Raw genomic sequence first — 107,395 nt, 5'->3', positions numbered from 1 at the left:
TTTAGCCAGTCAAACTGCTGTAAGATTTTCCACGTCCTTCTTTGTTCCTAACACAACAGGCTGATGCTTCTCTCCAGTGCCATCCTGAACTGAACCATTGTTTCATCTTCATCTGTGCTGTCTTCGCTGCGACGAAGTTCAGAAAGCGAATAAATTTCGCGAAGAAGGCTTTGTTCATCCTCAGGTTGCTGGAGCTTGACCATCATGAAGCACAACGACGAGCAGGGATCGAAGAGATCCCGCGACCGAAGCATGGACTCCGATAAGAAAGATCATAAGGTCGAGGAGCCAGCCCCCAAGCGCCGCAAGGACGACTCCGGACAGCCCTCCGCCTCGTCCGCTTCCACACGAAACAGCCCAGCCACGGGCAGCTCGACTCTACCACGACGCCCTACCCAGAAGCCGGCCGCTTTGTCTCTCCCCTCCCCATCCGCGGCAATCCGAGCAATACAAGAGATGCAGGCGGGTCAGCGTGATGCCGAAAAGAGCACCCCCTATAGCGGCACTGCCCGAGCCGGAAAGAGCGCCGCCTATAGTGGCACTTCTCGGACCCAACTACCCAGTGTCCCGGCTCACACTAAGCCTGCCTCCTCGAACGGTCCCTCTATCTTGTCGAGAAACAGCGCCTCGAAGATAAAGCCGCCCACGCACACACCCCGCGTTGTCCGTCAAGTAGTCAAGTCCGTGCCCGCGGCCACTGCCCCATCGGCAGCAGCCAGTGGCGACGGCTCCGGTCAGACCCGCGACCGCAGCAAGGAGGTCAGATTGAGCAAGGACGACGTCTTGAAGGCCACGGGCGCCGACGATCGCGACCTCAAAGAAGCGCGCGAGCCCGAACCCGAGCCCGAGTCATCAACAAGCGGTACCGGACCTGTTGCTTCTACCAATGCTGCCTCATCAACCGACTCCAAGAACGCATCGAGCACAGCAGCCACTTCATCCGCGGCCGACACCGACGATGCCGATGATCTGCCCCCGAAGATACGACCGGGTGAGGCCCTGCAGGAATTCCGCAAGCGACAGAAGGAGTTCTACCAGCGGCCCCCGCGGCCCCCGCCCCCCTTTCAGAGCATTCCGGGCGAAGACTCCGTAGTTGCCTACATGCGCAAGGAGGAGCACCGCCTGGCGATGCAGCGCAGCACGAAGAAGAAGTCGACGCCCGTTCACTACTTCGACCTGCTAGACCAACAGAACAAGGACGAGAAAGACAAAGCCAAGGAAAGTGGCAAGAAAGATAAGGTTGGCGAAGAGGCGCGCCAGCACGAGGGCGAGCATCAGGCATCAGCAAGCGGTACAGGAACTGCTGATTCTAGTACTGGTGCCTCTGCAGGCGACCAGAGTAACACGTCAAGTACCAACGATACCAACCTGCCCCCGAAGAGACAGCCGGGCGAGACACTAGAGGACTTCCCTCGCCCGAAAGAAGGAGTTCAACCATGGGCCCCCGCCCTCCTTGGAGAAGCGAAAGCCGGACGAGACCATGGAAGACTTCCTCGAGCGTCAGCAGAAGTACCGACAGAAGTACAAGATTGGGCAGAAGAAGCCCGAGCAAAGTGGCGAGAAAGACAAAGTTGGCAGAAAGGGAGACAATGGCACGAAGCACCAGAAGTCCAGCGTCCAGAAAACCCAGTCTTCTGGCTTCAACTATAAGGCCATGCCGCTCATAAACCAAGACCGCGACCCGGCGTCGGGCATCGACTTCCCCAAAGAGCTGTTCGAGAAGCTGAAGGACCTCGACGTATCCGTGAAGGATGACTATGACAGCAGCGCCCTCGCGGCGGGCTACTCGGCCAACCCCGTGTACATCATCGTCCTGGAGCAGAACCGGCGCCAGGCCTTCTTCAGCGTGTTGGCCACGGTGCACGGCATGTCCAACGCGAACCACCTGGCCCTGTCGCTGTTCCGCCAGGAGGTGCCCAAGCTTCTGCCCGAGCTGCGCACCTGCCCCGGCCTCGGCCACGAGGACGAGCAGGAGCCGCTGGCGCAGCTGCACGACCGCCCCGACCGGAACTGGACCCGGACCGTCTGGTACAAGGCGAGGGGCGACATCCGCGAGAACACGCGGCTCGCCTGGTATGTGGACCGCGACGGCGAGCAGAAGGGCTTGGTGACCCTGAGCGCGGCGCTGCCTCGGACGGAGTTCCAGGTGACCGTCAAGGTGATCAAGCACTGGATGGTTTTAGCAACGTCTTGAAGTGGGACATGTTTTGCTTTACACATGTCACTTGGTGAGCCACAGTGACAGACATCTGCTTGCTATTATGCTTGGTTGCTGCCTGTTCATGGGCTTGATATTTTGTTACACACAAAGCAATGGAAGGTGCTAGCGGAAATGAATTATGATAATGCGAGAGAGAGATGATGGCGAGTGACCAAAAGGATATCGGCGAGAACCAAAAGAGGATTTCGGCGAGATCCCAGACATCCGAACGGGATTATATGCAATTGAATAAAAAAGAAGAAAGAAAAGAAAGAGAAAAAAAGGCGATGGCATTATGGAAAGCGTCTAAACGACAGTCCCTTTGATCACATGGACTCCGAGGACGCACACTGTACTATTAGATAGAGAAATGAAGACTTGATAAAACCCACCGCGATACGATACGATACCTGGTGAATGAAAAGGACTGCGCAATATTGTCTCAACTCACCTCGTACATGCTTCTTGATCATGCCTTTGTAAGTTCACCAGCCGGTACCGCCTCTCTTCTCTTCTTCTCCTTGTTACCTTGCTTGGGGTCCTTCTTCTCCTGACGCACGTTCTTCAGGGCGCACGAGACCCGGATAGACGTGCTTCCGTACTTGGCCTCCAGCTTCAACGTCGAGGCGTGCGTGAATTTCCAATCACCCTTGTACACGAAGCGACGCTCTCGCTCTGCTTCCGTCTCCTCTGCGGCCTCCCCCTTGTTGTTGGCATCATCGCCTCGGGCATCCAGTTTAACAGTAGGCGAGCTATCAATAGAAACCTCATCCTCGTCTTTGAGACCAACACCTTTCTCTGCTGCGTTCTCCTCGGAGCCAGCGGCGGCGGCAGCACCACCAACCCGTCTCAGGGGCGTCGATTTGAAGGCCCGAGGGTGATAGCGCGCCATGATGCGCAGCACCTCGTCAATGGCATCCCTCAAGCTTCTCGAAACCTGGATATCAATGTTGCAGCCGTCGACCTCGTGGACAATGACAAAGACGGTCCCGGGCGAACGGTTGGGCTTGTCATTCCGCGCGTGTAACTTTTGGACGTGCTTGCGGTACAGCTTGGCCGGGTAGTGTAGGTCCCTGATAGGCGTAATCTCGGTCGCCACCTCTTCTTGCAACAAAGGGGCCGCTTTGGGCTCGATGTTTGGGATGGCTATCGCAGGTGGTGGTAGTGGTGGTGACTCAGCAGCTGGTGTGACTTCGGGGGCCACGCCTGGTTTAGGGGTCTTTTCTGCGCCAGGTGTTGTCTCTGGTCGTCCGGGTCCGATATTAGGATCAGCTGGTTCATTCTTGATCAGCCTCTGTTTTAGATATCGTAGCTCCTGCTCCGGCGACAGCGCCGGCCTTCTTCTAGGTCTGGGGGATCTTGCAGGACCCACAATAGGGCCTTCGTAGTAGCCAGGATAAGGGATGAATCCTGAGGCCGTCGCACCATTTCCCCAGCCGCCACCATAATAAGTGACTGGATAGGGCACTTGACGGTAGGTATAAGGCTTGAGCTGGTAGGGATATTGTGGGTACTCCATTCTCATACATTGGTTCAGGCTGTGATTAAATATTGGGATCTGGGGGGTCGCGTGTGATGTAGTGAAATTGGGATTGCCCAGCGGCTCGTTCCTGGCGCTTGCTCGAAGGATTATGCGAAACTCCAAGGTTCAAGGACTTCGGTAAGATTGGAGGATGGTACCTTCCTTGCGCCGGATAAAATGGAGAAACCGGAGAAGAGTTCCAGAAGATAGTGAGAAGTCGGGGCAGCGTTGTGGCCAGCACAATGAGAATACTTGATGACCAAGAAGAGCTTGAGGGAAATATAAGATGAGAACATAAAAGTAGAGATTTGGTGAACTTTCCTAGCCATCCGTACCACCGCGTTCGGCCTCCGTAATAAACCCTGCCTTCGATTGCCTCATGGATAAAGAAGATGGGAAGGTCCAATTCACCAGGAATAATTTTGATCAAGTAACTTTGTTAATTAAGCACAGACGTGGACTGTGATGCTTTGAAGTTCAAGTGACTACCATAACTGATACAAAGGGATGGAGGAGTTGAAGAGGAGTGAAAGACGTCCTTTCATCCGATATGGGCCTTGCCATACCCTTGAGGCATCGGTTGGTCTGGCCAGGGGGCACAAGGAGGCTGATAGATGCCAGCGCAGAAGATATTTCCCAGACCAGCACCGACGTCGCTGGGTGATGTCGTGGGTCAGGGGTCAGTAAGTGATTAGTCCGGCTTGGATAGTCAGGAAAGAACGGCGCAATAAAACGGAGTAAGCACCTGGGTGACGTTGATGACACAGCGATATGTAGGTGCTGCGTGAAAGTTGGCCGGCATGAGCACATCATGCCATTACTATGTCATGGGCAGCATACCGGCATCGCATATACGCGCATCAACAATGTTGCGGATACTCCTTTTCATGGGGAAGCGGTCGATCCCATTGAGCCGGTCTAACTGTCTATGGCTACGTGCATCCCGTATCGGAGGGACAGGCGGTGCCTGGATCGTGCATCTCGGAAAACCGCGGCTATGACCCAGGCAGGGACTTATCCCAAGTGCCTGTTAGTCCACCTGCATCAGATAACAAGGATCCACTGTTGGGGTCGAACCTGGATTCTGCTAGCCATAGTGCGACGCTGCCCAGAAGATCCAGCAATGCCAGACTGCCAGAGGGCCAGTGTTGCGGCCCTACGACGGGTGATATCTCGTGCAAACCACAATTGATAGAGAGAAATCGAGGTTTCAGCTGATTCATTATCAACATTCACATTATTAGCGACGAAATTAACCAAGTAATTACTGGATGAGCTCTGAAGACGTGCAATATCTCCGAGACAAGGAGTGGCTGTCATATCCCCGTCGTGAGGATGGGGCGAAGTATGTAAGCACCTGGCCTTACGCGGCAGACCCCGTTATGGGTTTTGGGTTGAAACTGGGTTCGAGGCTGGCCAATGACCAGAGTCCTTCTAGGAGCAAGTGAACGACATAGAGGACCTAGATCGGCTTAAGGTTAGGGGCTGCTTACTGCTCGGAGCTGAATCGTGCAAGGCAAGACAGGGCCAGCAAGCGCAGACGGCACGCCAGGAGCCCGAGGCCGGTTCTCGCTGTCGTGCATCCCAATTAGAGGGTCCTTACTTTAGACAATTTAATTAGGCCGTGAGCTAAGCAGCAGTCTTGGGAAAGTTCAAAGGCGTGACGTAAAGATTCGGCCGGGACCTTGCCGAGTTAGGCATATGTTCGCGATAAGGATCCGTTTTGGCTGGTAGGTTATCTGCAGGATCACTGATAAACCCAAGGACGAGCCAGTAACTGGGCAGTATCTGCCCCGTATCAGTCCAGGGTGGTACCCAGATAAGTCAGGGTAGCTTCCCCACCTCCACCTTTGCGCGACCCTCAGAACCCCCGAAGCTGGCCGCTCCTCCACTTCTTCACCAAGCAGCAGTTGCCATTGACCTCTCACAACACACGCTGCCCTGTCTGGGCCAGAAGCACTGCCAAGATCTCGGCTTAACCAAAAATTGGCCTATCTAACCAGCCCCGGCCTTGTCCCATTACGTTTGCCAATGACTCGAGATGGCAGACGTTGCATCAAATAGTCCGGGGTCGACAGCTCTAGCCCCAAAACAATGATGGGGTGAATTAATTATGGGCGATCGCCTTTATCAACTATATATTTTTCTCGTCCTTTCGCACTCTCTCCGTTCATCAATCGGGCTTTGGAGTTCTGTCATCTCCCATTCCGTTGTTGCATCCGCATTCCTTTCTTCAATTCTTACTGTTGCCCACCATGTCCGGCATTAAGGATGAGTACAGCAGTGCTGAGCAAGGCGGGGGAAATGCGCTCACAACAACCCGTTCGGCCGGAGTCGGCAGTCTGCTCGAGGAACACGACCAGCTGTCGCGAAGCCTGAAGAGCCGACATATTCAATTCATGGCCCTTGGCGGAGCGTGAGTACCACCACCAATCCAGTCGAACATTGTCTGCGCAAGTACACATCGTGGCTGACCGCTCCATCCCACAGCATCGGTACGGGTCTTTTTGTTGGGTCTGGCGCTATTTTGGCCCTCGTTGGCCCTGCTCCTTTATGGCTTGGCTATTTGAGCATGATGATGCTCGTGTGGGTCGTCATGAACGATCTTGGTGAGATGGCTACATACCTGCCTCTCAAGGGTATCTCGATTCCCTACTTCGTCAATCGCTTTGTTGAACCGTCCCTGGCTTTCGCCGCCGGCTGGAACTACTGGTACGCCTACGCCATCCTTGTCGCTGCCGAGGCTACGGCCGGCGCCATTCTTCTCGACTACTGGGAGACCCCTGTCCCCACTGCTGTCTGGATCACCATCATCCTGGTCGTTACTTTGATTCTCAACATCATTGCCGTCGAGGTTTTCGGCGAGGCCGAGTTTTGGTTCGCCAGTATCAAGCTCATTACCATTGTCGGTCTGGTCATCCTCGGAATTGTGCTCATGTGCGGCGGAGGCCCGACGCACGAAGCCCTCGGCTTTAAATACTGGTATCCAGGCGCACCAGGTGCTTTCAAAGAATACATGACGGGGGGAAATACTGGTCGCTTTCTGGCGTACTGGACCGCCTTTGTGCGTGCTGGTTTTGCCTTCATCACTAGTCCTGAGCTCATTGCCCTGGCAGCAGGAGAGACGGTGGCTCCACGAAGGAACATTCCCAAGGCGGCCCGACGATTCATCTATCGACTTGCCGTCTTCTATGGAGTGTCCAGTCTGATCATTGGGTGCATTGTGCCAAGCACGGATGAGCGTCTCCTTTTCTCCCACCAGCGACGCCTCGGCCAGTCCTTGGGTTATTGCCATCCAGAATGCTGGCATCGGTGGCTTGAACCATGTCATCAACTTCTGCATTCTGACCTCGGCCTGGTCCGCTGGAAACGCTTTCTTGTACTCGGGCAGCCGTATTCTTTACAGCTTGTCCCTGTCTAGCCAGGCGCCCAAGTTCTTTGCAGTAACGACGAAAAAGGGTGTCCCTTACCGAGCCGTTCTCGCTACCTGGCTGGTCGGCTGCCTGGCGTATCTCAATGTGAGCAGCAACGGTGCCACAGTGTTTGCGTGGTTCAGCAACATCTCCACCATCAGCGGCTTCATTGCCTGGATCGTCTGTCTTACCACCTACCTCCGGTTCCGAAAGGCCATGCAGTTCAACAACTTGTTGCAGACCATGCCGTTCAAGACTCCGTTGCAGCCATACGCAAGTTACGTTGTGCTGTCCCTCATCATCATCCTCACCCTAACGAACGGCTTCCAAGTCTTCTTCCCCAGCGAGTGGAGCGTGTCAGACTTCTTGGCCGCTTATATCACCATTCCCATCTTCCTGGTGCTGTATCTCGGACACAAGATCTGGTTCCGAACACCGCTCTGCAGGAAAATCGAGGATATCGATTGTTTCACCGGAGTCAAGGAGATGGACGAGCTCGAAGCGATGGATGAGAAGCCGATCCCGAAGAATTGGGTGCAAAAGGTGTGGTTCTGGATCGCGTAATCAGGATAGAATCTTAGATTTGGTTTGGTCGACGAGAAGAGCGTCTTCTAGCTGTACACAACATGTTTAAACCATCTTAGATATCGGGATTGGGGCCAGCGGGTAACTAGATTCCTTAGAGAGCAAGTGATACCCCCTACATCATTTCAGCTCCGGGTCTAGGGGTTGTCTATTTTGAGTTAAGCGAGTTTTGCTATTTCAAATGAAATTCATTTTTACAGTTCATAAAATCTTGTCAGCGTCAGTGATTGTCATTACTCCCAGTGAATCTGGACATGCGAGTCCTGAAGGTTTTTAACCCTGGAAAACCCCATCTGTAGTCCTGCGTATATGAGCTTCTTCGGTCAGGAGCTATTACTGTCGTACTTCGGTTAAAAGGGGTAGGGGTCGGAGCACGTCCCAGGTGTCGTCGGTTGTGAGATGTACCGAGACGGTATTACCCGTGACTAACTTCGCGACTCAAGCAAACAACAAGAATCATGATTTCCGTTACAGTGATCAACGAACAACATCCTCAGCGGGTGGCGTACACCTTACCCGCGACCTGATGCAATTATACCAGCAGGATTGGGGAATGGTGTACCGTAAACATGAGATGTTGGAACTTGAAATCCCAGTCAACATAGGCCTCTTATATATGTATTTGAACATGTCGATGTCCGGTCGAACTATTCCGTTATATGAAGTGTTTTGTCAAACTGGTAAAGGGGAAACCCCCAAGTGATAAAGGATCTTACTGTGCAAACTCCAGACCCGAATCCCGTAAGTTTGCTGGACGGTCGAATCGCAACAGGCTTAAACCCTGTGAAGAACACCTGGTGTTTCCATGACATGCCGGTCAGTTTGTCGTGATGGCTTTGTCGTAGGGGGAAGCACCATGGGATGTGGCAAACACCCCTCGAGCGCCTCGGGCGATAATAACGGGCCATTGTGCGTGCGCACCAGGCAGTCTTGTTCTCCTACAGAAAGTTCAGCATCTGTCAAGCAGGCGCTGCGTAATCAGAGAGACATTGAAGTGCTACCAGACAACTCGCCCAATTATTCCTGGATATATAGTTATATTATAACAGAGACAGGAGAAGGAAACAGCCAGACTTGGTTGCTATGGTGTGGTCGCCATGGCTGGTTTGGCCGCTGGCGGTGTCGGGATTGTCATCAGAAGTGGCCGTCGTCATCCAGACATTGCCCTACCTCGTCTGCCAACTCCTCCCGTACGTTGGACCCTACTTTGAAGGGTCGTCCCTGGATGCCAATAAGGCGTCCGCTGCCTTCTTTTTCCACCGCTAAGCCAGCTGACGGTGCTACGGTCACACCATGTAATGGCGACCCCTAAATTTAGATAGCCCTTGATAGCACCATATATAAATCAGTATATAAACCAGTTAGCTTTTAATTTATAGTTAATTAAATAATACTATCTTTTTCTTTTTCTTTTCCTCTTTTTAATAAGCTGTAAATTTAACGAGTTAATTTTATAACGCGCGATTTAAAATATTATAAATAACTCGTTAATAAAATAAGCTGCTAAAAAGTATAATATTTTTAAAATAACTTTAAAGGCTTAGATTCACGGCCGTAAAATTATAAAATAACGAAATAAATCTTTCTAAGCTTTAATAATAGCGGAAGAGTTTTAAATCGTAACTTAATACTTTACGTAATATAATTTAAACTACTTATTAGCGTACGTTATTTTTTAAATATTCGCTTAATAAACTTTTTTAATTAACGAGATTAATATAATACTCGGTAAATATTAAATTAAAAGATTTATTACTCGCTATTTATTTATCGGTACTATTTTTTAAAAGGATAAATTTCTTAAAGCTTAATATAACTTCCGTAAAAAAAATTATCGAGTTTTTCAAGCGGCTTAATAATCCTATTCTAAAATCGATTCCTTTAAAGTTTCGGTTTAATATTAACGAGATCGGTAACTAGCTCGGCTATAAAACGAATATAATAATTATTAAACTTATTAAAATAAAAAGAATATTAATTATAAACTCTTTTAACTAAGAATAAGCTTTTATAGTCGAATATAATAACGCTTTAAGCCGAGCCTTGCCTCCTCTTATTATATTTAAGGGTTAATAGGTCTAGTAATAATAGTTTCTAAAGGAGGAGGACTTACTAACGAATATTATAAAGAATTAAGTCTTTACAGCATCCCTTAAAGGCTGGACTAACAAGGAGCTAGCCCTAGGTATAGCTAAATAAGGTCTTTATCCCTTATATAAAGCTTAAAAACGAGGACTAGTATCGGCTTATTATCTTGAATAATTACGCTAGCCACGTAAGCGAGGATTTTATTATAACGTATTTAAAGTATAAAATATAGCTTCTCTTCCTTCCGGTATACTCGTTGCACTTATTATAACCCCTAGATTTTAATCTTTTTAATATATTAAAAGATATTTATTATTAAAAAATAACCTTATATTATATAGGGCTTAATAATATAAATATAAGTAAAAAAGACTTCCTTTAATACTATAAACTAAGCACCCTAACCACTTCGCCGTCCTACCACATAAGCAGCTACCCAAATTGACTACCGATAAGCGAAGCCCCCTGACCCCCTTTTCGCATATAAGTCAGCATCCAACCCCCTCATCAAAAATCGGAGGATACTGCCAGAATCGTCACTTCTCGTGCTTTTTAGCCATGCCCATCCCAACCCCCGAATCCGCCATTCAGCGTGCCATTTTGGCCGTACAAGCTGGCGAGTCAGAACGTGCAGCCTCTAAGAGATTCAAGGTACCCCGAGCCACCTTGCGGGACAGAATTAGGGGCAGACCGACCCGGACCGAGTCCAAGGAGTCCGTCAGGACCCTCTCTTCCGCCCAGGAGGAATATCTTAAGACCTGGGCTATCCGACAGGCGCAGCTAGGCCTTGCCCCCAAGCACAATGTGTTCCGGCTATTCGTCGCCCGGCTACTCAAGACGGACCAGCCCGCCCTGCCCCTTGGAATCCACTGGGTGAGGAGGTTCATCGCCCGTCACCCCAAGCTGAAGACCATACTAGCCACGACGATGGACTTCCGACGCGTCCACTGCACATCCGAAGAGAATATCCAGCTTCTTTTCTCTACTTTGGGGCAGGATTTCATCAAGGATATTCCCGCCCGATTCATCCACAATGTGGATGAGATTGGCAGCACTATGGGCCTAGGTAACAATCACCATGTGATTGGCCCGGCCGAATTGGCTAGGATCTTTATCCAGGATACCGCCCATCGCGAGTGGGCGACTGCTGTAGAGTCCATAAGTGCAGATGGTATTGCTCTTCCCCCTTTAATCATCTTTAAGGGTGCTAGGTACAGCAGCAGTAGTTTCCAGACCGCGGCGACGATTTCTACGACCTGCATATGGATCTTCAGGACTGGCTTTTCGCCTGTTCACTTAAAGGATGGACTAATAACGAGCTAGCGATGGTATGGCTACGGAATATCTACCTGCCACGGACGAAACCGGAGGACCCGGAGCAGTGGCGGCTACTTATCCTAGACGGCCACGGTAGTATATTTACCGGCACATACTTCCCACATGCTACAGCCCTTAAATCTAGGTCCCTTCTCGGTCTTAAAGCGGAAAGTCCGGGATACTCTAATACTCCGCTGTCAACTAACGTTCAATATGAACGTAGGCAAGGCTGACTTTATTTGGGCATGGCACCGGGCCCGGGAGTCAGCTTTTAAGCCTAGGGTGATAGCTAGCGGGTGGCGGGCTACCGGGATCTACCCACGAGACATCTCTAAGCCCCTGAACTCCCGGCTACGCAGATACGAGCAGGGCCGCGGCCAGGAAGTGGTCCCTTCAGGCCCCAGACAACTTAACGACCAGCAGACACCTATCCGGGAAGCGCCTACACCTACCAGCTCCCGGCACATACGTCAGATCGAAGCCCTAGCCCGTAATGGGGATGTTCAGCTTGATGGAACCCATAGGAGGCTGCTGTTCCGTAAGCTCGGAAAGGGGCTTGACTTTTTGAACGCTCAGTTGGCTGGATTGGAGCAAGAGAGGGACCGTTTACAGGCTGAGCTAGATAAAGCACGTAAGCCCAAGACCCGTCGGGCAGTTAAAGACCCTAACCGGGCCTTTGTTACGATGCAGGATGTGATGGCAGTCAAGGATGGAATGACAGGCCAGCAGCATGACCCCCAGGATGAATCAGGGGAAGATAAGATAATCTAGGCTATTAGCTCTAACTCCGAAAGTGATTCTGATATTGCCAGTTATATTAAGGTAGAAATCCGATAAGATTGTATTTTTCCGGTTTTTTTTTAAATAGTTATTGGCAAAATAAACTTGGGTTGCGATATGGTCTGGTGTTGAGTTTAGGTGACTGCTTATGTGGTAGGACGGCTAAGTGGTTAGGGTACTTAGTTAAAAGGTTTATTTTTTGGCCGTATATAATAGCTGGCGGCTAGGCCGTAACTAATATATTTTTTCGCGATATTAATAAGCCTTTTAATAGCCGGAACTGGAGGATAGAAAACTAGGTAAAGGTAGAACTATTTAAACCTCCCCCCGACGTTTTTAATAAATAATTCTCTTTTATAGCGTTACTAATACTTATAACTAGCCGTAAAATTAAAGAGTTAATAGATACGCTTAGTAGTAATAATATTATTTTCGATAGCGCGACGCGCCGGGTTTTATTCCGAAAGCTCTAAAAAAGTTTAAATATTTTAAACGGCTAGATCGGCTAATTAAAACACGAGAAGTCACTTTTAAAAAATAATCTAAAAAAGAAAGAAGTAAAAAGAGGAAAAGAGTAATACTTAACCCTAATTAAAAGTTTACGCGTATACGAGATATTATAATAATTAAAAAAAAATAATGTTATACTAGAACCTTAAGTTATTACTCTTTTATTATTAGCGTTAAAAGCCGTTATAATTAAATCTAACTTTAAATTTAAAATTAAAAGTGTTATAAAAACGTTTCGAGACTAAAACGATATTTTTAAAAATTTATATTAATTTTTAATTAAATTATTCGTATTATTATTATATAGTATTATTATTAGTTTTTGGGGTCGCCGTTGTATGGGGTGACCGTAGCACCGTCAGCTGGCTTACTGGCGCTTTATCGTGCACTGTTGGGCATACTACCAGTACAAGCCCTCCCCCATCGCAGAGAAACCCACCTTCGAGCCCTCCCGGGACGTCGCCGTCATCGTCCCCACCGTCGAGCCCAACGACCCGACGTTCAAGTGCTGCCTGGAGTCCATCTGCGCCAACACGCCGGCCCGCGTCCTCGTCGTCACCGTCGGCAAAGCGCTGCATCAAATGGCCGAGGACGCGCTGGCTCCCCTCTGCGAAGCCTACCGCGGCGTCATCGACATCCAGGTGCACTATAAGCTCGTTGCGAACAAGCGGGACCAGATCAACACCGCCATCGACCGCATCAAGACCCCCATCGTGTTCCTCGCCGACAGCACCGCCATCTGGCCACCCGATTTCCTGCCCGCCGCGCTGGCGCCCTTTGAGGATCCCGGGATCGGGCTCGTGGGCACCCGCAAGCGCGTGGAGCGGCTGAAGGAAGGGAGCGACTGGTGGCGGCGGGTTTGGAATTTCTTGGGGCCACGTACCTAGAGCGCCACAACTTCGAGTGCATGGCTAGCAATGCGATCGACGGCGGCACTTTCATCATCAGCAGCCGGACGTGCGGGATCCGCACGAGCATCCTCACCGACGGCGAGTTCCGCCGCGGCTATGTCGACGAGCACATCTCGCCCCTCTTTTTCCGTTTCCTCGAACGTTTCGCCCGATGGCTCGGATTCAACCCCGTGATCGGCCCCCTCATCGCCGACGACGACAACTACATCCTGCGCTGGTGCGTGGACCACGACATCGGCGTTAAGTTCCAGTCCGACGCCGGCACCGTCGAGAACGACTGGGCTGCGCCCTGCGTCGTCCGCATCGCCAACATGGGCACGTACCCCCGTTACCTCGACCAGTGCCTGCGGTGGGCGCGCACCACGTTCCGCTCCAACCCGCGGTCCCTGCTCAGCCTCCGCGCATGGCGGCGGCACCCGTGGAGCATGTACGCCGTGCAGCTCGCGACTCTGACCAACTTCCTGGCGGTGCGCGACCCCTTGCAGATCTACCTCTATTGGCGCACGTCGTGGTACAGTAACCTGGGGCTGGGTATCTTGGTGGTTTGGATCGTGGCCACCAAGGTCGCCAAGCTGATCCCTTGGTTCCGGCGCTACCCGGCTGACCTTGTTTTGCTCCCGCTTGCTCCCATATTCGGGTGGCTGCACTCGGGGATCAAGTTTCGTGCCATGTTGACGTTTTGGAATGTGGAGTGGGCTGGCAGAGATCTCGACAAGATCAATCGGCAGGCGCAAAAGGGGGAACTGAAGAAGTGATGGGTCTGGCAAGGCGCTGCGGTTAGTCGGTGGAACTTAATGGCGTTCAGGCGTTGGTCCGGAAGGAAGCCAGGGATAAGTTTTCTATTAATAGGTGGCGTATGTAACCAGTAATGATAATGACCTAGATGGAAAGGATATCAACCTTTCAAAGGCCAGCTGCTGACGGAACGGCGCCGTGCGCGTGGTGACGACTTTGTTCTGAGCCCCTGATCCTTGTAGGCTTCGGTACCTGAATGAGGATCAAGGAGCTGGAGCAAGCAGTCATATCGACTGCATGCAAACTGAAAACTATTTATGGTTCAAGGCAAGCATGTCCCGTTCTACAGTACAGGACCTTGCATCCTTGAATAGATTGCGTATCGTAACGCACGATGCTTACGTTAGTCAGCGCAATTGATCCTGTTGCTTGCCATGTGTGTTGGCGCTACAGGGCTAGTATTGGGGGCTGCCAGGCGTCTTTTTGGGGGTTGTGCCACTCGGATATAAGCGCTGGAATTCACCGACAAAAGTCGGGGAATTGTTGAAGTTCGGCCGATCTTTTCGGCATCTGCCTGCCAATGCAATGGTTTACCTTCGAGGCCAAGCCCGGAACGCGTAACTCGTTAGAAAAATGAAGAATCCTCTTTCTTCATCTTGTCTTACAGTCGTGGGCGTCAGATGATGGACGGCTCCGAGTACCAGAAACCCGACAAGCGGCGGCGTCGGCCAGCGCTGGCCTGCGTCGCCTGCAGGCGGTCCAAGGTCCGATGCGACCGGAACATGCCCTGCGGCGCGTGCGTCCGATCCAAGCACAAAACATGCGTATACGAGCCGGTCCCGACCAAACTCAATTCGAGAAACTTGGCCGTCGCAGCAGCTGGGCCACCGGCGGGTCAGGCTCCGCTGGGAGGAGGAGAAGTGGGCGGCGAGTCGTCTCGGTTTCCAATCTCTTCTGCTGCTAGCTCCCAGGCGCCTTCAATAGTCGACACCAACGCTAGCTTTGATGAGCAGCACCACACGACGTCGAGCCACAGCTTGGAAGCGGCGGGGGAGAATAATGGAGGGTCTATGTCCAATTGCGCAGGACCGAGAGCTGCTGCACACGACGTCGACTCTCTTCTGCAACGGGTAAAGGACCTGGAGCGACAATTGGAGGCTGCGCGCATCAGTCCTCAGGCCAATGCCCAATTCAATGCGCCCAGGATACCAGATGCTGCCGAGGCATCAGTAACTACATACCCAACGTACCTGAGCCATGATATTCACTCCATGAACAAGAGCGTCATGTCCAAGACGAGGTACTTTGGGCAGAGTCACTGGATGAACATTGTCACCTTCGTGAGCAACGATCTGCCAACATATCCGCTCAGGATCCAACTTGATCCGTCATGAGACTAACCATGCACACACACATCTAGCTGAAACCCGTCATGGACATATTCGACAACCAACCGGCGGAGGCCAAGTCCGAAATTATCATGTTGCTGCACCAAAACAAGCTGTTGGCCAGGAACATTAAAGCGCAACGGATGCCCGAACTGACTTTCAAGTTCGGTCTCAAGATCCCACCCCGCGAGGTGGCGGACCAGCTGATCGATGGGTACCTGCGAACCTTCGAAACCGTCTATCGCATCCTACACGTCCCCTCCTTCAAGGCAGAATACGACAAATACTGGACGTCCCCCGACTCCGCGAGCCAGGCCTTCGTGATCCAACTGCAGCTGGTCATGGCCGCCGGCGCGGGCGTGTACGACGACGCCCACTCCATGCGCAAGGCCGCCATCGCCTGGGTCTACGAAGCGCAGTGCTGGCTGCTCACACCGCCCACGAAGTCCAAGCTGACCATCGCGGGCCTGCAGATCATGCTGCTCCTGCACTTCGCCCGCGAGGTGGCCGGTGTCAGCGGCGACCTGACCTGGATCTCCATGGGCTCGGTGGTCCGCTCCGCCATCGCCATGGGCCTCCATCGCGACCCGAAACGGCTGCCCAATATGAGCCGCGCCGACGCCGAGGTCCGGCGCCGGCTGTGGAACACGACCCTCGAGCTGGCGTTGCAGTCGAGCTTGAACTCCGGCGGGCCGCCCATGATCTCGCTGGACGAGTTCGACACGGGCCCACCGGGCGACTGCGATGACTGCGACATCGTGGGTGGTGGCGGTAGCCGGAACGAGCCGCCATCTTCTGCTCCCGTGAATGCCGACAGGTTCACCGACACCACCGTTGCACTGGCGCTGCGTAAGAGCTTCCCGCTACGGCTGGCCATCGTTAGACATCTCAACGACATCAATTCGATGGGCAAGTACGAGGACACGCTCAAGCTGAACGCTCAACTCCAGACCGCCTACAAAGCAACCTCATTGTCGCTGAGAAGATTTGATGGTGGTGGGGGTCGACAGCCTTCACTGTTCCAGAAGGAGATCGTCAACTTCATCTTTCATCATTACTTCCAAGCCCATCACCTCCCCTACCTACGCCGAGCGTTTTGGGAACCGGCCTATGCCTTCTCGAGGAAGATCGTGGTCGAGATGTCGTTGAAGCTGTTCTCTGCCGTGTCTGAGTCATCATCTTACGGCTACTCGGTGGGCAACAGCAGCGGCGGACCACAGCGACCATCGCCGCCCGGCCTTGGTGTCCAGGGGAACACGAACGGGAACCCATCATTATCATCATCATCCACCACGCCGCACCATCATCACCACCATCACCACTACGACCTCTACCGCCTGGCCACCAACTCAAGCGGCTTCTTCCGCAACGCCACCTCCAAGGCCAGCATGCTGATCCCCGTCGAGCTGCAGCACCAGGCCCTCGAAGAGAACGACGGGCTCTTCGGCCCCGCCCCGCCCCGCCCGGACCTGCTGGCTGCGGTCCGCGACACCGCCGTCTGGGCCATGCGGCGCATCCGCGCCGGCGAGACCAACCCCAAGGGCTACGTCCTGGGCCGCGCCATGACCACGTACGTCGAGGGCCTGGTCGCGGGCGCCGACGTCCGGGACCTCTACGGCCCTTGCATCGAGGCGGCCACGGCTGCGGCTCGGGAGGCGCTCGGCGTGCTCCGGGAGATGGCGGGGTTCATGCCGGGCGAGGGTGGCGGCGGGCAGAGTGGTGGTGGTGGCGCGCAGGATCAGCTGGGGGGGGGGGGGCGTAACCTGCCTGGCGATTTCAATGTGGAGGGGATGGAGATCGATTGGGATTTGGACATGTCGGTGAGTTTCAGACTTCTTTATCATATTCATAACCCCAAGCAGAGAGGCAACGTTTATCTGACCTTGACTTTGTCTATCCGCAGAACGCGTTGTTTGACTTCACCAGTATCGATGTTGGATTCCCCTCACCTGGCGATCCGGACTTTGGTTTATTCAACTACGGTTTCAATGCGTCTTCTTAGGACATACGTAGTATTGCTACTAATGATGGGATGGGACGCTTGCACGTTATTTCCTCTTTTATTGGGTCGAGTCTGTGAGGATGGCTCTGTACGAATACGACTTCCCTCATTTTTGATACCTGGGTCGCGTTTTACTGTGTCGGCAAAAAGGGGTCAGTGGAGTTATATGTATGATAGCAATGTGTGGTGATTACTCTCTCTTGAAGGACTGGTATAAGGTATACAAGAAGATAGCAACGCTATGAAAGACATATTTCTTGTTGCAGCAGAGATAATGAACTAGGTTGGCTCAATGCATCTGATTAAGCTGCAGCTACTTGAGGATAAAGGGGCTCTGGTAAACGGCCATGATACTTGGCATCAGTCTACAGTACAGGAATGGGTTGCCTCGATATCTAGTGAATTGAGACGATGGCTAAGTACTTGACTCCTTCGTGATCCATCTTGCTAATCGGTTATCAACTCTGAGCAGATGGGGGTGACGCCATTCACAGGCAAACGAGTCCTGATCCCACTGACTTACTTCATAGACAAAGTAGAGAGTTATCAGTAGTATTTATCGTAGGACAAGACTTTTACCTCAATAGTAACTTGTCACTACGCTGGGGCCATTAGTACTCAGTCCACCTGGGTATTCGGTATACAGTATAACCGTGAGTTTATGCTATCTGCTATTCCTTTCATCGACCGCCACCAAGTTATGTGTCCGTAGTAATGAAGTCTCATTCTTCAAAATGGCGCACTCATGGCCTCCTAGCTTTGTGCAACTATTCCGTGTAACCTGGTAACGATGTGTTGTTTCCCAGGGGAATGATAATGCCTTCCTTCCTTTTCCTTTCATCCGACAAGTAGACGAATGTACCGATTTACTGATCGCCAGGCGAGGTACATCGAGGAGATATTCTGCTGGTTATTAGTGTTTCCCTCTCTACAGCCACATACATGCATTGTCTTTCATCTCATGTTGTTAAGCACACGCCATACCAACAGGGTCTTTTGATGGCAAATCCTTCACGGGAAATCGCGGAAGAGGATCCGAGGTGGTGAGGAAAGGCCGGAAGGAAGGAAGGAAGAGAGTTCTTCCTGTCGTCTCACAGTTGCCGAGGTCGGGGGCGTGTGCAATTCTGCTCTCTGATTTGCCTTTGATGCGCTGTTCGGCAAGCCTCCTCCAATAAGACATGCAGCAGGAGTAATTATATGTGTATTATGCTGGACGGAGAAGGGCGGGTGAAGGGAGAGATGGATCAATGTAGTAGGGCGGGTAGGTGATCGGTCGTGTACCGCGGGTAAGTCTCGACATGAGTAATGATAACGCCACGAAAGGCTGTCAGTGGGCGGCTGGCGAAATGAGGGAATAATAACCATGGTGCATGATTCGAGGGAGCATGACTAAAAGGAAAGAGTTTGCTTTTAGTCACCAGGTTTGTCTGCATGAATCCTCAAAGGGGGTTGGAAAGGGGGGGGGGGCGAGGCCTCGTGGCAAGGAACCACTGCTGAAGAATCTGTCAGCTGATCTTCACGTTGCTGTCTTTCAACCCCCCGCTGATTGACGCGGATAGATGATGTCTCGAAGAATCGTTGAGGAGGTATTCGGATGAACCCGTCGTCGTATTTGTTGCTGCTTTGGGAAAGATGCCAGGTACTTTCTTTACTCTGGGTCCAAGGGGTGTGCCCATTCACTGTGTCAAGTACCTACTTACGTGAAGAAGAGAAGGGGGGGAGGGGGACGAGACATACCAACCTCATTCGAGAAAAGGTAAAAGTGAGAATATGTTGCAGGTCGCGGATTAGGGTAAGGAAAGGGGATCACGATCCATGTGTGGCGGCTGCAAACCCGCCCATTCCGTCCAAGGTCCATGTGTCCTGCGAGTATGATATGATCAGAGGGGGCGGCGGTAAGTAGGGGCGTACGGATCAGGGCAACACAGACATCTGCATGAAAGCAATCTCGGTTGCGTCAGGGTAATACACAGATTCAGTGATCGACAGTGCATGCCAAAGTTAGACAACAGCGGCCTTGACAGCTTTGCCTCCTCCCCCCGGAGGGTCAACCCGGTTTCTGGCTCACGGATGACCAGTGGCAGGGGGGTGGGGGTTGAGGTGAGGAGGTCAGGAACAGGCACGGCTGGCAGGTACAGGGGCTGGACGAAGGGATTCAGAAAGACACGGCGGTCATCTGAATCAACCACACCAAACAGCCAGCACGGTTCATTCTCGCCCCCCATGCTTTTTAGCTTTACGTACCCCTACGTAAAGTGAGTGACAGAGTGTCAATCAGCCTCAGCTGATTCACTCCAGAAGCAGGAATAAGTCGAACTTTTGCTTCCTTTGCCCTCGTCACCTGGAGAACCTGGGAAACTCTCGGGTCAGTGCGACGTCGTCTGCTGGCCCCATCCCCCCTCGCGCCGTCCCGTGTCTATTACTTACCCGGTCTAGAACTGCCCTGACCCCCCCTTTTTTGGACACGTTGATCGACCGACCCTGCAGCTTCGAGGTCGTATCGAGATCTATAACGGGACAATGCAGTCCAAGATGAGCTGTACTGTGGAGACGGTTTCTGCATATAGCATCGGCTCTTGCGTAACAAAGGAGGAAAGGTTGGCGAGTGGTTTCCCAGCCGCGCAAGCTCATAGACCACGCAGGCCAGACGCGTCGTCCCGTGATGGACAGCGAGGCAGTCGCGGGCAGCATCAGCTGCTGTGCAGCTGGTATCCCTCGTCTGCTGCCTTGTAGCTCTGACTCAGGTGACAACGCGACGCCAGAAGGTTCAAGTCATCAGTCTCATAGAGACGGGTTTCGGATTTGGTACTGAATCCCTTCCTCCCCAACAGGTGCTGTCAAAACTCAACAAAATTCTCTCAGCAAACAAGACACAAAGATTGATAGGTACTGGATGATCAATGCATTGTCAGATCGAAGGCACCTACCAATTCAGCAAGCCCATACATGTGCCACTGAGAATATGATGTGTGTAACAGAGGAATCAATAATTAATGCGTCGGGCAGGTCCGTCGGTCCGTCTGTGTATATGAATCGACCGTGGCGCGTTGCTTTGCGTTGCTTTCGGGCCCTCGATAACTCGGTGGTGTCGCAAAGGTTAATTCGGTTCATATGGTCCAAGTGCCGCAGTAACGGGCGGTCCAGGCTGAGACCTGATGACACAAGGGGGCTATATCAGTCGCAACTATATAGCCTCCGCCGTTCCTCCTTTCTCCTTCAATCCGAACGAACAGGCTTGTTTCCGTCTGTTCTATCGAGAGAGAGGCCATAAAAGGGGACCAAAGTCTGTCCACCTATCATGGAGTATATGAGGATCTTCACCAATGTTCATGACCTTCATTCGAGGTAGACGAATGCCCATATAGGGAAGGTAGACACGAGGACGCTGTATCGAGAGGATTGAAAGCTCAGTGACTTGCTAGTGTTGATTGATTGGATTATAATTAAGTTGAAAGTTACATAGTCCATAGTACATAACCGTTGTCTATAACGGAGTAGAGAACGCCCAACCAGAATCGATAACTGACACCTGCCAACTCCACCTAGAGTGCATGGTAACATCCTTCTGTCATCCCCCTTCTAGTATTCTAAGCCGATGATGCAACCAAAATAAACTTTTTTTTCTCGAGTCCCAAGACGTTGTAGTAAAGCAGCTGGGTAGGGTAGAGGGTATAATGCTAGCTACGACCGCGTCTAACGCGTTTCCACTGTGTGCACCCAAGTTGTGTCTCACGTTCCCCGTCTCATGCAGATACCCCAGCCGACAGAGCGTCCCAAAGTAAGGAAATCCCAAACACGCGGTAGATTGTCCTCCAAATACAGTACATTAGATTCCCGACAAGTGTTGCCCCGACAAAAAACAGGAGAGAGGGGCTTCAATGACCAGGAGAGATGGTAGAAAGAAGAGTAAGGTTGGAATAAGAGTAGAAATAAACAAACGATGTAAACAAACGATGGAGAGCAGTCCCCAAATGTGTCACCCCCGCCGACCGTCCGACAAGGCGGTAATCCCATTGCCGTGACCCAAGTCTATCCCGAGTTTACCATGACCAAAACAAGGACACAAAAGAGATACATGCAGAATGATGCAAGGGATGGAGACGTGTGTAGGAGGAAAATGTCCCGTGGGATGCATGCCACCCCCCTTCCTTGTAGCCTGTATGGCGGTATGAGCAGATGACACCATTCCCCCGTGTGAGCAGGTGGCAACTGAAAGACGACGACGGAATCAGAAGTATGACTCCTTCGCTATCTCGCAGGGTTGGGGGGAATGGTGGGTGTATGTATGCGACCGCTCGTGTGGGTGGGTGTGCGTGGGCGTAAGGGTTGACAGCTTGTGTGCATGAAGTTCCGCGAATACGAACACCTGATTCCGTCTGTTATCTTTGGGATAACGACCTCATGATTGCACTTCATTTCGGTGAGCGCAGGCCATTCCATACGTTCGTTCGTGTTAGTGCGGTCGCGACCAACTGAAGCTTCACCCAATTGTCGCCGTGAGCCGAGTTTCGTTTCAAATTTGGTTGTGGATCTGTTCCTTAGCACCGGGAACTATTATTTGAAACCAGACGCAGTCGCCGCCAGCACATACGGCACAAAGGAAGTACCAGATCCGAGAGACAGCTGGTCCCAGAGTTGACCATAGGATTGGTAGCCAACCCTTGCTGCAGCACATATGTATGCAGGCTGCGGCGCGCTTCCGATGTTGACGACCAGATTGTGCATATGCCAAGTTGTTGAAACGAGCTGCAAGCATGCAGAGAAGAGCGCTGACAGCCAATCATTGGGGGTGCATGGCAGATCGTTGTCAGGGATTCCACCCAGCCCTGTAAGTTGACCAAAAGGGAAATGGAAAAGAATGAGAAAAAAGGGTCAAGTCGACTGACAACCAATCCCACATGCGTCGTAGTAGAACAGGTTGCCTGGCTGTGCGTCGGTCTATGAGGAAGGTGGGTAATGATGATCATGACGATGACCACGAAGAAGGAGGCAACAAAGGTGTATGAAGCAACGAGAGACAAGAGAAGAAGGGTTCGAGGAAACAAGAAACATGCCGGGCGCCCGCCTCCAAGGTCCAAGATGGTGGTGATTTGCTGATAGGTGGGGGGTGGGGGGAAAGACGAAGTCGGTGGTCTGGAGGTAAGAAAGAGCCCCATCTGATAGAGCAAGATGGAGTAAGGTGGAGAAATCTGATTGGCCCAACCCTGCGACACCTGACCTCAATCTAGGAAAGATACCCCCCTCCATAGACTCGTGGTAGGGCAAGAGGGAGAACGAGGACCTCCAAAGACGTCCAAAGGAGAGGGTAAATGCGCGAAAAAGGTGACCGTATCGCAAAGCAACGCCACAAGACCCAGGCACACCTACGTCCCGGATGCGGTATGGCCTGAACCTTGACCCCTTCCCTTCCCCATAGAAGTGTGCTGTATAGTGGGCAAGGTGGGTGTGGCGACGGGCTGGACGCGCCGTTGCGCTCGACCCACCGGCAACTGATCAGTCACCCGCGATATTGACACACACACACATCTTCCGCTTTCTTCCAGGCAGCCAGTCACCTTGTCGGGAAAGCATGACCCCCCTCTCCCCTCTAAACCTGTCATTGCCACGTCCTTGCACTTCTTCAGCAGGTTTCAGAATGCGTATGGTAGACCCTGTGTGCATGGCCTTCCATCAAGCCCGCTGGCCACCGTCTGCGTACCCTGCTGTCCCATATAGCTGACCCTGATGGTGATGGTTGCCATAAGAGGCCGTGTCCAAGTAACCATTTGTAACTGCCGGATCCCATCTCGTCTGCGGCTGCGGCGCCATGTCGTAGCTTGACGCTGTTGTTACAGAATGCCTTGTGTCTGCACTGCCGTATGAGGACAAGCTTGGCATGCGCATGCCGCCTGCCGCCGCTGACTGGGACAAGGACTTCAGTGGCGGGGACTCGGGCGCTCGCGTCGGATATGGGGCCCAGCTTGTCGCGGCTCCCAATGCACCTTGTGCTCGAGATTGCTCATACTCTTCCAACGTGGAGTTGTAGATATGATGACCTGAACGGGGGTAGCCTCCTGCATCCGGCCCTCTTGGTGTGTGCGGCGGCGGGTAGAGCCCAGGACTCGTGCTGCTGACAGGGGTAAGGAGAGCCGATCCCGGTCCTGGGGGCAATGTTGAGGATGGCGATGCCGACTGCATGAAAGTTAGCAAATTGGAGAGAAAGCTGTGTTACCCGCCGGTTGCAATGACTCACATATTTGGAGATGATCTTCTTGAGAGCCTGTGCCAGAATCTTCCAGGAAACACCTTCACGTCCTTCTCGATATTGCGGGGCTGGGGTTCGGGAATGCCATGATGATCTTAAAGAACTCTTCGCTCTCTGCCTTGGCCTTGCTGACCGTCTGTGGGCGGAAACCTTCCAAGTTGCGGCGGATCCTGTTCTTCTCCTCCACCGTGAACCTGGCGGGTGCAGCAACAAGCTGCTCCAGCAAGTAGATAGTATCAACACTGGTGACAAAGCACTCGTTCTTCTCCGCGTAGTAGATGCAGCTGATGCAAATGCTGTTTGTCGGGCGCTCATTTACCCCCACGGGCTTGAAGGTGGCCGTCAATGTTGACCCTGCCTGGGACTTCTTGAACATGACGATCCTCCTTCGGTTCTCCCACTCTTCCTTGTTCCAACCAGTTGCCATTGAATCAAGATCTCCTGCAATCTTCAAAACGGCCTTGGTAGAGTACAAAGCATATGGATTGAACTGGCTGGAACCTGGAGACCCCGAGGTTTGCAGTGTGCTGGTGCGGACGAGCTGCGGGGCGTTGGATGTTGGGGCCGGTAGTGATGAAAGGCTCGGGCGGGTGATCGTTGTATGAGGGATGGGATGCAAGATTCCAGGACTTCGCACCGAAGAAAGCGATGAGCCGTACGACCATGATGTAGACGCTTTGATGGGCGGCGGTATGTGTCGAAATCCGTCCGCGTAAGACGTGCGGTGGTAAGTGCCAATCATATTGTTGTTATTGGTATTGTTGCTTGCATAAGTCGGATCGTACGACGGCGCCGCAGCTTGCTGGTCGGCAGGAGGATATCCATACGTATTTGTAGCATTGTCAGTAATGTGCTCCGTGGTTTGTTGTTTTGGGGTGTTCTCGCGTTGGTCTGGTGACTGTGTTGCTACTCTCCGCGTGACGTCCCCCTGTGGGCTCTCAGCAGACCCAATATCAATTTCGTGATAAGTAAACGTGCCAACCTCTATCAGGAGATTTCCCAATAGATTTCCTTCTGGTCCTTCAATCGACATAACCAAAGGCACGCTCGCCTGATTGCATCTCGTGTCTTCAAACTGCGGTGCAGTTGCGCTGACCACGAAGCTATAGCCGCTGGTATCATGCATGTCTTTAGCAGCGTGAGCTGAGCACTTGCAATCACCAAACTCCAGATAGAATCGGTTGGCGATGGCTAGCAAATCGAAGGGGGCCGAGATTCGGATGGTTACACCTGCCCCTGGAACACCCGAGTTCGGCTCATAGGACAAAAGACTGGGAACCACAGGTGCAGCTGGCATATACTGACTTGACCCGTTGGCCGCGAAGGCCATCTGGTTGAGTTGGGCCGCCGCCGCATTTTGTGACTGGTGAGCCGAGAATGGTTGCACCGGGTATTGATACTGCGGGTTCTGGTATGACCTTGTCGATTCGAATTCTAGTATCCCGACATCGTGCACTTAGTTTTCATGCCATTTCGAGCCACAACATCGCAATCAGGGAACCGGGGAAGCGTTTTCCAGGAGGATAGGGAGGGTACAAACATACCATGCATCTGGGGCGGTTGCGGTTTGGAATATGCGGTAGACATGGACAGGAGACCAGGCGGGGAGTCCCCACGAAGGCCTCCTCCGTTGGCTCTAGCCGCCTCCTCCTCGTACCTCAGAGTCACCGTCTCGGGAGACTCGACGTCAGAATCGACTATTATTGGCCTCTCTGGATGGAACTGAGGCTGTTGTTCTCGTCAGATCTCTTGTTGTTTTCCCGATAGCACAACTTGTTCTCGGCCAAGGACATTGTGTGTGCAACACATTCCGGATTTCGTTGACTCACCTCGAAAAGCTTATAGGGCTGGTAGGCAAACTTGACAGCAGACATTCAAGCTGACTTTTTTTCGCTGATGGACGATATGTCAAAGTGAGTGTAGAAGGGGTCTGATCCAAGGGAGGATGGGATGAGAAGAGATGAAGAGAGACCTGTTTCGGGAACAATGTTGCAGAGGAAATGGCAAAGATTCCTGAGGGAGCGAGGTCTTGAAGGACGTCTCTCAGGGCACCTGGGAGATTTCGTACCAAACTTTATTAGTGTTCGGCTGTCTCGAATTGCCGTGTGATTTTCTGGCCGAGTAAGTCGGTAATCTCAAAATTGCTTCTGCGGGAGGGCTGGAAGTGAAACAATGAGACCCCAATCTGGATAGATGGCGTCTTTCCCAAGGGCTGGTGGGGATATGGGATAGAGAGACTGTTGAGCTGATCGTGGTTTTTTTCAACAACTTGGCGGAAAGATCCAGGCAACTCCCACAATACTATACGTTCTCAGCCAGGCGATTAATAGGAATGGCTTCAACTTTGGCGTTTCTTTGATAGAGATCTCACAGCCCAGAGTCGCATGGGTTTCTACAGCCCGTGGCAGCAGTAATTGGCTGGACAAAGTGTTTGCAGTTAAGCCTGAGTCGAGTCTCGGAAAGCTGAAGTCTTCAAAACTCTTATTCCCCGCTCATCAGACCTCTCACGAATACGCCTATACAAGACCCTGTCAGTCTGGACCGTGCTTTTTCTTTGAAGCAGCTGTGTCAGAATCTGCTGGGTCATAGAAACATTGTAATCTATGCCCTGCTCGAAGCGGTACTGTAACGCAAGATGTGACAACTCACCTGGTGACTGTAGACCAACAAAGGGGACTGTCTCCTGGTGCCCGCTACAAGAATCATAAGCCAAAACTTGGTCAATTGGCTTGCGACTGGTTGTGGATACTGGGTGTTCGTTGGTGATGCAGGCAGCCCGAACCTGTTCGCATGGTTAGGGTCAGCAAAGAAGGAGCTGCAATCAGCAAACGCGGGCAGCCGAATGGTTCGCGTGGCGTGCGTGGTTCGTGTCGTAAATTACGGGACCACTATCTAACCAGGCCTCACCAAGGAGAAGGAGAAAGAGAGCACTGACAGTTTTGGCAAGTTGGTAAACGGGAATCAGACTCTGCAGAGATCGGGAAAGTGTCAGCAAACGCTTGCGACTCAAGATGCCAAGGAGAACTGAGACGTTTCCTCTATCAACTTGGAACAACTTGGAGGAAAATGGAATATCGAAGAGTGAGAGGGGTAGAGGAAAAAAGAAGAGACAAAAGGGGGACAGAAACATAGTCTTCAATGTGGTGTTGATCCGACTGAAGTAATAGATAGTCCTGTCTTCCAAATGGGAATAATCCTGTGGTAGGTCGAGAGAGACTTCACCCATGCATTACACAGACATCTACTTTTGCCATGTACCTTTTCATTTGCCTGCAAACCAGATACCGTCGTGTACAGTGTCTTTCCTTTTTGGCAGCTGGCGTGGGTGCGCTTCTCCTCTGCTAAGGAGCCCTAGTAGTAGGTCACAGGTAATATGCGGCTGCTTGTTACTTGCTGGCTGTCTCCTAGAACCAGACACCCCTTCTTTTGGCTGGGGAACTATGCGTATGTGAAGTCGAGGCTCGGGAACAGCGTGATTCCAATATTGCGGTAGTGAGAGAGATCGCTCCAGGTGGCGTCTATGGTGGGGATAGGCAGACGCAGACAGGGATAATGCACTGTGAGCCGGCAGCCGTTGAAACGCGATTTCCGGTGTCTTGGAGGACTTGTATATCAAATACAGGGGGTTTGGCGTAATGGGGATAATGGCTGGGTATTATGAAGTTCTCAACATTTGGCGGAATGCGTGCTTGGAGCAAGTAAACCAGTCACGGGAGGTTCATCCAAAGACTCTCATAGGTGGATATGTAGGGCTTGGGACGATGTGGTCTGTCTGATGGGGGAGGGTGTACACAAGATACAAGATGCTTCGAACGGCCGGGAATGCCAAGGCCATGTAACAAGACCAGGATCAATGATAGATGGGACTTACGCCTTTTGGGAATGAGATGTGTACCGGGGGGTGTTGCTAAGAATGTTCTTGTGTAAGTGCCGCCGAGCGGAGCCTTGACCAGGGCGCCCCTAGGGGTGACTATAGCAAAGGGCTGGACGTACCGAGCGGTTGAGAGAGAGTATGTACTGAGAGAAGGCCAAACGACGCTATATCGCGTGCTGCAAATTAGTGCCGCTACTACCGGTACTTCCCTGGCGGGGGGACTGGGCGTTCTCACGTTGGAGGCTGGTGGACAGAGCGAATGTGTTTATTACCTAATCCAGATTAAGTCAGTCTGTCATGCCATCAAAGTGCCAGGGTATGACGGGTGGTGTCCCAGTATTGGAAATCAGCAGGCGCATATCGGAAGATAGGTTTGAGTGTGAGTTCGCAAAGCGGAATCAGCAGGTGACTGCGTAAAAGCACTGGGTTGGCTTTGGACTGTGATCTTGCAGCTTGGTGGGTGTGCATCTTGTGAATAAGGATAGAATTTGCGCCTGTCATTGGCCAGGGCGAGAAGAGACTAGCTGGGTAGCTATTGGAGGATCTGCGATGCAGCTTGCAGCCCACTACCAAGCACCCTTGTAGCGTGGGGCAAGACTAGGGTCGACATGATGGGATGATGGGACGATGGATTTGGGTACCCGTGCAGGCCGGTTGTACCCTAAATACGCCCGAGTACCTATTTGGAGGAAACAAGGAGTAACGTAGTGCGTACGTGCGTGCGTGCGTATGTAAGTATGCATGGGGGTGTGTGTACACTGCATCTTCTTTGGAGCTTGTCCAGATTCTGTATGCTTGCTGCTTGCTTCCTCATCTCATCTCGAGAAGGACATTCTGTCTGTCTGTCCGTGCGTGTCTACCACAATCCCAAGCATGGATCGAGGTTCACGGTTATGGGATGAGTAAAGTCAACCGCGGATGAAGCCGCCACGGTGAAACCCCAGGCTGTGAAATGGAAGAGACTGGTAATTGAGCAGAGTTGTAAGGGGGGTGTAACGACGTAATGCAATCTTGTTTGCCCGTCCAAACTCGATGCCCTCTCCCCACTAGGGGTTGGCTAAGAAACACTCGCCTCGACGCCTCTTGTTCGCACTTGGCATGCAAGTGATGAGGGCTATCGCCCAAAGGGCAGAGCTAGAATCGAAGAAAAATGAAGAAACGGTGGCGCATGTAGGAACGCCGAATGATAGCAGGGCGGCGTAAGCAAGGCAAGTCAACAAGAGAGGAGGAAGTAGACGGGAAAAGAAGAAGGGCGATTCCAAACTGACAGATTGGCATGGATCGATTGACTCTATTCCCGAGCGTTTGCTGATGGATTGTATCTGATCACCTAGCAGCGATTCTTTGATTTCCCCCGTGGCTACTGGAGCGCATCAGTCGGTCAGCTCTCTAGCGACATATGCACACCTTGGTTGACCTAGTCTTTGTTCGCCGCCGTGTCGTTGGGGAGTTTTTCTCAAGAAGAGTCTTTCCTTGTACCTAGTAGTGCAACGCTCGTAACAACGACTAAAGCAATGTGGAAATCCTTCCAAGTACGTGCAATCTCGGCGTACCTGTGTATGTGTGAGCGGGCAACGATAGCCTAGGTATGCTTCCAGGTTGCGTCAAGTATGTATGTAAGGATCGTTCGTGTCAAGGATTCGAAATCAATGACGGACGTGGGGCCAACCCGCATCTGAACCCGCTTGCTTGAAGATCGAGAATGAAGAAGAAGAAAAATCATGAAGGTCAGCAAGTAGATGTTGTTTACTTCAGATGCAGGTCCATTCTTTCCGGGTCCCCTGAATGCGGAGGGAAGCGGAAGGAACTGGGCGACAACAATAAATAAGGTATGTGCATCCCATCAATAAAAGCTCACTTCAGACGTACACAAGGTCAAGAAGGGGCGACGACCAGGGTACGAGGACGGCGAACGGCGCCTTCACTCTACACCTTCGAAAAGTAATTACCCTGGCAGGCCATCTGGAAATAGATGTGCATCTGGCACAGCGGCCTCTTCAAGTCAGCTCTTTGCATACGACGATCTGAGGTAGGACGGGGGCTAAATAAGATACGCCACCCACCAGGTTCCTGTCTATTATGTGCAATTTTCTAGAGGTTTGATGACGATATGGATTTTGGTTTCTTTGGTTTGTTTTCCGGGGCATCGGCCGCACTTCTAGGTGTTCGTCATTAGTCTACGAACTAGATGCTTAGCGAGGTGCCATCCCGGGTTCCAGATATATTGGACGATTATATGATACTAATAATAAGGTAAGCAGTCAGGTTGTTCGCGACTAACCGTGACCAACAGCATGCCGAGGAGAGCGAACGAATACTTCTAGATTCAATTGGCAACTGCAGGGTTTATTCTCGATGACAGGCAAGGGTCAAGTCAGATCTGAGATTCGATCCGACCCCCAAAAATGCGGAGGGGTCATCCTGGGTTAGGGGCTCATTAGCAGCAAATTTGAGCGACCGGGCCTCGGAGACTTTTGTACACCATCAATCTCGCCTAAGCTCTAGGGGTCAACCCCGCTGGAAGATGTCCAGTAACGTCAATTTTACGGAGTAGCGACCGACGGTCAGTGGACAGAATCCAAACTTCTTCTAGCCTCAGTACTTGCACTCAGGTACTAAAGTAAAAGGCAACTAACTCGAAGCTTAGGGTGCGGGACACAGCAACATCGAGCTAACAAAAACTCAGGACGGCATTGACTTCAACCCCGTAAAGGCTATTGTTCTAAATTCGACTTCATCCCCCAGCTTACATACTATGCGCTGATCGAAACCGGCCCCTGAAAGGAGGTGAGGACTTCTTTGCGGATGAGACAGGCAGATCTTTCATTCTTTTCTATGTTTACACACTCAGTCCTGTGCCTTCCCGTCTGCTAACATAGGCACTTAGGTAGCATGCTGTTTTGACTTCGACGACGGCGAGTGACCGGTTCTCTCTCGTTTTCTCTCTCTGCATGCCCAGCATTGAGGAAAAGGCGGTGCATCGTCCATGGGAAAAGAGAATGTTGCCTGCCTCTATTACTACTAGGTCTCCTTCTAAAATACAGATACTACACTCCAAAAGCAGGCCGGATACAACCTCACGCACCCCCTGACGTCTCAAAAAGCGACCCTCGCACACGTCCATCTTTCCATTGCCTCTCTCACCGTCGCGTGTCGTCGCACCAATCCCAAAGCCCGGTTCGTACGGCCGTAGAACCTGTCTATCCAACCGAGAGAAACCGAGGCGACCAAATTATGTACTCTTTCAATGCTGGAGATTCCCTCTACGCGCGCATCGCAATTGACGATGGCCACGATCGCGTAAGTGGGGTACTCCATCTGAATCTGTATACAGAGGTGTAAGGCTTAGGGGGGTATGCTGTTTCGACTGCACTGCACATCCAGAGAAGGAATGGCGACCGCAGCCAATGGGGGCCAGACAGGCACCAGGCATGATGTAGGTGTGTATCCAATGGCTTGTACCGTCGCTCTCCTAGCTAAGAATAAGCTCATTATCGATTGCCCAACCGTGCGACCATTGATTGACATCCGCACATCATGTCGGGATACGTGTACACATATCGCGCTAAACGATGATCAAGTACTTCTTGTGCATCGTTAGTGGAGGTACATCGCAGCCCGCCCATAGATCTGTCTATGCTGGCTGTATTGGACGACTTGCCCAGCCTCCGATCCGTGTGCCGTCCAGGTCAGGGATTTGATCCCCAGAGCCGCCAGTGCATTACTTGCCGCGGGCGACAGCACAGATAACTAACCTTAACGCTTCTTTTCATCCGTCGTCGGCCCCGCCATTTGGCTGGCTCATTTGACCCTTTTTGGAGAGGAGGTGGAAGTGTCAGAGCGCAGATCCGCAACGGCTCGCTCACTCATTCGAGGAGCGAATCTGCGATACCCTAGATTCCACTTGGACCGTGTAGGTGGCCTGGGGGTGGCCCGGAGGGGGGGGGGGGGGGGTTGGTGGGTGAGGCTGGTCGGCGATAGCGCATTGACTGAGAGCCAAAGTCAAAATTGCACATTCACTGGTCAATGAAGCCATTGGTTTGTTTTTTGGCCAAGTAAACATCATCACTGACGCCGTTCTCTATCGTCATCCGCCTGTCACTAAGGGGCAACACCACGCATGGAGCAGCAGTAGTTCGCCATTCTTCATGTATGCCACAAACCTAGTTCTCCTCCTTCAAGCGGTCAGTAGCAGCGAGCTCTCCTGCAGCAGCAGCGGCGGCGGCAGTATCGTTGCTTGTTATAACGCGGCTCACATATAGCCCGTCGCAGCATATGTCGCCAAGGCTGCAACGGCCCTTGCTAATCCCCCTCGTCTGCTCAGGCCGCTGCGGCTCGCGCCTGGGGCGCACCCCTTGCCGCAACCCCTACAACCAAAATGCACGCGCACCATACAACTGTCGGCTTCGGCCATCATCCGTGCTGCTGGGATCGACCCATTGTAGGCTTGGGAAAACGGGGGTCCCATCCAGAAAACCTCCGTCCGTCGGCTTCTCCTACGGCTACTGCTGCACCTACCGGGGGCTCTGTAGCTCTCCCGCTCCCTGTTCGAGCATATGCGTTATGTACGTGCGGTACGGGCTACGTTATGTACGCAGCGAATGGTCTTCCCGCGTCTGCGCGCAACGAGGCCGTTGGTGAGAAGCAACGAATGAAACGTAACCCCAACGTTCACAACGTTGACTAGAAGGAAATGCAAATTTCGAAAACAGAAGCCAAAAACAAAACTCGTCTCCTGATTGAACAATGGCGTTACGCGCAACAATATTCGTTTCTTATGAATGCACCAGCTGACTTCATGGTGGGTGGTGTCTACTGGTTCTCCTCCGCCCATCCTCCCCCAAAAGCAACGGCCTAGCAGCAGCCACACAAGACAGCTTCGGATCAGGCCGAGAATGTGTCCGATCTATTGGCTGGTGTACAAACTGCCCCTTTCCCTCCGTAGTCTGTCATTATTGTTATTCGAAGCATGCAATAGGAGGCCGTGCGGGAGGCATAGGAAAGCCCGGCAAGATCCCCCGATATGTGTGTGTTTGTGCTGCTATCCTTCCCCTCTGCGCGAGCAAAGCAAGAAAGGGGGGCAAAAAGCGAGCTGCAAGCAGCCGTTGGGCGCAAGGACTAACGCAATAATGGTATCATATACGCGATGCATGGAGGCAGGATCTGCTGCTTAATTGAAGCTTTTCTTTGCAAGGAGATCCCGGGTTAATTATTCCATACTCCGATGGTTCTTCTCTTCCAAGCCCCGATATTGTGCCTCCGAAATGTGGGCAAGAATAGCCTTCCATGGCACGCATTGCGCCTCACGGCCACGTTGCAGCGTGATATATGCAGAGCCCATGGGATCGGATGCGTGAATGGCCGTTCCGCTCCATGATGCGATGCGGTGTGATCATGGCAGTCGAGCTGGGTATAGGTAGCCTGCGATCGGGTTCCCTCTCTTTTGTTTCTCGTTTTCTATCTCCGTCTATCTGCCTCGCTTTTTCCCCCTTAATCTATTTAGGCGAACCAGGTACCTCGGCCCAGTTTGGTAACCAGAAACGAAAGACATCGCGTACTTGCTTTCGAGATCATGCACGTGGATATTAAATCCTTGAGATCTCGCGGTCTCCCTTGAGACCCTTCTATCCTGGCCCTTGGGTCACGCCGGCAGACAACCCCCTTGGATCTCACGCTGTGCGACTGGCCACGACAGCCAAGCCATGGGCAGGTGCCGAACACCAGTTTCTCTCTCTCTCAAGGTTCCTCTTGCCTGCTCGTATAGTGACAGCCCATATGTAAGCCACCCACGAGGGTGAACCCAGAATCTTGGTTTTGTTTTCGTAGGGCTTGGCCCAGCTGCACCTAGAAGCATAACCGAAGGACAGGGTGAGATATCTTACCTGCAGACACGCGTCGTCTCATGCTTTTTTTCTCTCTCCCTTACAGCACCAGCACACGCAGAAGCAGCCTTGTTATTATGGGTTAGCGTCATAGTATGCTGGTTTCTGATGTTGTGCATAAACCAACCACCTTTCGGGCGTTATTCTTTTCTTCGCTCCGTGTGGTAGAGGACTTCTGCAACAAGCGACATGGGTTTGCAATGCATGAATCAGCAGTTCGCCACGACTGTCCTCTCCGGGGACACAATGTCAACTAGACACTATGGTAAGCGAGTGACCTGCTCGGCTTTTGGGTCCTCCCCCCTGGGCTTAGTCAGGCTCCGAACTATAGTAAGCAAAGATCTTACATACACCCATTAACAGATCGGGTTTGAAACAGTCAGCTCTCAGACAGACTGCCGGTACCCTGTTTCAGTGCACCTTAACCTGACCTCTTCAACAACAATGCATGGTTCCTAGCTTGGCAGAATTCTCATTGGCTTTGGTCCCTTAGTATATCTTATATATATGTCAACGCAGCTCATGCGCAGTCATGCTAAGAGGATCTTTACTTGAAGGCCTTCGTACGCGATCTTGATCTAAAATGCCGTTATCCGTGGCGGGTGCTCGAGGTCAACGCCGAATATGCAACCAAATAGCGGTATAGACGGGTTTGGGTTTGAACCAACTATAACCCTGTCTGGACAGTATACTGTGGTCAGATATAACCGCATTAGTGTACCGCCTGCTCTCAGGCCATCGGCATCTTTGTTACCTACCTATGCACGCGTACGCTCAACGTGGGCCATGCACTCACTCACTTTGTTACCAGTCTCCTGAGTATGATAGATAACCTTGCTCTGCTGATGTCAGGACGTGATCCTTCCGCCGTCAATATTCCAAATATGGACATTACAACCACTCTGTACCACGGAGGGGGTTCCCAATCGAGCAGGTATCCGTGCTCGGGTACCTCATCTCGGTAGGTTCCTCGATCCTGCAGCAATGCGCGTGTTGCCCAATCTCAGCGTCCACACAAAGCCCTTTTTTTTCTACGTCCGTAGCAGACATGCATGAAATGCGGTGCAACCATCAGACAACCTTACGTGCCCGTCCTCCCCCCTCTGTAATGGCTTACCTACCCGGCTTTCGGACGACGGTGGAGGGAGTGAGGGGGTAGAAAGAGAGAAAGGTACATTCATCAAATGCGCGCGAGTGTACGACCCAGTGGAACGGGACATCAATGATGGCTTGTTTCAAAAGGTTACCTGGGTCCGGACGTTTCCTTTTGCAGGCCATGCTATCTCCGTTTGACTATGCATATAAATTCGTTACTTACCTTTCGATAGGGGGGTTTTACCCAGGTAAAGACTTTGGGACTCCTGTATGTCACGATACCAAATCTTGGAGAGCCCGATGTGGGCTTGAGTGATTGTGACGAGACTGGTGCATACATGTAATAATCATCACCCAAGAAGCATCACTATACTCGGACCAGGGCCTAAAACTTTAACTCTAATTCGCTCGACCATGCATTCCCACGAATCAGGGGCAGAATCGCCGGAAGTCACATAAGATCAATGTAGGCCGCCGCCGATGCAGCACCGAACATGCATCGTACGTCGACTGTAGCCGCAGCATAGGCGAAAGTGGCTCAGATGTTGGTTACGGGGCACGACATTATACTTGTCAAGATATATCAAAATAAAAAAGAGGGCTGCTGTGACGTGTGTGCATAACAGGAGAGTTACGGACGCAAGATGCAGGTTCCGGGGGAACAGGCGATGTTACAGAAATCCGGGCAAATTCCTTGCTGCGACGCGACTGCGATTGGCCGTTCAGCTGTTACCGAATCTATGGGAAATGAAGCAGTTACCAGGGTGAAGGGCAGGGAAGAGGAGTACCAGTAGAGTAGGACAAGGGGGGGCCCAGGACAGGATGGGCAGACAGAAAGAGCCAACGGCCGCCATCGCACCCGATTCCAACGTATGCGGCTATCCGTCCCAGGATGCAACGCAACATGGCCGGTGGGGTCCAAGAAGGAGGTAAGGATGTAGTAGTATCCCGTCATCCACCAAGATAGATAGACAGATACATACAAACAGATTTTGCATCCTTCTTCTCCCCCACAGAAACTAGCTGACGTTATATTACTTTTCCCATTGCAGCCGGCGGCATTTGCCGTCGCTGCTTCGGTCATCGATTCGCCTCCCTCATACCTCCTCAATCTAGGTGGCGTGGGTCGACATTTCAGAATGGGCCGACTCTGGGAAATTTGGACAGTGTGAAGGAATCCCAAATCGTCTCCGATCAGTATCCCTCTTCAATTAACTCCCATTAGGATCGAATATGAAACCTGGCATTGCAAGCGCAGCAGCCATGTCTTAGCGTTCCGCGACCGACCGACGGACCGCACGTGGGTGTTGTGCTCACTGAACAACCGTGGTTTGTAACAACGACGATGTTCCCATACTACTCGTATCCCTGACCCTCTCAAGTATACCAAGGCAACACGGTATTGGCGAACCGTGTGCGACCGATGAATTGCGCAGAGGGAGGCAGCCAATGGGATGCCCAACGAAGGGTATCCCTGATCCCCAAGGCGAGCGAGAAGCACGTTTCCTAAGCTACCTATGCAAGCACCCGTCGGTCGTGGGCCCTCTCGCTCGCTGGATCTAGATCACGCAGTGCTTGATCTTAAATGACGCACCCGATGATACTCTTTTTTCGTTCTTCTAGATTACACCAAATCACTGGCCATCATCGGTCTGTACCTTCGACGCCAAAACTCTCTTCGTTACAGAGAAGGACGAGAGAAGGACACGAAGAGGCTAATGACCCCGGATGTCTTATGAGCTCCAGAGGATAGGTTTCACGATACGATGTGTAAGCTCACTGACAGCAAATGGCATTGACTTGCATTGGTGCATCGAAGGGAAACAAACTTCAATTGACTCACAATGGGATGGAGATTGGCAGATTGGTGGGAGAAGGTTGACCAAGTTCAGAGAGAAAACAAAGTCCGGATGTGTCTCCGGGGGCGAGGGCAAGGGCAAGAAGCCATTACTTACTACTACTTACCGCTATCGGCTCTCCCCTGGCCGAGCAGCCTGGTGGGGAGAGACAAGAAGAAGAAGAAGAAGAAGTCTGAAGAAGAAGGGGGTGAGCAGGGGTGGTCCGCACATTACAGCCCTTTCACTTTCACTACGGCTACACGCATCTGATTTTCAGACCCTTCGCTCCACAAGAACCGCTATTGGTGCCATACCACTGGACGGTGGCCAGCCCTTGTCCGCCGATCCCAGGTAGTTCCATGCGTGGTTGATCCTTTTGTCAGCCACAGGTCGTTGCTTTTTCCCTCCCCCTCCCCACCCCCCCCCCCCAAAAATTTCATAGCGTTCGGACATTGGTTAGGAGTTGGCTCCATCAAATCATATGAGGACATAGGGCAACTAAGGTGAGAAAAAAGGAGTATGACCCACCTCACCGACGCAGCCCAGCTGCCAGAAGAGGTCCAGGGGTGTGAACCGAGAGCTGAGAGAAAGGGGATAGGCTTGTCTCGAGCCAGCCTAGCCTGAATGCAAGATACGGACAACGGAAGAGAAAACGGGCATGTCCATCATCGCGTGATCCCGGATCGTCCTCTTACAGCAGATGCTTCTCCACCATGATATGATGACTAGCACCAATATGTTATTGATTGAAACTCTAATCCTCATGGCGTTGTCGAATATTGACAAGACTGTCTGGATGGTGGTAATGAACCCTGACCCCTGGGGCCGTATATCCTGTTTGACTGACTGTCTGACGAGGCCGCCCCTGATCACCAAGCCAACCCATGTCGGATCGCTGATTCTAGCCTTTGTGGAATGAAACTGTCAGGTGAAGCCACCAGCGCAGCTAGGAAGATTCGGGTCGATCGTATGTGGAGCTGACCCTTCCCTCGGCCTCGACCATCAGACGTTGGCCCGAGGATGAGCAGCAGCAGAAACGTCGGGACCGTCTTTGGCTGGCCCTGAGCATCCACGTGGCAACCGCCCATCCCAATATACGGTGGCTTGAAGCTAGCGGGGCCGCTCACAACATAGCACATAACCGTCTTTCGCAATCGTTGGGCTAGACTAGTGAATACCACGTATCCCGGCCGAGTGATGACGTGAGTATGAGCGTGCTACGTGACACATCTGATTCGCTGATAGGAGGGCAGCGTGCGTCTGGAGGATTCACGGCGATGGCCACCGAAAGTCCTGCCACATGCCAAGCCGTTTCGACCGGCAGCACAGGATAGTAAGAAAAAGGGAATACCGGTTGATGCTATTCCCGGCTCAACAAGGCTGGTCCGCCTCTTTGCACGTCTGCAATGTAGGTATTAGTAGGTGAATTCAAATTTAAATAGTTTGACAGCCCCAAAAGTACTGCCGCATCAATGTCATATCATATGCTGGAGAAGGCTATCATTGGCTGAGCCTCTGATGTGATGCATGGTCAGCTTGGTATTACCTATGATGACGGAGCTTTGGAAGACTCTTCAATGATCGACACATTGGTGTCATAAAACCTTCTTAATGTTGTGGTCTTGTGGTATGAGAGAATAAAGCGTGCATCCGGATAGGGCTATACATAGCAGTTGAAGCCCCTTGGTCGTTCGTTGCACACACGTATCTGACTGGACAATCCTTCCCCAACGTTTGCTGAAATCGAACTTCTGTCAACCAGCAGAACAGCCTCTCTCCTGGTGTGAAGGGGTAGTTAGCCGAGATGCTTTCATTTTTGTCCATGGAGGAGGATCTCATATGACATTCCCATCCTACTATATATGATAAAAGGAGAATGGCGTTTGAAAGGTTACTAAGCATGAGGCTCTGTATGCACAAACAGTCAGCTGAGCCCCATTTGATCCGGTAAAAGTAGGGAGGAGATTTGTATGATGTATGAACCGTTTTAATAATCTGTCAGGGTCTCCTGTCATGGCTTTGTGTCGATAATCATCCCCATATCATATAAGCCCCCCAAAGTGCCTGTTTCCACAGATATGAGGCCTATTTCGTTATGAATTGGCACGTTACTAAAGACGGTAACTCTGAGGCTTCAAGGTTACGAATGATGGTTGGTTGTAGGTATGATGTGGTCCTCTGCTGAGGGCATACATGGTTAGATGAATAAGAACACTCGAATGGGGTATATGTATATTGATGTTAGTGATGATACATATTACGGGTGAGAAGCTCCCACTCACTATTGATACAGATACTATACATATGACTACTGTTTCCTTATATTATAGTCTAACAGGACGATACTAGCCTTGAGGCCAATACTATTACTCACGTTTGCTTCGTATGGAAGCTGAAGCAAACAATTTTGGGACTGTTAGACCGCCAGTACACTTCGAAATGAAGTGAGCAAGGTGCTAGTCAACATGACGATTCGTTGTGATGTTTCATTACGCAGCAGATGTTTGTTCTTTAACAACTAATACTATATATATTGACAAGCCTTTCTACCCCTGAAGTAAAGAGTTGCGGGCATGAGTTCCCATTGGGTGAGAATAGTTAGACCCAACGCCGGATATGCGTCCGCCATTGTGCAATCAAACCCCAGAGAATTTCCTATGATACACTAAGTACGAAAAGTGACCATTCTCTTATCATTTGTGAAAGCGGCCATCGATCAATTCGACAATCGCAGCCCCTTGCCTTTATTCAGGGTGCCGAGGTTCCCGCCAGTCGTTACTGAAAATTCAAAGAGTCAATGCAAAGACAAGCACCATCGAGTGTGATTACAATACCTCAAAGCAATTTGGAGCAGAGGGTGGGCTCTGGGCTGCCGCTCCAGTAATCATCAGCTTATCAGAGCTCCCGGCAGGGGGGGCATTCATCCGGATAGTCCTTAGCTTCCGATTCATGATGCCTCCCTGCCAGGTGCCAAGCAGCAGTAGGATGGACCCTGACCTCATCGTATCAGCAATTTTGGTGCTGTATTTGATAGCCGACAGAAGCACATATCGCGAGATCATGAACACTCGATGAAGGGAGAGTTTTTCACAAGTGAAAGTGCCGCAGTTACATACGCGGGATTACGAAGTGGACATCTTACCTTGCTTGTTTGACGTGCGTTTTCCCTGGCCTCCTTTATGTAGTACGTAATAGAACAAAAGACGCAACATATTGTTACTTGGGAAGAGGGACTGAGCCGACTTCTTCGGCTGGCATAGGTCGGACGCGAACTCGGTGGTCAGCCCTATTGTTAAGAGTGACATGATCATATAACCGCAGCTGATGATCCCAAGTAGGTCTCTGTATCACACCTTCCGCAACGAGATTCCAAGATTTGGCCCATAAGATCCTGCATGGGAGATAAGGGGGCAACTAGGTATGACACACTGATAGTGATATCTCATGCGTGATATTATCCTTTCTCGATAACTCTTACATCTGTTGCGACTCGGTAAGCTCGCATCGCATGCCTGCCTCTGAGGTCCAGTAGGTTATAATCCCAGGAACGCCTGTAGCCACTAGAGCTTCCAGTATGGTTGGTCAGCTGAATATTTTTACAGTCACATAAATAGGGACAGTCACCTGGATGTTGCTTGAGACATGTGTCCAATCGAACGGGGGTAGTAGGTGCATTAATCCAACTTCATGTTCACCACGATTGCCCTTTTCATTACGGCATGCATTGCTCTGGCTTCGGTTGCATGGACACACAGCGGACTCGACAAAGCCTGCATAGTGAAGTTTGTTACGCAAGATGTTTTGATTAGAAGAGAGCCGGTTGATGATGCGTATATACCTAACCCAAACTTGAGACCCAAGTCTACGTTGTTAACCGGTTTGCCGAATGCATATGATGGCACAGGGCTCGAGCCAGAACGACTGTCCAAGCCTATAAAGCCCGACGCAGGCGGCAACCTCAACTCCGCTCTCTAGAATGGGGGTGTTGAGACGCTCCATGCTCTGGGAATTAAGGGCAAAAGCGTCAAGATCGGTATTATCGATACCGGTGACGACTATATGAATCCAGCGCTCGGTGCAGGTAATGGCTCCGAGTACAAACTCTTCGAGGGGCAGTCCTTGGACGCTGGACGGCGGAAAGAGTCAGGAGAGTTCGGATCCCCTGGCTACTTGCTAATACAGCGGCGGTCATGGTGCCTATGTTGCTGGTATACCACTTTTCACAGCCCGACCAGTAAAAGTACTAGTCAACATTGACGCAGGCATCATTGGTTCGATCCATTGGAGCCAAGCAAGGATACGATATCAATTGGTGTAGCCCACGAAGCAGAGCTTGACGCGTATTTGGTGCTGGTTTGTTCTTCCATGACGAGGAGCGACACTGTTGTCGACGTGGACGACGTGGACGCAAGCAAGACGATGATGGGCAACTATAAAGCCGCCGGGGAACGCGAAGGCAAAGAGTATAAGGTCCTCTTCGCCAGCAACTCCTCCTCCAGCCCCCATAGCAGGCAGTCGGCGGCATGGTCGATTACTACTCGGCCATGGGCCCCGTATGGCTAGACTACATCCTGGAGCCACGGCTCGCGTCGCCAGCAGGGCACACACTGGCGACGTGGCCGCTGGAGACCAGCATGGCGAAACCCTACATCTGCGCTTCCTATGCCCTCGTCAAATCACGATTCCTCGAGCTTTCGGTAACGGAGATCCTGGCGCTGCTTCAAACTACCGCGAGGCCCGTCCGCTGGGTCTTGGGCGAGATCATGCTCTCGGTACCACGCTATAGCAGGGCACCGGGCTCGTCAGTCCCTACGATGCAATTGCATCACAGCACTTACATCAATCCGGGTCAGATGACCATATCGGACGTGACGCGAGAAACGTGCACAGCGCCCGTGTTCGGCGGGTACATCAAGATCACTTCTAGCGAAGGACCAGAGCTACATGTGCCATAAATTAGCCCTCCATGTTTCGCGGTTAAGCAGCAATTACATCTACTACGACCCTTCGCTCCCGCTGTCATGCATCACGTACACACTTTCCCCAACGGCATATCCATCATTAACACGAACTGGTCGGAAGTCAACGCGTTGCTTTGCTTACACGTCCAACCTGGCGCACTCGCAGAGTGGACGCGATCGTGGGCGGTTCACGTACTGCCGGCCGATACCGCCATCGAGGCCAACCGGTAAGGCACCTTGGTCCAAGTCACGCGGCCGGAGGACCCGGAAACCCGCGTCTTGCCTCAAGGAACAGGAATGGAGGTCATAGCGCCCCGTTGCACGGTATACTCTCAGGGCCCGGCGGATTACCGGGGGCTCGCCGCTGTGCTGTGATGGGATGTCCTTCTTTCTATCTTCCTGCCTACTTATCTTCCCATTTTTGTCAAGCTTCGCAACATAAGTAGATAGTAACAAATAAGTCTGTGCTGCAAAACGTGCTTATAGACTCGTATTCTATAGATATTCTAAAACATTTCCGATATCTATCATGGAAATTACTCTTTAATAGCAAAGTCGGGCCAAATTATTGTGATTAAACCACTATATACAAGAACAAGCTAGGAGATCACTCGACAATAACCGAGGGCTATTACTGAGCATTACTAGCTAATCACGGGCAGCCATTGTGCTTAAGTATTCATAGAGATCATTTACTCCAGTGGGAAGTAGATGTCAAGTAGATATATTTGCTTAGGACTTGAGAGCAAGAGTTCGAAACCGAGCAGGGTACAAGGAGCGTGGGTGATGATGTATTCTCCACAACACAGAGCCACAGTAACCTCTCCGGGAGTAGGTCTGATATAAGCGAATGACTCGTGTAAAAACATGATCCCATGGAATGTTATATCCCTCATGCTCGTATAGGGCACAGAATGGGACCTCAAAGCCGACTTCGGCAGCGATCCAAGGATGAAGTAAAGAGGAGGCGGTGACGCTAACATGGCCTCAAATAGGCGATTCAGACCACCGTATTGCGGGGGGATCGGGACATGCTAGGCTTGGATGAGGGTCGTTTTCTGCCGTGCGCCGCAAACCACCCCCACTAACCTATCAACATGAGCGTTCGGGTGTAGTTTGACAAGCAAGAGGAGCTTGGAAGGGCGTGCGATGTTTCACACATCACATAAAGCAGCGCATACCAAACGAAGCTTGACTTGTATGCTAGTGCATACGATTGACTACTTATTTCACTACCATCCTCATCCCTCACCATATACCACTTACAGAGAGCTCTCCGGGAAGCGGTAATAGGTCTTACAGTAATAATGGCCCCAGCAGCTTGTACAGTACGCCATGCGCGGCGCGAAGGTACACATCTTGGATTCTCGAATTGCCATGGCATCATTGTAGACTAATACCAACCAGACGTGCCTGCAATCCTAGAATTGATCCGCGAACTGGCAGACTACGAGCACGAGCTCCACACCGTCGAGGCGACCGAGGCGACGCTCCTGGACACCTTGGCCTTGGCCCCTGACGGCGTCACCTCGACGTCGACCGCACCCAACACCGAGCCTATCACGCCTTCTCGACCGGCGCGCTGTTTGGTCCTCTTTAACGAAGAACAAAAGACCGTGGGCATGGCGCTGTACTTCTACAACTACAGCACGTGGCGGGCTAAAGCCGGTGTCTACCTCGAAGATCTGTACGTTCGCGAGACGGAACGGAAGAAGGGCTACGGCAAGCGGTTGCTGGTCGAGTTGGCCAGAGAGGTGGAGGCGATGAAAGGCGGCCGGCTCGACTGGTCGGTTCTCAAGTGGAATGAGCCCAGCATCAAGTTCTACGAGTCCATAGGCGCCATACCGCAGAACGAATGGGTTGGCATGCGGGTCGAGAAAGAGGCTTTGATAAAGCTGGCGAGCTTGCTGGACTGAAACGGGCGCCCGTCTCGTCTCGTTTACTGTGAAACCCCAGGGTATATATAGATCAAAAAGAGGGCATACTAAAGCGCACGATTCAACCATTTCCCTTATGAGCCACTGTGCCTTTCGTGTCGACGCCTGAGAAAAATTGCAGGTCCGAGGTCGTCGCAGGTGATAGTTCGCGGCGTGTCCCTCCGAACGTGACCTTGAATTTCTCCTTGCCCTTGGCATAGGTCAGGATTGGGGATGCCTCCCACACGCGGTTGTATATACTGCGCCGAAGCCTTCTAGGCGAGAAAGATTTCACTCCTATAGGTCTGCCTTGGCCGCGAGGGTCCGAATCGCAAGCACCAGACAATGACTTGATCGCGCGAGAATTGCTACGTTCAACAGTTCGAACAGGTTTCGTGACATATTCCTCCCAGTTCCATTCCGGGGTGGTGTCTGTCGAGGAGTCCTGGGTTGCGACCGGTGTAGTGGCGACGGTTCGTCTTGTTGGAACATTAAACATTTCCGGTTCTGCTTGCCCCAAACTCAAGTCCTGCAGCAAGTCCCATTCGCCTTGTGGCATCGGGGGCATCAGGTCGGCCAATAGTTTTGCATAGTGTTTCTGCAGTTTTCGTCCAACCAGTCTCGGTTTGAACACCTGACCCCATGCGTTCACTTTGGGTAGGACCCGCGCGGGATCAATTGTTTTGCGCATCTGCTTTGGAAAGTTGGTTTGGGAATTCCGAACTTGGGCTCCCGCAACTGCCATAACCTTATCGATGTCCCAGTTATTCAGCCAGGTTAGGACGGGAGCTTCTTCGGGTCGAGGTTTGCGATTCGAACGATTCGGTGCGGCCGTCGCAGTTGAGAATAAGGGTCTCTTCGCCAGGGCGTCCGAATCTTCCGCGGGGTCTTTTTTGAAGAAGGAGGTTGCTAGTTGACGTTTTCTTTTTCCCAGCCTACCGGATGCCAGGAAGCAGAGATGGAGCGTGCGATTGATATGACCAGAGTTGGCAGAACGGAGGAAGCGTAAGGATTGGTGGGCCTCGTGAAGGTTGGGCCTACGCCAGTCGCGAAACCTGCGTTTGATTCTCTCGGTCAGCCACGGGCGGCAATAAGGCGGGACATACGTGGCTTCGCGCAGGAGGTGCCGGTATAGGTGTATGGCAGAGTCAGGATGGGGTAGTCGGATCGACATCGTGGCATGAGACTAGAAGTGTGAGGGGACAAGGGGACTCGTGTAGCACCCAAGTCCTATGTCGCTACGAACATTGGCAAATGTAAGGTAAAGAAGGATGATTCTGCGCAACTGAAAAGACCAACGGAGAGATTAGATGAGACACAACTTCTAGTCAGTTCGTATCCAATGGTCAAGGGAGGTATATCCTGTGCTGTGAAAAGGGGGAGTTATAGAAGTTGGTGAACTGATCAAATGCTTGCAGGCCACTTATTATCAACCTACTTCAATCCTTTTGCAGAGCATTTGATAAGATCTCGCGTGAGCCAAGGTGAGAAGATCGGGATGGGTGTGAACGTCTCAAAGCACGCTAACCGAAGAGCGTTAGATCCTATAGCCTACCCTCTCTATGCCCCACTCCCAGCTGACGGCCAATGAACCCCGCTCCCTCACTGAGCAAATCTGTTAAGCAACGGTCCGTGCCCCCTTCGGAAGACTCCCCAGCAACCTTGGATTTTGCATCAGTGCGTGCGTGCAGCAATCAATCCTCTCTCAGTGAGAGTGCGCGCGCCTCTTTCGCGTAACGAGCCTGTTCCTCCATTCCCCCAAAATCCAATTTCCGTGCCTCGACACGACCAGACACGTCCCCGTTCTCCGTCACGGTCTCACGAGATTGACACGCTCTTCCACGCTCACCACTTTAATTGAATTCCTCCTTTTGGACGTAGGCTTGATTTTTCCAGCTCAAGGGTAGCTCTAGCTGCTGTTTGTCCAGATATCCAGACTGGGCCTGTGAGAATTGATCGATCTGTTTTGCTCGATCCATAGCACACAGGCATTGTTGAACCCGGTGGGTGTTGCCATAAGTCATCCAGCCTATCCTCACTCTCTGCACTGAACTGCACCTTTTGCCCTGATTTGGCCAGCCAACCAACCATCTTCTGTCGCTTATCCCTCACACTGCACACTTGCGTTGCGACAATCGACTCGGAGCTTCAACAAGTCCTTTATCGTCCTGCAGTATACTACAATCCCATTCTTGCTGGCATACGGCTGTGTCGACTTGTTTCCTGCAAGACGTCGGTTTTCGCACAAGCCCCCCCAACCTCGGCGCAAGTACATGTCGTTCATCTTGGCAGGCTCATGTCCACACCACATGCACAGGATAAGCAAGAATCTAAGAACAGCAACATCAGCGGATTCCCGAACCATTGACGTACTGCTGGAAGTCTGTTTTCTTTTTCACGGCCTGTCCTGAAATTGGATTGCTCGCCGAGACAGATACATATACTTATCGCTAAAGAAGAGAGAGACTTCCATGGTTGAATGAATGGCCTCGACTAGCATCAGCACCAATCCGACCACAGTCCCCACCGGCGCTTCCACGACGCTGGCCTCGCCTTCAACAACCTCGACTCCCACCACTCACAATCGGAATCCCTCGGCGGCCACCAATTCGTCGACCATTTTCTCCCAGGCGCCTCGTGCGCCCTCCTCTGCTTCGGCATCCCAGCCGTTGGCAGCTTCCTCCAGTAGTACGCTGAATGCTGCCACTGCACATCTTTCGGATTCCAAGATGTCGCAACCGCAACCTTCGTCACAGCAGTCATTCACCATGACCCAGCCTTCCTCTTCGCAGGTCTTCCGCCATTTTTCGGATTCCCAATCACGCCTGTCGCATAGCAACAGCCAGCAACAGCCAAATGATGGCTTCAACATCTACTCGGTTAGTCTACTTTTATTGGCCCATGTTCTGCATCATGAAAAATATGGAGCAGAGCCGTCATCTCTATGTTGTTCGCACTAACACTTGCTTTGCTCGAACATAGGCTGTGTACTCGGCGTAGACGTATACGAGATGGAGGTCCACGGGATAGCAGTCATGCGTCGGAGAAACGACAGTTGGCTGAATGCGACACAAATCCTCAAGGTGGCCGGTGTCGACAAGGGCAAGCGCACGAAGATCCTCGAGAAAGAAATACAGACGGGCGAGCACGAAAAGGTCCAAGGAGGCTATGGAAAGTACCAAGGGACTTGGATCAAATTCGAACGTGGCGTCGAAGTCTGCCGCCAATATGGTGTCGAGGAAATCTTGCGTCCTCTGCTGACATACGACATGGGCCAAGATGGAGGTATTGCCGGCAGGGGTGACTTTAATACCCCGACCAAGGAGCAGGCCATGGCTGCGCAAAGAAAGCGCATGTACAACAACCAGAATAATGTCACAGATTCGAGGACCAATGGTCTGTCTGGTACATTTTTCAAGAACATCTCGAGTTCAGCTTCCAACGCAGTCGCAGCTATCAGCAAGGCTCGCCTTGATTCGCCGGGCCCAAAGGGACGCCATGGCTCTGCGAGACCGCCCAGTTGCAGTCGCCAATCATCGATGCAAAACGCTGACGATTTCCACGGCAACTCGCAACAGAGTTTTGCCTCCGACTACGGCAATGTGGACTCGGCTTATTCAACCCAGAACACAAACATCTTTCAAGGCGGCGACGAGCCTGCCAGGAAACGTCAGAGGGTTATTACGCCGGCGGACAGCTTCGGTTATGCATCGCAGTCCATGGAGGTTTACGCCAATACGTTCCCAGGCTCCCCCACTGAGCCCAACGAGTCCTTTATCTACTCCGCCGCTGGGATCAACATGCATCCAGGGGATGACGGCGTCCCGTTGCAGCCTCTCCCTTATGAGGTATCACCTGAGGCGGAGCAGAAGCGTAGTATGCTAATGGGCCTCTTTCTTGATGCTAACATTAAGGATTTCTCCAAGCATGAGGCCCTGCAAACTCTCACTCCCCTGGATCTCGACGCCCCTATAGATTCCTCCAGTCACACAGCCCTGCATTGGGCGGCCACACTAGCGCGACTGCCCTTATTGAGAGCGCTTATATCAGCTGGAGCAGACCCATGTCGTGTGAATGCAGCTGGTGAGACCGCCCTTATGAGGGCTTGTGGTGTCACGAACAACTCGGACACAGTCTCGTTCCCTGATTTGCTTGATGTACTCGGCAGTACAATCGAAATCAGAGACGGCAAAGGCCGGACACTGCTGCACCATATAGCTGTGACGAGTGCAGTGAAAGGTCGGAGTCACTCAAGTCGGTACTATCTTGAGAGCCTGCTGGAATGGGTCGTGCGACAGGGTAGCGCACCGAGCAGTCAGGCCACCACCAATGGCAATGGTAACGCTGGACCAAGGATAAATCTAGGCCGGTTCATGAGCGAGATTGTCAACGCCCAAGACAAAGCTGGCGACACAGCCTTGAATATTGCTGCTAGGATAGGCAACAGGAGCATAATATCACAGTTGCTTGAGGTGGGGGCAGATCCAGGCATTTCGAACAAAGCTGGACTACGGCCACAAGACTTTGGCGTCGGTGGTAACGCGGGCGAGGATGGACTCAATGGTGATCTTGTCGATACCAACGGTGTCGTTGCCAACAACCAAAAGAGCCGTGAGAGCAGTGACGAGATCATAACCTGTAAGTCTTCCGATGCTATAATGCCTCAACCAAACCAACAAACACTGACACACACAGCGATAACACATCTTCTGAACGAAACGTCGTCGAGCTTTCAAACAGAGCTGAAGAACAAGCAATTGAATATCGATACGCTTCATGCTTCACTCAGGACCACCTCGACAGAACTGAATGACGCAAAACGGACACTGGAGTCTCTTCAAACCGCAGCGAAATCGCAGTCGCTTACACGGCAGAAGATCTACAACTTATCACGGGGCAGAGATGAGGAGCAAAGTCGTCTACTTCGCCTAGAGCAGAGCCAGGGACCTATGGATCCCAATAGCAGCGCCTGGGAGACCGATCTTATCACACAAACAGTAGACCCTTCGAGCCTCCCTAGTGTGGTCCTATTGCGAGCAAGGACACAAGCCCTCAGGTTACGAGCAGAAACGACGCGCAAAGCTGTGGGTACACTCCAAGGCCGAAGCAAAGACGTCGAGGTCAAATATCGACGAGTCGTATCCCTCTGCTCTGGGGTACCCGAGCAGCAAGTCGACGAGGTCATCGATGGTTTGCTGCGAGCCGTCGAGAGTGAAAAGGATGGTCTGGAAATCGGCCGTGTTCGTCGGTTTCTCGGGGGCGTAGATGGTGTAGTGGCCTGAGGATCTAGGTGACCTTCTTGAATGCGCTCTTGTTTTCTTTCGTCTTTGGCTGCAATGAAAGGTGTTTTGGGGGGGGGGGGGAGCATACAGAAAGGGCTTACGACTTCTGCGATGGATTTTTGCGAGGAGAATTCGATTTTGACTTCCTTTCTGGTTTGGCGATGGAAAGCACCAGTTGCATATTTTACCGGCGGATACACTGTTGTTGCCTGCCTGCTGTTTCTTGCGGTATAGATGGACATGGGGAGCGAGTGGTGCGGCGGTCGTGAGATTTTCTGGCTGAAAACACGGAGAAGAAGGGGTTCAGTTGAAGAGAGAGATACCAAGGCCCCTTTTTTACTGATTCAGCTATTGCGATGGTTACTTGGGGTTGCCGGAGTGTGTAGACTTGTGTTTGTCTATGTATAAGTATATACATACATACCCCCAAAACGAACGAATGATGACAAACAGTCAACTTGCATGCATGTCCTTCGCCTTATCTCTCGTATCTGCTTTTGACAGTGCAGCTCACCAATTCGCATACTGATGATCCTTTCATACTTCGGTGAGGGGGTTTGAAGGCATAGAAGAAAGGTCAAGATGTTTGCACAAGTCCTCCTACTTGGGGGTATCTCAATTCCAAACTGCCTAACTCAAAGCCTGACCGTATCCTTCCTTGTCCAGTAACTCCTAGAGGGTGACACGTATAATAACAAACAATGTTCAACAAGCCACTATACACAACACACATGTGTTCGTCTGTCGTCTGAGCCTTCCCCTCCCTCTCTCTTTCTTTTTCTCTCTATAACCCAGGAATGGTTTGCACAGATCCCCAATCCCGACCTCGAGCTCTCTCAACGAGCCCATCCAATAGCTTCCACGCTGAACTACTGCCGTCTTCAGAGGGTGGCATGAACATCTTGATGCGGCCTCCCTCAGATAACACGAAGCCCTCACAGGCGATTCGCAGGATCCGAACACCGGGGTGGAACATGTTCAAGGCGAGATGCCGGTCTAGGTAGAGGCTCACAGCTTCCGTGAAGGGCTCCTTTATTATTGGGGACGTTGTTGTTGCTTCTCCTTCTTCTTCTGGGAGTTGTCGCCAGGACCAGCCTTCGTCGTCTTTACCTCCGGCCAGTTTCCGTCGGCGCGACGGAGACATCGTTGTCTTCTCGGAACCAGGGCCTGAGATTTGCTCGCCAGCTTTCCGCTCGCCTTTCCTCCTGTTATGTCCTGATGCCTCCTCGTCGCGGTCTTGGACGGCTTGTTGGCCGGCGCGGATGAAGCGGCGCACTTCTTCGCGGGGACGATGATGTCTATCGCCTTGAGCCCCAGTGGCTTTGTAGTAATCTCGCCCGTGCTATTATTATTGTGATTATTATTGCTACTGTTGTTCTTGGCCGGATCGACGACTTCTGATGGGTCTGTCTGTTGCTGTTTCTTCGCATCCGTAGGCTCGTCGAGCACGTGGAAGCCCAACGAGAGAACAACGTCTTTCGCCAGTCCCCGGCGGGGACCATGGTCGCCGTTTCCGCTCACGCCCGAGTTTGCGTGCCAGGCCGCCCAGCTCGACACCAGGGGCCGCGTCCCGAGGCGCAGGGGCCGGATGCGCACGTCGAAGGTGCGGGCGAGGAAGTCGTTGAGGACGGTCCGCAGCGACGTGGGCATACGCAAGAGCAGGAGCGGCAGGTGTAGGAATTGCTTCTGGTCTGCGACGAGGTTGGCACTAGCGCGGGTTGATGATGTCCATTGAGATGCAGCAGCAGCAGCAGCACTCTCCTCGTCCTCGGCACCGTCGTTGTCGTGTTTGTAGAGCCGGGGTAGGAGACAGGCCGCGAAGGTGTTGTTCTCATACCGCAGTTCTACGCTCAGCGCCCGGGCATCGGTATTTCGATCCGGGTCGTCTTCTTCGCTTTCGGAACCATCATCTGCGTTCTCCTCTCGACTACCCAGTTCGGCACTTCCCATCTCGTTCCCGTCGCCGCCTCGTCTGGCGACTTACACCGCCACTACGACGCGGAAGCAGCTTGCGGAGGAGACCCAGCGCCACCCCACGCTCTCGAGCACGCCGGCGCGGCCCAGCGTCGCGTCTGCCGCGGACGAGCCTGTGAGCCCCACCTGCACGCCGCGCACGACGTCGCCGACGAGGCTGTCGCGGAGGCGCTTCGACAGGGCCTGCAGCCGGGGTTTGGTCAGGCGCTCCGGGCCGAGGTATAGCGGCGAGACGCGGTAGAGGGCGAAGGTGGTGTTGAAGAGGGTCGGGAGCGGGTTCTCGTCATTGTCGCTGCCGGCGTCTTCGTCTTGGTCTTCGGAGGCGGGAGCGGGACTGGGAGAGGCCGAAACGACGGGTTCGGGCGGAGGTGAAGGAGGAGGGGCGCGTTTTCGTTTGGGCGGCATTTTGTTTCTAGCGAAAAGAAGAAGTCAAGTTGTTGCCAAAGTTGGTTGGTTGGCAATTCGGTTATGTTGTGTGTGTTATGCAGGAAGCTGTCACCCCTCCCTTGCGCAACTTGTACAGCTGTTCCTCGCTAGATTGAACCAAGGAAACGCGTCGGGGATCGGTACAAAGGATCCAAAGCAGTCTGGTTCGCGATTGATGTTGTTTAGTTGGTCGGCTGTAGATAGTATATACAGAACGTCGCGTCCAGACTTTTGTGGTTATGTTCCAATTGGACTTTTTTCTTGTCAAAAAACACGCTTGATTCATTGGATATTGACGGCATCTGTTGACATTCAAGCGCTAGGTGATGGGCTTGGCTGCATCCCTGTACCGTCCACCCTGTGAACTCCAGCACTATAGTGGGGTCGTCCACACCACTAAAGCTTTAGGCCAGCGCGGGTGCACTATTTTGTGACGTCTTGTCTTTGTGGCACCCCGGGATCTTGTACACCTTGAGTGAAACACTGACAACTCTATAAGAACGATGCATTCATACTGACACATTCTCATCCTACAATATTTCCGACTCGACAAGTTGGATCGGAATATTACACTTCTTCACCACATCCCATCCAAGCTGTTTACTAGGTAGATAAAGACAGCCTCTGCTACTTGTTAAAACACAAAACAATGAGTTCGCCCACACCCGAGCAGGATTCAGACACTGCCTCGGTGTCAGTATCGTCTGAAGCATCTCCGGTATTCCACAGCTTCACCCAACTACCGCCTGAGATCCGTCATCACATCTTCTCTGCCGCCATTCCGAAACCCGGAATCAACTTCTTCAATCTTCACACCTTTCCAAATGACCATCCGGGGTGCGAACCGGAGCACTTCGCCCCCCTCCCTCTACCTGGACCTGCGTCGTATGGACATATACGACAATGACGAGGACGTCGCCGAGTATGATCCTTCCTGTTGGCAGGCTCGCCATTCCCTGCGCCAGACCTGCCGCGAGGCCAGATCCGTGTGTGCCATCCCGGAGGACAAGCGCATCCCACTGACGTTGACCGTCCCCAAGCGCGGCCTGTTCGTCCGTGCCGGCGATGGTCTGCTCCGCTCCATGATGCCACTAGAAGTCCCGCGCCGTGGTAGTGACGGCGAAGAAGCGGCGGCGGCAGCCCTTCCGGCAACAGAGCGGGTCGTGCACCGTGTCGTCGACGTGTCGGCCGACGAGTTGTTCGTGCTCTCGGTCGAGAACTGCAGCTTCAACCTGCCCTTCGAGGAGAGCCCGGCGCTGCGGGGCGAGGACGAGGACAGCAACAACGACAACGACATGGGCTGGTCCTTCGACCCCGAGTTCCGGCCCTGCGGCGTCGGCCGCCGCGGCAGCCGCTACCTGGGCATCCCGGCGTCCAAGTTCTGCATCGGCCTGGCCCGCCCGCCCAACGACGGCACCGTGACGGCGCTGCAGGAGGCGTACATGGCCATCTGGTGCGCCGTGACGGGCTGGGACCCGGTCGTGCCGATGCTGCAGTCGCCCGAGGCCGCGCGGCTGCTGACGGACGACTCCTCGTTCCCGCCCATGGAGGCGCACGTCACCGTGTTCGACGAGATCTTCCAGGCCCAGGAGTCGAGCCTAGCCGTGTTCGAGGACACGTGCGACTTCGTGGGGCGGCCGAAGCCGATGCACCGGCGGCTGCGGCCGACGACGGTGGCCTACCGGGATCGCTGGGACGACTGCTACACCGAGGTGGCCACGCACGATGACGACTACTTCCCGATCAGTTCCATCATCTGGCCGACCCTCACTGCGAGGACGCTTGTCAAGCTGGGGCCGGAGAAGTCGGATGTACGTGAGAGGTATATCGGTCGGCTATCCTTCAGTCTCCCCAAAAGGCCAAAATAGGGGTTCCAGACGAATTATCATACAGTTCAAGCTTCAATATGACAGTAATCTCGAGCAACTCAAAGGGTTCAGTCTTCTCCCCGGCCTTTGGTTATTTCTATCCTTGGTCTTTTCTATAGCCGCAACTACCAAGGTCTAGAGTATCAAGAATGTTACACCCGTACAGTTATGCCCAACTACATCTACAGCCAACAAAAAACGCTTCACTTTTCAGCGTAGAATCAACAGAGCCTACTAGCCTTAAGCTAGTACTCGAATCTCCATCGTGGATCCGCGTCGCCCTTCCAACTCGAGAGCTCTTCCACCACCGCCGATACGCCCGCGTCATCCCTCCGCCGGTTCTCCCGTCTTAGACGGGTCCACAGGATCGAGACGATGACGACATTGGCGAGCAGGTAGGCCAGCGCGACAGAATGCCCCAAGACGAACCGCGGCCCGTCGGCGGACCGGTACAGCTGGGTACCGAGGACGGCGCCCAGGTTGCCGATGCTGATCTGCATGGCGTTGGCGGCGGCGCGCTTGGTCTGGCCCGAGACATTGATGGCGGGCCACGACAGCACCAGCGCGACGGCCGGGTAAATGCCACCCACGGCGAAGAAGGTGCCGAGGTACGACACGCCCGGCTTTTGTCGGGGGTCTGTGTTGCTGAGCAGGATGCAGTAGCCGACGGCCGCGAACGGCGAGGAGCCCGCGATGAAGAGGGCGCGTTGGCCGGTGCGTTCGGAGAGTACGGCGAGGGCGATTGTGGTTAGGAAGGCGAAGGCGTAGGGGGGACTGTTAGGAGTTGGGCTTTGGCGGCGGTGTAGCCCAGGCTGGAAATTATAGTGGGCTGGAGCGAGGATTGGAACAAGAAAGGTTTAGCCGGGGATGAGTGAGTGGGTGGGTGTGACTCTTTGAGAGTAGGGGGTCTAGGGGCTAGGGAGAAAAAAAAGGAGAATTTGAAGAAAACGAGTGAGCCGACTTACCAGGAAGAGCGACAAAGTGTACAACGGCAAACTCATGGTATGAAACCCGAGGCCGTACAGCCAGCAGTTGCCGTCCTTCAGGGCGTCGGACACGGCCGACCAGCTGAACTTCTCGTCGTTGGTCGCGTCGCTGTCGGCGGCGAGGCGCTGGTGGATGTAGCGCCGCTCGTCTTCCGTGAGGAACTGGGCTGTCTTGGGATAGTTGTGGATGAACCAGTAGGCCGCGAAGGCGACTAGCACCGTCAAGATACCTTCCTGCATATCATCGTGGTCAGATCTTTGTCCAGTATGACTTTCCCGAGGAGACACTGACAAGGATGAAGATCCAACGCCATCCGTGTTCCCATACTATGCCGCTCATCCGCCCGATGCCCTACACGAAACAGTCAGTCACTTTTTAGTACATCTTTGTGATGGTATCCCCGTTTGTGATACGGGTATATGGGATGATGATGCGACGTACGTAGGCCAGTACCCCTCCAAAAGCACCCGCTAGCGACGCCGCGCTGAAGAAGAGTGATATGCGATATTGGCGCTCTCGGCGCTTATACCTGGTCACAGCAGCAGCAGGTCAATAATAAAGGGTCCCCTTAGGTTTTTTTCTTCCCGCAGTTTAGATACGAGAGAACACGAAGTAATTACCACATGGAGAAGTAGTAGACGACGCCCGGGAAGAGGCCCGATTCGGTGATGCCCAAGAAGAACCGCGCGACGAAGAATGCCGGCATGTCCTGCACGATGCCCAGAAGCGTGGCCACTATACCCCAGGCGATGGTCAGGGTCGGGAGCCAGACCCGCGGGCCCGTCCGTTTAAGGATGATGTTGCAGGGGACCTGTTGTGGGCATCATCTTAAGCTCTCGTGTCTATTTGTGTGGGCAAACTCGTCGTCATTACCTCAAATATCACATAGGCGACGAAATACAAGGTCAAGCCCGTCAAGTACTGGTTTCCGGCTATATTTGGGGAAGGGAAAGTAGAAGTCAGTTTCGAGTCACTTGGATCGAAAAGGAGGATGGGTGGACTGTACTCATGTGAAGGTCGTCCAGCATGCCCTCGATGCGTGCGTTGCCCACTGGTTTCGAACAAATCAGTAGTGCTATTCCTAGAACCTAGACCAATAATGGCTACGAAGCTCATCTACATACCATTGCTACGGTCCAAGAATGATAGAAGATACAAGACTCCGACGGCGGGCAGGAGATTGTAGTCAAGCTTCCGCAGAAGCTTCTTCTCGTCGACGGGCGCGCTGCCGCCAGAGACTTCAGCATCCGAGTCCGCTGGCGTATCAACAATAGGAGTCTTTCTATTTTCTGAAAAGGTCATTTTTCTTAATGTTAACTCAATGCAGTCTGCTCTTGTTAGTACTCGCGAAGGTAACACACACGTGCGGCATTGAGCCATGGGCAAGAGAGTCTGTTATTCATTTTACATATGCAACGGCATCAAGCACATCATGTTAATCATACCATTATTCGGTACAGGGGATCCCCAGTCGATGACGAAATCCAAGATACAGGAGTGTTGACCTTCCAGTGACGATGGAAATTCGGGCGATCTGATTGGTTCATGTGTCGAGCACGCCTTATCGCCAACGATTCGCGACATGTGTTTCCCATCCCCGCTAATCTGGTAGCGAGCCATTGCACAATTGCTCGCTCCCAGCCAGAAGAGTATTAGGTTTTTGATGTTTCCGGTATTGGGCTACATATTAGTTACGCAGATGCATTGCGGTAACTTGGAGTCTGCGGAAGCGAATCCGAGTGGTGTGGGAGTAACGTGCTTGCGATATTAACACATCGTCACGCCATCTGAGTATGCCACCGTAAACTTCCGAAAGAGAAACCAAAAACAGGCTCAAATAGTTCAACCTGGCTTTATTTCGTGGGGGTATTACTTCTAAGTCTAGGTCTAGGTCTTGGTAATGTTACATAGGTAAACTTTATCTCCTCCAGGGCAGTACAGGAAAATACAACACCATCATGAATCCAGCTTGGCCCACCGCCGGAAGACCGAGTTCTCCAAGATAGGAAACTCCCCCACCCTCTGCACCCCGTTCCCCTCGACGCGCAGCTGCTCAGCGTGCCGCCCCATAGCCAGCTCGACCAGGAAGCGCCCCAGCGGCTCCGTCGGACTGTGGAACCCGGGCGCCAGGCTCCGGATCGCGGGCATCAGCACGGGCACCATCAAGCGCAGCGCCAGCGGCGGCGTCGGCAGGTAGGGCCGGATGGCCGCGTGCGCGCCGCCGTCCACGCCCGCGGGCCGCACCGACATGGCGCGCAACCGGTCACACGGCTTGCGCATCAGCGCCGCCAGCGCGAGCTCGGTCTCGCCCTTGACCCGGCCGAAGAGCGACGTGAAGCGGCCCGGGTCCGTCGTCGCGCCGGCGCCGGACACGTAGACGAAGTGGAAGGGCTCCGCGGCCGAGGGCGGGAGGTCTTGGAAGGCTTTGGCGGCTTCTACGGCGAAGGTCTTGGTGATCTTGATATATTCCCTTACGTACTCGCCCGTTAGTACGACGTAGAGTAGGTAGGTAAGGTCATGAGTTTGCTGGCTTACTCTTTCCCAACCCGAGTCTGGCTTATGCCCAACGCCCAGACGCAGCCCTGGGCCCCTTTCAGCTGCGCGAGGACGGCCGGGTCGTACTTTTCAAAGTCCGAGTTGATGACGACGTTGATGCGCGGGTCGTTGGCGGCCTCGGCCATGGCGACGGGCCGGCGGCTGAGGATGCTGATCTTGGTGACTTCCTGCATCTTGATCATGGCGTCCAATACGCCGGAGCCGACTAGGCTGTGGCGCCTGTGAGGATGAGATGCATGGCCAAAGTAAGTAGTACTACTGTTGAGTCTTCCGAGTAGACCTTTACGAGTCCTGTTTTCTTATGTCAATATCCGACTAGCCTTGAGGAAAAACTTTGTAGGGCATTTCTTCTTACTTGTTTAAAAAGCTCAAGAATTTAGGAAGGAACCTTGGTTGCGGCGCGGTCAGCCCCTGGCATTGGTCGCCCGGAGACCCTGCTTAAATCCAGTTAAACCCGCGGCATAGTGCCTTAACACCGCTGGTGTCATCCACCAACAGTCTTTTAATAAAAATGTAGTCCCTCCGGTCTGGGTGCGGTCGTACGACTGGCTGACTGAACTGGGGGCGGACAAAATCTATGGAAGCACGAATGCTTGCCGCCCAGAAACAGCGTCGCGAGCAGGTTGCAGCGCCAAGAAAAGACCCCCGTACAACTCGGCTTTTATACAGAATATTCATCACACCCTGAGTCAGCGCCAAATCCAAGTATGAGATAAGCATATCCACATTGAAGCTATCATTTCAAGTATCCAAGCCTCTTAAAGAAACCACGTGGCGCGAAATCAAAACGAAGGAAGGGGGATAAGGTGAAGAAGAAAGAATATATGCGATATATGCGATGCTTGTAAAACCCCCGCACACCAAAATTATCAGCTACGAAGTAGCATCATGCAATTGCCATCTTTCATCTGGACTGAAACCCCTAAAAATAACTTCCATTGGGCGGGCAACCTTTCAAAGCTTGGTCTTGGCCCAGGCAGCGGCTTCCGGGACATACTTCTGGAAGTAGCCGGTGTGGACCTGCCCGTCGTTGCCACTGGCGCAGGCCGGGTCGCCGGCGTCGCACCAAGATCGCAGCTTGCTGGAGAACGCGTTGAGGGCGGAGAGACCGGATCCAGTTCTGGGCCAAATCTATTTTTTTTTGTTTCAAAGTAAGTTTCCGGTTTACCGGCTGAATGAAAGAGCAGAAAAAGTTGATGAGAAAGAGAGGGCTTGACTTACTCCTTTTGCTGATGAAGGGGCAGTGCCAGTGTTGTAGGACTGGTTGGGCGTGTGGCGCACATCGCCGAAGAAGAGCGCCGCGACGACTAGAAAGACATCAGTCAGCTTCTGTGTGCGCATTCGCTTGGGCAGTCGTTCACGAGAGAAAAAATAACTTACTCTGGTTCCCCGGCGACGTCGTCGGCGACAGCGCGCTCGTAGTCCCCTGCGTGCACCCCTGAAAGTTTCCACCCCCACCCCCCAGGATATCGCCCACGACGTGCCCGCCCTGCGAGTAGCCCGTAAGCACGAGCTTGGCGTCAGGGCAGCGCTGCGCGTACGCCGTGATCTGGGCCTTTCCGTTCTGGACGCCTGCGCCCGCCGAGGCGCAGTAGTCCTCGAACGTGGCCGGGTACTGGATGTCCTCGTAGCCGCAGCCGCCCGAGACGCCAGAGCAGATGGCGTCGGCGAGCGCGCCTTGGCGGCCTGGGTAGGGCTCCGTGGAACCGCGCGCGATGAAGACGTGGACGGATTGGCAGGCGGTTTGGCGCGGCTCGATGGGGACGGCGGTGGCGGCTTGCGCGAGGGCGGTGGCGGCGAAGAGGGTTTGGACTAACATGGTGAAGGTATTGGCTAAGGGTCAAATCACTGCTTTGAAATGGGAAGAGGCTGGATGTCCGTGTCTTGGACGGATAAGTAGCTGCATTGTTTGCCAGAGCACGAGGTTCTCCCCATCTTATATACACGTAAGAAGGTAGGTAGGTAGTTCGGCCATGTCTCCTCCTTCTCCTCCTCCTCCGACTCCCCCGTCTCCTTTTCCAACGAACACGAGCAGGCAGGTGACAGGGTACTGCACCACACAACATGACCCATATCCACCGAGCCCGACGACATGGTCACCGCAACTGTCCTAGTCGTAATAGAACCCCGGATTAATACCCCAGATTCTGTCAAGCATGAAAAAAGGCGGGGGCTTCAGGATTGAACTTGGTGGTAATGGGGAGAGAGAGCATAATAGTTATGCCGCCAGTACTGCCGAACAAATCCACTCCGAGCCTCGTCAGCCGGACCTAGTTTCCTGTTTCTGGTCGTGACGCCGGAGTAAGCTCCTGTGCCAAGCAATGATGGCACCTGCCGTTCCCAGTCGCACGAGGGCCGTGCGCGCACCCGGCGATTCTCCGGTGCTTACGTGCGAAACGAAGAGACGAGGGATGCGGCTGACGGTATGTGCATGTATGGCATCTGTAGGAAGGGATATAAAAGCCTTGGTCCGAAAAGGTATGTGGCAGCAAAAGGTCGTAGGTTAAGCGTCGCATCGTTGAGACACTGCAGTATCACAGAACACGGGGAGAGTCGTGTGCCAAGGCATGCCACCCCGCTTCCCCACACACCTCGGCAGTTGCATTTTGATAAGGATCGTCGGTGGTTGTGGGGATGAAGGCCTGCTTCTGACCTTGTAGCGTGTGTCTGAATGGGTTCTGGAATGGGTTCCTCAACCCATGCTTGTGTCCCTGTGACCTTCTTAAAAACCCACGAATCACAGGTGGTAGCCAACATGTCAGTGTAAACACGCGCGGGCGACAGCATAGGAAACATGTGAAGTTGGGTTTGAAATTTATTTGTATTTGGTATCTAAAGAGGAAGGTAGTCTTTCTCATTAGGGTATTTCAAGTCTCTCGACTCCTCTCTCTGAATGTACCATCCGGTAGAAAGGTAGGTGTACTTTGTATGTAATCTACTCGTCTAGAATCTCATCATTATGATTTTTTAGAAATAAGAATGGTAGGTTAAATTCTGTTCAGCTTTTACAGCCGACGCTCGATGGCGACAGCCTCAGCCTTCTTCTCATCCTCCGAAGTGTGGTCAGCAGCAGCAACACCAGTGGGTTGGGTGTTGACGACCTCCCTTGACGCGCATGATATGGCGGCCGTGGCGGAGCCAGTGGATGGTGACGTAGCCGAGGACGTAGAGGAAGCCGAAGAGGGGCACGAAGTAGGAGATGCGGGTGCCGCACTTGTCGGCGATGGCGCCCTGGATCGGGGTGAAGACGGCACCACCCGAAACACCCATGACGAGGATACCCGCGGCGCGGGCGGTGTGGCGGCCGAGGTTGGCGGTGCCGAGGGTGAAGATGGTGGGGTACATGGGGGCCTCGAAGAAGAAGATGGCGATCAGGGCGCCGACGCCGCCGGGGCCGTGCGCGCTCGCGACGTAAGCGTTGATGGCGATGGCGACGCAGGCGTAGACCATGAGCATGAAGTCGGCCTGGAAGACGGTGGCCAGCGCCGTGGCGGCAAAGCGGCCGACGGTGAAGGTGATGAGGGCGTAGGACAGCATGTTGGAGCCCTCGGCGTCGGTGAAGCCGCCCGACTCGGACGCGTAGTTGATGAAGAAGGAGGCGATGGTGACCTGGGCGCCGACGTAGCAGAACTGGGCGATGAAGGCGAAGATCATGTTGTACTGCTTGTACAGCGGGCCGGCGCCGACCTCGGCGCCGAACTGGTCGATGGCCGGGTTGTCGGCCGTGGTCTGGCCGGCGAGGGCCTCCTTGCTGACCTCGGGCAGCTTGGCGAAGAAGAACAGGACGCCGATAGCGGCGCCGGCGCAGGCGACGGCGAGGTAGACGAACTGGACGTTGGTCAGGCTGTTGGCGTTCTCGCCCGAGAAGAAGAACTTGGAGGCGATGAGCGGGCCGATGAACGAAGCCACACCGTTCCAGGACTGGCAGAACTGCAAGCGGGCGCTGGCACTGGCCGGGTTACCGATGACGACGGCGTACGAGTTGGCCAACGTCTCGAGGGTGGCGAGACCGCAGGCGATGACGAAGGTGCAGGCGACGAAGCCACCGAAGGCAGCAGAAGGGTTGGCGGGGTTGGAGAAGTGCGCGGTGGGCCAGAACATGATGGCACCGAGGGAGTAGAGGGTAAGGCCCATCAGGATGGTCGTCTTGTAGCCCCATCGCTTCAGGACCTCAGCAGCGACCGGAGAGAACAGAAGGTAACCACCGCCAAAGTAGACCACCTGCAGCCCAGTCGACTCGAGCTTTGTGATACCCAGTACCGTTTGGAAATGCTTGTTCAAGACCTGAATACGTGGTTATTAGTCATTGTTTCACTGCCGAATGTGGGTAAAAATGTGACTTACATCAAGAAGACCATAACTGAAACCCCATAGGAAGAAGAGCGAGATAACAAGCGACAGCGGGTAGATCAGAGCCTTGCCCCTTAGGTACCCGCCTGCAACCTGGGCGGTCGCGGTGGTGAGACCTCCAGCCATTGTGGATGAAGAGATAGTTGAAGGTATGTGTTCCTAGATGTCGGCCTTTCTGATATATGAATGGCTTCAGACACCGGGTGGCTGAGAATGGCTGGATGATGTGTGATGATGATGAGAGATGAACTTGATGAGGATTCATGGCGCCTTATATGGTCGTCTCATGCCCCTTCGCAGAGCGACCCCCCGAGATGGCTAGTGGTGGTTTTCATGTCCCAACCCATGAAGAACTTGGGGTATCGCGTTTTTCAACGCACAGAGTCTGGACCAACCCCAGACCCCATCGCGGAGAAGGGAGGTGAGCCAAAGCTAGGCTCCCTTGTTCTCCACAGTCAAGGCATTTCCTGGAGGTCGCCCCCATCCCAGATGGCTTCAAGATCCCACTAGATACACTGGTATTAGCTCAGCTGGCTTGTCGTCACGATGGTGCGGGAACAAAGCTTGGCATGGGGTTCTGGGCAGGTGCTTGGCGAGGCCAGTAGGAGGCAACTCACCGAGAAGACACCGAGTCTACGCAGGCTGTCTAGTCCATGATGGTTTCAAGCGTGCCATTTCATGCTTAGGCGTTCGACATATTCGGATGTGCTAGTTGGATCACGGGGGACAAGTGTCGCGGCTAGGAGTTGGGTATGCGCAGTGCTGGGCCGCCCCGAGAAAGAAGAGCTGCCGATGGGCTATGCTGGAACGGGGAACCCCCTAGAATCACGATGGAAAAATTCTCGAAGGCGACGACTCGTGACCTATAGAATGCGACCAGGAGACCAAGCGTGTGAGGATGATGAAATTACTGTACTAGCTGGACCGAACTGCTGGGACCTTACTCTAGCGTTCCGCGGCAGGCGCTATCGATTACTAGAAAAGCTAGTATGATAAATATTCTTCCCCCCGACCCAGGCCTCTGGAACGTCCGTTGGCCTGGTTGGTCTGGGCCATGAGGACGGCGGCCGACTATTATAGTTTCGCCCAGCCCTTGGTATCGGGGGCAATTCCCAAACGCTCCCCACAATCTGGCCGAGTCGGGTAACTGTTAGCCACCAGGTTGTCCAATTGGGCAAGAGACTAAGGAGGCACGCCAGCCAACTGGAATAGGCCATCAGTCTCGAAATGGTGCGATGCCGAGATCAAGTGCGGCTCCAATCCAATAGTAAGATTGAAATCTAGCACTAGAATAGGTTGAGAGGTGAAAAAAAAAAATAAGAACGTGGGGGACTCGGCTATCGACTATGCCATCCTTGCCTCCAGCAGTTGGGATTTCTCCAAGGGAGTAGGGCCGGATGTCTCAGCTCCCCCATGGGGATGATTTGCAAACCCACTCATCGCGAACCATTCTGCGAGTTCGGTGCTGAGAATTTTCAATCAGGTTTTCCAGGCGACAAGGAGCAGAGTCCTCATACTATCCTATCCTGGATGACTGGATAGTTCCGTCCAGCGTAGAAGACGATTCGCATCGCATCAGAGAGATGGCAGGCTATCCATGACCTGCGGGTGTTTGCTCAAACGCGGGGACGAAAGGTCGTGTTTCGGGCAAGTCGTCTATACAATCCCGTGTTATATTGCTCTGCCGCTCGCTACCGAGCTGGACGGCATCTGACCAGGAACGAAGACGCTCCGTTATGCATTTGGAGCCCGGATTGCGGGTTCTGGCTGAATGTAAAGTCGTTAATGTGGCGTGTAGTACAATGTAACCTCACTTTGGCATATCACGTGATGGGCCATCTTCTCTGTTTCTGTATGGAGTTTCCGCTGACGTTGACGCTTGCTGGCGACCATGAGACCCAAAAAATCAGGCCACAGCACCAGACTACAGTCGACCATGGGGAGCGACAAGGGACGACAAGAGGCGAAAAGGGGGGCAAATCGTGGGGATTGTTGGGGGAGAGTCACAGCAGAATGCGGAGGGAGAGAGTGAGAGGGACAGGGACAGGAGCGTTGCGTGCGGGGAAAATCTGAAATCAGAAAGTGGATGGGGAGGGGGAGGATGGGACCACCTTAGTGGCAACGGTCTAATGAGGTAGCAGCAGACTAAGCAGGAAGGCCATCTAACAGGCAATCAATCCACCCCGTCTGTTGAAAGCTGAAGTGCAAATAATGCTAAGCGTGCACTTGCCAGTATACTAAGAGGGAAAAAACCAAGCAAGACTGGATCCCCGGGGAATATACCTACTACATCTCTCTTTCTCCACGACTGATTGAATAGGAAAGAGCGTAAGGAAGTCGAATTGAAGATCCGGCACAAGCCGCGCCAACAAGTCCCCCAATCCCCCACCTGCCGCTCCCTATGGCTTCGCCAGGTAGGCTGGGATTGGCGTCATGACAGAGATTGCGCCTTCCACCTCCGGCTCCGATGGCCAGGCCGACGAACGCCTAGCCGCCTGCTTCAATTGCAAACGTTCCAAGCTGAAGTGCGTCCGACACGGTGGCAACGCGACTTGCACCAGATGTCGCCAGCGGAGGATTGACTGCGCTGCTCCCGCCTACCATGTAGGGAGGCATAAGGGCGTCAAGAAGTATGTTCCTCCAGTCTTTCTTTTTTTTTAAACCTTACTTTGCCTATTCTATACCCTCCTCCGCTTGTCAATTTGCTTTTTGGGTGGAGCCCCCCGATCGTCCCCCGTCTGTCTGTCCGACATCTACATGCCTTACTATACAATACACGCCTTTACTTGTGATTGATCTATGATGCTACCTCTGCTGCTCCTTGTCTGCCTTTCTTTCTGATGTGCTGACCGAGACTACTGCTCTTGCCCAGTAAGCATTCCGGCCTCGAGAAGGCTGTCTATCAGATCGAGCAAGCCTTACGGAGGTCAAGCTCCGCCTCGGATCAGATCCAGAATGCTGAACAGGGGACAGAGCTGCGCTATTTACTAGACCGAAGTCGTGAGCTTCTCGGGAACCGTGCTCACAGCAGGCCACCCCATGCCAATAGTCAGCAACAGCAGCCTGCTAGTACTGAGCAAGACCATGGTCCGTCTCCCCCATCAAAGTAGCTCGTCTTCTCTGGAGACCCCTAGGTCGCATACCGATCAAGGCTCCTCTCGCAAGGTCGAGGACGACCAGCTCAACCTCGACGATGCCGAGAACCCATTGCAGCTCCTCGCAAGAACGTCAGAGCTACTCTCATCCATCAGCACTCAACCTCAAGGTTCGGGCGCAAGTCGGTTTCCTCCTGGGACCAATGTCAACCGCGCCGCTTCGAGCAACAATGATCTACAAAAGTTCTTCGGTCGCTTTCAGGCGCGACTGGATGTTGGCGATGACCTGGATCCTATCGACCTTGGCCTCTTGACCCTGACAGAGGCCGAGGCACTCTTCGCATAGTATGCTATCAATGTGCCGTTGCCATAGCCGAGGTGCTAACATGTTGCAGTTTCTATGAAAGGCTGGCGCATACGAGATGGGGAATCGACCCCATCACACATACTGTCGGCTTCGTTCGAAGCCGTTCAGCCTTCTTGTTCACGTCCATAGCAGCTGCCTCGGCCCTCTTCTCCCCGTCATTGGAAGCATTATACAAGCGACTGTCCAATCACCGCCAGAAACTGGCCGGGCTGATCATGGCCAATCGGTACAAGTCCGTGGAGATTATCTTGGCATTCATGGTCAACATCCCCTGGATCTCGGCCGGCGAGCATTGGGCAGACGACGAGACGTCCACGTATATTTCCATGGCTCTGACCGTAGCCCTTGATCTTTCGCTGAATAAGGTTATCCTAACAGAGACACCCGACATTCGAATACTAGATCCTATTGCTTCCTCAGACTGCATATCGGCCAGAAGGGCACTCACGATCGATGGATTTTCCGATGTCGACCCGGATTCATTGACGGGAAGAAGACTACTTAGAAGGCGAGAGCGCACATGGCTATCTCTATACGTTCTCGAGCGAGGGTATTTTACACCGCATGTGTCACCCATGCGTTCAACTGGCTAACTGCAGTATACAGAATCTGTCTTGCTCGAGGAAGGGATCCGATTCTTCCCATGTCGCCTCTCATTATGAGTTGCGACCAGTGGCACCTCTCCGAACTCGCCGACCGATGGGATGGGTCAATAGTGTCTGTCACGGTTTTGCGACGAGATCTGGTAGGCAAACCAAACCCTCGGGATGGGCAAGAGCGGTCCTTGGTATCTTCTACTTGCCATACCTCGTACTGACTTCCAGGCACCCAGGCCAACTTAATCTCTCGTGTGCGCAGTATATGCGACGCTCATGACGGCAGCGATGAAACGAGCTTTGATTCCGTTGTCGTAGACAGGTAAGCAGGGAAAACAATCAAAGGATCACTGTGATCAGCACAACTGATTCGCTGCCAGATTGAAAAATGAAATTACTCTTTTCTTCGACAGATGGTATCAAACCTGGCCATTCCAAATTGGCGATAGAGAACGTAAGTATATCAATAAAGGTAGGCGCGTGAGCGAACACAAGCGGTCACAGACGGTATCTCGCTGACAGTTATCATTGCGCACAGAACTGGCTTTACCACCTTACGTGGAGATTCTGGCATCGCACACGCGACTCTCCATGTACAGCAGTGTCATCAATCACGGCACGGCGCCCGCCGCTGCCCGCCAGTTCTTCCGGGCGGCCGGCCTATCAGCGGCTCTGAACGTGCTGCGCGTGGCGGTGCAGGGCGAGGGCCAGCTCAAGACAATGCCCAACAACACGGCCATCATGATTTCGTTCGCGGCGTGCTTCGCGCTGCACATAAGCACTACGGCCGACGCCGGTCGCGATTCGACCCTGGCCCCGAGCATCCGCACGCTGATCGCCGAGACCACGGAGACCCTCGAGCGCATCGGGTCGACGCCCGTGCAGCGCAAGGGGCTGTCGTGTCTCTTCGCGCGCCAGCTCCAGCATATCCTGAAGCTCGTGGCGCGGGCGTCGGGGAACCACTCCCGGCATCCCGAAGCAGCCACATCCTCGAATATGGCGGCGAGGGAGTCGGATGTATTGCCGGCGGATATGAAGCCCGACATGGGTGTTCCGACAGCAGGCCATAACAATAACAACAACACTGCGGTGGCTGGGCCCATCATGGATATGACGGCGGCAGCGGCGAGTGCTGGCGGTTCTAACATGCCTCCGGACTATCTCATGTTCTCAACCATGTCGAATAACGAGCTGGACGAAGTGATCATCAACACGGATGTGGGGATGGAGACTCTCTGGGATGACTTTCAGTTTCATAACTCGGATCTGGATTGGATGGACTGGAAGACTTTCGCCTAGCTTTTTCGTCGAACGGCCCAGGCCCGGGCCGCTAGGAACTTAATACGCTGTTCCGAGGTTTCAACACGAGGTGCAACTCGATATTTGCACGCAGGAGGAAAATGATGTCTCACAATTAAGTTCCAATAAATATGCAAGTTTACACATATGCACTCGGGATGAGTGTAAGCGACTGTGTTATGTAATAATGGCCGCCACTAACCTGCACGCCAGCGACAAGATTTGGCTTTAAGGGCTGCTTAAGCTTTCGGGCTGTTGAAAGCGAACTTCGACCAACCCTTTGGGGTCACAAATACTTGTCGCATTGAGGAGAACCGTCACTCGAAATGTCCTGTCGCTCGCACGTTGTCTGTCTTTCATAGAAGACGCTGAAGATCAACAACGCCACAGTACCACAGAACCATTCTGGGCCAAGAGAACAAGTCCTCGGCTCACTGCTAACGGCGGAGTAGTGGTGGTTATCCGCCACTCCCAGACAATATATTTCCATCCCAAGCTCCAAATGTTTGCATCTATGATGATTGTCTCCTCCAGACTACTGGCGTCGTCGTCATGATCAAGCTTTCGGGTATTGATCAAGGCCCGTTAGCCCTCTTATTACCCCAGACTTTATCGACACTAGCAGTCTAGTCGTACATGGTTAGCCAGCCCCTTGACCATACATATGTAGGGAAAGAGCTAAACCCCCCTGCCCCCCCCGCAATTTCCCACCCCAAGATCCTCCCTACTGCAACGGTGCGACCTGGTCCCTTAACGTGTTGCCCTTATTAGTGGCCCAGCAAACCGGAAAGTCGGGAGATACCTTGCATCTTTCTTCGCTGTGCTCACCTTTACCGCCCTACCATTATCTGTGTAACACCTACCTGACTCTGACTAGTTCAAGCCACCCCGCAGTGCTGTTGGCTGCAGGTTTGCTACCTACTTGATAGAAAGGGCAAGTTTGCTAGGGTCGGCCCCCCGGTAGGCTGTGTGCAATTTAAATATGGCAGAGGAAGAGGAACTCCCGTCTTTGCTTAAGCTTTCTCTGGGCGCCCCAACCGAACAAGCTCTTTTGCCCTATCTATATTTTAGAAGCTCGAGGAGGGAACAACAAGAGCGCCCCGTTGACCGATCAAATCAACACACGACGAAGACACATCAAGGCTTACAATGTCTCCCATGATTGGGAACGATGCCGACAAGTTCCCAGTCGACGAGGTCGAGAAGAGTGACCTCAGCGTTGGCTCTGGCGACGTAGATGATCAACACATGACGCGCAAGATCCTCTGGAAACTCGACACAAGGTTGGTTTTGATTTTCTCCGACGCAAATAGCTACGGCCTCTTTATGGTCTTGATCTATACCTAGCAGTAATAGTAGCTGATTCTATATCTCACCGACCCGACCAACAGAATCCTGCCAGTCCTCGCCGTCCTGTTCCTCTGCTCATTCCTCGACCGAACCAATGTTGGAAATGCTAGGCTGTGAGTTATTCACTATCGTCATGTTGTATATGGCAACGTATATCATTCAAAACCAGTGCGCACCTTTCTCACACGCTGAAAACCAGCTACCATCTCGAGGACGATACGCACATGACGGATCACCAGTACGACCAGGGCCTAGCCGTCTACTACGCCACTTACATTGCCAGGTTCGTTTGGACACTCGTCGAGCGTGTCTATGTCAGTCGCCGATATAGTTTACTAATGCGATCATCTGCGGGATATTAGCGAGATACCGAGCAACTTGATTATGAAACGCGTGAGCCCGCAAAAATGGCTACCTTTCCTGACATTCGCGTAAGTGTTCCCATTTGCGCACATCCCACAGCAAACATAGGATACAAGAGAAATGCCTATCAGACAGAACACATGACGTTGGTGATGTCTGCTATCAAAGTTATATTGGCTAATACTATGGCAGATGGGGACTTGTGGCCATGTGTTTGGGCTTCGTACACAGCTTTCCTGGATTCGTTGCAGTTCGCGCTATCTTGGGACTGACGGAGGGCGGTTTGCTACCCGGCATGGTAAGTGACACCTGTCCCGACCAGCTTTGTTGACATCAAGGCGGGCATCACTTACACCCGTGCGCCATCTTTAGATCCTTTACCTATCCGGTATCTACAGGAGGGAGGAGCTCGCGCTTCGCATCGGTCTATTTTACACGGCAGCATCCCTGTCCGGTGCCTTTGGAGGTTAGTATTCATCGCCGACATTACAAGTCGTGGGGAAAGGGCAATTCACTGACTTCATGTTAGGTCTTCTTGCGCGTGGGCTCGCTGAAATTGCCTCTCGAGGCGGCTTGAGCTCATGGCGATGGATCTTTGTCATTGAGGGGCTTCTTGTAAGCTTCCCCCATCTCTTCCCCCGCGTCCTCTACGCACATATCGCCCACTGTGATAACTAAACCATTCTATAGACCGTCGTCGTCGCCATTGCGGTTTACTTCTTCTTACCCAACGGTCTCGCCGATGCCAAATTCCTTACCCCCGAAGAGAGGGAGTTTGCTATGCGTCGGGTACATGGTTCGGGCCGTGGCGACAGCCTCCATGAAAGGTGACCTCAACTCTTGCAGCAATGCGAATTGCGAAACCACTTGACTGACATGCATTTTCATATCTAGGGAAGCTAATGAGAAATTCAACTGGTCCGAGGTTCGACGTGGTATATTTAGCTTCTTGACCTGGAGTACAGCCATTGCGTACTTTGGCATTCTGGCCGGACTGTACTCCTTTGGACTTTTCGTAAGACTCTTTTGATTCCCATCGGATGCACACTAGCCTCCTAACAGATGCCTCCCTAGTTACCAACCATCATCTCTGCGCTCGGGTACACGGCCAATGAAGCTCAGCTGTGGTCCGTCATACCTTATGCTGCGGCTGCTGTTGTCACTGGTGAGTACCCCTTTCAATTAGACCTCTGTCAACTACCGCCAACCTGCAAGTATCTGATCCCCAAACTAGTCATTGTCGCCTTCTTGTCCGACAGGTTGCGCGTGCGCGGCATCATCATGCTGTTCACGCTCCCAATCGCCATCATCGGATATGCGGTCATTGCCAACACCACCAACGCGCGGGTCAAGTACGGCATGACGTTCCTTATGGCCATTGGCCTTTACTCGAGCGTCCCGCCGGTCCTCGGCTGGTTGTCGAACAATTCGGCGGGTCACTACAAGCGAGCGACGACGAGTGCTTTGCAGCTCGGTAAGTTCAACAACGCCGTATAAGAACTCTTACCGAGTGCTTTACTGATGTAGAGTCGCAGCTATTGCCAACGCGGGTGGTTTCGTGACTGTGTTTGTCTATCCCAAGAGTCAGGGACCACAGTACCACGAAGGCCACACCATTATCTTGGGACTGCTAGTCGCCGGGTGGTTCTTGTAAGCCAAAACAGTTTCTCATCTCACTCTAAAAAGTTTCGTGGCTAATCAATCTATGTGGTCAGTATCCTCGCTAGTGTCCTCTACTGCTGGAAGGTCAACAGGGACAAGGCGCATGGCAAATATGACCGGTTCATTGGGGCTGGCGATGACAGGGACCCAACGTTCAAGTTGGTAATGTAGAGAGCTAGCGATATGGACGTGTGCCAGCTGCAGGTGGCTTGATATATCAAGATGAATAACACCCGGAGACGTGTATTGCACAGCGAGCGTTGCTTATATAGAGGTGGGATATATACGACCATATACTTCTATCTTTAAAGCTATCATAGGATTATAGGGTATCAAGACTACTTACTTAACCTATATTTACATGTCTTCCTCACTGTCTACAGTCTCATTAAAGCCTGTCGAGGTCTTAAATCGGAATTAGAAGCCAATCAAAAATCATATGCATGGGCACGTCGTCTAGAGTTCAATCGACGTTGAAACACAATTGCGTTATTAAGTCGCAGCCAAGATGCAGCCCAGCCGGCTCAACTACCGACAGCTGCGAACCTGACGCCATAGTGACCCGGACACGCCCAGAATCCCAGACCCGCTGGAAGCTGGAGCTACCCACCTGCCACCCCCACTGACGAGAAGCTTGTTTTCAGTGTCTAGCCCACTAAAAACGGTCGGAGATTGAACAAGAACCGACTCCCTCGGATAATTCTTTGTTTAGCTCTCTCTTGATCGACTCATTGAATGGCCTCAGTTCGTGCATGACGTCGCAACCTCCAATCCCACCAGCACAACAATCCTGGGCTCTAGCCAACGAAAAAAAGGAGTGAAAAGACGGACTCTGCTCCCTCTACCCCGAACATGTCGAAACTCTCTGATGCCGTCAAGGCGCTCATCAATGCCCCCCACGCGGCGCCGGGCCTCACCAAAGCCTCGGCGCAAGTCCAGCCGGCCTTGATGCGATTCGCCGAGGATGCGCAGACGAAACAAGTTGGGCTCCCGTCGTGGGTCACGATCTCGGTAAGCCACCCTGATTCATCCTTCCGGTTTGTGCAAGCCCAATTGGCACCTGCAGCTTGCAGAACGACCAGTTCGCTTTACTTGTACCTGACGTACCCCGTTTGACTAACGTCTATGTGACTAGACAGCCGTGAGCGCGACCATGAACTGCCCCGACGCCATGACCTCCATCTTTCACCTCGCGAACGAGAAGGCCGAAAACAACGACAACGCGGAGGGCACACCGGTAAAGAACGCCGAGCTGATCCGCGAAGTCGGCCTCAAGTGCATCTCCTTCAACGGGATCCCGCGCTCCATCAACTGCCTGAACGCCTTCCACGAGAGCCTGCCCGAGGGCGTGGCGACGGCGCTGCTAGCGCGGCAGCCGAAGCGCCAGGTCCGAATGGGGAACCTCGTGAAGTGGCAGGCGAACGGGCGCGCGCTCTGGAACTCGGTCTACGCGGGCTTCGAGGACAAGCTGATCTCGAAGCTGGGGCGCAGCCACCCGGACCTGCCAGTGCACATCCTGGGTTCGCACTACGCGAACCTGCTGTCGAACGCGCCGCGCAAGATAATTCTGGCCGACGAATACAGCCGGCAGTACGTGACGGTCGTGGGCCGCGTCCTGACGAGCCTGATGGCCATCGCGTGCCTGCGGGCCCAGACCGGCGTCGGCCCGCAGGTCCTGTCGCACGTCTTCGGCCTGCGCAAGGCGTACGAGCAGGCCGGGGAGGGCGGCGGCGCGCGCGCCGCGGACGAGGAAGAGGTCCAGGGCGGCGAGTGGTCGGCCTCGGACGAGGGCAACATCTGGCTGCTGGAGCACGTCGACCGGCTCGTCGAGGCGATCGGCGGCGCCGGTCAGGGCACGACGTTTGCGCCTGGCATCAAGGCCAAGCTATAGTAGGTCCTCGCCTACTTAAGTAAGGGAGGGGGGGATTGGCAAGAAGCCTCACTGTACATAAGAATAATACGACGATTCTGCCATCTACTCATTTGTTGAGTTGTCAGCTTGTCCCCAGCTTCCACTCCTTTTCAATATGCTAAGGGCAGGGTTTCCTCCCCCGGGCATCAGAGATGACAGAATATAAGCCCCCAAAGCGGCGAAGCCTAATACATACGACCATATCCTGCTGAATACTAGGGATCCCGTCCGCTCTCCCATATATAAGCAGCAGAGAGCCGAATCAGTACTAGGGTCGGTGACGACCTGGGAATCCTCGGTGTTGTATGTTTTTGGCTTCCTCTTTTCTCTCTCTCTCTCTCTTTTTCATTTTCGCCTTATCCCCCTGCACGTTTTTCGTGCTTATAGTGTCGGGACATATATCTAGGAGCCCCCAAAGGTGACGTTGGATTTCCGAAACTGCCTGACGCCTAAAGGCAAGAACAAAAAAAGAAAGCAAACAACATGATAATGGGACGATCAGCTGAGCATTGACAAGCAGTAAGGTGGTAACACAGTGTAACGGGTAATACGGGGGCTTGGATGCCGACGAGCCTGTACTTCTCGTCTAAAGCAGTAGGTACGAGCAAGCTGCTGTCGCCTAAGATGGCTGTGTAAGAAGATTGTCACACATACTTGGTTCCAGCAATACCACCAGCAGCCGCGGCAGGCCATCAAAGTCCGTTTTGCTTCTCTCGGATCTTGCTCGATTCTGCCATGACCACCATGTCTTTGCTGGATATCCTACCGTGAGGCTTGCTGTCCTTCTTGTGCGTTATCGATATATTTCCGCGTCCACGACTCCAAATCGAATACGGGTGATTATGAATAGCGGTATCATGTCTATTTCCCTGCTTCTTCTCTGGATCTCATCGCTGGTACTCACATCACTGCCATCACTTGTCTCTGCTGGCGGCAGCAAAACCTGCTTTAAGCGCGACGGGACGCTTCAACAAGATAAGAACTGGCTGCCCTGCGACCCGGGGGCCAAGGCGAGCCCGTGCTGCGATGCGGGCGACTTCTGCATGTCCAACGGCCTGTGCCTCGACGCCGTGGGCAACCAGTGGTTCTCGGCGCAAGGGTGCACTACCTAGTTCTCAGTGACAAGACAACTGTAACGAGATCTGCAACAATACCATTCGAGGTAAGGCATCAACACGGAAAGATCCCTGGAAGTTGGGCTTGGCGTTAATATTTCTGTGCAACATAAAAAGGCTCAGATGGCTACGCGCAAGTATGGTTCTGCAGCACCACCGACAGCGCGGGCTCAGCCAAGTACTGCTGTGGACCTTCGGACTGCTGCAAGCAGCCGAACCTGCTCTCGCTCCCCATCGCCACGGCCGTGTTCAAACCACCGCAAACAGCATCCATTTCCGGTTCTGCCTCGTCGACATCGGCGTCGGCGTCGGCGTCGGTGTCACTGCTACCGGGACCTTCCGCGGACGACGACAAGAACAACAACAACAGCAGCAGCAGCACTAGCAGTGATAACTCACGCACCCTCGCGATCGGCTTAGGAGTCGGCATCCCTATGGGCCTGGCACTGCTCGGCGGCGTCATCTTCCTTGGCCTACAAGTGCGGAAGTGGACTGCCGCGGCCCAGCAGGCGAAGGGATCAACGTACGGTGGCAACAGTATCCAGGTGGTCAAAGAAGAGGAAATGCCTAACAATATACTTAGTCAGCAACAGATGTACCCCTCAGAGTTGAACGGCCACGAGTATCAGGAGCTGTACAGTGACTCGAGAGGGGCACCGAGTTGAGAGGAGAGTATTATGTATAGAAGGCGAGAAGAAGAACGCCATGTTCAGCACTTGGGGAAAGGGAGTAAGTAAGAGGAACAAGTGAGAAGAGAAACAATTTAGACGACGTTGCGATTTACTCAGAAATATGCATTTGTGGTATTCTAACGCTTATATAAGCGTATATACGCGTACATTGCTGTATAATGGACGTACTATCCAAGTAATCATCCCAAAACAACACCACGAACTTTAAGTATATACATATGAACACAGTTCAATCATTTCATTCCCATTCCCTCGCCCAATTCCACACACCTCCCACTCAGAACGTGCCCAAGTCCTCCGCAACCTCGAACTCGGCATCCGTGTTCTTGCGCACCGTCTCCACGTCGACGCCCTCGGCGACCTCGGTGAGCGTGAGCCCGCCGCCCCCGGCGCGGTCGACCTGGAAGACGGCCATGTCGGTGATGACGGTGCTGACGACGCCTTTGCCGGTGAGCGGCAGGGCGCAGTCCTGCACGATCTTGGACCGGCCCTTCTTGTCGACGTGCTCGGTCGCGACGACGATCTTGGTCTGCTCCGGGTTCGAGACCAGGTCCATAGCGCCGCCCATGCCCTTGAACACCTTGCCCGGGATCATGTAGTTGGCCAGGTCGCCCGACGCCGAGACCTGGAACGCGCCCAGGATCGACACGTCGACGTGCCCGCCGCGGATCATGGCGAACGACTCGGCCGAGTCGAAGGTCGCGGCCCCCGGCAGGAGCGTCGTCGTCTCCTTGCCCGCGTTGATCAGGTCCGGGTCCGCGGCCTCCCGGGTGGCCGGGTACGGCCCCATGCCCAGGATGCCGTTCTCGGACTGCAGCCAGACCTTGACGCCCTCGGGTACGTACGACGCCGCCAGCGTCGGGATGCCTACGCCGAGGTTGACGTAGTAGCCGTCCTGCAGCTCCTGGGCCGCGCGCTTGGCGATGCGGTTGCGCGAGTCCAACGCTTTCGGCTTTCCGGATGACTCTTCCTTACCGCCGGAAGAAGTCTCTTCGGGCGCTGCGAGCTTGAGGTTCTCGAAGTTCTTGGGCGCCGTGGCTGGCACGATGCGGTCGATGAAGATGCCCGGCAGGTCCACGCTGTCGGGCTCGATGGAGCCGATGGGCACGATGTTCTCGGCCTCGACGATGGCGATCTTGGCCGCCTTGGCCATGAGCCCCGCGTAAGTCTTGGTCGTGTACCTATGGTCCCGGTATTAGAACCAATACGGATATGATTGGTTTGTTGCTGTGGGGGTTTGCTTACTTGAACACGCAGTTACCCGCTTCATCCACCTTCCACGCGCGCAAGATCGCCACGTCGCCCGGAAGCGCCGTCTCCATGATATACGACTTCCCGTCGAAGACCCGCGTCTCCTTGGGCCGGCCCTCCTCCAGCACGCCCTCGGGCGTGAAGCGGGTCGGGATCTCGCCCGTCTCGATGAACGTGCGGCCGCCCGTGGCGGTGTAGAAGGCCGGGATGCCCGCGCCGGCCGCGCGCAGCTTCTCGGCCAGGGTGCCCTGGGGGCACAGCTCGAGCGCGATCTCACCCGACAGGTACTGGCGCTCGAGCTCCTTGTTGGCGCCCAGGTACGACAGCATCATGCGCGTGACCCGGCCGTCCTTGGTGAGCAGGGCGAGGCCCTTGTCGTTGGCGCCGGCGTTGTTAGACACGGCGGTGAGGTCTTTTAGGCCCTTTTTGTGTATCGCCTCTATGAGTGTTTCTTTTTCGGGGTTACGTTAGCAATGGTGGGACAGTTTTACGTCGCGGAACGGGTCTTGGCGAATGGACGACCGTGGATGCAAACTTACCGGCCACACCGCAAAGGCCAAATCCAGCACTTAATATGACGGAACCGTCTTGGATGTCGGCGATGGCCTCATCGGCAGACTTGAACACCTTTGAGCCTCCTCGCTTCTTCTTGGCCGGCCCGGGCTTGTCCGTCGAGTAGCACCTCCTCCATTTCTGAAGCAGCGGTGCATACTGCCTGGCGCTCGGGGTGGCCCAGTGATAGCTGAACTGGAGCGATGCGCGCACAAATACTGCCGTCTGTGCTCGCGCCATCCTTGCGACTGCCTCTCCTTCTCTTCCCTCTTACCGTCGCTCAGCACTCAGATCAGAAGAACCGAATCCCTTGCCTTTTTGATGCCTCTCCCTTCCCAGTATATGTCGCGCGCAGATCATGCAGGCAGAAGCAAAAGGGAATAGCAACGGGTAATATGAAGGGGGGGTAGTTGTGTTCCGGTCTCAAGTTACGAGAATGGATTGTCGTTGCGTGAGCTTCTTGCTTAATGAGACGTCATGGCATACCCTCGGCATTATGGTTACTTATGGAGCACTTACATACTAAACCGGGCGTTTTTAAACAGCCGGTGGGTCAAGCAAGTCATATGCAATTGAATTGGCCTACTATTAACCACAAACCCGGATTGAACACTATTCATACATGTAGCAGCCACTTACACGGTCGTTTCACTTTATAGCCATCTATTAACTTTGGCTTATAAATAGTGTGGGCTATAACAGCGTCCGTTGGATTTATATATTAATAGGATGAGCTTGAGGTTACGATCATTAACAAGACCTGTTGATCTACCTTATGATTTTGTACCTGAACAGTGGTTGCCGGACCCCCCAAGTGGGGTGTCGCAGCGTCATTCATGCCTTCCCAGCTTCCGTAGCAGAAAAGGCTGGATCCAATCAACGCTTAGACCAACCGTAGTTTATCTGTACACTAGAATAAACACCCGCTCAAGCCTTGAACGTGTATTTGGTATGGAATCAACGTCGGACTAATATTGAATGGGTGTTGAAAAATTTAAGCGTTCAAAAACAATTTAACGTTAAAATCGAATTAGACATATATTGGACTGTCCAAGGGGCGTTATTCCGTATCTCAACGTTGGCAGAATCTTGTACTGCTGTTCAATGGTTTATTTAAACCAGCCTACTCTGCTACGGCTCTTCGCACTTCATGACGACGCCGTGTTATCTATTGCTATCAACTCTTCCGGGCATTTTAATCTACTCCGTTCACATTGTCCGGGTCCAGACGTGGTGAGACTATTATATATTTTCAAGTCCAATGAGAGTCATCCGATCATAAACCGTCAAGACCAGAGGAGGCGGGTAACTCACAAATGTACCGCTCCTAACTAAGTGTCATAATGTCTATCATCCCCCCGTATGCAAATCACGACAAAAGAGAAGGCCGCCCAATGTTACGAGGCAGGCGTTATAGCCCCTCCAACCCCATGACTGAATAAATCCATGCGAGGCGGACTGAATACACATACATGTCAACGCCAATTGTCACCGAAACCCGTCACTCAGCACCAGCCTTGACGCCCAACACTCTCGACCCTAATTCCAAGCTTCCTCAGCCCCTCTCCATCAATGATGCCCTTACCATCGAACACCCACTTGGGGCTTTTCATGTGATACGATATCTTATTCCAGTCGAGCCTCCTTGGACTTGTATTCGTCCGAGTTGCCCGCCGTAGAGTAGCCGCTCTTGACCAGCCCACAGTCAGGACACTCCTCGGCGCATAAGGGCTCCGCGTTGTATCGCTGCAACGGATCGCCGTCGCACAAACTGGACACCGGCGCGGCTCGGAGTAGGTATTTGTGCAGAGACAATATCTCCGACTCTGTCGGGTCCAGTCGCTCGAACGGGCGCGGGTCAAGAGCCTTGACAGACTTAAACCTGGGCCGCGTTGTCGACTTACTCGGTATAGACGACGGCAAAGCCGGAGCGGTGGTATTCCGGAACTCGTCGAACTCCGTAGTCACCAGCACGGCGTTACTTGCCGCGCAGGCCTCATATGCGTTGCCGTACACCACAATCGGGCCTCCGTCCTCTTTCAGAGCCGCTTGGCCCTTGAGGAGTGTGCGGATCTCGTCGCGCACCACGGCCGAGTTGCAGCAAGGATCGAAGATGGCAATTTCCAAAGGAGCTTCCTCGAGAAGGGTCTTGATGATCTCCAGGCGGGCGACTCGCGCGTGTCCGAGGTATTGGCCTTGAATGCGTAGCCCAGCAGTGTGATCTTCTTGCCGACCAGCGTGTTATTCAGGCACTTGATGACGCGTCGGCTAAACCGGTCCCGCTGGTAATCGTTCATCTTGACCACCTGGCGCCAGTACTCGCCGACCTCGTCCAACCCGAGAGACTCGGCCAAGTAGACCAGGCTGAGGATGTCCTTCTTGAAGCAGCTTCCCCCGAAACCAATGCCTGCCTTGAGAAACTTATCCCCAATTCGGGGGTCATACCCGATCGACAGAGCGATTTCGTCCACATCGGCTCCTGTTTTCTCACATATGGCCGATATCAAATTGATGGAACTGATGCGCTGAGCTAGCATAGAGTTCGCGACAAGCTTGGAGAGCTCGGAAGACCACACGTTGGTCGTCACAATGCGAGATAGTGGGACCCATGCGGCATAGACGCTTGCCAGCGCTTCGGCTGCTTCGTCGCCCGGACGCCGTCGTGGAAGAACCAATTAGGACGCGATCGGGCTGCATGAGATCCTTCATCGCCGTACCAGCAGCCAAAAACTCTGGATTGGATAGGATCTCGAAGTGGACACCAGGACGATGGATCGCCATCTTTGTGTTGCGTAAGTAGGGTACTCGAGAGGAGAAAAGGAGGGAAATCGAGACAACTCACAGTCTCCTGGACCAGTTGAGCTGTCCTACACGGGACAGTCGATTTCTCCACCAATGATGGCACCCGGACGAGCGTGTTGCGCTACTACGCCTGTAACGGCTTCGAACGATGTCATATCTGTCGCGCTGCCAGCACCAGCTCCGCGCGACTTTGTCGGGGTGTTTACCGCGACCAGTAAAATGTCCGCTTCGCCGATACACTCAGATACTTGCGTCGAAAAGAAGAGATTTGGCTGCCTTGCGGCAACAACGGTCACTCCCGCCTGGTGTACCTCGCATTGGCTTTCGCACTCTGACGAGCACGCTGTGTCATCTGAGCCAACGTCGGAGCCATCCAACTTATCCGGCTCGTTGTGAAAGGCGCATTCCCTGGAGCCGTCGCGCGCGATACGGACAATTTCGCCTAAGCCAGGTTCGTAGATCGGAAGATGTTTCGAGTTCCACCTCCGGATTCGTTGCGCGTCTCGATCTACAACAGTGACCCGTATATGAGGATTTTGATATGCTATTACTGAGGCAGTAGGGCCACCTAAAAGTTCGAGGTCAGTCACCGACATCATATTGGCGATAAAATTGGGTGGGCTATTCAATAAGCCAAAGTTATGGTTCAGAACAGCTACTTACCAACATAACCGGCGCCAACGCAGCAGATGTTCCGGACCATTGGTACCCTAGAATCTAGTTGTGTTGAGGAAAGCGACATGTTGTTTGCGCGAGCTGCCAGAGAAGTGTACTCTATATCCAGCGCGCCATCGGCCGCGGCGCGTAGGATCGGACTGAAGGACAGGCTGCCTTCTGGTGTTGTAGGAGCGGTTGAAGCAGCATTCTCCAAATAGGCAACCTCTCCCGTGTCCCCCAGCGCTGCTGATATCGCCTGCATTTTGAAGGGTACTCCGATGCTGTGATGGTTGCGGCGCGGCGATGGGATTGACTCGGTGTGAGTTAGAAGCACACGGCGCAATGTTGTATAAGTATGAACAGCTGAAATTTACCAGGATACTTTCTGGAATTGATCGTGTGAGCTTGCGGATTCTGTGTAAGTTGGGCTGGAGGCTCGGGATCAAGTCGCAAGACACCAGAGGTCAAGGAAGCGATGTCTCTTTCTCCCCGATCTAGGCAAGACGCGGCGAAAGAGAATTAGTCGGTGCCACCGATTGACGAGAGCCAATACACGAGGGCCATGGTAACGTGTGTGTAGATTGATTCGATGGAGGGGCAGAGATAGATAACTGCCCGCCTTCGGCCTTTGCCTGGCACCACACCTCATGCTGACATACTTGGAAGTGTACCGGTATGGGAAGGGAAGTGGAAGGTACGCCCTGTATCTCTCTCACTGCTTGGTTATGCCCACGGGAGGCGCCAACACTATCTTATTCCACTCCATCTTTATCTTCATTAACGAAACCAGTAGTTAAGTAGGTACCTACATAAGGCAAAAGCAGGAGACAACTTTAAGGAATTCCACCCAACCGGCTCACCCACGATATACACGGGGGCGCAAAGGCCGACCCTCATTCGTCAGGCCAAGCGGATCGTCTAAGACTCTGAACAGACCATGGGTAACAGTGGGGTTTATCGCCAAATGTCTAAGTTGGTGGTGCAGGCAGGTCTTATGTAACCTCATGCCCCTACTAGTGAGCACCTTCTGTAAGCACCGAGAACTGGTGGGTGTTGCCCTTGAGATTCCTCGGTCCCTAAGTGCATGCATGAGAACTCGGCTTATCCATTGGCTAACCCATGACATTGTGCAGCCATCCCTAAATCTCATTGGCCGTCGTCTACTTGGCAGCAGGGAACCCGCCCTCATTCTTCCCTTATCTCATGCGATCGATTCGAGACCGGTGAAAGTCGAGACTCGAGACCAGTGACCAGCTCGCCAGATTGCCAAAGTTGATTTGATGCGAGATTTCACCCAACCGGAGGTTTCTAGATATGCCATTGATTGATACCATCAATGCGTGCTGGTGTCGCTTTAGGTCTTGATATTTGATTTCAAATGTTTTCGTCTTTTGATGTAGTCCGACTGCGGTATATGGTAGTTGCGATACCACCAAGCGGAGGAAGTAACAGTCTCGTGCACAGCAAGAAAGCACGCACGTCGCCCTCCTCAAAACTTGCAATATGGTCAGGGCACATGTGACACTACCTATTCAGTATTTCGATTGAGAAACCCCATCTCGTTTCTGCCATACTTATGAAAGCCATGATTTGGTTCGACATGGACTCGAGGGGCACAAGTAGACGAACAAAGAGGGAAACGTGCCAACAGGGATTGGTCGACAGTGATCCCGAAGACTGTCGTCCCACTGAATAGGCTCATCCCCCACCAGAGAACCAGCCAGCTTGCCAGCTAAGATGCACGCTAACTAATACGCCCTCCAGCCCTCCCCTCCGCTTTACCCTCGAAGCTATTACGCGCCTGACCTCCAGCATCGTGTGTCTACGTGCTCTACACCGACTCTACTGCTGCGAATTTCTGGGTCGCAAGCACACTTGGACCTACTTGCGGCATAACAGTATTTGAATGATAGTGAAAACTCTTCCGGATGACTCTAAGAAATTGGCACACCTGATTCATTCTCTTGCCACTTTCATCACCCTCCCCCCTTCGCGGCTGCAGAGTCAAACAGGTGTCAGGCGATACCCAACCAAGATGCCAGCATCGAAGCTCCTTTTTGTGAAAGACAACCGACGGTGAACAGAACGGGCCTGGACTCCTAGGGTTTCATTCTGTCTATCTGATCTATTATCAGTGTGTAGCAAGGTACGCTTAAGGTTCTTGCCAATCACTGAACCGATATATTACATCAGTCTCAAATAAGGTACTGGTGGTGGCCTTACCATAGTATCGCAGGAGGCAAATACTTGTCTAAGTAGCAGCAGTTGAAAAACACCAATATTTGTAAGGAAACAAGGTCTCAACTGTTACGTGCAGGTCAGGCCTGCCTCCTGAAATACCAAGACAGACCTCTACCATGTCATCAACCAGTCAGCCCCACGACCTCAGCACCTTCCCCGCCGCTTTGAAAGGCCGGTGCATACTTCTGTGCGTGGAATCATTCGGTCCCATCAACGGTGTCAGCCGCACCAATCTGAACCTGGTCAACCATCTGCGCTCCCATGGCGCGCTGGTCTCCGTGGTGGCGCCCGATAACCACACCAAGGTGAACACCTTCAAGGCCATCGACAACCTGGATGCGAGCTCCCTCCGCAGCCAGGAGGTACGTCTGGCGGGATACCCGGTGCCCTTCAACCCGGAGCTCTCCATCGTCTACCCGGTCCGGCTGCGGAAGCTCTACGAGCGGACTTTCGGCGGCCCGCCCGACCTGATCTACCTGGGGAGTCCCGCGTCGCTGGGGTTCCAGCTCATGCTGCAGCTGCGCCAGCAGCCCCGAAGCGGCCCAGGTGCCCGTCCTCTGCAATTTCCAGACCGACCTCGCGGGCTACTGCGAGATTCTGTTTCCGCGGCCCCTGGGCGCTGTCGCGAGCTGGACCTTCTCCAAGGTGCAGGGCTACCTGTTCCAGCACGCCTCGGTCAAGACGCTGTTCTATCCCAGCACCTTCGTCCGGAAGTACCTAGAGGGGGCCGCCGGTGTCCCGGGCCGGAAGCTCGAGGTCCTGCGGCGCGGCGTCAACAACGAGGGCTTCAAGCCATCGAAGCGGAGCGAAGCGCTCCTGAAAGCGTGGGCGCCCAACGGGGAGATCATCCTGTTCACCTGTGCGCGCTTGGCGGGCGAGAAGGGTTTTGGGTTCCTGGCCGATGCGGCTATCGAGCTGGATAGGAGGGGGCTGGACTTCAAGCTGGTGGTGGTTGGCGGCAACCGGAACATCGTGGTGGAACAGGAGGTCAAGGACTACTTCCGACCGCTCGCAGACAAGGACAAGGTCGTGTTTACGGGCTTCAAAGTCGGCGAGGAGCTGATGGAAGCCTATGCCTCCGCACATCTGTTCCTCCACTGTTCCATCACGGAGACGTTCGGCCTTGTCGTCCTCGAGGCCATGGCTAGCGGTGTCCCCGTCGTCGCGCGCGATGAGGGCGGGCCCTCCGACATCATCGAGCACGGCACGACGGGATATCTGGTCCCGCCCGCGGACTTGGACGGGTTCGTCGAGAAGGTCTTCCGATTGAGTACGGATCACAACCTACGCGAGCGGTTCAGCCAAGCCGCCCGCGACCACGCCTGCGAAGCCACCTGGGAGAAGATCAACAACAAGGTCGCCTGGAAGATGGCCGACGCCATCGAGGCGCGCGAACGCGAACAGGCCGACTACCAGCTCGCCGCGGCCAACAGGATGAAGGCCGCGGCGCCGCTGCTGTACGCCTGGTTGCTGGTGAGCACGGCCCTGCGCCGGCTGGTCGCGGCGCGCGTCGTGGACGTCAGGCTCGGCTGGGGACTGCTGGTTATCGTGGGGTTCTGGGCCGGTGTCAGTGTCTATCTGGCTTTCATCAAGGTCGCGCACTTCGTTAAGGACCGGGCTCCGCGAGTTTACTCTACGGTTGATTCGGTTCTGCGGAGGATAGGTTAGTAGCACACGGTGATCGTTGGAAGCTTGCTTGGTTGCTCTACATGGTCATTTGGAAGTCCCTTTCACGACGATAGGTGTCCGCAGCACTCCAATGATTGCTTATTCGTATGACACTTTCGATATTAACAAACATTACAAGTACAATATTAATATTTCCTCTTTCATTCATCGTGATCTCGTAAGGGGCGACTCCCGTACCATGTTTTCCACAGGTATAACAAGTTGTGTCTCTCTCCCGTCCCGTCGGAGTATACCCTCTCATCGATTTGGTGACTTGTTGGCAGTTTAGGTACCTTCTCCTTATTTATTTGATGACCTCATCCGTCCCATTTGCTATACCTGCCTTGGTCGCAGCAGATGTGTGATTTGTGGAAAACTTGCTTCTTTTCTTCTCTTTTTCTTTTTCTTGTTCATCCTTCGCTTCTTCTTAGAACCGGGGGTTTTCCCCGCGGGAGGATCACGCGTGTAAGATCGTCGATGATCAGCAGCTGGATGCGAACTTTCTTAGTGGCATCATCCGTACCACGTAGGAGGGAGAGATCGCAGCTCCCTGCGAGGCTCTCAAAGATCAAATGTATGTGTTATATTGAGGCCCTGAACTCCCGCCCAAGCAAAAGCAGTCTACAGACTACATCACCTGTTGCACCGCTTTAATTACCCGGTAACAGCACCCATGGCGAGGCAAATCTACCCTTTACGTATTTATCGTAAGACTTCGTTATCGTTATCTTCCATGACTTGATATCGATCACAGGTTCTGCACTGTAGTGCCAACCTCAAGCTACGTAGTTTGTAATGTTCAGATGGAAGTTCCTTGATTCGCCTCCTCTTATGTAGAAACGAATATAATGTACATTGCACTTGACACCGTTTGAATAATCACCCTTACTGCAGGACAGTAACTTTCGCCATGAACGAGATGTTGAATCGGATAAGGATAAGAACATATTATATGGCACCGACTAATCGGACGACTCCTTGGTGCGAATGCTCAGGATAACCATCCGAACTATGACGAAGGCCACCGCATTGATTTTGCGTGCCGAATAATAACATGTCAGATCGAGGAGATCCAGCTGATAGAAACTATTTGTTCCCAAATTATCTAGAAAATACTTGGTTCTCACTCTTGGCGAAACGACAGAATATCGAACGAAGGTTTTGTCAGCGAAGTATGTAGAAAGAAAGCGCCGACTAGCCGGGAAGGCGCTACACAGGAGGCACAATTTGTGGAGTACGTTAAAGGGAGCTAGTGGCAGACGTGAACCGATTGGACAACAGAGAAAAAAAGACGATGAGGCACAGGGCGCTTCAGGCGCCCTTCAACCACCGGGTGCGACAGAGACTCCTTCTAACTTGTTTGGTCCGCCTGCGACGATGCTCGTTCCATCGCCTCCGCCCTGCGACAAATGGCCACCCCCCAATGCTGTACCATGATGGCCGAATGTCTGATCGATGCGAAGGGGGCGGCCCTTCTTCGTATCAGACCGTTCGATAATTGGCAATTGGCTTTGCCGTTGCGCTGCTTTGCCTGGATTGATAGCTAACGTCACGTCACTGCGCCCGAGCATCTGTCGAGATGGAACCATCCTGCATCGGCCGTTTTCTCCCATTCGCGACACCAATACATGCATCTCCTTAACCCTATGAATTGAATTGCTGGGCAATTGATGCTGACGGTCTCGCCATTATTATATCGCAAAGAGTGTTTTGTCTATGACCCTAAGCCTTCTGACAGTCTGATCTAGCACATATAGCCTATCATTTGTTCTCTTCTTCCGATCCCCCTGTTGTTGTGTGTTGCAACCGCTGTGGTTCTTGTTACATACTGTCGCTGCGCAAAGGCCGAGTATCGTGATTTGCATCTCCACCTTCGGACTCGGGGTATCTGTCACGGCACACGGTTCTGGTGCCTTGGCTTGGTGGATCACTGGCGTCTCGACTGTTCGAATCTCGGGTCCTCTCTCTTTCTCTCTTCACCGATTATTGGAACTGCGCCTTGTTCCGAAGCTTCAGTTCGAAACCAAACAGTATTGTCCCTCTATTAGTGGGCAGGTCCCTTTTCATTCTATTCCTCTTCCCTTTCGGCTTTTGACGACGACGACCTGACGACAACGGTTCGAAACCACCTCGCCGCCGCTCCGATCCGATCCATACACGCTCTTCTTTCGATTCTCGTAACCGCCGGTCGGCTAAAAACTTCAGTGCTCGATCCTCGTTCTCACGCAGCGCTTTTTGACAGCTTTTCGATATAATAGATCTTAACGACAGACAAAACGACCAAGATGTTTTGGGAACGGCTTTGGCGACTTCGATATTCGCCGCTGGTGCGCATGCTGGCGTTGACGCAATGGGGGGAATGGCACCAGTTGAGCCCCGAATGGCAAGCGCAGGCGTTCCTTTGCCGGTATTGGAAGAGACAGGACTCGAACCTCAACTTGAACCCGTCCAACTCGACCAACAACAGCAACCCTACCGGCGGCATGAACATGCAGCAGTGGAATGCGGATACCTCGAAGGCATGTCAGGACGCGCTAGCTCAGCTCAGTACGGCCACCAATCCTTCGGGGACGGCCGTTTGCTACAACCTGCCGTCGCTGGACACCAAGACGGGCGCTTTCATGGCCAATCTGAGGCTCTATCAGATCTCGCAGGCCACGGGTGATTTCTCCGGTATCCCGGCAGAGAGAATCCAGGTGGGCCTGCAATACCACGTGCCTCGGTCTCGCCGCTGCAGCCGAACCAAGCCCGTTCGCTTAACGAAACCCCTGAGCTCGGGGTTAGAGCCAATAACATGCAGCCCCTGCAGTCGTACATGTTTGTTGGGCAGATCGATCAAGCGCAAATGGCGCAGCCTATGACCATGTAAGTTCTTTTGCCAGAAGAAAACCCCAAACGCGTGGGAGCAGTCGATACTGATATAGTGAATTAGGGGCGTCCTGGAAGCCTTGCTCTTGCCACAGGTGACTCTTAGCGCCACCAATGCCGGAGGCGCATCGGTGAGCACCAACGTCTCGTCCAACGAGGCCGCCTTCGTCAACGGCATTTTCTCCAAGGAAGTCATCATGTCGGACGTTGCCCGTGCCCAGCTGGCCGTCAACGACATGGTCGCCGGCCTGGCTAATGGAACCGTGGCATTCATCCTACCTGGTGTCGAACTGCTCATCTTCCCCATTGGTCTCATCATCATTTCGGTCTGGTTGGTGTTGGGCTGCGCTGCTTACGCGTTCGGCACCTTCGAGCGAATCAACCACCGTCATACTTTCCGCACGAGGAAGATGCGGGCGGGCAAGGGCGGCCAGTCCACCTTCTAAGCGATTATGTCGTACGGCAGCAAAAGCAACATGGGGGACGCAATAATGAACCAGATACATGGAGCTACGCATTTGTACAATTTTTGACCGGTATCACGAGCTCACCACGTTCTTATCCCCCCATCGACTTGCGTGGTCGTTCACTGTCGTGTTTATGATGTTCAGCCTGGGATTTCTTTTACTCTCTACCTACCTAGCTATTGGACGGCAATAGATGTTTTCTCCCCTCTAATCAAACCGTATATAGGAGTTGTATCTAGAAAATTTGTATTATATTCGAACGTCAATTGGGTATGAAGATCGTCCATCCGACAGTGCCAATGATCTGAATGAAGTAGTAGAACCTCATAATGGCCCGTGACGAGCGGATTGGAACTAACAGAACCAAGATGCCGCAAAAAGCTGACAGCTGGCGTCTTATTTCCGAGATCAGCGTTCCCAAACACCAGACATTTATGCATCAAATCAATAGGCCTTGGTCCATTGGTGCCAGCATTCCTGAAACGCATACCACAGTGTTCCTTGCTTTGGCTTGTCGTTTAGGTCGTCATGCAGCTGGACTCGATGCCCATTTAGCGTGCGGGTTGGACCAAACACTAATAATATAGCACCTTCACCCTCCCAAATTTAGCAGCAGCTAGCACCTAGCGAATGAGCGACCAGCGTAGCATGAGATACCACGCTGCCCGAGTCCTTTTTGCAAATAACAAATTAACATTACGCAAGTCCTGGTTTGTTCTTTTACATTTCTTCGGCACGTAAGGACCAACGGCACCCACCCACGTCGCCTTGGCTTCCCCGTACATGCCGTCGCGTCGCAGCCTAGAGCCGTTTTACATATGCAAAGCCCGAGGCCCGCATAAGAAACAATTGTCCAGCGTGGTCGGGCCATGCTTGTTCTTTGGTGTTTCGAACAAGGCTGTTGCTTGTTGGAAATCCGTCCTGCGAAAAGGGCTGTCCTCCAGGCAGCTTGCTGGCACAGTATACGACCAATCCATTCACCGGATGGCGACGGCTTGACGAACTCTATGTATCGTTGAGGGGTTCATTCGTCCTTGCTTCCCTGTCTGCTTGTCCTGGTGCGCGTCATGTTAGGTGCCAGAGCTCGCCGCTCATCTCCTCGACTCCAACCGAGGCCCATATACCCGCCACTATCTTCGATATACCTACCTATCCGATGATGCAAGGGTGCGTGGTAGTAGCCAACGATATAGTTATCGTGAGGCGACTATAGACTGACTTGCCCGGCGCTTGGCCCGCCGGCCAATCTGCGTTTCTTGACGTGTCATTGAAAGAAAGGCTGTCGCTTGGCTTCCTCCAATTCTGTGACCACTAGTAGCCGGTTAGTTGTAGGGCGCATGAAGACGAAGCCGGATGCGCCGTTGCGCGTCCCTCCTCGGCCAGCTAGGTTGCTTCCAAGGTAAGAGAGAGCGCCACTTGACACTCTGCGAATCAGTCCAAGAGGTGTTGCCGGCCGGGAGGGACATATATATGTATCCCGTACGTTTCACCCACTTTTGGTTTCAACCTGATCTTCTCGCTAGCTAGGTAGTCTTCACAAAGCCGAGGCAACTGGTAGGTGACTTTCTGTCAACATCTTCATCTCATCTTTTTCTTTCTCACTTTCCTTAATATACCCCCCTGTACCTGTGAATAGCAAGGCGCCTGCACAAGCTGCACCAGCCCCCCTGCCTCGAAGACGAGGCCACATATATACCCAAGATGGAGGTCGCCTCGTTAGTGCAGCAGATGCACGACAACCTGTCGGAGATCCACAAGACCTTCGCCTCTTACCTGTCGGTCGAAGAGCACGACGCCCGCCTGGACGAGCTGGAGCAGAAGCGGGACTCGCTGCTCGCGGACCTCCGCGCGGCGTACGAGCGGGAGCGGACCGAGCTGGACGGCAAGCGCAAGGCCGAGAGCGACGCGGTCCTCGCGAAACGGCGGCTCGAAGACGAGGAGCGCGAGCGGCGCCGGCGCCAGGAAGATGAGGAGCTCCAGGCGAGCCGGTCCCGGGAGGACGAGGAGCGACAGAAGAAGCTCGACGGAGACATGGACGCCGCTGAGGACCAGACCGAGCTCGAGATGGACGCCGTCGAGGAACAGGCGCGGAAGAACATCGAGGAGGGCGAGAAACGGATCCGCGAACTCGAGCAGAAGCGACAAGTGAGTACTATTTCACTTTACTTGTGTGTTTCTTATGGTGACCGCTTGATTTAATCTATACTAACAAATACGTCTCCCCCTCCCAGGAAATCAATCGCTTGATCGATGAGCAGATGAAGGCGCCGCTGCCACCGGTACCCACACGCAAGAGGGAGAGGACGCGGCGGAGCCGGACTGTCAATGGTGCAGGGTCGGAGGGCCCGGAGCCAAGCAGTACGCGAGCCCTCAGTGCGGCCACCCCCGAAGAACCTGTGAATAACAGTGAAAAGGCTCCTGAGGCCGAGGCCGAGGCCGACGCCGCGTCGCCTCCGAGTGCAGAGTCTTCGTCTCCGGATGAGGCTGAAGCTGCAAAGGCAGTGGAGGAGCCCGAAAGCAAAGAGGTGCCGGAGGCCTCTCAGCCTGAAGAGTCTTCGGCTCTAGAAGAACAACCAGCAGAGCCCCAACAGCAGCCAGAAGATGCCGCTGCTCCTGCTGATGCTGGTGCAGAGCTAACTGCAATCCAAACCTCCAATGAAGAATCGAAGACACCCGAGCCCACACAACCCGAAGAACCGGCCCAGGCAGATGAGACAGCCACGACAGAACCAAAGGAGCCGGAGACGGCCCGTGCCAAAGATACCCCAACGGATGAGCCCCAAACCATGAGTGTACAAGCCGCTGAAGTGCAACCTGAGGAGGAGGCACCGGCAGCGCGCGAACTGCCATCAGAGCCAAGTCAACCGGCGGAGACGCCAAAGGACGAGGCGTCAGAGGAGAAGCCTGACACGGAAACACCAGAACCTGCCCCTACTACTTCGGAGGAACCAGCAGCAGCTGAGGAGAAACCCGCCGCTGAACCGGAAGAGGCCGCCGCTGAAGAAGCGACGCCAGCTGCCGAGGCCGTGCCGCAGAAGCCAGAAGAGTGTTCTTCATCTGCTGATGCGGACCAACTGATACCTGACGAGCAAGTTGAAAAGGCTTTGAGTGAGCTTCCCGAAGAGGAAGAGGCTCAACAAACCGACACGCCCACAGCACATGGAGAAGACCCAACCCCTGCAGTCACTACTGAAAACGATGATACCCCCCAGCCTAAGGAAGTCCAGGTTGAGCCCGAAGCCAAGGTAGACGACGAAGCTAAGGTTGAGGAACCTAGCGAGGCGACTGCGCCCGAAGACCACCCAGGAGTTAAGAGTGCCGACGCTCCCGTAGCTGAAGATAGCGCGACCACCTCCGAACCCCAGACGGCGGATGCGTCTGATCACCCTACAGAAGATCAGAAGGATGTCGCCGGTGAAAGCGGTGCTGCCTCTGATGCTACTCCCGCCCCAGAGGCGACTGTGGCGGACAAAGTTTCGGCCAAGGCGCTTGGTGAGAACAAGAAGGAGGCTCATCCCGCTGCTGACGCGCCGGAACCCACCCTGGCTGAGGATGCACCCGAACCCACCGAGCCCAGCAGCGACGATGTTAAGGCCCTGAGCATGCCCGAAGCCGATACTTCGGCTGTAGATGATGAGCCAGAAGAGTTCCCCACAAGGGAGGCACCTGCCAAGGAAGCGTCTCCGCGGAAGCATCTCCCGAAGAACATTCACCAGACGTTGCCGCCAAAGAAGTCGATGCCGAAGAAGTTTCGCAGAAGCCGGCAGAAGAACCCCAAGTACATGACGAGGACGCCGAGGAAGACGCCCAATAGTGCCGCTTCTCCCGCGCATGAACCTACTCTTGCCCCCATCCCAGAAGAGTCTCATGCCGACGAGCCTACCGAAGAGGCATCGGAAGTGCCAAGCCACGAGGAGCTAAACGTGCCCCGACCCCCTACGAGGCGCGAGGTCCTTCCAGATTCCCCAACGGAAGAGGAGACCCCGGCCACCAGAGAGCTTCCTCCCGTAAAGGAGGAGCTGCCGTCATCGGACAAGAAGAGAGGAAGACTCCTTTTCCCGGCCGCACTCGCCCTCCGGCAGCGACTCGCACGAGGACTCGCACGAGACCCACAGCAGCAGCCACGGCGAGGAAGACACCTCCACGCAGGGCGACAAGCCGAACTCTGTTCGCGGCGATGACCATGAGGTCCCTGCCGCAGAAGAAGCAGCTGCGGTTCTGGAAGTGAAGGCAACCGAGGCTCCTGCAGATAAGGCCGAAGCCGAGGCCGAGTCCAGCGAAGAGGAGGAGCAGCTTGAGAGGGATGCGGAAGCCTTCGTCAAGAACATTCTCGACGAGGGTGGTTCCGTCGACGCCGCTCAGGATGGAGAGGCTACACCGGTAGCCAAAGAATACTGCAGCAGCTCCTTCTGCAGACATGGGCAAGGGGCTTTCTCCCAAGGAGACATCCGAGGACCGCCCACAACTTCAGAGACCCTTGAGTATGGCGATGCTGAGGAGAAACCGAGTGTGACGGAATCTTCTGTCGTTGAGCCTGACACTTCAGTTCCTGAGCATGACGATCATGTTGAAGAAGGTGACAAGGAGAAGCCCATCGACGCAGCAGAGCCTAAAGGAGAAGCCGCGGACGAGAAGCCCGCTGCCGCCGATGTTCCTTCAACCAACGATGATGTCAAGCCCGATGCTACTGAGGCCGTCGAAGAAACTTCTCCCAAGGGTTCGGAAGAGCCTGCGGTGGCGGCGGCTGGTGTTTCTGACCCTCCGTCAACACTGGTGTCGTATCAAGAGGAATCACCTCTTACCAGCGCCGAAAAGGCTGGGGCTGCCGAGGAAGAGCCTACCAAAAGCGAGCCGGCGACAACGGAACCTACCAAAAGTGAGTCGGCCAAAGCTGAGCCGGCTACAACTGAGCCTGCTACAAATGAGCCCGCTGCAGATGAGCCCTCTGCAGTTGAGCCCGCTGCAGCTGAGCCCGTTGCAACTGAGCCCGCTACAGATGAGCCCGTCGCAGCTGAGCCCGCTATAAATGAGCCCGCTGCATCGGAACCTGAGCTGAAGGCGAGCTCCGCAGCTGATAGCCCGGAGGAGAAATCACCCGAGACCGACGACTCAGAGCCTGCAGACCGGGGCCTTTCTGGCAAAGAACCTGAAGTCCAATCTGCGCCTGCAGTCAAGGAAGAGGTAGACAGCCCTGTGCCACAAGATCTGGACGCGAAGAAGGCGGACCCATCTGATGTGAAGTCTCTTGACCACGCGACTGAGACTCCAAGTGCTCATGATGAACCTGTGGAGGCTGCTCCCACTGAGGCTGCTCCTGCAGAGGATACACCTGCCAAGGATACTCCAGCGGTCGAGGAGAAGCGAGCTGTTGAAGACGCCGCTACTGATAAGCCTGCCTCCACAGGGCTTCCTGTCGAAGAGGCGCCCGCTGGCAAGGATACCGCCGTTGCCGAGGGACCTACTGTTGATGAGCCTGCTGTCAAGGGAGCTGTTGCAGAGGCACCTGCTACGGAGACACCTGCCCGGAGACCACCTCTACAGATGCAACTTCAGCGGAGGAAGTTGCTGAAGAAGCTCCCGCTGCCAAGGAGACCCCCGCTGCCAAGGAGGCTCCTGCTGCTGAGGAACCAACTGTCGAGACCCCTGCTGCTATCCCTGCTGCTGATGAGGCTGTTTCTGAGAAGACACCCGCTGTCGAAGAGCCCGCTGCTGAAGCGACGCCTGTTGTCGAGGAAGCCCCTGCTCCTGCAGATCAGAAAGAAGAGAAGCTCCCTGCAACCGAGGATGCCAAACCTGATCACAAGGAAGAGGCGCATAGCCCCACTGAATCAGCGCTAGAGTTCTTACACCCGACCGTTTACTCGGACGAGGAACAGTTCATTACGCCGAATGAAGGCCCAAGAATTATTATAGACCATGCCGACGAAAGCCCAGCACCCCCTCCTGCACCGGAAGCGAGCAAGGAAGCGTCAGCATCGCAAGCAGATGATAAGGATGAGGTAGCCGTCCCAGCTGTTGAGGCCGACTCTCCAGTTGCTGAGCCTGCCCATGACCTGCCCGCTGCAGACACGTCGTCGGATATCAAGCACTTTACCGAGGATCATGTAAGCCAATCTGAGCCTTCACCATCGGAAACCGTTCAGGCCGCCGCGACGGAGGCTGATGAACTGCCTATTCCAAAGGAGGTTCAGCAAACCGAGCCCGCGACTTTGGATGAGCAAACAGACCGCTCAGTTCCCAAGCTCGATGATCCGGAGCCAAAGGCAGCCGATAAAGCCGTATCTCCAGAGCAAGATAAGGACACGAAGGAAGCGTCACCCGGAACCAAGAAGTCGGCACAGGAAGAGGCCCCTGAGGAGACTGCCACAGCCCCTGAACCGGAATCTATCTTGGAGGCGCCAGCCTCACCGGAGAATCCCCCTGTCGCTTGACGCTGCTATCGAAGACCCCCGAAAGGACATGACCGATGCTGCTGATGCCGGTGAAAGTGAACATGTTGGTACCGATGCCAGTTCGGCTCCGAATCATGCAGATGGCTCTGACCATCCCCTAGGTTCCGAACTCGGAGCAGAAGGAGCAGAAACCCCCGAGGCCCATCCGGTTGCATCTGAACAGCAGCCACCAAAGCCAGACAGTCCCAATGACCACGGAGTGGACCAAGACAGGGAACCGCATGCGCATCCATCTCAAGAAGAGACCAGCAGCGTAGATGCCGCTAAACAAGATCTCCATACGGCACCGGCTGACGACAAGTTCGCCACCCCGCATGAAGATGCCTCGAATGCGAAAGACATGACTGAACGTGATGCTGATAGCCATGCTGCAGCTACACCAGCAACTCAGGATGCCCCTGCTATTAACGCACCGGAGTCTCATACTGGAGACGTAGCCGACCCGGAAGCACCATCAAAGCCAACCGATGAGCCAAGCTCTGCGCAAGCCTTAACGGAACCCGCTGCTCCAAGCTCTGCCCCTGAGCACGATGACCACCTTGTTGTCGAGCCGCCACCCCGACAAGCCTCGCGCTCGCCTCTTCCTGTGGAAACCGATACCATGCATGGCCACGAAGACCTGTTTGACGACGAAGACGAGTCTTCCTCTGCGGAGGTCGAGTCCGATAACGTGAAACAATCGACGATTGATTACTATCCCGATGAGCATGACGGAGGCCCGCCCACAGCAAAGCTGAGTCCTGGGAACAACAACCTCCAGAGTCTCGAAACGGAGCTGGGTGGTGACTACGACGAAGGATATGAGAATAACGCAACTCCCACCGTGGCCCAGTTCGGTCATCAGCTTGGTCAGCCCCAGGATGCTCATTCCTCGAAACAAGCGACGGAGGAGCAGCTCAAGATTCCAATCTCGCGCCCGTCTCGCAAGCAACCACGTCAGATGTGAGCCCAATGGATCTGCACCACCCAAAAGGGACCCCGGGTACGCCCAACGGCGGCCTAGCCGACAGCGTCCACGCGCCTAGCAACAGTAACAACCGCAACTCCTACCCATCATCGCGAGAGCAGGCCGTCGTCACCCCTACACCGGACGAGGACGATGATGACGCCGCGTTCGTGATGCCGCGGGACGTGACCAACGTGCCCTGGCATGCGCGCAACGAGTCGGTGCCGGAGTCGGTGCGCAGCTACAGCACCATCGACGACTCGGTTGCCTCGTCCCCGTGCACTCGGCCCTGCTGGCCGACCGCCACGAGCCGGTGATCCGGGATTCGTGGCCGTCCATGCCCTTCGGCGCCGGTCGGGCGCGCGGCATCTCGCAACTGACGGCATCCAGCTCGGGTGCGGGCGCGCACGAGGAGTTCGACCCGTTCCGATACGACGTCACCGCCAGTGGTAAACCGACACCGCCTGCGCCCACGAGCTGGGCCGCTGGTGTCAACGGAGGCGGCGGCGGTGGTATGCCTACCCCGCCGGCCTCGACGCGATTCGACTCCGTAACGCCGCCTCCCCAGGAAAAGCCGTCAGCATCCTCATCGACCCGCAACTCCGTCTCGGCCGGCAACGGCCCCGCGAGCTCCCCATGTTCGCCAAGCTGCGGAGCATGTTCGAAGGACAGCAGCAGCAGAGTGCCCCCACGTCTTCCGAGCTAGGCGGCAGCGGCAGCAGCACCTCGTCGCCCGCGCGCTCGCGGGCCACGTCGTCGACCATCTTCCAGCCGACACCGCGCGACCGGAGCTCGTCGCTGCGCAAGTCGCTCAACGCGGCCGACCTGTTCAACATGAATAACAGCAGCAGCAGCAGCAGCATCTACGAGCGGGTGGCGCAGGAGGATGACGAGGTCGAGCGCATGCATGAGAAGAGCTCGCTCTGGCGGACCATCCGGATAACGGCATGACCGGCAGAAATTGACCACGCTCAGAGGACAAGTATCATTACCAGCAACCATATTCATTAACACCCTCACCTGAGGAAACATGCAAAAACAACAAACACCAACATCATCATTATACGAAGGAGGACAACCACGGATACGTGAAACGAAGTCACTACGCACTGAACGAGGCACTGGGAATGGGAACCAAGGGACTAGACCTCAGCGATAGCGGAACACCACCAGAGAAACCGCAACTACAAGAGGTAGAGCGGCCCATGACGGCCAACCTGACCAAAGAGGTGGTCAACAGCGAGAATGCGACTCGCCTGGATGTTCGTCGAGGGCTGGCGGCAACGCCTGCGCAGGGGCGAGAAGCTGGTAGAGAAGCACCGCTCGGAATTGGCGGCAGAAGAAGAGAACACCGCTGACCAAGAGATGCGCAATGGCCGCTCGTCGCCTTCCAGCAACAGCCGGCTCTCGTACGGGACGATGCGGTCCATCCTGGTTTCCAGGGATCCGGCGGAACGGAGGATCAAAAAGGACAGGGCACGGAATCAGAAATCGGTGCATTGGAATTTATGACTACACGGAAGTAGTCGGAGTACATCGTTTTGTTGTTCTTATTGTGGTTATTGTCATCATTATCATTGGCGCTGCTCTGTTCATGATTATTGTAATGATATTGTTAGTATTGAAGTTTTTGAGCAACCGACACATGAATTACATGCATACGTTATGCCTTCTACTTTTGTTTCACTGAGTACTTGATTTACGTGCATGTTGAGCCTGAATTGATTGGTTTCGCATTTAATCAGACCACAACGAGTGATGATGTAACATGACAAAAGAAGTAAATAAGAACTAACTATCGACCTAAATCACACGAATACCACCAAAAGAGATAGGGAAAAAAATACTTTACGGGAAAATGGACTCCTGCGGCCGCCTCACCAGCAACTCCATAATCCCCTCCAACTCGTCCAGCAGCTCCTCCGCGACGCCGATCCACTCCTTGAACGTGACAACCTCGAACATGAGCTCGTCGCCCTTGACGAAGGCCTGGATCTTCCACTCGCGCAGCGGCTCGTAGTGCGGGTAGACCGTCTCGAGCCGGCATGGAACGCCGCCCATCTCCATGGACTCGACGTGGTAGACGTCCTGGTGGACGACCGAGTCAAACCAGTACTCGTCTTTGTCGGAAGAAGAGGCGGAGGCGGTGGTGGGCCAGTCGGTGCACAGCGGCACGATCTCGCGGAGGCCCATGCCCTCGTGCGACGCGCCTGCGATGTGCTGGTGCTGGACGTAGCGGAGGAGGTCGAGCCCCGTCCAGGAAGTGGAGTTGGAGTCATTATCGCCGAACTGCACGCGTACGGGGACGTACTGCCAGGTGGGACCCATGACAGCGTCAGCACCACCGCCACCGGGCAGGTCGACATGGCGACCGCTAACAACCTCGCCAAAGACGACGTCGCGGGTGCCGAGGCGGCGCGCCAGGCACAGCGCCCACGCCGCCGTCGGCAGCGTCGCGACCGTGATGTCGCGCTGACGCGCCGCGATGCTGACGGTGCGCGTCACGGCGTCGGGGATCCCGGCGCCCGTGAGCGGGACATCGGGCCGCAGGACGGACAGGCCTCGGACCCCTTGAGAAGTTCCCTCCAATAGGGAATACTCTGCGGGATCGCCTTCTCGACGGTATGGTATACGAACGCGGAGAAGGGGACGGTGTCACTGGTGGAGCGTCCATCGTAGAGCGCGTTGAGATGTCGCAGCAGGCCTACGAGGCAGATCTCGTCGTACTGGGAGTGCGAGATGCGGAGGATGAGGCAGGTGGAGTTTTGCTGCTGTACGATCATGAACTTGACAAAAGCGGAGCCGTGCGGCATCTCGTTCTTTATGTCGCGGTCGCATAGCTCCTTCGTGAACGACGCCATGTCGGCCGCGCCATCGACGTCATAGTGCTCGATCTCTGGCGTTATAGACTCGAGGATTACACCGAGGCATTGGCCCTCGGCTTCGACGAATACTGTCCGGAGGATCTCGTTGCGTTTGATGAGTTCTTGGCAGCTTTCCATCAGGCGGGTCTTGTCGATCCCGCCTTCCATGTGCAAGAGCTCGTAGCGGGCTGAGTATCGCGGGAATTTGACCGTGCCATTGACGGCCACATGCTGGAGAGGTCTCGTGGGATATACGTCCTTAATCACCCACTCGGGGTTTGCGAGGAAAGGCTGGATCGATTCAACGACGAACTTGGAGGGATCTTCCCTTTTCAAAAGCAACAAGGGCTTTATTGGTTGCAGTTGGCTGTTTTGGGCACTCGCCTTTTTGCTCTCTTTCAGAGCGCCAGCCATGTCATAGAGCGTGCGATACTTGAAGACGTTGGCAACAGTTAATTCGAAGCCTTCCGCCCTGGCTTCGGCCACGAGCTTCATTGCGCCGATAGAATCTCCACCCAACAAGAAGAAGCTATCTTCGAGCCCGATCTCTTCCTCGGAACCCCTAGGATGCGACTCCAGGCTTTGCTGAGCTTGCGTTGCTTCGCCGACGACGCCGAGACCCTCGTAGTGCGCACAGCAGAAGACTGAGCCTTGTCCAACGCTGTGTTGGTGCGCTCGACCAGCTGCAACGAGCCATCTGGCTTGAATTTGGCTAATCTTTGAGTGCGGTAGTACTTTCGCTCCGTCTTGGTTGATGTCCAAGCTGGGGCCTCAATCACTTCAAAGGGCATGGCGGCTTCTGTAGAACCAACTATGAGCTCACCAGTGGCTCCTAGAGGCACAAGACGATCGGGGCTCATAGGGTCAGCAAGCCAGACTTCAGAAGCGTGTGTATCCGAGAACGGCGAAAGGTGCTTGAGACTTTCGACACTCGCTTGGCTCAATCTTTGAAGCTCGCCGAGCTCCCGGTCATCATTGACCTTTATCTCAGCTATACGCTTGCTGGGATTCTCGCAGAACTGCTGGACCAAATGACCAAGCTGCGCCAGCATCCGCTGCATCTGTTCACTCTGCACCGTCTGGCGAATCGAAACTCGCCATGATGAGGAAGCCCTTGGGGTCGAGAGAGCAAACGAGCATGAGCGCATACGTGTTAAACTTCAGAGCTTCCTGGGCGGCTTCCTCGTCGCTCGCGGGGACGAAAGCATTGGCAGGCTCTGTCTCCTGTTCGATTGAGACGCATTGGCTTCATCGGCATCGGCGCTAGGGTGCAATATCAGTCCCGTTCGCAGCTCGCATGCCTCCCTGGCGTCAGGGCTGAGGCGGCGGATGTGCTGCAGGCCGAAATGCTCGTGCGGGATCCCCTGGACCGAGTCCTGGTGGATGCGCTGCAGGTACTCCGACACCGTCATCTCGCGGTCGACCGCAACGCGGACGGGGATCGTCGCAATCATGGGGCCCTCGATCTGGTCCACCCCCGCAATCGGGGCGTTCCGGCCGGTGAGGGTCTCGCCGAACACCACGTCGTTGGAGGCAGTGTACGACGCCACCAAGAGCGCCCAGGCGCCGCGGATGGCCGTCGCGATCGTCGTGCCGTTCAGTCGGCTCTCGACTCCGACGTAGTGTTCGAGCAAGGAGTCGGCCTTTTGCTGGTACCCCTGATATGGCAGGGGGGAAACAGCTCGCCACCGGCCCCATCAAGGCGCTGCCTCCAGTAGTCCTCGGAATCTTGTCGACTGTTATTGAATAAGTACTTGATGAAGTTATTGAAGCTTGCGGGCCGCTCGACCGCTACACCCTGGTAGGCCTTGTTGACGCGTTCGACGATCAGGGGCATAGCCCAGCCATCATAAAGCGCATGGTGCATTGTGAGGACGAAATACGTCTTGCCAGTCTCCTTCTCATCAGTAACAATCGCGTATCTGACCAGAGGTCTGCCCAGCTGTATAGGGTCATTCCTGTCCGCAGCTAGGTACTCGCTCAATGTAAATCCACTCTTTAACGGGCACGAGCACTTCTCGCGCACCACAACTTGCATGAGGCCTTGCCCTGAAATCTGTACGATTATCGTACGCAGAATGGCACAATCGGCAGCAGCCATATCAAAAGCTTTTGCAAGGCGCTGCGCCGACTCCAAATCTTGCATTTCGACAACACGCTGGGCCACGTAGGCCTCGCTAACCTTGGCAGACAAGGCCATCAAGCCCTCTTGGAGGGAGAGCAAGGATATATATCTTGCACATCGTCAGGGTTGATGCCGCACACCGCGGAAGTCTCAGCCCTCGCGACATCGGGCGTCCACGTGTTGGGAAGCAGGGAGAACGGCGCGACTAGCAAATCCTCTTCCGTATCACACGTCTTCGCAACAGCGGCCATCTCCGACAATACCGGATTTCCGAAAATGTCGGCAACAGAAAGGGAAATGCGCTCTTTCCGAGCCGAGGCCACCAGCTTCATAGCCCGCAGTGAGTCGCCACCGAGACTGAAGAAGTTATCGGCAGCACCGATATCTACATCAGGGCCCAGGACCTCACCCCACAATCGCGCCAGCTGTTTCTCCATATCCGTGCTGGGGGCTTTCCTGGGAACCACCGCCGCAGCAAAAGCCGATATATCTTTTCTGCTCATAGAAGATCCCAGCTCGCGAAGTCGCTTGCGATCTGTCTTGGCTGAGACTAAAAGGGGCATGGTCTGCAGCGGCAGGTAAACGGCCGGCACCATGTAGATTGGTAGGTACTCGGAAAGGAGCCCGTTCATCTCTGCTAGACGCCTATGTACATCGGCGCTGAATGAACCTAGGAGATCATCTGTCGTGGGGACCAACCCGGCCTTGTCCGAGATGAAAGCCACCAACGTCGGCTCTCCTGCTGCGCCTCCCGGCTTGATGACCTCGGCAGCAACACGTGTGCCGGCTGGAAGCTGGTCGCGCATATGGTGTTCAATCTCTGCCAACTCGATTCTTTGTCCTCGAAGTTTGACTTGCTGGTCGCCTCGACCAACGAAGATGATTGATCCGTCCACGTCGTATTTAACCAAATCCCCTGTCTTGTACAGACGGCCGCTGCGACCGGCAAAACCCCCTTTACATCCATCGGATAGGAACTTCGGGTCGTTGATGAAGACGGCCGACGTCTTTTCCATGTCGCCAAGATACCCAGGACCCACGATTGGGCCCTCGATCAAAAGCTCGCCTACCGCGCCAACAGGCACAAGGCGATCGTGACCATCCTGATCAACGATCCAGGTACACCCACCGACCCCCTTTCCGATAGTCACCTGCTCTTTCCCGTCGCGACCAACCTGGTTGTTGATGGTGCAGCCCACCGTGCACTCGGAGGGCCCGTACGCGTTGACCACCGTCGTGCTCTTACTCCACCGGGCACCATCGCCATTGGAGATAGCCTCGCCGCCGAGACCGAGGACTTCGAGCGAGGGTATGACATCCGAGTCGAGGACGCGGGCGACGGAGGGTGTCATGTGCGCCATGTTGACCTGCATCTTGCGGATGGCCCCGTTCAGGTCGTTGACGCGATCCGCCTCGGAGGGGATGCAGAGGCAACCTCCGTGGGCCAATGTGCAGAGCATGCAGTCGATGCAGACGTCGAACGCATAGGACGCGAAGTCGAGAACCCGCGAGTGCGGGCGATAGCCCACCAAGTCAGCCCGCGGGATCGCGCCGCTCGTGTAGTTTTCGTGTGTAACCAGGACTCCCTTGGGCTTTCCCGTAGACCCCGACGTAAACTGGATGTATAGGTTCGTGTTCGGCGCCACCACGGGCAGTGTCGCCGTGTTCGAATCGTAGCAGCCGATCTCGTCGGCAGCAACTACCACATGTTTGGCCTGCGGCGCAATTCGTTGTCCGAGGTCCTTCTGGAACGCCGAAGTGATGATGTGCGCCGCGCCCGTCTGCTCGACGATCTGGCGCAGCCTACCTTCGGGCTGGCTGGGATCGGTCAGAGCGAACGTGCCGCCTGCCTTCATGATGGCCAGGACCCCAATCACCGTCCATCGCGACTTCTCGAAGCACAGCGGGACATTCACCCCCGCACCGACACCGATAGAAACCAGGTATCGGGCCAGGCGGGTTGACAGCTGATCAACCTCGCCGTAGGTGAAGTCGCCGTCCCACGAATTTACGGCAGCACGCTCTGGATTTCGGTGTGCCTGGTCGGTTATGATGTCCTGCATGCAGGTCTGCAAGGTGGGTGGCACGGGTGTGTTCCATTGCCAGATCTTAGCAAGATCTTCCACGCTGGTGGTCCCATTGCTGCTACCACGCGACGCGGTGGCTTGCTTTTCCTGGCTGGATTTATCCGTGTCAGAAGGCACCTCGGCCCCTAAGGTGTCGGTCGCTGTGTGCATTGGGGTATCATATGCCAGTCAGAAATGGCCGCAAAACGAAGCGTAGGAAAGGTACACTGCGCAACCAATAATAAGGAGGAAGACAAGGAATACAGTGGGAAAAGGCGAAGAGAAGTAACCTTTGTGCATAGATTGGAGGCAACCACCATCTTTGCGACAACAGCCAGCGACGACACGCCACGCCCACCCAAGCTCGACTTTCTCGACTTGGACGTCGCTTGCCCTCGCTCCCCCGCTTTACCGGGCCATGGAACAGCGATGAGTGACATTGTCAAACGGCCGATATAGGGCATGACGACGAACGCGGCCCCATCTGCTGGATGCGCTATTTCGCATGATGGATGGCGATTGGGCCTCGGCGTTGCTAATGTCGTAAAAGCACCACATAGGAACCTGTAGGGTGGTAAGATGGCCGGATGACCCCACCACTGGCGGATCAGATAACTTAAAAGAAGGATCTGATAAAAATTTGGCGAGGGCCAAGTCCTGTCTTGGATTCTGCGCTAGGCCTGCTTAGGCCTGGAGCACAGGGGCCAAGGGCCTGGAGGGGTATGGGAGCTTCGGGGAAACAGGCCTTGGCAAGCTGTGTTGACATTGTTGCACAAATTGGAAGAGAAGAACTGGTAACTTGCCTAGGTCAGGTGGACTTTGTTGCTTCTCTCATCCTGGTTCAGCGGCATCTTCAGCTGTACCTGCGTGGCCTCACGTACAGTACAATCCCGTGTATACTTATGATCTTCTATTAGTTCCCTCGTTCGTTTAATTTTCGACTCAGTAGGAAAACTTCTTGTTCTATTAAAGTAAGGGAATTACTATGCTAATCTTAGTAAGAAATTACACATGTGCGACTGCCAAACTACTAGTACGACCTACTGTAAATACGACACTTCGGCACTGGATCGGACCTGGGTGTACCATCTTCCAAGGAATCCCTGTCGGATCTGATAAGATAAATGAAAGGAGCATATGTACGAACCTCAACCCCGATCTACCAAACCCTTGATTTACGATTCTACTCAACTTACCTACCTAGCCTTGGGTGAATTACCTACTGGCTTTTACAGGTGTTTCCAGTCGAGGTAAGCATGGACCCATCTGTGTCGCGCTTGTTAGTTCACGATGTAATCAATCGCCATACGATCAATACGGAGGCCCGATACGGTGTCATCATACACCATCCCACCCTCTCCGGCATCATCAATCGCCATCTCAATGTCTCCCGGGTCCGTCTCTATGGGATATTTCCCGCCGCTCACCTGAATCTCGTCCAGTATTGGCTCTTCTCCTGCATTCTCGTGTTCATCGTCGGCCATCTCATTGTCTCCGGATCCGTCTCTATGGGGCCTTGCCCGCCGCTCACCTGAATTTCGTCCAGTATCGGCTCTTCTCCTCCATTCTCCTGCCCTACGTCCGCCATCGACTGACCGGTCTTTTTGTGCATCAGTCTTTTGCCTCCTCCAGTTGCGCGCCACTATCCTCATTCGCTCTAGGCATAAGCCGCATTTGGCTCTCCCAGCCAGTTTCGGGCGGCCACAAAGCCGGTCGCAGTCCCCATCCTTCCGGGCCTGTGCCCGCCGCCCATCTCTACTTGGCTTGGTGTGGACTCTACAGTCCACACAGCGAACGTACTTGGTGCCTTCGGGCAGATCTAACCCGCAGTCCTTGCACTGGGAATTTCCCCCCTCTTCTTGATCTTGTCCGCTGCGCGCTCGTTTCTAGTTTTTCTGCATTCTTTGCAGCTCAAGTAGCCACCATCTGTCGGCCTGATTCCACACTATATGCACAACCCTTGAGACTTCCAGAACAAAGCCTGTTGCTTCGCCACCTTCACCTGGTTTGTTGCCTGACGCTTGATTGAATTAGCTTTACAAGCATCACACACTCGACTGCCCTCTTCGCAGAGATTTTCTTGACACGTCAGGCATTTCCGGCCTTCTTTGCCAAGCGCTGAAGTTTTGGGTAAACCATGTAACGGCGTATGTTTATCTATAGCCATTATGAATCAACTCGATCGTGCTTATCCTATCTTATTTAAAAGTCCCTACTAGCTCCTAAATCTCTATATATAATCGATTCGCTACGCCGATAAATAAAAATATATTTATTTTATATTTAATAATAAGATTATTTTCGTTATTATATACTTTAACGTACTTTATAAGCGAAATAATTATATAAACGAATTAACTACTTTCGTTAAATTTCGTACGAATAATTTTTATAACTTAATTCCTTTACTACTTATTATAATTAAAACTTAAAAAGAAGAGTAAATAGTTTTAACGCTTTAAGCGTTTAAGAACGACTCGAAATTAAGTCTTTAACGTATAACTTAAACGTATAAAATCCTTTATATAACGCTTCGTAACTAACAGCTCGGTATTTTTACGAAACGCGAAATACCCGCTAATTCTCGAAAATTAACGAATTTTAAAGAAGATATAATTATACGATATATAATCGACTTAAATTCGCGGTTATTTCTTTCCTAGATAAGTAGTATTAAAGATATAGCGAATCGAATATTTTATTAATACGACGCGAGACGCGTCGGTATTAATTAAGCTTCGAACTTTATACGACGGTAATTAAACCTCCGGACGCGTTTTAATCGAAAAATCGATTATTAAAAAGTCTTTTACAAAAATCCCGACGCGTATCGCGCATAATTTACGCTTATATAAAATATAATTTATAAATATAAGATTTAAAAAGAGGATATTTATAACTTCGACGAAACCGGCTTTCTTATAAGTTAAATCTCGTTCGAAATAATCGTTATAACCTTTAATTAATATAAGAAGCTTAGAGTTATTTAATAAAAGAACCGGGAATAGGTTATAATTATTTAAGGCGTCGGATTATACGGTTACGCTATCCCTTTATATATTATATTTACCGGGTAAACGTACCTCTTTTCCTAATACGAAAACAGCCTATTATTAAAAGACTAAATAATCGTAATTATTAAAAACGGCTAAACTATAAACGAAAAAAGCGAAGACTAAATTTAATACTTTAATAAATATATAAGGTTTCGTATAAAAAGTATTTATTGCTTATTAATTTTTAACGGCTATAAAAGCTATTATTTAATAGTTTTCGAGCTTTATTATAAAAAGAACTCGATTATTATACTTTATATATTTTCTTATTTATTATATAAGTTCTAACCTTTTAATATCGGCTATTTTCGTATATTAAAAAGGTTATATAAGAAAGAAATCGAACGTTTTATATAGGTGTATTTTATTTATATCTTAAAGGAGGACGTCTTACTAGCGTTCTTAGAAGCGTTCCAGGCGATTTCTACCGTTTTAAATATTTAGGGTGGTTTCCGAGGGGAAGGACTTATATCGTATAACCCGGAATATATTATTTTATAATTAGATATAAAGCTATATATATCGATGCCTTTAGCGATTTTTTCCGGCTTATTTATGCTTTAAGAATTAAAAACTTTAAATAATTTAATTAAAGCTTAATTTTAAACCGAGTATATTAAAAATCTAATAACGCGATATTAAATTAGTTCTCCGATATTAATTTTAGCTAGGTTTAATTAAATTATAAAAGGTATAACGCAGGTTATATACCGGCTCGCTTTATTAAAGGGTAAAGTAATCGCATTACGAGAGGCGAATAAAATATTTAGCCGGCACCGCCGTACGAAAAAGAAACGGCTATAAGATAAAGGATTATTTCGTATATAAACTAGAGAAAACTCATAATTTTAAAAGGATATTAATAGATAATTATAAAACGAATCGCGTTAAAGGAGTAATTATATAAGGACGTTTAAAACGCGCTTAAAGCGCTATAGAATTTACGGAGAGCCCGGGTATAATACTCGTACTTATTAAAATAATATAGAAGTACCTAGAGATAAAAATTCCGACTAATTTTAAAATATTAAATACGTTATAATGGAATTAATTTATACTTAGTTATACTAGGTCTTAAGAAATGTTTAATTTATTTATGAGGTACGTTATATAATAAAGTTAAGTTTTAATATTATTATATTAAGTTTTATAAATTCTTTTATTCTTATTTATTCTTAATAATATATATTTATTATATAAGAATCATAAGGTTTTTATAAAAAATTCTTTAACGAAACGTTAGTTTTAAAATTATAATATAATATACCTTATAAACGAGCTACGTACTTTTAATTAACCTTTTTATAATTCATTTTTTATTAACTTTTCTTTTTTAATAAATATAGAATTAAAAAATAAAGAAAAAAGGTTTAATTTAACGCTAAAAACGTTTTAAAATAACCCGAAATTAAGTATACGAAAAGCTATAACAATATATTATATCTTAAAGTCGACGTTATATAATCGATTAAGCGGAATTTAATTACGATCTAAGATCTCTATAAATTTTTAAAAAGTTTTTAATTTTAAAAAAAGAATTTAATTATTTAATATATTATTAATTTAAATACGCGATCGTTTTTTCCCCGGTTAAATAATATAAAAGATATAGCGAATCGATTATTTAACTTACGCGACGCGGGACGCGTCGACGTTAATTAAGTTTTTAATTTCGTACGATAATAACTAGACCTCTAGACGCGTTTTAACCGAAAAATCGATTATTAAAAAGTTTTTTATAAATATTTTAACGCGTATTATATATAGTTTACTTTTATACGGAATATAATTAATAAGTATAAAGTATAAAAAGAGGATATATATAATTTTAATAAAACCGGGTTTTTTATAAGTTAAATCTCGTCCGAAATAATCGTAACATCCTTTGATTAACGCGGAAAGCTTAAAATACTATAATAAAAAAACCGGGAATAAATTATAATTATTTAAAGTATCGAATTAAACGGTTACGCTATCTCTCCGTATATTATTCTTATTAAGAAAACGCACCTCTCTTCTTAGTATAAAAATAGCCTAACGTATCCTATAAGCGAACGTCTTATATAAGCGAATGTCTTATTCTTTTATACCCTTTTTAATAAAATATAAATTAATTTTATTATAACGTATTAAATATATTAAAAGTAATTAAAATCCTTATTTTTAAATACTTTTATATTATTTTAATCAGTACGCGTATTATACCCGGGCTTTCCGTAGATTTTATAGCGTTATAAGCGTGTTTTAAACGTTTTTATATAATTACACCTCCGACGTGATTCGTTTTATAATTATTTATTAACGTTTTTTTAAAATTATAAGTTTTTTTTAGTTTATATACGAAATAATCCTTTATTCTATAGTTATTTCTTTTTCGTACGGCGGCGCCGATTAAGTATCTTATTTACTTTTCGAAGTATCGCGTTTTTAATTTTTAAAAAAGTAACTCGGTATATAATATACGGTATAACCTTTATAATTTAATTAAAGTTAATTAAAATAAACGTCGGAAAATTATTTTAATATTATACGATACGGTTTTAAATATATTCGGTTAAAGACTAAGCCTTAATCGAGTTATTTAAAGTTTTTAATTTTTAAAGAATAAATAAGCCGAAAAACGTTCTTAAAAGTATTAAAATACGTAGCTTTATATTTAATTATAAAATAATATATATTATAAATTATATAAAACGAGTTTTATTTTTTAAAAGCTTTTTTATATATTTAAAACGGTAAAAATCGCTTAGAACGTTTTTAAAAACGTTAGTAAAAAGTCCTCCTTTAAAATATAAGTAATATACGTTCGTATAAGATATTTAAAAAATTTTCGTACGCCTTTTTTAATATATAAAAATAATCGATATTAAAAGGCTAGAATTTATATAATAAATAAGAAAATATATAAAGTATAATAATCGAGTTTTTTTTATATTAAAGTTTAAAAGTTATCGAGTAATAGCTTTTATAGCCGTTAAAGATTAATAAGCGGTAAATATTTTTCGTACGAGACTTCGTATATTTATTAAAGTATTAAATCTAGTTTTCGCCTTTTTTATTTTATAGTTTAGTTATTTTTAATAATTACGATCACTTAATCTTTTAATAATAAGCTGTTTTTGTACTAAGAAGAGTGGTGTTCTCCTGGTAAAGATAATATACGGAGGGATGGCGTAACCGCGTAATCCGACGCTTTAAATAATTATAACTTATTCCCGGTTTTTTTATTATATTACCTTAAGTTTTCCGCGTTAATTAGAAGTGGTTATAATTATTTTAAACGAGATTTAATTTATAAATAACCCGGTTTCGTTAAAATTATAGATATCCTTTTTATAGATCTCGTATTTATAAATTATATTTTATATAAAGGTAAACTACGTATAATACGTATCGGGATCTTTATAAAAGATTTTTTAATAATCGATTTTTCGGTTAAAACGCGTCCGGAGGTCTAGTTATTATCGTATAAAATTAAAGGCTTAATTAACGCCGACGCGTCCCGCGTCGCGTAAGTTAAATAATCGATTCGTTATATTCTTTATATTACTTAACCGGGGAAGAAATAATCGCGTATTTAAATTAATAATATATCGAATAATCGCATCTTTTTCGAAATTTAAAAGCTTTCGAAAATTTATAAATATTTTATATTATATAGGTTAATTATTTCGTTTACGTTATAAAGTTTTTAATAAGACGTAATAAATTAATATAGCTTTTCGTACGTTTAAAATTAAATCTTTTTAAAGCGTTTAAAGCGCTAGAATTATATTACTTTCTTTTTAAAGTTATAATATTTTCGAACGTAAAAGAATATTAAAAAAGGTTAAAGCTATAAAGAAATTTATAAAAGTGAGACATTCGCTTATATAAGATATTCGCTTATAAGATACGTTATTATTAAAAGATTAAATAATCGTAATTATTAAAAATAATTAAATTACGAATAAAAAAAGCGAGAATTAAATTCGATATTTTAATTAATATATTAAGTTTTATACGAAGGGTCGTTATCGCTTCTTAATCTTAAACGGCTACGAAAGCTATTACTCGATAACTTTCGAACTTTATTACGAAAAGAACTCGATTATTATACTTTATATACCTTCTTATTTATTATATAAACTTTAACCTCTTAATATCGGCTATTTTCGTATATTAAAAAAGGTATATAAAAAAAATTAAAGTTTTTATACAGGCGTATATTACTTATATTTTAAAG

At 52.3% G+C, this 107,395-nt stretch overlaps 31 protein-coding genes across 31 annotated transcripts; 18 read left to right on the top strand and 13 right to left on the bottom strand.

Moving 5' to 3' along the window:
• Window positions 1-204: 204 nt before the first annotated feature.
• On the top strand, window positions 205-2,194 carry PG994_013380 (uncharacterized protein; the record flags this gene model as incomplete). Its single annotated transcript, XM_066864789.1, has 2 exons — window positions 205-1,428; window positions 1,499-2,194. The coding sequence occupies 2 exons, from the start codon at window positions 205-207 to the stop codon at window positions 2,192-2,194; spliced, it is 1,920 nt and encodes a 639-aa protein (XP_066709750.1).
• A 475-nt stretch (window positions 2,195-2,669) lies between these two features.
• PG994_013379 (uncharacterized protein) lies at window positions 2,670-3,719 on the bottom strand (the record flags this gene model as incomplete). The annotated part of the gene is made up of 1 exon (XM_066864788.1): window positions 2,670-3,719. One exon carries the CDS (start codon window positions 3,717-3,719, stop codon window positions 2,670-2,672), a length of 1,050 nt encoding a protein of 349 aa, XP_066709749.1.
• A 2,258-nt stretch (window positions 3,720-5,977) lies between these two features.
• On the top strand, window positions 5,978-7,699 carry PG994_013378 (proline-specific permease; the record flags this gene model as incomplete). The annotated part of the gene is made up of 3 exons (XM_066864787.1): window positions 5,978-6,138; window positions 6,213-6,938; window positions 6,985-7,699. 3 exons carry the CDS (start codon window positions 5,978-5,980, stop codon window positions 7,697-7,699), a joined length of 1,602 nt encoding a protein of 533 aa, XP_066709748.1.
• A 2,667-nt stretch (window positions 7,700-10,366) lies between these two features.
• Window positions 10,367-14,081, top strand: PG994_013377 (uncharacterized protein; the record flags this gene model as incomplete). The annotated part of the gene is made up of 4 exons (XM_066864786.1): window positions 10,367-10,459; window positions 10,514-10,957; window positions 12,823-13,262; window positions 13,331-14,081. The coding sequence occupies 4 exons, from the start codon at window positions 10,367-10,369 to the stop codon at window positions 14,079-14,081; spliced, it is 1,728 nt and encodes a 575-aa protein (XP_066709747.1).
• Window positions 14,082-14,744: 663 nt separating this feature from the next.
• Window positions 14,745-17,451, top strand: PG994_013376 (uncharacterized protein; the record flags this gene model as incomplete). Its single annotated transcript, XM_066864785.1, has 3 exons — window positions 14,745-15,401; window positions 15,482-17,269; window positions 17,353-17,451. The coding sequence occupies 3 exons, from the start codon at window positions 14,745-14,747 to the stop codon at window positions 17,449-17,451; spliced, it is 2,544 nt and encodes an 847-aa protein (XP_066709746.1).
• A 5,670-nt stretch (window positions 17,452-23,121) lies between these two features.
• Window positions 23,122-25,613, bottom strand: PG994_013375 (uncharacterized protein; the record flags this gene model as incomplete). The annotated part of the gene is given in 5 exon segments (XM_066864784.1): window positions 23,122-23,622; window positions 23,684-23,789; window positions 23,800-25,129; window positions 25,240-25,423; window positions 25,525-25,613. 5 exon segments carry the CDS (start codon window positions 25,567-25,569, stop codon window positions 23,122-23,124), a joined length of 2,166 nt encoding a protein of 721 aa, XP_066709745.1. The 5' UTR covers window positions 25,570-25,613.
• Window positions 25,614-31,947: 6,334 nt separating this feature from the next.
• PG994_013374 (uncharacterized protein) lies at window positions 31,948-32,256 on the top strand (the record flags this gene model as incomplete). The annotated part of the gene is made up of 1 exon (XM_066864783.1): window positions 31,948-32,256. One exon carries the CDS (start codon window positions 31,948-31,950, stop codon window positions 32,254-32,256), a length of 309 nt encoding a protein of 102 aa, XP_066709744.1.
• An 8,493-nt stretch (window positions 32,257-40,749) lies between these two features.
• On the top strand, window positions 40,750-41,339 carry PG994_013373 (uncharacterized protein; the record flags this gene model as incomplete). The annotated part of the gene is made up of 2 exons (XM_066864782.1): window positions 40,750-40,854; window positions 40,896-41,339. 2 exons carry the CDS (start codon window positions 40,750-40,752, stop codon window positions 41,337-41,339), a joined length of 549 nt encoding a protein of 182 aa, XP_066709743.1.
• A 1,313-nt stretch (window positions 41,340-42,652) lies between these two features.
• On the top strand, window positions 42,653-43,261 carry PG994_013372 (uncharacterized protein; the record flags this gene model as incomplete). Its single annotated transcript, XM_066864781.1, has 2 exons — window positions 42,653-42,695; window positions 42,753-43,261. The coding sequence occupies 2 exons, from the start codon at window positions 42,653-42,655 to the stop codon at window positions 43,259-43,261; spliced, it is 552 nt and encodes a 183-aa protein (XP_066709742.1).
• An 82-nt stretch (window positions 43,262-43,343) lies between these two features.
• Window positions 43,344-44,435, bottom strand: PG994_013371 (uncharacterized protein; the record flags this gene model as incomplete). The annotated part of the gene is made up of 1 exon (XM_066864780.1): window positions 43,344-44,435. The coding sequence occupies one exon, from the start codon at window positions 44,433-44,435 to the stop codon at window positions 43,344-43,346; it is 1,092 nt and encodes a 363-aa protein (XP_066709741.1).
• Window positions 44,436-45,990: 1,555 nt separating this feature from the next.
• Window positions 45,991-48,543, top strand: PG994_013370 (uncharacterized protein; the record flags this gene model as incomplete). The annotated part of the gene is made up of 3 exons (XM_066864779.1): window positions 45,991-46,140; window positions 46,345-47,899; window positions 47,957-48,543. The coding sequence occupies 3 exons, from the start codon at window positions 45,991-45,993 to the stop codon at window positions 48,541-48,543; spliced, it is 2,292 nt and encodes a 763-aa protein (XP_066709740.1).
• A 784-nt stretch (window positions 48,544-49,327) lies between these two features.
• On the bottom strand, window positions 49,328-50,922 carry PG994_013369 (kinetochore complex Sim4 subunit Fta1-domain-containing protein; the record flags this gene model as incomplete). The annotated part of the gene is made up of 3 exons (XM_066864778.1): window positions 49,328-49,863; window positions 49,914-50,470; window positions 50,528-50,922. 3 exons carry the CDS (start codon window positions 50,920-50,922, stop codon window positions 49,328-49,330), a joined length of 1,488 nt encoding a protein of 495 aa, XP_066709739.1.
• Window positions 50,923-51,767: 845 nt separating this feature from the next.
• PG994_013368 (uncharacterized protein) lies at window positions 51,768-52,811 on the top strand (the record flags this gene model as incomplete). Its single annotated transcript, XM_066864777.1, has 1 exon — window positions 51,768-52,811. One exon carries the CDS (start codon window positions 51,768-51,770, stop codon window positions 52,809-52,811), a length of 1,044 nt encoding a protein of 347 aa, XP_066709738.1.
• Window positions 52,812-53,056: 245 nt separating this feature from the next.
• PG994_013367 (uncharacterized protein) lies at window positions 53,057-55,100 on the bottom strand (the record flags this gene model as incomplete). The annotated part of the gene is made up of 8 exons (XM_066864776.1): window positions 53,057-53,623; window positions 53,777-54,031; window positions 54,090-54,149; window positions 54,240-54,327; window positions 54,419-54,609; window positions 54,672-54,730; window positions 54,805-54,849; window positions 54,923-55,100. 8 exons carry the CDS (start codon window positions 55,098-55,100, stop codon window positions 53,057-53,059), a joined length of 1,443 nt encoding a protein of 480 aa, XP_066709737.1.
• A 654-nt stretch (window positions 55,101-55,754) lies between these two features.
• On the bottom strand, window positions 55,755-56,572 carry PG994_013366 (nucleoside-diphosphate-sugar epimerase; the record flags this gene model as incomplete). Its single annotated transcript, XM_066864775.1, has 2 exons — window positions 55,755-56,268; window positions 56,334-56,572. Coding segments are annotated over 2 exons (753 nt in total), but the record flags the coding sequence as incomplete, so codon positions are not given.
• A 736-nt stretch (window positions 56,573-57,308) lies between these two features.
• On the bottom strand, window positions 57,309-58,173 carry PG994_013365 (uncharacterized protein; the record flags this gene model as incomplete). The annotated part of the gene is made up of 3 exons (XM_066864774.1): window positions 57,309-57,485; window positions 57,576-57,661; window positions 57,735-58,173. 3 exons carry the CDS (start codon window positions 58,171-58,173, stop codon window positions 57,309-57,311), a joined length of 702 nt encoding a protein of 233 aa, XP_066709735.1.
• Window positions 58,174-59,417: 1,244 nt separating this feature from the next.
• Window positions 59,418-60,830, bottom strand: PG994_013364 (uncharacterized protein; the record flags this gene model as incomplete). The annotated part of the gene is made up of 2 exons (XM_066864773.1): window positions 59,418-60,638; window positions 60,699-60,830. The coding sequence occupies 2 exons, from the start codon at window positions 60,828-60,830 to the stop codon at window positions 59,418-59,420; spliced, it is 1,353 nt and encodes a 450-aa protein (XP_066709734.1).
• A 2,307-nt stretch (window positions 60,831-63,137) lies between these two features.
• Window positions 63,138-66,061, top strand: PG994_013363 (uncharacterized protein; the record flags this gene model as incomplete). Its single annotated transcript, XM_066864772.1, has 8 exons — window positions 63,138-63,334; window positions 63,577-63,722; window positions 63,775-64,144; window positions 64,195-64,716; window positions 64,773-64,911; window positions 64,999-65,084; window positions 65,143-65,216; window positions 65,301-66,061. The coding sequence occupies 8 exons, from the start codon at window positions 63,138-63,140 to the stop codon at window positions 66,059-66,061; spliced, it is 2,295 nt and encodes a 764-aa protein (XP_066709733.1).
• Window positions 66,062-67,210: 1,149 nt separating this feature from the next.
• On the top strand, window positions 67,211-69,607 carry PG994_013362 (uncharacterized protein; the record flags this gene model as incomplete). Its single annotated transcript, XM_066864771.1, has 12 exons — window positions 67,211-67,344; window positions 67,453-67,524; window positions 67,581-67,694; window positions 67,774-67,842; window positions 67,967-68,072; window positions 68,147-68,240; window positions 68,304-68,389; window positions 68,465-68,601; window positions 68,669-68,789; window positions 68,849-69,248; window positions 69,310-69,424; window positions 69,490-69,607. 12 exons carry the CDS (start codon window positions 67,211-67,213, stop codon window positions 69,605-69,607), a joined length of 1,566 nt encoding a protein of 521 aa, XP_066709732.1.
• A 681-nt stretch (window positions 69,608-70,288) lies between these two features.
• On the top strand, window positions 70,289-71,327 carry PG994_013361 (uncharacterized protein; the record flags this gene model as incomplete). Its single annotated transcript, XM_066864770.1, has 2 exons — window positions 70,289-70,447; window positions 70,572-71,327. The coding sequence occupies 2 exons, from the start codon at window positions 70,289-70,291 to the stop codon at window positions 71,325-71,327; spliced, it is 915 nt and encodes a 304-aa protein (XP_066709731.1).
• Window positions 71,328-72,205: 878 nt separating this feature from the next.
• PG994_013360 (uncharacterized protein) lies at window positions 72,206-73,128 on the top strand (the record flags this gene model as incomplete). Its single annotated transcript, XM_066864769.1, has 2 exons — window positions 72,206-72,447; window positions 72,615-73,128. 2 exons carry the CDS (start codon window positions 72,206-72,208, stop codon window positions 73,126-73,128), a joined length of 756 nt encoding a protein of 251 aa, XP_066709730.1.
• A 304-nt stretch (window positions 73,129-73,432) lies between these two features.
• PG994_013359 (uncharacterized protein) lies at window positions 73,433-75,198 on the bottom strand (the record flags this gene model as incomplete). The annotated part of the gene is made up of 3 exons (XM_066864768.1): window positions 73,433-74,336; window positions 74,401-74,857; window positions 74,946-75,198. The coding sequence occupies 3 exons, from the start codon at window positions 75,196-75,198 to the stop codon at window positions 73,433-73,435; spliced, it is 1,614 nt and encodes a 537-aa protein (XP_066709729.1).
• A 1,386-nt stretch (window positions 75,199-76,584) lies between these two features.
• On the bottom strand, window positions 76,585-77,739 carry PG994_013358 (UDPglucose 6-dehydrogenase; the record flags this gene model as incomplete). The annotated part of the gene is made up of 3 exons (XM_066864767.1): window positions 76,585-77,115; window positions 77,193-77,596; window positions 77,631-77,739. The coding sequence occupies 3 exons, from the start codon at window positions 77,737-77,739 to the stop codon at window positions 76,585-76,587; spliced, it is 1,044 nt and encodes a 347-aa protein (XP_066709728.1).
• Window positions 77,740-77,825: 86 nt separating this feature from the next.
• On the bottom strand, window positions 77,826-78,679 carry PG994_013357 (nucleotide sugar dehydrogenase; the record flags this gene model as incomplete). Its single annotated transcript, XM_066864766.1, has 2 exons — window positions 77,826-78,328; window positions 78,424-78,679. 2 exons carry the CDS (start codon window positions 78,677-78,679, stop codon window positions 77,826-77,828), a joined length of 759 nt encoding a protein of 252 aa, XP_066709727.1.
• Window positions 78,680-80,774: 2,095 nt separating this feature from the next.
• PG994_013356 (glycosyltransferase family 4 protein) lies at window positions 80,775-82,326 on the top strand (the record flags this gene model as incomplete). Its single annotated transcript, XM_066864765.1, is given in 2 exon segments — window positions 80,775-81,157; window positions 81,177-82,326. 2 exon segments carry the CDS (start codon window positions 80,775-80,777, stop codon window positions 82,324-82,326), a joined length of 1,533 nt encoding a protein of 510 aa, XP_066709726.1.
• A 2,285-nt stretch (window positions 82,327-84,611) lies between these two features.
• On the top strand, window positions 84,612-85,640 carry PG994_013355 (uncharacterized protein; the record flags this gene model as incomplete). The annotated part of the gene is made up of 3 exons (XM_066864764.1): window positions 84,612-84,987; window positions 85,023-85,191; window positions 85,259-85,640. 3 exons carry the CDS (start codon window positions 84,612-84,614, stop codon window positions 85,638-85,640), a joined length of 927 nt encoding a protein of 308 aa, XP_066709725.1.
• A 1,722-nt stretch (window positions 85,641-87,362) lies between these two features.
• Window positions 87,363-92,092, top strand: PG994_013354 (uncharacterized protein; the record flags this gene model as incomplete). Its single annotated transcript, XM_066864763.1, has 4 exons — window positions 87,363-87,806; window positions 87,893-89,685; window positions 89,744-91,139; window positions 91,190-92,092. The coding sequence occupies 4 exons, from the start codon at window positions 87,363-87,365 to the stop codon at window positions 92,090-92,092; spliced, it is 4,536 nt and encodes a 1,511-aa protein (XP_066709724.1).
• Window positions 92,093-92,120: 28 nt separating this feature from the next.
• On the top strand, window positions 92,121-94,010 carry PG994_013353 (uncharacterized protein; the record flags this gene model as incomplete). Its single annotated transcript, XM_066864762.1, has 4 exons — window positions 92,121-93,048; window positions 93,087-93,372; window positions 93,450-93,571; window positions 93,628-94,010. 4 exons carry the CDS (start codon window positions 92,121-92,123, stop codon window positions 94,008-94,010), a joined length of 1,719 nt encoding a protein of 572 aa, XP_066709723.1.
• A 294-nt stretch (window positions 94,011-94,304) lies between these two features.
• On the top strand, window positions 94,305-94,571 carry PG994_013352 (uncharacterized protein; the record flags this gene model as incomplete). The annotated part of the gene is made up of 1 exon (XM_066864761.1): window positions 94,305-94,571. One exon carries the CDS (start codon window positions 94,305-94,307, stop codon window positions 94,569-94,571), a length of 267 nt encoding a protein of 88 aa, XP_066709722.1.
• Window positions 94,572-94,907: 336 nt separating this feature from the next.
• Window positions 94,908-100,285, bottom strand: PG994_013351 (Nonribosomal Peptide Synthase (NRPS); the record flags this gene model as incomplete). The annotated part of the gene is made up of 7 exons (XM_066864760.1): window positions 94,908-95,620; window positions 95,659-96,544; window positions 96,604-97,002; window positions 97,058-97,112; window positions 97,163-97,535; window positions 97,613-98,129; window positions 98,165-100,285. 7 exons carry the CDS (start codon window positions 100,283-100,285, stop codon window positions 94,908-94,910), a joined length of 5,064 nt encoding a protein of 1,687 aa, XP_066709721.1.
• Window positions 100,286-101,394: 1,109 nt separating this feature from the next.
• PG994_013350 (uncharacterized protein) lies at window positions 101,395-101,598 on the bottom strand (the record flags this gene model as incomplete). The annotated part of the gene is made up of 1 exon (XM_066864759.1): window positions 101,395-101,598. One exon carries the CDS (start codon window positions 101,596-101,598, stop codon window positions 101,395-101,397), a length of 204 nt encoding a protein of 67 aa, XP_066709720.1.
• Between the last annotated feature and the right edge of the window lie 5,797 nt (window positions 101,599-107,395).

Source organism: Apiospora phragmitis, assembly GCF_038363925.1.
Source record: "Apiospora phragmitis strain CBS 135458 chromosome Unknown utg000011l:1.0-3236445.0:1.0-3240683.0, whole genome shotgun sequence".
In the NCBI taxonomy this organism is placed as follows: domain Eukaryota; kingdom Fungi; phylum Ascomycota; class Sordariomycetes; order Amphisphaeriales; family Apiosporaceae; genus Apiospora; species Apiospora phragmitis.
Note: the sequence above shows the minus strand (reverse complement) of the source record. Positions and strands in the feature narration are given on the sequence as shown.